This window comes from Ranitomeya variabilis, chromosome 4 (assembly GCF_051348905.1).
Source record: "Ranitomeya variabilis isolate aRanVar5 chromosome 4, aRanVar5.hap1, whole genome shotgun sequence".
NCBI classification, from domain to species: Eukaryota; Metazoa; Chordata; class Amphibia; order Anura; family Dendrobatidae; genus Ranitomeya; species Ranitomeya variabilis.
This window is the reverse complement of record NC_135235.1, coordinates 684699492-684843670: the sequence shown is the minus strand read 5'-3', so window position 1 is coordinate 684843670 and position 144179 is coordinate 684699492. Positions and strand designations below refer to the sequence as shown.

General features: G+C 45.5%; 1 protein-coding gene across 2 annotated transcripts; it reads right to left on the bottom strand.

The window, feature by feature from the left end:
• Positions 1-73428: 73428 nt before the first annotated feature.
• Positions 73429-138869, bottom strand: LOC143767590 (uncharacterized). Of its 2 annotated transcripts, XM_077256004.1 has the most exons (13): positions 138764-138869; positions 137814-137959; positions 137507-137686; positions 137301-137424; positions 137120-137217; positions 136828-136918; positions 116363-116517; positions 87647-87796; positions 87338-87517; positions 87131-87254; positions 86950-87047; positions 86661-86751; positions 73429-76654 (listed from the first exon to the last, which is right to left on the bottom strand). In XM_077256004.1, the coding sequence occupies exons 2-13, from the start codon at positions 137889-137891 to the stop codon at positions 75519-75521; spliced, it is 2505 nt and encodes an 834-aa protein (XP_077112119.1). In that variant the 5' UTR covers positions 137892-137959; positions 138764-138869; the 3' UTR covers positions 73429-75518. The 2 variants fall into 2 exon arrangements, with proteins under 2 accessions (XP_077112119.1, XP_077112120.1); XM_077256005.1 differs by lacking the exons at positions 86661-86751; positions 86950-87047; positions 87131-87254; positions 87338-87517; positions 87647-87796 and having other exon boundaries at positions 73429-76305; positions 115041-116517; positions 138764-138842.
• Positions 138870-144179: the final 5310 nt, after the last annotated feature.

Genomic DNA, 144179 nt, shown 5'->3' with positions numbered 1-144179 from the left:
GCGCTCTCAGTCCCCACCCTGGGCCGGCTTCCCGACACCTCAGTGCGCTCTCAGTCCCCACCCCGGGCCAGGTTCCCGACACCTCAGAGTGCTCTCAGTCCCCACTCCGGGTCTGCTTCCCGACACCTCAGAGTGCTCTCAGTCCCCACTCCGGGTCTGCTTCCCGACACCTCAGAGTGCTCTCAGTCCCCACTCCGGGCCGGCTTCCCGACACCTCAGAGTGCTCTCAGTCCCCACCCCGGGCCTGCTTTCCGACACCTCAGAGTGCTCTCAGTCCCCACTCCGGGCCAGCTTCCTGACACCTCAGAGTGCTCTCAGTCCCCACTCCGGGCCTGCTTCCCGACATCTCAGAGTGCTCTCAGTCCCCACTCCGGGCCTGCTTCCCGACACCTCAGAGTGCTCTCCGTCCCCACTCCGGGCCGGCTTCATGACACGTCAGTGCGCTCTCAGTCCCCACCCTGGGCCGGCTTCCCGACACCTCAGTGCGCTCTCAGTCCCCACCCCGGGCCAGGTTCCCGACACCTCAGAGTGCTCTCAGTCCCCACTCCGGGTCTGCTTCCCGACACCTCAGAGTGCTCTCAGTCCCCACTCCGGGCCGGCTTCCCGACACCTCAGAGTGCTCTCAGTCCCCACCCCGGGCCTGCTTTCCGACACCTCAGAGTGCTCTCAGTCCCCACGCCGGGCCGGCTTCCCGACACCTCAGTGCTCTCACAGTCCCCTCCCCGGGCCGGCTTCCCGACTCTCTCTATGCCTTTAACCCTCAGGGAACTAACATCTCCATTATGATTCTCCCGAAAATGTTTGGAAAGTCCCGACAATCCCCGAAGGTTACCAGTGCTGTCAGGCTTAGCAGCCGTAATATGCTCCAATTCTTTTTTTAAGGGGTCTCACAGTGCACCCTATGTAGTACTTACTGCACACCGCTCATGTCGCCATGTACACAACATGTGCGGTGTTGCAATTAATAAACGCTTTAATCAAATATTTCTCGTTCTTCATACCATTGCAAAATTCATTTGTTTTCTCCATATGCCTACACAGGGTGCATTTCTTTCCCCCACATTTATAACACCCTTTTTGTGTCAACCATATCGGTCTTCTCTCTGCACTGACAAAAAGACGGGGATAAGATATTACCTAATGTTCTGGCACGTCTGGGACCACGATAGCCTTTTATCAATATTTTGGCCAAAACCGAATCCTGATAGAGAATTGGCAAAAACTTGTGCATCAGCGAGAGAATGTTATTATAGTCCACACTATAGGTGGTGGAAAATGTAGGTATGTTCTGTGCATTAACCCTGTCTATATGGTTTTCGGTTTTCATCACCAAGTAAGGACTCCCTAGTTCTCTCCTTTACCAAAGTGGCAGCCATTTGGAGCATCCATTTTTTGTAACCCCTGTTTTTAACAGTCTTTTGGCCAGCACCAACTCCCCTATGGGCGAATTCCGTATCACATGCGGAGGATGACAACTTTGAATGAGAGACTTTCTACATGGGTAGAAAAGAAATTGCAGCCAATAGTAAATCATATGACAGGGTTTATTAAAGACACAAAACATTTGTTGTCCAACATCAGAAATGTTACTTGGTGACATGACTACTCATGGGTAACGGTTGACGTTATCTCTCCTGTATTCCGCACACACTGGCTGTGGCAGCCATAAGTTATATTTTGTTTCAGACTAACATGCATCCAGCAGATACTAATAGATTTATTATCATGGCAGTCCAGCATTTACTGGTCACTAATTACTTCAAATTTGATGCATCATATTATCTACAGATGCAAGGCTGTCCAATGGGGGTGAATATTTCGCCCTCATTGGCTAATATTTACATGACTCAGTGGGTAAGACAGTTTGTACTGTCTGACAAATCCATATTTGAAGCATCTGGTGTGGTGGGGCAGATACATTGATGATGTCATTATATGGCCTGGTTCCATCGATGTGTCCCCCCACACGACTCTGTCTGAATTTATTGAGTATTTAAATAGAAATCGGGCAAACATTAGATTTCCCTTTGAAGTCCATGGTGAAGAGGCTCCCTATCTGGATGCTGTCCTGACAGTTGGGCATTATTCACTCCACCCTATTTAGGAAACCAATAAGTGGCAATTCCATTTTACATGTTGAAAGTCGTCATCCTCCGCATGTGATAGGAAATTTGCCCATAGGGGAGATGGTGCGGGCCAAAAGACTGTCTTCCACAGAACAGGCACTAACCAGAGAAAATCGAAGGATTGAAAGGAGGTTAAAAAATAGGGGTTATAAAAAATGGCTGCTCCAAAGGATACTTTGGTAAACTATATTCATGCAAGAGGCAAACAAAACGATGGCCTGTAGTACTTTTTTCAAATATGCTTGATGTAGCAGCCCTAAATTCATTCATCATTTATACAGAAACTCATCCAAAATTCCATGCATGGAGGAAGGACAGGAGATGCCTATTTTTGAAGGACCTTTGTCATGAACTTGTAATGCCTCACATGATACAGCGAAGCGACGTGAAAGGCTTGCTAAAGCAAACTAAAGAAGCAATGAAACAGTGTGGCGTACAGTTTCAGATGATTCCAGGGCCAGGAGAAATAAAAAGAAAGCGCTGTTTCATGTGTCCAAGAAACATGAAAAGGAAAACTGAGAGATTTTGGTCAATTTGTAAGGAAAATGTCTGCAAAGAACATTCTTCCGAAAAAATAACTTGTCAAAATTGTTTGGAAGACTAATATAATAGAAAAGAAACATAATAGAAATGTAGCTGCAGCTAGTTTGGTATAGATTTCTATGCATTTTTGTGCGTTTTTTCATATGTTTGTGTGAAATTTTGAAAAAAGAATTTTTTTTGTTGTTTTCGGTGAAAAATTATAATTAAAATTTTGTTTGCTAATCATATTTTATTTAGCACTTTTAAAAAAAAACTTGTAAAAGTTATAGAAGTGTGTTTTTCCATATGATTTGCATGGGGACCTAAAAGGCCCCCAATAAGTTAATATGAAGATTTCTGATGTCACGCATACTAGGGTTAAAGTAATCTACCCTACGGCTGTGATTAAATCGTTGACAGATTTTCTGACATTGGGGGTTATTTTTTAAGAAAGCCCAGTTACAACAGATTCTCTCGGACATCTTTACAACTCTGTGTACACAGTGTAGAATGTCTGATTCCGTGTAAAATGGACTTTTTTGAAGCATTTTCTGTGGAAGGCCTGGGTGAAATAGAATTTACAAATGGAAATACCATATTATCATTTCTTTGTAAATCATTACTAAAGCCCTGTAAGGGTATGTGCACATGTTGCAGATTTGCCTACGGATTTTTCCCCAGCTCTTGGCAGAAAACGCAGGTGCGTTTTTGATGCGGTTTGTGATGCGCAGACCCCTGACAGCCCCGCAGACGCCCCGGCACACCCCCTGACAGCCTGCAGACCCCGCCCGCACACACATGCACGCAATGTCACCTCCCACACTCCGCCCACACACTTCCCTCCTCCCGATCTGCAGCGTTTCATTTCAGCTAAACCGCAGATCTTCTTTTACATCTGGGGTTTTGCTGCGGAGGTGCCCGACTCAATGCAAGTCAATGGGTTCAGGAACACTGCAGATCCACACAAAGAATTGACATGCTGCGGAAAAAAACAACACTGCGTTTCGGCGCGTGTTTTTTTTTTTCCGCAGGATGTGCACAGCGGATTTGGTTTTCCATAGATTTACTTGGTACTGTAAACCGCATGGGAAACTGCTGCAGATCTGCAGCGTCAAAAATGCTGTGGATCCGCCGTAAAATCTGCAACGTGTGAACATGGCCTAACACCTTATTGAAGGGCAAACCTGGTGAAGGAACTGGATATTGATTTTCAACAGCTGCTCTGTATTTTCTACTGAAATGTCTTGTGTCTAGATAAAATCTGCTGGGAAGGTAGACTCATTGCTCATATAAAATACAGGGAATTAGGAAGGGAAATTGGAACGGCTGAATAATTGTGGCTCATATAAATTGGACTAATCAATGAGAATCACGCTATCAAATAAGAATGACAAATAAATAATGGGGATATCAAACTCCTATAAAATACAGGGAACGGCACAACAGATGGTCTGATAGGGGAGGGGAAGTGTGTTTGGTGAAGGATGGACAGAACACAGTTTTCCATACACTTTGATAGGGGCGTGGCACCTGTCTGATTATATTTGACAAGTAACATGTAAGCTAAACTACTAAAGTGCGATGTCCACAGAAGCCCCTGTACACTATGATGATCTCCACAGCCACCATACAGTATAATTTCCTTCATAACCGTCCCGTATGGTATGATGGCCACCACAGCCCCCAACAAAGTATAATGTGCACCATAGACCTCCACACAGTATAATGTCCCCCACACCCACCCCATGCAGTATGATGTTCACCACAACCACCCTAAGAAGATGATCCCACTGTTCTGCACCCTCAACATTGTAGAAAAATGATGGTATTTAGCAACAACATAACTATCACTAAGTGTCACTCTCAAGTGTTGTTCTAATGTAGGACTTATTGTAACCTAGTCATTACTACATAATGCAACGGGGGTGTGGAAACCACAAAAACGACCAAACGGAACCATACATTATATATACAAAAAATCTTTATTCCATACAAAAGACACAGTCTAAAAATGTAAATACAGGACAAAATGAAACAGTGAGAAGCATGTGCAGGCCACGAACAAAGTGCTGCCGTGCAAGATATTAACATGCAGACCAGGAAAGTAATCCCATATAAATCTCAGTAGTTGGTATGGGGGATATATGAAACAGCGAAGAAGAGATCTATCTACATGGGCGTAACCTATTTAACAGGGTGCTACTACATAGGCTTGTTGTATACCTAAGTGCAAAAGAAACCTATTTACCATATTATTGCCACACTGGGCTGAGTCTAGACACACCTGTGTAGCAGTACCCGTAAATCATATTGATTTAGGCTGGAAATAACAGATGTAAGGGGTAACAGCTAACCCTCATGCTTACCACAATGCCACCAGCCTATAAAATGCCCATGTGGCGAGGACATGTATATACTACACAGTCCCTAGAACATCACTCCAAATGAAGTTTCAAATACCCTTCGCCTGCGCCCATTCAGGGGTGGTGACTACCACTCTCCATATTACCTTCTTGAATGGCGCTGATGTGTGCGTCAGTCCGCGGTCAGTCCGTGGGCAGATGTGGTAGTCACCACCCCTGAATGGTGTAAACTTATTATATGCATGTATATAAAGGCATGACACCCACCACAGCCACCCACCACAGCATATCGTATATCTGGACCTTTCGTGTTTTTGCCTAAATAAAGATTCTTGGATCTTTTCACTCATCTCTCGCTCTGTTAATCCCTCTGCTTGCCACCAGTTGACACAGGGTCCTTCTCCGGTATCATACAATCAACAGAGCGAGAGATGAGTGAAAAGATCCAAGAATCTTTATTTAGGCAAAAACACGAAAGGTCCAGATATACGATCCACCACGCAAAGGATAAAAATAGTCCAGAACACGAATGAGGTTCAGTAACAGGATAAAAGTCCAACAATCCAGCACAGAGGATAAAATATGGTCCATACGCTTCCCCTTCTCTCTGACCTGCTGTGTTCACTTAATTCCACACAAGACTGATCTGTGTCTCACCTTCCTTCCTACAAGTCTCCCCCCTCATTCACAGGTCAGGAGGGGGAAGGTCTCAGGGGCTCATTGTTTCAACAAGCTAGGTCAACATGTCATTAGCATATTAGCAAACAACATTATTCACTGATCCTGTGGAGAGATAACAATACAGAACTGAGGGGAGAATATCAGATGGCAAATAACTCAACACCATGAAAATAAGTAAAATAGAAATATACACAAAAATGATACCCACATAACATATCCCACCATCACAAGAGCCAACAGCTTTCTGGCTAGAATAATATTCCTGAGCTATGGCCATATGGGAGTCTGGAGAATGCACACTCTCTGGATTGCAGTGTAAAGGAACTTATTGCACCCTTTTGTTCGCTTACCTCATCTGATGATTTGGAAGATGAAACGAATCAAGGCACATGGGAATATAGTTATTAAGCAGTACCAGGAAACCGTTATGGTGTGTTGTGATAGTGGAATTGGTTCCCCCTCCTCTGGGCAACCAGGACCTCTCTGACAAGTCTGGAATACAACCTGGCCACATCTGTGAACCAACCGGGTGAGATTGTTCCTTTTATTATTTAAGGTTTTTCTTTGTCCTTACATAAGAATGAACACTGACTGGTACACTAACATTTATTGCATTTTGATGTATTGTACTGTGTTTTTTTGCAGCACAGCTATTGTAATGTTGACAGCTAAACTATTTACAAGCACTGGTCTTTATGTTGGTATACAATAGTATGGCTTTATTTACGTGGGCTCAAGTGATATAACTAGGCACTGTTAAGGGAAAACTCTCAGCAATGGTTATAGAGGTTTTTCAGTGCAGTTAACTTAGTGTCTACACACAATTCCTGAGTCCCAGATCAATCTTTGAATATATGTTTGTTGTTTGCCATCCATCTAATTGAGACCAAGGGTCCATTTTAAAAGATTATTAAAATATATATTTTAATTTTTCACCACTACCTTGCTATATATTACTCCTGGATTGGTAGTTCTATTCATTTCTCTTGTCTACGCACTCTCCCAGGAGTCCTAGGATACAGATATTAGGTTCAAACTGTTGTATCCCAAATACAGATAGAACAAGAGCGATCCCCCCTTCCATTCATTTTGACCACATCTAGGGCATCTGTCATCCACTCGCATTCCAATTTTAAATAAAATACTTGGGGATCTACAGTGGAGGAAAAAAGTATTTGATCCCTTGCTGATTTTGTAAGTTTGCCCACTGACAGACATGAACAATCTATAATTTTAAGGGTAGTTAAATTTTAACATTGAGAGCTAGAATATCAAAAATAAAATCCAGAAAATCACATTGTATAAATTATATAAATTTATTTGCATTTTGCAGAGAGAAATGAGTATTTGATCCCCTACAAACCATTAAGAGTTCTGGCTCCTACAGACCAGTTAGACTCTCCTAATCAACTCATTACCTGCATTAAAGACAGCTGTCTTACATAGTCACCTTTATAAAAGACTCCTGTCCACAGACTCAATTAATCAGTCAGACTCTAACCTCTACAACATGGGTTAGACCAAAGAGCTTTCTAAGGATGTCAGGGACAAGATCATAGCCCTACAGAAAGCTGGAAGGGGCTACAAAATCATAAGTAAGACACTGGGTGAGAAGGAGACAACTGTTGGTGCAATAGTAGAAAAAGGAAGAAATTCAAAATGACTGTAAATTGACATTAATCTGGGGCACCATGCAGAATCTCATGTCGTGGGGTATCCTCAATCATGAGGAAGGTAAGAGATCAGCCTAAAACTACATGGCGAACGTGTTAATGATCTCAATGCAGCTGGGACCACAATCACCAAGAAAACCATTGGTAACACATTACGACGTAGAGGTTTAAAATCCTGCAGTGCCCGCAAGGAACGCCTGCTCAAGAAGGCACATGTTTAGGCCAATCTGAAGTTTGCCAGTGAACACCTGGATGATTCTGTGATTGATTAGGAGAAGGTGCTGTGGTCAGATGAGACAAAAATTGAGGTCTTTGACATTGCAAATCGCAGTGTTTGGAGGAAGAGAAATGCTGCCTATGACTCAAAGAACACCATCCCCAGGTGTAAACATTATGTTTTGGGGATGTTTCTCAGCTAAGGGCACAGGACTACTTCACCGTATCAATGAGAGAATGGATGGAACCATGTACCGTAAAATACTGAGTGACAACCTCCTTCCCTACGCCAGGACATTAAAAATGGGTCGTGGCAGGGTCTTCCAGCAAGACAATGACCCAAAACATACAGCCAAGGCAACAAAGGAGTCTGCAACAAAGGAGTGGCTGAAAAAGAAGCACATTAAGGTCATAGAGTGGCCTAGCCAGTCTCCACACCTTAATCCCATAGAAAATTTATGGTGAAAGTTGAAGCTCCGAGTTGTCTAGCGACAGCTTCAACATCTTAATGATTTAGAGATGATCTGCAAAGAGGAGTGTACCAAAATTCCTCCTGACATGTGCGCAAACCTCATTAACTCCAAAAAAAAGTCTAACTGCTGTGCTTGCCAACAAGGGTTTTGCCACCAAGTATTAAGTCTTGTTTGTCAGAGGGATCAAATACTTATTTCTCACTGTAAAATGCGAATAAATTTATATAATTTATACAATGTGATTTTCTGGATTTTATTCTTGATATTCTATCTCTCAATGTTAAGATTAACCTACCCTTAAAATTATAGGCTGTTCATGTCTTTGTCAGTGGGCAAACTTACAAAATCAGCAAGGGATAAAATACTTATTTCCCCCAATGTATATACTCAATGAATGAGAAAAATTTGAGACAATCTTTGAGAATACGACAAGGAAAGTTTAGGTGTCAAATCCAGTATTTTTGCCATTGCTCCGCAGATAAGGGACCCACATCCTCCTCTCATTTTGTCTTAACTATCAAATGTTGGGACAGTAACTGCCTATAAAAAAGGGATATTAGACCTTCTGTATCCACTGCTGTGCTCAGTGGTATCTATTGATATATTAGACGTTAAAGGACGTATAACTCGATTTCAAAATTGAGGCCTTTTGATGCCAAGCTATCAAGAAGGAAGACTCTGGTCTTGATATGTGGCCTATATGATCGCCCCCTATCCAGTGCGTGGGAATAATTTGGATACCAATTTTGAAATTGAATTATATGCCTTCTAACATCTAATATATGTATATCAAGAGATTTTTTATCTTCCCCCTAGGTTCTTCCCAGATTTTATTTTTATTTTTTATTTTTTTTAATTTTATTGGTTTTATAAACAAATCATTTTCTACCTTATTGTAAAGTGTTTTTATTTTCTAACCATGGTGTGTGTGTGTGTGTGTGTGTGTGTGTGTGTGTGTGTGTGTGTGCATGTGTGTGTATATATATATATATATACACAGTGCCTCTTGCAAAAGCATTCGGCCCCCTGGAAATTTTCAACTTTTTCCCACATATCATGCTTCAAACAAAGATGCCAAATGTAAATTTTTGGTGAAGAATCAACAACAAGTAGGACACAATTGTGAAGTTGAACGAAATGTATTGGTTATTTTACATTTTTGTGGAAAATTCAAAAACTGAAAAGTGGAGCGTGCAATATTATTCGGCCCCTTTAACTTAATACTTTGTTGCACCACCTTTTGCTGTGATTACAACTGCGAGTCGCTGGAAGTATGTCTCTATCATTTTTGCACTTCAAGAGACTGAAATTCTTGCCCATTCTTCCTTGACAAACAGCTCGCTCAGTGAGGTTTGATGGAGATCGTTTGTGAACAGCAGTTTTCAGCTCTTTCCACAGATTCTTGATTGGATTGAGGTCTGGACTTTGACGTGGCCATTCTAACACCTGGTTACGTTTATTTTTGAACCATTCCATTGTAGATTTTGCTTTATGTTTGGGATCATTGTCTTGTTAGAAGATAAATCTCCTTCCCAGTCTAAGGTTTTTTGCAGACTCCAACAGGTTTTCTTCAAGAATGGTCATGTATTTGGCTCCATCCATCTTCCCATCAATTTTACCCATCTTCCCTGTCCCTGCTGAAGAAAAGCAGGCCCTAACCATGATGCTGCCACCACCATGTTTGACAGTGGGGATGGTGTGTTCAGGGTGATGAGCTGTGTGCTTGTACACCAAACATATCGTTTGGCATTGTTGCCAAAGTTCAATTTTGGTTTCATCTGACCAGAGCACTATCTTCCACATGTTTGGTGTGTCTCCCAGGTGGCTTGTTGCAAACTTTAAACAACACTTTTTATGGATATCTTTGAGAAATGGCTTTCTTGCCACTCTTCCATAAAGGCCAGAATTGTGCAGTGTACGACTGATTGTTATGGTATGGACAGACTGTCCCACCTCAGCTGTAGATCTCTGCAGTTCATCCAGAGTGATCATGGGCCTCTTGGCTGCATCTCTGATCAGTCTTCTCCTTGTTTGAGATGAAAGTTTAGAGGGATGGCCGGTCTTGGTAAATTTGCAGTGGTATGATACTCCTTCCATTTCAATAAGATTGCTTGCACAGTGCTCCTTGGGATGTTTAAAGTTTTGGAAATCATTTTGTATCCAAATCCGGCTTTAAACTTCTCCACAACAGTATCACGGACCTGCCTGTTGTGTTCCTTGGTCTTCATGATGCTCTCTGTGCTTCAAACAGAACCCTGAGACTATCACAGAGCAGGGGCATTTATACGGAGACTTGATTACACACAGGTGGATTATATCATCGTTAGGCATTTAGGACAACATTGGATCATTCGGAGATCCACAATGAACTTCTGGAGAGAGTTTGCTGCACTGAAAGTAAAGGGGCCGAATAATATTGCACATCACACTTTTCAGATTTTTAATTTCCACAAAAATTTAAAATACCATATATACTCAAGTATAAGCCGACCCCCCTAATTTTGCAACAATAAACTGGGAAAACTTATTGACTCGAGTATAAGCCTAGGGTGGAAAATGCAGCAGCTACCGGTAAATGTCAAAAATAAAAATAGATACCAATAAAAGTAAAATTAATTGAGACATCAGTAGGTTAAGTGTTTTTGAATATCCATATTGAATCAGGAGCCACATATAATGCTCCATACAGTTCATTATGGCCCCATAAGATGCTCCATATACAACTATGCCCCATATAATGTTCCATGCAGGTCTTTATAGCCTCATAAGATGCCCCATATAATGCTCCATGCAGTTCATTATGGCCCCATAAGATGCCCCATATAATGCTCCATGCAGTTCTTTATGGCCCCATAGATGCCCCATATAATGCTCCATGCAGTTATGGCCCCATATAATGCCCCATATAATGCTCCATGCAATTATGGCCCCATATAATGCTCCATGCAGTTATGGCCCCATAGATGCCCCATATAATGCTCCATGCAGTTATGGCCCCATAGATGCCCCACATAATGCTCCATGCAGTTATGGCCCCAAATAATGCTCCATGCAATTATGGCCCCATAGATGCCCCACATAATGCTCCATGCAGTTATGGCTCCATATAATGCTCCATGCAATTATGGTTCCATAGATGCCCCATATAATGTTCCATGCGTTATGGCCCCATAGACACTCCATACAGCATTGTGCCTCATGTAGTGCTGCTGCTGCACTAAAAAAAAAAAAAAAAAATGACATACTCACCTCTCGTTGCTGCCCCTCAGCGTCCCGTCTCTCCGCACTGACTGTTCAGGCAGAGGGCGGCGCGCACACTAATACGTCATCACGCCCTCTGACCTGAACAGTCACAGCAAGAAGACAGAAAAAGACGGAGCTTCGGTGGAACGAGGGAAGGTAAATATACTCACCTACTCCTGACGCGGTCCCTGCATGTCCCACGGTGTACGGCGCGGCAGCTTCTTCCTGTAGTGAGCGGTCACATGGTACAGCTCATTACAGTAATGAATATGCGGCTCCACCCCTGTGGGCGTGGAGTCCATATTCATCACTTTAATGAGCAGTACCACGTGACCGGTGAACAGGGGAAGAACTTGAAGCTGCCGCGCCAAACACCGTGGGACTTGCAGGGACCGCGTCAGGAGCGCCGGGAATAGGTGAGTATTTGACCGTCGTCGCTCCCCCTCACCCGCCGACCTCCCCGCCTTCCATGACTCGAGTATAAGCCGAGAGGGGCACTTTCAGCCCATTTTTTTGGGCTGAAAATCTCAGCTTATAGTCGAGTATATACGGTAATCAATACATTTTGTTTAACTTCACAATTAGGCTACTTTCACACATCAGGCTTTTTGTTTCAGGCACAATCCGGCAATTTTTTAAAAAAACGGATCCGTTTTTTTTACGCCGGATCCGTTTTTTTTCGCATAGAGTTGTATTAGCGCCGGATTGTGCCTGATGGGCAGACGTTTCATCTGTTTTTTTTCCGGATCCATCCAAATAGTCGTTTCCGGGCGGACGGAGAAAACGTCCACTGCAACATTTTTTTGTCCGGCGGAAAAAAAAACGCACACTGACGGAATCGGCCAAAAGCACATGAAACGGAGGTGTGAAACACTGAATCCGGCGCCCGGATCCGGTTTTCAAAGCATTTTCCATACAAATCATGCACATTTTCCGTTCTGGGTTCCCTCTCCCGGTCCCGGTCCCTCTCCCTCTCTCTCCTCTTCCCTGGAACCAGGAAGTCAAAAAATCCATGCGCATCAAAAAGACCGGATCCAGCTAAAAAACGGATCCGGCGCATCAGTTTTTCACAATTTGCGCCGGATCCGTTTTTTTTACAAATTGGCCGGATTTAGCCTGAAAACAAAAAACGGATGTGTGAAACTAGCCTTACCCTGGGAAGGGGAACACACTATTCCCAGAAATGCGTTGGTTTCCTTTTCGGCTCCTTTGGGACACCGTACTGTGTGACGTCACACTCTTTTTTTTTTTCAGTGCCGCTGTCCATCTTTGATTCAGGCACCCGAGGAACCTGCCGGCTGGAGAGTTCCCTGGCTCTGCACAAGCGGCCTGTCTTCATCCACCTGCTGCTGCCTAGAGGACACAGAGTACAATGCTCCCTCACACTGTATAACGATATCAATTACTACTTAATCATACTTTTTTCCTAAACCTAATTTAGTTGTTTTGAAAGGTTTGTTTTCATTTGTGAACTATCCCAGTATCCATCTGCACCCAGACCAAGGGACAATTTGGCATAGGAATCAGCGCAACAGGCTTCTTTATCTAGACTTTTAACCACAACCATAACTTACCAGAGCCACATAAATAAAAAAATGTGAGTGGAGAATAGGGGTATATGTTTGGTATCAAAACTCTTAAGGGATGGATTATTCAAGAGCTTTGAACAAATAAAGGCAGATTTTAACCTTCCATATAGGGCGTTTTATTAATATCTGCAAATACGTCATGTGTATAGTCATGTGTATAGTACACAACTTAGAATAGGTGCCATACTGATTGATAGGCATCCCACAATAGATACCGGTGCTACAGCAGGGGATACAGAAGGCCTAATATCCCTTATTTATAGGCAGCTACTGGCCCAACATTTGATAGTTAAGACAAAATGGGAGGATGTGGATCCCTTATCTGAGGAGCAATGGGGGGAAATACTGGATTTGACACAAACTTTCCTTGTCAGGGTCACAAAGATTGTCCCAAATTCTTCTTATTCATAGAGTATATACAGTGGGGGAAATAAGTATTTGATCCCTTGACGAGTTTGTGGTCTATGATCTTGTCCCTGACATCCTTAGAGAAGCTCTTTGGTCTTGCCCATGTTGTAGAGGTTAGAATCTGACTGATTAATTGAGTCTGGAGTCAGGAGTCTTTTATAAAGGTGACTATGTAAGACAGCTGTCTTGAATGCAAGTAACAAGTTGATTATGAGAGTCTAAGGCCATGTTCACACCTTGCGGCGTCCCTCTGCGGGTTCTCCCGCAGCAGATTTGATAAATCTGCAGGGCAAAACCGCTGCGGTTATCCCTGCAGATTTATCGCGGTTTGTTCCGCGGTTTCCGCTGCGGGTTTCCGCCTATACTATTGATGCTGCATATGCAGCAATATGCAGCATCAATAGTAATGTTAAAAATAATATAAATTGGTTATACTCACCCTCCAATGTCCGGATCTCCTCGGCGCTGCACCCGGCGGTCCGGTTCCAAAGATGATGTGCGAGAAGGACCCTTTGTGACGTCACGGTCATGTGACCGCGACGTCACGGTCATGTGACCGCGACGTCACCGCAGGTCCTGTTCGCACAGCAACTCTGACCGGCCGGCCGCGTGCAGCGCTGAGAGGTGAGTATAACATGATTTTTTATTTTTATTCTTTTTTTTTACCCCAAATATGGTTCCCAGGGCCTGGAGGAGAGTCTCCTCTCCTCCACCCCGGGTACCACCCGCACATTATGCGCTTACTTCCCGCAACGTGGGCACAGCCCCATGCGGGAAGTAAGCGGTTCAATGCATTCCTATGGGTGCAGAATCGCAGCGATTCTGCACAAAGAAGTGACATGCTGCGGGTTTTAAGCCGCTGTGTTTCTGCGCGGTTTTTCCCGCAGCATGTGCACAGCGGTTTGCGGTTTCCATAGGGTTTACATGTAAATGGAAACGCTATGGAAACTGCTGCGGACCCGCAGCATCAAAATCGCGGCGGTTCCGCGGTAAAAAACGCAAAGTGTGAACATGGCCTAACTGGTCTGTAGGAGCCAGAACTGTTAATGGTTGGTAAGTGATCAAATACTTATTACTCACTGCAAAATGCAAATTAATTTATATAATTTATACAATGTGATTTTTTTCTGGATTTTATTTTTTATCTCTCAATGTTAAAATTAACCTGCCCTTAAAATTATAAATTATATATGGAGACACAGGGGGAAGAATGGAGACACAGGGGTAAGAATGGAACAAAGGGGTAAGAATGGAACAAAGGGGGAAGAATGGAACACAGGGGGAAGAATGGAGACACGGGGGAATGGAGACATGGGGCAAGAATACAGACACAGGGGGAAGTTTGGAGACACAGGGAGAAGAATAGAGACACGGGGAAGAATAGAGACACAGGGGGCGAGAATGGAGACACAAGGGGCAAGAATGGAGACAGAGGGAAGAATAGAGACAAAGGAGGCAAGAATGGAGACGCGGGAGGCAAGAATGGAGACACAGGGGGCAAGAATGGAGACACGGGGCAGGATGGAGACATGGGGCAGGATCATGGGGCAGGATGGAGACACAGGGGGCAGGATGGAGACAGATGGGGCAGGGTCATTGGGCAGGATGGAGACAGATGGGGCAGTATCATGGGGCAGTATGGAGACACATGGTACAGGATCATGGGACAGGATGGAAACACTTGGTGCAGGATGGATACAATGGAGAAAAATGGGGCAGGATCATGGGACAGATGGAGCAGGATCACAGAGCATATGGAGCAGGATCACGGGACATCACATGGGGCAGAATGGATACTGATGAGGGCAGGATGGGAGAACATATGGGTCCCAGGATGGGAGAACATATGGCTGGATCCAGGAATAAGACACACGGGGACCAGGATGGGAGATATCATTACCATAAGGGCTAATTAAGGGATATTATTACTGCAGTCATGTATTTATTTTATTTTTTGAGGATACTGTTTCAAATGGGGGGGCGGTCCTGTTACTGTGCAGAGTGACACTATGTCTCCTTTTTTTTCTTCATCTGGTGTAGTGTAGAAGTTGTGAAAAAATTAAGTAAAGTGATCTGCAAGCGGTGATCTAGATAACTGTATTATTTCCTGTATAGACGAGTCCTGACTGGAAGAAGTGATGGCGGTCTGTGCTGGATGAAGATGAAAAGCAAAGATGAAGGACTTTACCTAGAGGCATCACTGCGCCATTCCAGCGGTGTCAGCACTTGCGTTCCTGGGACTCATGTGAAGTTGTAAAATCATGCGTGCCCTGTGCTGGCATCACTGTCTCTTCCTTTGGACAAATCGAACAATATAAGAAGTCTGAGCGCATCCACAGCAGCCCTGGCTTCTTGTTGATGTTCAATACGTGAGAAGGCGGGGATATTGAAGACGGCAGGGACTGAGCTCAGGGCTCATTTGATGCAAGAACCTAACATGAGCCCCGGGAACGTGAGTCCCGCCACTGCTGGAGGGGCATCGGCATGGGAGCTTAGTATGAGTGTTTTTATTTTAATGAGAGCCAACAAGAGGAATGACAAGAGGTTGTCCCAGTGGTGGAAAACCCCTTGAAGACTGGTTTAACATTTGCGTATCTGTGCGCAGCGTATGATCCGCATAGATCCGCATGCGTCATGCATACATATCTTTAGCATGGTGTACGCAGAGACATGCGTTTGCATGCGTTCGCTTGCGGATGCGTACGCATGTGTCGTTTCGCGGTGTGCGGCGGTGTCCGGTGAATGCAACACGTTGCATTTTTTTGAGGAGTCAATTATGCACAGCCATACGCATGCAGATGGGTGCAGACGAAGGGCGTCAAAACAATGCATTACTGTCTATGGGAACGCATTGGTACATAAGGACATGCGTACGCATGCGTTCAATAGGCATGCGTACTTCAGACTAAACATGCCCAGGAACTGGTTTCAGATACTCCTAAAACAAAGGGGTATAAAAGTGGGTGAGGACACGGAAAGTTCATTACTCTCAAGACTGTGGATGCTATTACAAGCCAGTGGATCTGCTTTGAAGACTCTGGATTTCACTCTGGATGTGAGTATAGAAGCTATGAAAATGTCTGTCTGTCTCTCTCACTGCAGTCTGTACTCACTTCTGTCTCTCTTGGAGCCTTCTTCAAAGATGTCCTCAAGTGAAGACCAGAATGCCTCCCAAAGTGGACAGGAGACTGATGAAGTGAGGACATTTGCTATATTGCTAGGTATGTATTGACTGTCAATATGACACATGTGGTAAAATCATGTATTTTCTTTACAGAACACTTCCAGTGCGGAAGAGCTGGAGCAGTTGACTCAGGCCCAAGTTCCTCAGGTGGAAAGATGGCGTGTAAGTATTCTTGAATGTTTTTGGTTTAAAGGGAACCTGTCACCTGAATTTGGCGGGACCAGTTTTGGGTCATATGGGCTGGGTTTTTGGGTGTTTGATTCACCCTTTCCTTACCCGCTGGCTGCATGCTGGCCGCAATATTGGATTGAAGTTCATTCTCTGTCCTCCGGAGTACACGCCATCGCAAGGCTACTGGGGGGATACTTTCTGGCAGGGTCGGACTGTGGTGTCTGGGGCCCACCAGAGGAATGGACTCTAGGGGCCCACCCTACAGCTATATGCAAATATCTGTCATTATAGTGGACCATCGGCTGTAAAACACCGGCGGCTGCTGCACATCTACCGTGTGCCCCAATAACTGGGATGTATAATTACGGTAGTTCACATTAATGGGGTTCTTGGTTAAAACAAGTTATCACTGATCCATGGGCTCCACAAGATAGGTGATCGCTTAGATCCGACCATTAGAAACTGCACCGATCGGAAGAATGGGGAAGTTTTATCCCTGACAGGACACTTTTATCACCATTTTAAAATGCAGCAGCAGGTGGGATTTCTGACCGCAGCTCCATTCATTCTCTTTGGGGCTTCCAGAAAAAAACAAAAAAACAGCCACAGAGTGAATGAATGGATCAGTGATCTAGTCGGACTTACCACTCCAGTCTAATGGGGATTAAAAGTTCCACATTTTGCTGAATGGGTCCAAGCAATCAATACGTTATCACTTATCCTGTGGAGAGGTGATTTCTTTTTTCCACAGGAAACCCCCTGTACGTGCATCTCCGCCGCTGTGTACAAAGCATTAAAACTCTAATGGAAATAAAGAATCTTCTCCTAATTAATATCAGAGAGAACAAATGACCGCCATACACAACACAATCCACTATACCAACACCAATAATACCACATACAGGAAGAAATACCACCACACCATGACCAGACCAAATAGTGACCGAATAATACTACATACAAGGGACAAATACCACCGCACCATATCAAGACCACATATTACCACCACTTGGTGACCAAATAGCACATACAACGGACAAATACCACCGCACCATATCAAGACCACATATTACCACCACTTGGTGACCAAATAGCACATACAAGGGACAAATACCACAACACCATTTCCAGACCACATATTACCACCACATAGTGACTGAATACTACAATACTGATTAGTAATAACAAAAAACAACACAATACGATCACCATAAGTGCCAGTATTCACAGGAGATCTGTACTTAGTATGCAGTGTCTGTGTAGAGGTAATACAGAGATCACTGGTGGTATTATACACAGGAGCTCTGTATATAATGTATAGGTAATACAGTGATCACTGGTGACATTGTACACAGGACCGCTGTATATAGTAAACAGTGTATAGTGTCAGTGTATAGGTAACACTGACTCACCAGTGACGTCTCTAGGTGAAGTCCTTCATCTTTCATCCAGCACAGACCGCCATCATTTCTTCCAGCCAGGACTCATTTCTGCAGGAAATAACAGTTATCTCGAGCTCCGCTTGCAGAACACATTACTTAATTTTTCCCAACTTCTACATTACACCACATGAAGAAAAAAAGGCGATATAGTGTCACTCTACACAGTAACAGGACTGCCCCCCCCCATTTAAAACAGTATACTCAAAAAGTAAAATAAATACATCACTGCAGTAATAATATCCCTTAATTAGCCCCTATGGTAATAATATTCCCCACCCTGGCCCCGTTTATCTCATTCCTGGCTCCAGCCATATGTTCTCGCATCCTGCCCTCATGAGTATCCATTCTACCCCATATGATCTCCCCATCCTGCCCCATCTGTCTCCATCGTATCCATCCTGCTCCATGATGCAATCCTGCCCCATGTCTTTCATTCTGCTCCGTGTCTCCAATCATGCCCCGTATCTACATTCTGCCCATGCCTCCAGTCCTGCCCCCAGTGTGTCCAGCAATCTGCCCCAGTGTGTCCAGCATATTACCCCAGTGTGTCCAGCAACCTGCCCCAGTATGTCCAGCATATTGCCCCAGTGTCCAGCAATCTGCCCTAGTGTGTCCAGCATTGCCCCCAGACAGTGTGTCCAGCAATCTGCCCCAGTATGTCAAGCATTTTGCCCCAGTGTGTCCAGTATTGCCCCTGGACAGTGTGTCCAGCAATCTGCCCCAGTGTGTCCAGCAATCTGCCCCAGTGTGTCCAGCAATCTGCCCCAGTGTGTCCAGCTATCTGCCCCAGTGTGTCTAGCAATCTGCCCCAGTGTGTCCAGCATTTTACCCCCAGTGTGTCCAGCAATCTGCCCCAGTATGTCCAGCATATTGCCCCAGTGTGTCCAGCATTTCCCCCAGTGTGTCCAGCAATCTGCCCCAGTATGTCCAGCATATTGCCCCAGTGTGTGTGTCCAGATTTGCCCCCAGTGTTCAATAATCTGCCCCAGAGTGTCCAGCATTGCCCCAGACAGTGTGTCCAGCAATCTGCCCCAGTGTGTCCAGCATATTACCCCCAGTGTGTCCAGCAATCTGCCCCAGTATGTCCAGCATTGCCCACAGACAGTGTGTCCAGCAATCTTCCCCAGTATGTCAAGCATCTTGCCCCAGTGTGTCCAGCATTTCCCCCAGACAGTGTGTCCAGCAATCTGCCCCAGTATGTCCAGCATATTGCCCCAGTGTGTCCAGATTTGCCCCCAGACAGTGTGTTCAACAATCTGCCCCAGTATGTCCAGCATTGCCCCCAGACAGTGTGTCCAGCAATCTCCCCCAGTGTGTCCAGCAATCTGCCCCAGTGTGTCCAGCAATCTTCCCCAGTATGTCAAGCATATTGCCCCAGTGTGTCCAGCATTTCCCCCAGACAGTGTGTCCAGCAATCTGCCCCAGTATGTCCAGTATATTGCCCCAGTTTGTCTAGATTTGCCCCCAGTGTGTTCAACAATCTGCGCCAGTATGTCCAGCATATTGCCCCAGTGTCCAGGATTGCCCCCAGACAGTGTGTCCAGCAATCTGCCCCAGTGTGTCCAGCATATTACCCCCAGAGTGTCCAGCATTGCCCCCAGTGTGTCCAGCAATCTGCCCCAGTATGTCAAGCATTTTGCCCCAGTGTGTCCAGTATTGCCCCTGGACAGTGTGTCCAGCAATCTGCTCCAGTGTGTCCAGCTATCTGCCCCAGTGTGTCTAGCAATCTGCCCCAGTGTGTCCAGCATATTACCCCCAGTGTGTCCAGCAATCTGCCCCAGTGTCCAGCATTTCCCCCAGTGTGTCCAGCAATCTGCCCCAGTATGTCCAGCATATTGCCCCAGTGTGTCCAGATTTGCCCCCAGTGTTCAATAATCTGCCCCAGAGTGTCCAGCATTGCCCCAGACAGTGTGTCCAGCAATCTGCCCCAGTGTGTCCAGCATATTACCCCCAGTGTGTCCAGCAATCTGCCCCAGTATGTCCAGCATTGCCCCCAGACAGTGTGTCCAGCAATCTGCCCCAGTGTGTCCAGCAATCTGCCCCAGTGTGTCCAGCAATCTTCCCCAGTATGTCAAGCATATTGCCCAAGTGTGTCCAGCATTTCCCCCAGACAGTGTGTCCAGCAATCTGCCCCAGTATGTCCAGTATATTGCCCCAGTTTGTCTAGATTTGCCCCCAGTGTGTTCAACAATCTGCGCCAGTATGTCCAGCATATTGCCCCAGAGTGTCCAGCATTGCCCCCAGACAGTGTGTCCAGCAATCTGCCCCAGTGTGTCCAGCATATTACCCCCAGTGTCCAGCATTGCCCCCAGTGTGTCCAGCAATCTGCCCCAGTGTGTCCAGCATATTACCCCCAGTGTGTCCAGCATTGCCCCCAGACAGTGTGTCCAGCAATCTGCCCCAGTATGTCCAGCATATTGCCCCAGTGTGTCCAGCAATCTGCCCCAGTATGTCCAGATTTGCCCCCAGACAGTGTGTCCAGCATATTACCCCCAGGTTGTCCAGCATATTGCCCCCAGTGTGTCCAGCAATCTGCCCCAGTGTCCAGCATTGCCCCCAGTGTGTCCAGCAATCTGCCCCAGTATGTCCAGCACTGCCCCAGTGTGTCCAGCATATTACCCCCAGTGTGTCCAGCATTGCCCCCAGACAGTGTGTCCAGCAATCTGCCCCAGTATGTCCAGTATATTGCCCCAGTGTGTCTAGATTTGCCCCCAGAGAGTGTGTTCAACAATCTGCCCCAGTATGTCCAGCATATTGCCCCAGAGTGTCCAACATTGCCCCCAGACAGTGTGTCCAGCAATCTGCCCCAGTGTGTCCAGCATATTACCCCCAGTATGTCCAGCATTGCCCCCAGACAGTGTGTCCAGCAATCTTCCTCAGTATGTCAAGCATATTGCCCCAGTGTGTCCAGCATTTCCCCCAGACAGTGTGTCCAGCAATCTGCCCCAGTATGTCCAGCATATTGCCCCAGTGTGTCCAGATTTGCCCCCAGACAGTGTGTCCAGCAATCTGCCCCAGTATGTCCAGATTTGCCCCCAGACAGTGTGTCCAGCAATCTGCCCCAGTATGTCAAGCATATTACCCCCAGTGTGTCCAGCATATTACCCCCAGGTTGTCCAGCATATTGCCCCCAGTGTGTCCAGCAATCTGCCCCAGTGTCCAGCATTGCCCCCAGTGTGTCCAGCAATCTGCCCCAGTATGTCCAGCACTGCCCCAGTGTGTCCAGCAATCTGCCCCAGTGTCCAGCATTGCCCCCAGTGTGTCCAGCAATCTGCCCCAGTGTCCAGCATTGCCCCAGTGTGTCCAGCAATCTGCCCCAGTATGTCCAGCACTGCCCCCAGTGTCCAGCATTGCCCCAGTGTGTCCAGCAATCTGCCCCAGTGTCCAGCAATCTGCCCCAGTATGTCCAGCACTTCCCCCAGTGTGTCCAGCAATCTGCCCCAGTGTCCAGCAATCTGCCCCAGTGTCCAGCAGTCTGCCCCAGTGTGTCCAGCAATCTGCCCCAGTATGTCCAGCACTGCCCCCAGTGTGTCCAGCAATCTGCCCCAGTGTCCAGCATTGCCCTAGTGTGTCCAGCAATCTGCCCCAGTGTCCAGCATTGCCCCAGTGTGTCCAGCAATCTGCCCCAGTGTCCAGCATTGCCCCAGTGTGTCCAGCAATCTACCCCAGTGTCCAGCATTGCCCCAGTGTGTCCAGCAATCTGCCCCAGTGTCCAGCATTGCCCCAGTGTGTCCAGCAATCTGCCCCAGTGTCCAGCATTGCCGCAGTGTGTCCAGCAGTCTGCCCCAGTGTCCAGCATTGCCCCAGTGTGTCCTGCAATCTGCCCCAGTGTCCAGCATTGCCCCAGGGTCTCCAGCACATAAGTCAGACATAAAGAAAAAAAAAGTAAAATCCTCACCTCTCCCGTTCCCAGCGCAGGTCCCGTGCACTCAGCGTCTCTCTGGCTCTGCAATGCTCAGGACAGAGAGGCTGAGCGCGCAGTGATGACCTCATCGCACCCTCTGCCCTGAGACGTCGCAGAGTCAGAGCGGGCGCTGAAGACGCTGCAGCTGCCGCAGGAACCAGGAGAGGTGAGTATTAAAGGGGGGCCCAATGCCAGTGCTGGCACCGGGGGTGGGGGGGTGGGCGTGGTGGCGGTCGGCGCCGCCCGAAGATTTAAAGGGCCCGGGTCTCTCTTTTTTTTTTTTTTTCTTCCTCCTCCTCCTCTCTGGGTCGGGGCCCACCGGACATTTCACCGGTATCCCGGTGGGCCAGTCCGACGCTGCATATGGCTGCTAAGTATGTGCACACAGGACCTGTGATGAGGTCACAGGAGGGGAGGAGTCAGGGTCACATGATCATGGGCCTCAGTGTGCAGGACTCTGCTGTGCTGGTTGTCATGGTGCTGGATGAAGGGAAGTTTATGTGTGGGGTCAGGAGGGGTTTACAGTGTGGATGTAGCGGAGCTGTATGTGTACGAGGTGTACGGAGCAGAGCCGCGTGTGTACGAGGTGAACGGAGCAGAGCTGTGTGTGTACGAGGTATACGGAGCAGAGCCGCGTGTGTACGAGGTGTACGGAGCAGAGCTGTGTGTGTACGAGGTGTACGGAGCGGAGCCGTGTGTGTGCGAGGTGTAGGGAGCGGAGCCGTGTGTTTATGAGGTGTAGGGAGCTAAGCTGTGTGTGTACGAGGTGTGCGGAGAGGAGCCGTATGTGTACGGAGTGGAGCCATGTGTATGGAGCGGAGCCGTGACCGTAATTATTATGATTATGATTATTATTATTATTTATTATTATAGCGCCATTTATTCCATGGCGCTTTACATGTGAGGAGGGGTGTACATAATAAAAACAAGTACAATAATCTTAAACAATACAAGTCATAACTGGTACAGGAGGAGAGAGGACCCTGCCCGCGAAGGCTCACAATTTACAAGGGATGGGTGAGAATACAGTAGGTGAAGATAAAGCTGGTCATGCAGCGGTTTGGTTGATCAGTGGTTACTGCAGGTTGTAGGCTTGACGGAAGAGGTGGGTCTTCAGGCTCTTTTTGAAGGTTTCGATGGTAGGCGAGAGTCTGATGTGTTGTGGTAGAGGGTTCCAGAGTAGGGGTGATACGCGAGAGAAATCTTGTATATGATTGTGGGAAGAGGAGATAAGAGGGAAGTAGAGAAGGAGATCTTGTGAGGATCGGAGGTTGCGTGTAGGTAAGTACCGGGAGACGAGGTCACAGATGTATGGAGGAGACAGGTTGTGGATGGCTTTGTACGTCATGGTTAGGGTTTTGTAGTGGAGTCTCTGGGCAATGGGGAGCCAGTGAAGGGATTGACGGAGGAGAGACGCCGGGAAATAGCGGGGGGACAGGTGGATTAGTCGGGCAGCAGAGTTTAGAATAGATTGGAGGGGTGCGAGAGTGTTAGAGGGGAGGCCACAGAGCAGGAGGTTGCAGTAGTCAAGGCGAGAGATGATGAGGGCATGGACTAGGGTTTTTGCAGATTCTTGGTTGAGGAATGTACGGATTCGCAAAATATTTTTGAGTTGAATATTTTTCAGTCTTTGGGGGTAAATGGTTTTCTTGCCCTTAGAGGGTCTTATAATTTGATACACATCATGAAGGGTGATGAGTGCAAAACCTCTGAGGATTATTTGAAAATCTCATCCTCCATTCGTAGTCTCCAATGCACTAACAGGATCTCACAACTTTCTGAATGATATTTATCTGATGACATTGGGAGATTTCTTGTGATTTACTTGATGATCTGTAGAAATTAGCGAATATTTCAATGTTCGGTTTGGCTCACAATCCCCGAATTTGCAATATTCACCAATTTATTCGTCAATTACATTGCCGAATATAGCAAAACATGCACAGCACAAAAGCTGGTGTTTCCCAAGCTGTGTGACAGCATGGGAAACACCAGCATAGCGCTTCTGATCGGCAGTGAAATAATGCACGCAGGTCAGAGAGTTGCGGTTCCCACACTGTCAGAAGATGTGATCGGAGGTATAAAGTTTACCTCCGGTCACTGGTGTCAGCTGATGGGACTACTACTCCCATCAACCGACACCTGCAGCCGCTAATAACTGTGAGAGCAGGAGCAGCGGATGGAAGTATTTATCAGCCGCCTGCGCTGTAAATAAATATTTAAAAAAAAAACACTGCCTGGGTTCTCCCGTATTTTTGTTAACCAGCCAGGCAAAACTCACAGCTGGGGTCTGCAACTGTCAGGTTCAGCAAGGCTGGATATCAAGAATAGAGGGATCCCCCCCAAAAGCTGGCAATTCATGTGCCGCATTCAGTAAAATCACAGCTAGTGATGAGCAAGTACCGTAATATTCGTAATACTCGTAACGAGTACTTTGTAAAAATCACGTACTCGTTCTGAATAGCAAGCAAGTCAATGGGAAATGTTCTGCTGGACCCTACAAAGGGGTCCGCGGGGCCTGAAAAAAAGGCTGAAATGGATGGGAAAGTGATGAAACAGAAAGGGAAGAGCCTGGAAAATATGCCTGCATGAATTTCTGACTCGCATATGGTATCTCATACAATCATAGAATGGTAGAGTTGGAAGGGACCTCCTCTGTCATCTGGTCCAACCCCGTGCTCAAAGCAGGATTCACTAAATCATCCCAGACAGATGTCTGTCCAGCCACTGTTTGAAAACTTCCACGGAAGGAGAACTCACCACCTCTCACGGCAGCCTGTTCCATTCATTGATCCACTCATTGATCACCCTAACCGTCAAAAACTTTTTTTTAATATCTAATCTGTGTCTCCTCCCATTCAGTTTCATTCCATTGCTTCTAGTCTTTCCTTGTGCAAATGAGAATAAAGATGATCCTTCAACAATGTGACAACCCTTGAGATATTTGTAGACAACTGATGTCTGACCAAAGTGGAGAAGAGGGCAATAATGACTTCCGCGTGATCTAGACTGTATGCTTCTGTTAATACATCCCAGAATTGTACTTGCCTTTTTTGCTGCTGCATCACACTGTTGACTCATGTTCAGTCTCTGATCTATTAGTATACCCAAGTCTTCTTTTCACATGTTATGTTGCTTAGCCCTATTCCTCCCATTCTGTATATGCTTTTTTCATTTTTTATTGCCCTGATGTAGTACTTTGCATTTTTCCCTGTTAAAAAACATTCTGTTAGTTGCTGCCCACTGCTCCAGTTTATTTATATCTTTTTGAATCCTTTCCTCTCTAGTATTAGCTATCCCCCTTAGCTTTGTGTCATCAGCAAATTTAATAATCATTTTACCCTCAATTCCTTCATCTAAATTGATAAAGATGATGAACAATACAGGGCCCAGGACAGAGCCCTGTGGTACCTCACTTGAGACGTTCTTCCAACTGGATGTGCAGCCATTTACGACAACTCTTTGGGTCTGATCACTAAGCCAATTATGAATCCACCTAACAGTTGCCTGTCAAGTCGGACGCTGTTCATACCAGGGCGTTCGACAGACAGCGGTAATTCCGCTTTTGTCCACTATGCGCTCAGTGGCGTCGGCTAGATTTTATCTAGCTGGTCCGGGGTTAATTTAGCTGGTGCTCGGATTGGAAGCTGGGCCACGCCCACGGCCTTTAAATAGTTCTTCTGAACATTGGGCGTCGCCGATTATAGCTTCTGTCTAGTGCTTGGTTATCTCGGTCTGGAGTGGTGAGCTAGGAGTTGGAGTGTCGTATCTGGTGGTGTATTTCCCTTTGTCTTATTTACTCCTTCCTATATTTGTATTTATTTTGCCCTGTGCATTTATAGTGTATTCCTGAGTGACTGCGGCGTGGTGTATATTTTCCGTTATCCTTGTCTGTGCTAACTGTGGGTATTGGTGTATGATCTCTTCACTGGGTGGTGGTTTCAGCCTAGGGTTGTAACAGGAGACAGGGTGAGGGTGGAGGCCTAGACATGCACACCATCAGTGCAAACTCTAGGTAGAGGGTCAGTCAGGATTTCCCTAGTCTGAGGGAAATTGCAGGGGCCCGGGTTATTAGCTCTTGCCCATCTAGGCTTCCCGTGACATTATAATCGGCCTTAGAAACCCCCCCCCCCAAAAAAAAAAAAGGGGTTTCCTTTTTTTTTTTTTTGTCATGGATTCCATGACTTCCATAACCCGCCAGTTGGAGGCGCTGTCCCTACAGGTCACTGAGTTGAGGGGGGCAGTGCAGCAACAGGGACTAGCAGTATCTAATGTGCAAGCTGGAGCGACAGGTAGAGTTGCTGAGCCTAAGTTTCCTTTGCCTGAAAAATTTGCTGGGGAACGCAGTAAATTTGTTTCTTTTCGTGAAGCTTGCAAACTATATTTCCGCATGCGCCCGATCTCCTCGGGTAATAAGGCTCAGCGTGTGGGCCTGGTGTTGTCATTGTTAAGCGGGGATCCCCAAGCATGGCATTTTTCTTTGCCATCTGATTCTGCTGCATTTGACTCTGTGGAGAGTTTTTTTTCCTTTCTTGGAAACATTTATGATGAGCCTGACAGAATGGCTCTAGCAGAATCTAAGATACGCACTATTCGCCAGGGGGAGCGAGTTGCAGAGGATTACTGTTCTGAATTTCATCGCTGGGCGGTCGACACTCAGTGGAATGATCCAGCGCTGCAGTCAGTTTATTCATGGGGTTTCTGGAAGGGTTAAAAAAGCCCTTCTGATGTACGAGACTCCTGCTTCTCTAGATTCCGCTATGAGTCTGGTTGTCCGCATTGATCGCCGTTTGCGTCAGGGGGAGCATGAGACGCCGCCTATGGGAGAGCGTTTAGGTTCACGTGAGGTTGCTGCAGGTGAGCCCACGGAGCCTATGCAAATCGCAGGGGTGTCACATGTGAAGCGTCGAGCCCCTGAGCTCAGGAAGCAGGGAGCCTGTTTTTACTGCGGTAAAACTGGTCATTTTATTAACATCTGTCCTCTGCTGTCTAAGAAAAACGCAACGGCGGAAAACTTCTAAGCTCAGAGGGTGTGGAGGAGGCCAATCTGAGCTTATGTATATCCTCCATGGTGGTTTCTCAATGCATGCTCCCTGCTAAGGTTATTATCGCTGGCAGTGAGCTGCCAATTACTGTTTTTGTGGATAGTGGTTCAGCCACAAATCTCATTGATAAGGAGTTTGCGCGCACAGCAGGTTTTAGGATTGAAAAACTGCCTCATCCTATCCGCGTGGTCACCATCAATGCTGCTCCTCTCTCACAGGGGGAGATTACTGAGTTTGTGGCTGAGGTGAAACTCCACATTGGGGTTCTACATTCCGAGCAGGTTACATGTAAGGTGCTCAGGAATCTTCCTGCTCAGGTGGTTTTGGGTTTTCCATGGTTGTCTATGCACAACCCGGTTATTGACTGGAAAACTCAGGACATAATTCAGTGGAGCGAGTTCTGCCAGGAGAATTGCCTGGTCGCATGTGTGTCTGCTGTGACTTCAAGCGTTCCGGAGTCACTTCTGGATTTTGTGGATGTGTTCTCTGAGAAGCGTTGTTCAGAGTTGCCACCACATTGTCCCTATGACTGTACTATCAGGTTTAAACCAGGGGCCAAATTGCCTAAAGCAAGGATGTTTAACATCTCCGGTCCGGAGAGACAAGCCAAATGGCATCACCAAATTTTCAAAATGACCCTAAGGGGTATTAAAAGCAGTCTTCCACTCATCACCTTGACAGACTCTTATGAGGTTGTACGCCCCCCTGAGGTCAAGCTTGGTAAACCATTTAGCACCTGCCACCTGATTGAACAAATCCGGTATCAATGGCATAGGATATGGATCACGAACCGTAATCTGGTTCAACTCCCTGAAATCCAAACACTGGCGTAATCCGCCATCTTTCTTCTTCACGAAGAAGAACCCTGCTGCCACAGGCGAGGATGAAGGCCTGATGTGCCCTTTGCTCAAACTTTCAGCAATGTAATCCTTTAAGGGTTGACTAACGCACCTGCAGTGTTCCAACATTTCATTAATGATGTGTTCTCGCATGTTTTGGGGAAATTCGTTATCGTGTACCTAGATGACATTCTCATATATTCTTACGACCGTGATACTCATTTAGATCATGTCAGGCAGGTGTTACAGCTTCTCAGAGAGAATAAGCTGTATGCTAAACTTGAGAAATGTGTATTTTCTGTTCAAGAGTTGCCTTTCTTGGGTTATATTGTGTCTGCTTCTGGTTTTAAAATGGATGCCGCTAAGGTGCAAGCGGTGCTGCATTGGGAACGCCCTGATAACGTGAAAGCACTTCAGCGGTTCCTTGGGTTTTCTAACTACTATAGGAAATTTATCAAGGATTTTTCCATCATTGCTAAACCGCTAACTGACATGACTAAAAAGGGTACCAATTTCTCCGTTTGGCCTGAGGCTGCTGTGCGAGCATTTGAATTTCTTAAGAACAGTTTTGTTTCGGCCCCCATTCTTGTGCAGCCAGACGTATCAAAACCTTTTGTGGTGGAAGTCGATGCATCTGAGGTTGGTGTGGGGGCGGTACTATCACAAGGCTCATCTTTGAGTGATTTGCGTCCATGCGCCTATTTTTCCAAGAAACTGTCGCCCGCCGAACGTAACTACGATATCGGTAACAGGGAGTTGTTGGCCTTTGAGGAATGGTGACACTTCTTGGAGGGGTCGGTTCATCAGGTTACTGTTATTACCGATCATAAGAATTTGCTTTATTTGGAGTCTGCCAAGCGTCTGTCTCCCAGGCAGGCTCGCTGGGCATTGTTTTTCACGCGGTTCAACTTTGTTGTCACTTACAGACCGGGCTCTAAAAACACTAAGGCGGATGCTCTGTCCAGGTGTTTTCCGGGGGAGAACCTCGGGAGGATCCAGTACCCATCGTCCAAAAGGGTGTTGTGGTTTCGGCTCTCACTACCGAGGTTGAGGCTGATTGCCGAGGCTCAGGAGGAGGTACCATCTGAGCTTCCCATCAACAAATCTTTTGTACTGCTTCATCTCCGCTTAAAGGTTTTGGCGGAGCATCATGATGCTGTCCTGGCTGGCCACCCAGGGGTTAGAGGTACCTTGCAGTTGGTGTCACATCGGTTTTGGTGGCCCAAGATCCAACAGGACGTGGTCTCATACGTATCAGCTTGTACCACGTGCGCTAGGGCTAAGACGCCCCGCTCCCGTCCTGTTGGCACACTACTTCCTCTTGAGGTACCTAGTAAGCCATGGACGGAAATCTCCATGGATTTCATCACTGATTTGCCCTCCTCAGCTGGGAACACGGTCATCTTGGTGATTGTTGATCGGTTTTCAAAAATGTTGCACTTTGTGTCTTTGCCTTCGTTGCCTAACGCTAAGACTCTGGCTCAGGTATTTGTGCAGGAGGTGGTCAGACTTCATGGGGTTCCGTCTGACATCATGTCTGATAGGGGTACTCAGTTTGTGGCAAAATTTTGGAAAGCATTTTGCTCACGGCTGGGGATCAAGTTGTCTCATTCTTCGGCGTTTCATCCTCAGTCAAATGGTCAGACTGAGCGTATGAACCAAAATTTGGAACAGTACTTATGCTGCTTTGACTCTGATAACCAGGAGGAGTGGTCTACGTTCCTTCCTTTGGCTGAGTTTGCCATCAATAATCACCACCAGGAGTCATCTGGTGAGTCTCCGTTTTTTTGTGTTTAAGGGCTACATCCTCAATTTTGTACTTTGAGTCAGAGGGGCTCTTCCGGCGTTCCGGAGGAAGACCAGTTAGGAGCACAATTGTCATCAGTCTGGAGGAAGGTTAAACAACGCCTGTTGAGTGTGGGTGCTAGGTACAAACATGTGGCTGACAGTAAGCGTGTGCCAGGTCCGGACCTGAGTGTGGATGACTGGGTGTGGTTATCCACAAAAAACATAAGACTCAAGATACCATCCCTTAAATTGGGTCCAAGGTTTATTGGTCCATTTAGGGTCGCCGCAGTCATTAACCCTGTAGCGTACCGATTGGAGCTTCCTACGGTGTATAAGATACACAACGTGTTCCACAGATCGTTGCTAAAAAAGACGGTGGGTCTTGTGGACGCGACACCTATGCCTTCTCCAGTCTTGGTGGATGGTAATTTGGAATTCGAAGTCTCCAAGGTGGTTGACTCTCGTGTAGTGCGCCGCAATTTACAGTACTTGGTACACTGGCGTGGTTATGGGCCTGAGGAGAGGTCCTAGGAACCAGCCTCGGACGTTCACGCGGACCGGCTGGTCAGTATGTTTCACCGCCGTCATCCAGAAAAGCTGGGTCCTATAAGCCGTGAGGGCCCTGGGGTCCCTCGAAGAAGGCGGGGTACTGTCATATCGGACGCTGTTCATACCAGGGCATTCGACAGACAGCGGTAATTCCGCTTTTGTCCACTATGTGCTCAGTGGTGTCGGCTAGATTTTATCTAGCTGGTCCGGGGTTAATTTAGCTGGTGCTCAGATTGGAAGCTGGGCCACGCCCACGGCCTTTAAATAGTTCTTCTGAACATTGGGCGTCGCCGATTATAGCTTCTGTCTACTGCTTGGTTATCTCGGTCTGGAGTGGTGAGCTAGGAGTTGGAGTGTCGTATCTGGTGGTGTATTTCCCTTTGTCTTATTTACTCCTTCCTATATTTGTATTTATTTTGCCCTGTGCATTTATAGTGTATTCCTGAGTGACTGCGGCATGGTGTATATTTTCCGTTATCCTTGTCTGTGCTAACTGGGTATTGGTGTATGATCTCTTCACTGGGTGGTGGTTTCAGCCTAGGGTTGTAACAGGAGACAGGGTGAGGGTGGAGGCCTAGACATGCACACTATCAGTGTAAACTCTAGGTAGAGGGTCAGTCAGGATTTCCCTAGTCTGAGGGAAATTGCAGGGGCCCGGGTTATTAGCTCTTGCCCACCTAGGCTTCCCGTGACATTGCCTTGTCCATTCCATACTTAGTCATTTTATTCAATAAGGATGGTGTGAGATACTTTGTCAAATGCTTTGCTGAAGTCAAGATATATTATATCTACAACATTTCCCTGATCCACCCAGTCAGTGATTCTGTCATATAATCTGGCAATAAGTTTGTCACAGTATTACGTCACTTTTACACATACACAAGAACAGCTACCAAACCTAGATTTCTATTGAATATGTATCCCCTATCTCAGTCACAATGTGGGACAACCTTTCACAAGGGCCTCCAATGACAAATATTAGTTTGGTTGGACCACTCTACATTCAAGATTTGTCCACTGCACAATGTACATAGTAACATTGTATATAAGGTTGAAGGGGGACTTTAAGTCCATCTAGTTCAACCCATAGCCTAAGGGTACCGTCACACAGTGCCATTTTGATCGCTACGATGGCACGATCCGTGACGTCGCAGCGATCGTATGATTATCGCTCCAACGTCGTAGACTGCGGTCACACGTTGCAATCACGGCGCTGGAGCGATGCCGAAGTCCCCGGGTAACCAGGGTAAACATCGGGTTACTAAGCGCAGGGCCGCGCTTAGTAACCCGATGTTTACCCTGGTTACCAGCGTAAACGTTAAAAAAACAAACACTACATACTTACATTCCGGTGTCTGTCCCCCGGCGTCTCAGCTTCTCTGCACTGTGTAAGCACAGCGGCCGGAAAGCACAGCGGTGACGTCAGACGTCACCGCTGTGCTCGCTTTCTGGCTGGCCGGCGCTCACAGTGCAGAGAAGCTGAGACGCCGGAGGACAGACACCGGAATGTAAGTATGTACTGTTTGTTTTTTTTACTTTTACGCTGGCAACCACGGTAAACATCGGGTTACTAAGCGCGGCCCTGCGCTTAGTTACCCGATGTTTACCCTGGTTACAAGCGAACACATCGCTGGATCGCTGTCACACACAACGATCCAGCGATGTCAGCGGGTGATCAAGCGACGAAAGAAAGTTCCAAACGATCTGCTACGACGTACGATTCTCAGCAGGGTCCCTGATCGCTGCTGCGTGTCAGACACTGCGATATCGTAACGATATCGCTAGAACGTCACGAATCGTACCGTCGTAGCGATCAAAATGGCACTGTGTGACAGTACCCTAACATGTTGTTCGGCAAACATTAGGCTCCACAGTGGGGAAAAATATTCCTTCCCGACTCCACATACGGCAAGCAGAAAAGTTTCCTGGATCAATCCCCTATCAAGGAATCTAGTATATATTTTTTACCTCTAACATTATACTTTTCAAGAAAGTCATCCAGTCCCTTCTTAAATTTTTGTAGTGAATCACTCACTACAACATCATATGACAGAGTTCCATAGTCTCACTGCTCTTATAGCACAGAATCCGCGACTGTTATTGTGATTAAACCTTTCCTCCAGACGTAGAGGACGCTCCCTTGTCCTTGTTTCGGGTCTAAGAGTAAATAGACCATTAGAAAGGTCTTTGTACTGTCCCCTCATGTGTTTATACAGTGTAATAAGATCACCTCTTAGCCTTCTTTTTTCCAAACTAAATAACCCCAAGTGTAATAACCTATCTTGGTATGGCAGACCCCCAGTCCTCTAATAACCTTGGTCGCTCTTCTCTGCACCCGCTCTAGTTCAGCTATGTCTTTCTTGTACACCGGAGACCAGAACTGTACACAGTATTCTAAGTGTGGTCCCACTAGTAACTTGTATAGAGGTAAAATTATGTTCTCCTCATTAGCATTAATGCGTCTTTTAATGAATCCCATTATTTTATTTGCCTTTGCAGCAGCTGCCTGACACTGACCACTAAAGGTACCTTCACATTAAGCGACGCTGCAGCGATAGCGACAACGATGCCGATCGCTGCAGCGTCGCTGTTTGATCGCTGGAGAGCTGTCACACAGACCGCTCTCCAGCGACCAACGATGCCGAGGTCCCCGGGTAACCAGGGTAAACATCGGGTTACTAAGCGCAGGGCCGCGCTTAGTAAGCCGATGTTTACCCTGGTTACCAGCGTAAAATGTAAAAAAAACAAACAGTACATACTTACATTCGCGTCCCCCGGCGTCCGCTTTCTGCAATGACTGAGCGCCGGCCCTAACAGCAGAGCGGTGACGTCACCGCTGTGCTGTACTTTCACTTTCACTTTACGGCGCTCAGTCAGTGTGGGAAGCGGACGCCGGGGGACGCGAAGGTGAGTATGTAGTTTGTTTTTTTTACATTTTACACTGGTAACCAGGGTAAACATCGGGTTACTAAGCACGGCCCTGCGCTTAGTAACCCAATGTTTACCCTGGTTACCAGTGTAAAACATCGCTGGTATCGTTGCTTTTGGTGTCAAACACGACGATACACGCCGGTCTGACGACCAAATAAAGTTCTGAACTTTGTTCAACGACCAGCGATATCACAGCAGGATCCTGATCGCTGCTGCGTGTCAAACTAAACGATATCGCTATCCAGGACGCTGCAACGTCACAGATCGCTAGCGATATCGTTTAGTGTGAAGGTACCTTAAATGTGAGTTTATTGTCCACCCATACCCTCAGGTCTTTTTCAGTGACAGTTTTGCCCTGTGTTTTACAACTAAGCACATAATTATACATCTTATGTCTTCTGCCCAAGTGCATGACCTTACATTTATCCCCATTAAAGCTCATTTGCCATTTATCAGCCCAAGCTTCTAGGTTACAAAAATCTTCCTGTAATATTAAATTGTCCTCCTCTGTATTAATTACTCTGCAGAGTTTAGTGTCATCTGCAAATATTGAAATTCTACTCTGTATGCCCCCTACAAGGTCATTAATAAATATGTTAAAAAGAAGAGGGCCCAACACCGACCCCTGTGGTACCCCACTCCTAACCGCGAGCCAGTCCAAGTGTGCTCCATTAATAACCACCCTTTTTTTTCGTATCCTTGAGCCAGCTCTCAACCCACATTCACATATACTCCCCTATCCTCATTGTTCTCATTTTATGTATCAACCTTTTGTGTGGCACTGCATCAAAAGCTTTTGAAAAGTCCATACACCACGTCGACTGTTTGCTAGGACCAGTACGGAATTTACTTCTTTATAGAAGCTTATCAGATTAGTCTGACAGGAACGGTCTCTAGTAAACCCGTGCTGATACTGGGTCATGAGGTTATTCCTCTTCAGATACTCCAGTATAGCATCTCTTAGAATGCCCTCCAGGATTTTACCCACAGTAGAGGTTAAGCTTACTGGCCTATAATTTCCAAGTTCAGTTTTTGTCCCCTTTTTGAATATTGGCACCATATTTGCTATACGCCAGTCCTGTGGTACAGACGTGTTACTATGGAATCTTTAAAGATTAAACATAATGGTCTATCAATGACTGTACTTAATTCCTGTATCCAATCCGGGCCAGGGGATTTGTCAACTTTAGTGATTTTTAGACGTCGCCGTACATGCTGCTGGGTTAAGCAGGTGACATTTAATGGGGAATTTTTGTTATCACTGATCATATTGTTCGTCATGGGATTTTCTTGTGTAAATACTGTTGAAAAAAAGTCATTTAGCATATTGGCTTTTTCCACCTACCAATTACCACCTTGGAGGTCCTTGCTTTAAGCTTGTAGCCTAATACCCTGAAATCGTTTTTTAGGACCTTCCACCTACCTCTAACTTTGTCATTTGTGCCAATGTGCACCATGACCGCTGGGTCCTCTGCATTTCAAGTGAGAACTATACTGTGGTATGTGCATCTACTTTGCATGTTGTTTTGTGGACAATTGATACGGATACAGGTCTTCATAGCACGTGCCTCAGTCTTTCACCAGGTTCTCTTGCTCTATTGTATAGCTTGGCTCTATATATGTCCCACATTGTTTACATATCGGGGTGTTGTATTATTGTCATGTTTCTACACATGGTTTTAAGTGTTTTAATTTTGCTATGTCTTTAGGTGTCTAAATAAAGGTGAAATTTTGAATATTTATACTATTGTGTCAGGTGTGCACACCAAGCTAAAAGCAGACAGATGGGAGTTGGCATTCTCAGGCTGGTAAGGGGAGATGGATATAGCCCCCAAACCTAAAAATAGCAGCCCGCATCTGCCCAGTAAAGGGGCATCTATTAGATACGCCAATTTTGGCGCTTTGCCCAGCTCATCCAACTTGCCCTGTAGTAGTGACAAGTGAGGGTTCATATTTGTGGGGTTAATGTCAACCTTGTATTGTCAGGTGACATCAAGCCCATGGCTTAGTAATGGAGAGGCGTCTATTAGACGCCTCGCCATTACTAATCCTATAGTTATATGGTACATAAAGACACAGCCAGAATAAAGTCTTTTATTTGAAATAAAAAAAACACACTTTTCCATTTTTATTTGAAAATAGCAAACAGTTATACTCACCTAACGCCTGATTCCACTTAATCCCTTGTCTCCTGTAATAAAACAAAAATAAAAAACAACAATATCCCTCACCTCTCAGTTGTTCTGTGCAACGCCGTAATCCACTTCTGGGGATTTATAGTTTTCAACCTGGACAGTGCCAAGATGCGATCATCTAGGCTGGGAACCACTGGTGAATGAGCTGCTGCGAGCACAGTATCGGTGACCAGCAGTGACGTCATAGAGTGCGGTGACCTCAGTGAGATGCCCGCTTGCACAGTGAGAAAGTCTCAACACGGTGCAGAGGCAAGTTCACCGCAGATCTTATTCACAGCAATTTAATTCTGCGGTGAATGTGGCCTTCTGATTTGCCACTAAAACCCATTTTTATCACAAATGATTTTGAGGAGCAAACATTCCCTGCGGAGGCTGCCACACAGTTTTTGCACAATCTACTTCAATGGTGGAAGATCGATTTCACACAGGACAGGATCCTATCTATTTAAATGACAAGTTCACTTTCAGCAGCAGCACTAGCGCAGGAGCGACCTCTCTGCACTGTGACACTGAGACAATAGTGCCAGCAAAACAAGATGTTCGCTTTTTATATGGCCAGGGACATGTGACTTTGGTAGCCAATCACAGACCTTGTGTCATGCCGTTGTGGATAATTTCTGCGCCGATTGACTGACGAAATCACCACATAAAGTTAAAGGAAAAAAGCGCAAGTCGTTCCTCTAACTTCTCCGCAGACCCTCTACTCATCAAACGAGTCTCCCAGTGCCCCTCCCTCATCTTCCAGCAACACTATACTAGACAAAGTTATAACAAAAGCATTAGTGGAAACGCAATGATTTACCGAACTGTGACCGAATTTTGACAACTTTCAGTAAAAATGCTCATGAAAGTGAGCACGAATCTGAATGTGGTACATTTGTGCCGAATTTGCGATTTGCAAACGTTTTCTGAACATCTCTACACCGGACACACACGGTAAAACTGCGGTGGTCAGTTTCTTGTTTCTCGCACATGTATTGATAACATAAGATGAGTCAGAGGAACCCGCCTACAAAACATGAGAATAAAATCATTACTACAGGACTGTATGAGAAAGGGATTTATTCCCCAAGAAACGCTGGGGCCACAAATGAGAGAATCTGTCCCCATGGCTGTATACTCCAGGCCCCCTGTGTGTTAGGACCAGAAGGGGTCTTTCTCCCTGTAGCTTCTCTACTCGGTATAATGAGACTCTGATCTTGGTCATATGAAGAGGGTTGGAGTAAAATAGAAGCTGCCTGATTATGAGACCTTGTCTGATCTCTGTGTCCTGTGGAAGAACTATGGAGATCCTGAAACAGGAAAAGGGGTTTTATCAGAAAAGAGGGAAAAATTGAAATGTTCGATAAGCTGTGGTCTCCGTGGCTTGCCATGGGATAGGTTTGTTATAGAGACCGGGTGAATCAAGACCCTGAATTGGTGAAAACATAACACGTGGCCTATGGTCCTAACTGAGGGGAACTGTTATGGTTACCCCAATGACCATGGGAAAAAAAATACAAAACGGACTAGCTCTCGGATGATGGAAACTAAGGTCGACCGTGACCTGAACCTGACCCAACACTTACAGTAGCCGGGGGATGTACCTACGATGCCCTAGACACCACGCGCCAGCCGGAGATCTAACTACCCCTATAAGAGGAACATACAGGCCTGCCTTACCTCCAGTGAGGAACCCCAAAAGATGATAGTAGGCCCCCACAGATATTGACGGTGAGTTCAGAGGAAATGACATACGTAGGATGAACAGCAGATTTAGCACAGTGAGGTCCGCTTACTAGATAGCAGAAGGACAGGAAAGAGTTACTTCACGGTCGACCTAAAAATCACTATTCAAAAACACCATCCAGAAATTACTTTAAACTCCAGTGACAACTCATGCCACTGGAGTAGTAATTTTCTGTCCACAAGAGCTTCCAGCACTGAAGAGTCACATTGCAGATAGCTGGACAAAAATAGCAAAACAAGAAACAAAATACAACTTAGCTGAACTGGAACTTGAGGCAGGTGAATGCAACAGAATGCTACTAGCACATTGTTGGCCGGCATGTGACTAACAGCCAAGCAGCCTTAAATAGGAAACTCCCCTAGAGGGTGGCGACAGGTAATCAGAGATGGAGGAAGGCAAATAAGAGACACTACCATAACAGACCACCGGGGGAGCCCACAAACCGAATTCACAACAGTACCCCCCCCTTAAGGAGGGGGCACCGAACCCTCACCAGAACCACCAGGGCGACCTGGATGAGCACTATGAAATGCACGAACCAAATCGGGAGCATGAACATCGGATGCTGTCACCCAAGAATTATCCTCCTGGCCATAACCTTTCCACTTAACCAGATACTGAAGTTTCCGTCTGGAAACACGGGAGTCCAAGATCTTTTCCACCACATACTCCAATTCACCCTCAACCAACACAGGAGCAGGTGGATCAGCAGAAGGAACAACCGGTACCTCATACCTCCGCAACAATGACCGATGGAAAACATTATGGATATTAAAAGATGCTGGGAGGTCCAAACGAAAGGACACAGGATTAAGAACCTCCAGAATCCTATAAGGGCCGATAAACCGAGGCTTAAACTTAGGAGACGAGACCTTCATAGGAACAAATCGAGAAGACAGCCACACCAGGTCCCCAACACAAAGACGAGGACCAATACGCCGATGACGATTAGTGAACTGTTGAGTCTTCTCCTGGGACAACTTCAGATTGTCCACAACCTGTCCCCAAATCTGATGCATCCTATCAACCACAGCATCCACTCCAGGACAATCCGAAGACTCCAATTGACCGGACGAAAACCGAGGGTGAAACCCTGAATTACAAAAAAATGGAGAAACCAAAGTGGCAGAACTAGCCCGATTGTTAAGGGCAAACTCTGCCAATGGCAAAAAGTCAAGCCAATCATCCTGATCAGCGGACACAAAACACCTCAAGTAAGTCTCCAAGGTCTGATTAGTACGCTCAGTCTGGCCATTAGTCTGAGGATGGAATGCAGACGAAAAAGACAAATCGATACCCATCCTGGCACAGAACGTCCGCCAAAATCTAGACACAAACTGAGTACCCCTGTCAGACACTATATTCTCAGGAATACCATGCAAACGCACCACATTCTGAAAAAATAGAGGAACCAACTCAGAGGAGGAGGGCAATTTGGGTAAAGGTACCAAATGAACCATCTTGGAAAAACGATCACAAATCACCCAGATGACAGACATCCTACGAGAAACCGGAAGGTCAGAAATAAAGTCCATAGAGATGTGCGTCCAAGGCCTCTTAGGAATAGGCAAGGGCAACAACAACCCACTGGCCCTAGAACAGCAGGGCTTGGCCCGAGCACAAACATCACAAGACTGCACAAACATGCGCACATCTCGAGACAAAGAAGGCCACCAGAAGGACCTAGACACCAAATCCCTGGTGCCAAAAATTCCAGGATGACCTGTCAACGCGGAAGAATGAACCTCCGAGATAACTCTACTGGTCCAATCATCAGGGACAAACAGTCTACCAGGCGGACAGCGATCAGGCCTATCCACCTGAAACTCCTGCAAAGAACGCCGCAGGTCTGGGGAGACAGCTGACAATATCACCCCATCCTTCAGGATGCCGGTAGGTTCGGAATCACCAGGCGAGTCAGGCTCAAAACTCCTAGAGAGGGCATCCGCCTTCACATTCTTGGACCCAGGCAGATATGACACCACAAAGTTAAATCGGGAGAAAAACAACGACCAGCGCGCCTGTCTAGGATTCAGACGCCTGGCCGACTCAAGATAAATTAGATTCTTGTGGTCAGTGAGGACCACCACCTGGTGTCTAGCACCCTCAAGCCAATGACGCCACTCCTCAAACGCCCACTTCATGGCCAGAAGTTCCCGATTTCCCACATCATAATTTCGCTCAGCGGGCGAAAACTTTCGGGAGAAAAACGCACATGGTCTCATTACTGAGCAGTCAGGATCTTTCTGCGACAAAACTGCACCTGCTCCGATCTCCGAAGCATCCACCTCAACCTGGAACGGAAGTAACACATCAGGTTGGCGCAACACAGGAGCGGAAGAAAAGCGGCGCTTAAGCTCTTGAAAGGCCTCCACGGCCGCAGAGGACCAATTAGCAACATCAGCACCCTTTTTGGTCAAATCAGTCAAAGGTTTAGCAATGGCAGAAAAACCCGCTATAAATCGGCGATAGAAATTAGCAAAACCCAAGAACTTTTGCAGACTCTTCAAAGAAGTAGGTTGCATCCAATCACAAATAGCCTGGACCTTGACAGGGTCCATCTCCATAGATGAAGGGGAAAAAATATATCCCAAAAAGGAAATTCTCTGAACTCCAAAACTACACTTTGAGCCCTTTACAAAAAGAGAATTAGCTCGCAAAACCTGAAAAACTCTCCTGACCTGTTGAACGTGAGATTCCCAGTCCTCCGAAAAAACAAGAATATCATCCAAATACACAATCATAAACTTATCCAGATATTCACGGAAAATATCGTGCATAAAGGACTGAAAAACGGAAGGGGCATTTGCGAGACCGAAAGGCATTACCAAATACTCAAAATGGCCTTCAGGCGTATTAAATGCGGTCTTCCACTCATCCCCCTGCTTAATCCGCACCAAATTATACGCACCACGTAGATCGATCTTAGTGAACCACTTAGCCCCCTTTATACGAGCAAACAGATCAGTCAGTAAAGGTAACGGGTACTGGTATTTAACTGTAATCTTATTCAAAAGTCGATAGTCGATACAAGGTCTCAATGAACCATCCTTTTTACCTACAAAGAAAAATCCTGCCCCTAGTGGAGACAACGAGGGGCGAATATGACCCCTTTCCAAGGATTCTCTGATATACTCCCGCATAGCAGTATGTTCAGGTACAGACAAATTAAACAAGCGACCCTTAGGAAACTTACTACCGGGGATCAATTCAATAGCGCAGTCACACTCTCTGTGGGGAGGAAGAGAATCAACTTTAGGCTCTTGAAAGACATCATAAAAATCTGACAGAAATGCTGGGATCTCAGAGGGAGTAGATGAAGAAATAGGAACCAAAGGTGCATCCCCATGAATACCCCGACATCCCCAGCTCAACACAGACATAGATTTCCAGTCCAAGACGGGATTATGAATCTGTAACCATGGTAATCCAAGCACTAAGACATCATGTAGGTTATATAATACAAGGAAACGAATAATCTCCTGATGGTCTGGGGTAAGACGCATAGTCACTTGTGTCCAATATTGTGGTTTATTGCTAGCCAAAGGTGTAGAATCAATACCCTTCAGGGGAATAGAAACTTCCAACGGCTCCAAATCAAACCCACAACGCTTGGCAAAGGACCAATCCATGAGACTCAGAGCGGCGCCAGAATCCACATAAGCATTCACAGTCACAGATGATAAGGTACAAATCAATGTCACGGACAAAAGAAATTTTGACTGCAAGGTACCTGTAGAAAAAGATTTATCAACCTTTTTATCAACCTTATTTATACGTTTAGAGCATGCTGATATAACATGAGCTGGATCTCCACAGTAGAAGCACAATCCATTTTTGCGCCTGTAATTTTGACGTTCGCCTCTAGACAAAACACGATCGCATTGCATATGCTCTAATGCCTTTTCAGAGGTCACCGCCAAATGGTGCACAGGTCTTTGCTCAGAAGACACCGCCATATGGTGCACAGGTTTTTGCTCAGAAGACCCCGCCATATGGTGCACAGATTTGCGCTCCCGCAAACGCCGATCAATCTGGATAGCCAATTTCATGGCATCATTCAGACCTGTAGGCACAGGGAACCCCACCATGACATCCTTCACGGCATCAGAGAGACCTTCTCTGAAATTAGCTGCTAAAGCGCACTCATTCCATTTAGTAAGCACCGACCATTTACGGAATTTCTGGCAGTATATCTCAGCTTCATCTTGCCCTTGGGAAAGAGCTATCAAGGCTTTCTCAGCCAAAATCTCCAAATTAGGTTCTTCATAAAGCAACCCCAAAGCCTGAAAAAACGCATCTACATTTAACAACGCAGGATCCCCTGGCGATAATGCAAATGCCCAACTTTGTGGGTCGCCGCGCAGTAGAGAGATAACAATTTTAACTTGTTGAGTCTGATCACCAGCAGAGTGAGATCTCAGAGACAAAAACAATTTGCAATTTTCTCTGAAACTCAAAAACCGGGATCTGTCTCCGGTAAAGTATTCAGGCAGAGGAATCTTAGGTTCAGACATTGGAGCACGTATAACAAAATCTTGTAGGTTCTGTACTTTTGTCGCAAGGTTATTCAAACCTGCAACTAAACTCTGTGGATCCATGTTTCAAATGGGTGTAACCCAAGCATTCAAAGGTTAAGAGGAGAGGAGAAAAAAAAAAGGCTGAAGACTGCAGTTTAAGCAAGGAATACAAATGATCAAACTAAGGTGCACTTTCAAACACAGAAAAAAAAAAAAAACCTTTTCTTCTCCTTCCTACTTTAGTGCATATTTTAACACATAGATTTTTTATTGGCCGGCCAAACTGTTATGGTTACCCCAATGACCATGGGAAAAAAAATACAAAACGGACTAGCTCTCGGATGATGGAAACTAAGGTCGACCGTGACCTGAACCTGACCCAACACTTACAGTAGCCGGGGGATGTACCTACGATGCCCTAGACACCACGCGCCAGCCGGAGATCTAACTACCCCTATAAGAGGAACATACAGGCCTGCCTTACCTCCAGTGAGGAACCCCAAAAGATGATAGTAGGCCCCCACAGATATTGACGGTGAGTTCAGAGGAAATGACATACGTAGGATGAACAGCAGATTTAGCACAGTGAGGTCCGCTTACTAGATAGCAGAAGGACAGGAAAGAGTTACTTCACGGTCGACCTAAAAATCACTATTCAAAAACACCATCCAGAAATTACTTTAAACTCCAGTGACAACTCATGCCACTGGAGTAGTAATTTTCTGTCCACAAGAGCTTCCAGCACTGAAGAGTCACATTGCAGATAGCTGGACAAAAATAGCAAAACAAGAAACAAAATACAACTTAGCTGAACTGGAACTTGAGGCAGGTGAATGCAACAGAATGCTACTAGCACATTGTTGGCCGGCATGTGACTAACAGCCAAGCAGCCTTAAATAGGAAACTCCCCTAGAGGGTGGCGACAGGTAATCAGAGATGGAGGAAGGCAAATAAGAGACACTACCATAACAGACCACCGGGGGAGCCCACAAACCGAATTCACAACAGGGATAGTCATCCTATAGATTTGAGTGTGGAGCTATTAAACAAGGTGGGCTGTCTTTTTGGGGGGCAGGATAAGTTGGGATTGCGGGGTTCGTTTGGGGGGAAAACTTTGTACTGAAAACAAGAATGTAACGTGAATTATAATGTTATTCTTAATAAAAATTTATTTGAGTTAAAAAAAAAGAACTATGGAGATCGATCTATTCTTATGTATAATGGGGCATGGAGCTGGGGCCTGAATATGAGACCTTGTCTGATCTCTGTGTCCTGTGTAAGAACTATGGAGATATCGCTATTCTTTTGTATAATGGGGCATGGTGCTGGGGCCTGAATATGAGACCTTGTCTGATCTCTGTGTCCTGTGTAAGAACTATGGAGATTTCGCTATTCTTCTGTATAATGGGGCATGGCGCTGGGGCCTGAATATGAGACCTTGTCTGCTCTGTGTCCTGTGTAAGAACTATGGAGATAGCGCTATTCTTCTGTATAATGAGGCATGGCTGTTATGACCTGGTGGTTAAGAGGCCACACTGATATGACCTGGTGGCTAAAACGCAACATGGAACGAGCTCTGAGAAGGTGGTATCTCTACTGACCGTAGTCCCTAATCCTAACAACAACACTAGTAATAGCCGTGGGATGTTCCTGACTCTCCCTAGACACCTCTTCACAGCCTAAGAACTAACTACCCCTAAAGAAGGAAATAGAAAGCTATCTTGCCTCAGAGAAAACCCCAAAAGGAAAGACAGCCCCCCACAAATATTGACTGTGAGTGGAGAGGGAAATGACGTACACAGAAATGAAATCAGATTTCAGCAAAGGAGGCCAATACTAAACTTGATAGACAGAGAGAAAAGGATACTGTGCGGTCAGTATTAAAAACTACAAAATCCACACAGAGTTTACAAAAATGAACTCCACACCGACTCACGGTGTGGAGGGGCAAATCTGCTTTCCCAGAGCTTCCAGCTAGCCTGAATATGACATAGTGACAAGCTGGACAAAAAGAGACATATTTGCAGAGCAATAGAGTCCAAGCAAATGGACAAACAAGAACTAGCAAAAACTTATCTTTTGCTGACAAGAACAGGCCATATGAGAAATCCAAGGAGAGAACCAAATCCAACCAAGAACATTGACAGCTGGCATGAACTAAAGCCCAGAGCAGGTTTAAATAACAAACCCAGGCAAGGTGATTAGTGAAGGCAGCTGCTACAGCTACCTAAAGGAGCAGCAGTTCCACTCGAAACCACCAGAGGGAGCCCAAGGGCAGAACTCACAAAAATACCATTAGCAACCACAGGAGGGAGCTCCAGAACGGAATTCACAACACGTGCTGTTGTGAATTAGACTTTTTGGCTCCCTCTTGTGGTTACTAGTGATATGACTCTGGGATTGTCTTTCCTCAGTTTGGCACCCACCTGGGTCGTTAGTCCAGGGGTGTTGCTATATAAACTTCCTGGATCCTTAGTCCAGTGCCTGGCATCGTTGTAATCAGATCCTTTCTGTTTGCTCCTGTCTGCTGGTCCTGGTTCGTGCAAAATTAAGCTAAGTCCTGCTTCTTTGTTTTTTTGGTTATTTGCTTTGCTCTTATTTTTGTCCAGCTTGTACTAAATGTGATTCCTGACTTTGCTGGAAGCTCTAGGGGGCTGGTGTTCTCCCCCCGGGCCGTTAGACGGTTCGGGGGTTCTTGAATATCCAGCGTGGATATTTTGATAGGGTTTTTGCTGACCATATAAGTCATCTTACTATATTCTGCCATTAGCTAGTGGGCCTCTCTTTGCTAAATACCTAGCTCATTCTTACGTTTGTCTTTTCCTCTTACCTCACCGTTATTATTTGTTGGGGGCTTGTATCCAACTTTTGGGGTCTTTTCTCTGGAGGCAAGAAAGGTCTTTCTTTTCCCTTCTAGGGTTAGTTAGTTCTCTGGCTGGCGCGAGACGTCTAGAACCAACACAGGCACGTTCCCCGGCTGCTGCTATTTGTGGTGCTAGGATTAGATATATGGTCAGCTCAGTTACCACTGCCCTATGAGCTGGTTTTTTGTGTTTGCAGACTTAGTAATTATTTCTGAGACCCTCTGCCATTGGGGTCATAACAGTATGCCAGGTCAACATTGAATGTTTAATGCATTGCAGAAGTGGGATAATAAGAAAGGAAATTCTGAGTTTTTTTTTTTTTTTCCTCTCTTCCTCCCCTTTACCTCTGAGTGGCTTGTGCTTGCTGCAGACATGAATGTCCAGACCTTGATTACAAGTGTAGACCAGCTTGCTGCTCGTGTGCAGGGCATACAAGATTTTGTTACCAGTAGTCCAATGTCTGAACCTAAAATACCTATTCCTGAACTGTTTTCTGGAGACCGATTTAAGTTTAGGAATTTCAGGAATAATTGTAAATTGTTTCTATCTCTGAGACCCCGTTCATCTGGAGATTCAGCTCAGCAAGTTAAAATTGTTATCTCTTTTTTACGGGGCGACCCTCAGGATTGGGCTTTCTCGCTAGCGCCAGGAGACCCGGCATTGGCAAATATTGATGCGTTTTTTCTGGCGCTCGGATTGCTTTACGAGGAACCCAATCTTGAAGTTCAGGCAGAAAAAGCCTTGCTGGCTATTTCTCAGGGCCAGGATGAAGCTGAAGTGTATTGCCAAAAATTTCGGAAATGGTCCGTGCTTACTCAGTGGAATGAGTGTGCTCTGACCGCAAATTTCAGAAATGGCCTTTCTGAAGCCATTAAGAATGTGATGGTGGGTTTCCCCATTCCTACAAGTCTGAATGATTCCATGGCGCTGGCTATTCAAATTGACCGGCGTTTGCGGGAGCGCAAAACCGCTAATCCTCTGGTGGTGTTGTCTGAACAAACAGCTGATTTAATGCAATGTGATAGAATTCAGACTAGAAATGAGCGGAAAAATCATAGACGTCAGAATGGGTTGTGTTTTTACTGTGGTGATTCTACACATGTTATATCAGCATGCTCTAAACGCCTAACAAGGGTTGTTAGTCCTGTCGCCATTGGTAATTTGCAACCTAAATTTATTTTGTCTGTGACTTTAATTTGCTCATTGTCTTCTTACCCTGTTATGGCGTTTGTGGATTCAGGTGCTGCCCTGAGTCTTATGGATCTGTCATTTGCCAAGCGCTGTGGTTTTGTTCTTGAACCGTTGGTAAATCCTATTCCTCTTAGAGGTATTGATGCTACGCCATTGGCGGAAAATAAACCGCAGTTTTGGACGCAGGTAACCATGTGCATGACTCCTGAACATCGGGAGGTGATTCGTTTTCTTGTTCTGCATAAAATGCATGATTTGGTCGTTTTGGGTCTGCCATGGTTACAGACCCACAATCCAGTCTTGGATTGGAAGGCAATGTCTGTGTCAAGTTGGGGCTGTCAGGGAATTCATGCTGATTCCCCGCAGGTGTCTATTGCTTCCTCTACTCCTTCGGAAGTTCCTGAGTATTTGTCTGATTATCAGGATGTATTCAGCGAGTCCAGGTCCAGTGCTCTGCCTCCTCATAGGGACTGTGACTGCGCCATAGATTTGATTCCAGGTAGTAAATTTCCTAAGGGAAGACTATTTAATCTGTCTGTACCTGAGCATGCCGCAATGCGTTCGTATATCAAGGAGTCTCTGGAGAAGGGGCATATCCGTCCATCCTCTTCCCCTCTTGGTGCGGGATTCTTTTTTGTGGCCAAGAAGGACGGATCTTTGAGACCTTGTATTGACTATCGGCTTCTGAATAAAATCACTGTTAAATTTCAGTATCCTTTGCCTCTGTTGTCGGACTTGTTTGCCCGGATTAAAGGTGCCAAGTGGTTCACCAAGATAGATCTTCGTGGTGCGTACAACCTTGTGCGCATTAAGCAAGGAGATGAATGGAAGACAGCATTTAATACGCCCGAAGGTCATTTTGAGTACTTGGTGATGCCTTTTGGGCTCTCTAATGCTCCCTCAGTTTTTCAGTCCTTTATGCATGATATTTCCCGGAAGTATCTGGATAAATTTATGATTGTTTATCTGGATGATATTCTGGCTTTCTCTGAAGATTGGGGCTCACATGTGGAGCAGGTCAGGATGGTGTTTCAGGTTTTGCGTGAGAATGCTTTGTTTGTTAAGGGCTCAAAGTGTCTCTTTGGAGTACAGAAGGTTCCCTTTTTGGGGTTTATTTTTTCCCCTTCTGCTGTGGAGATGGACCCAGTCAAGGTCCGAGCTATTCATGATTGGACTCAACCCACGTCAGTTAAGAGTCTTCAGAAGTTCTTGGGTTTTGCTAACTTCTACCGTCGTTTTATCGCTAATTTTTCTAGCGTTGTTAAACCTTTGACGGATATGACCAAGAAAGGTTCTGATGTTGCTAACTGGGCTCCTGCAGCCGTGGAGGCGTTCCAAGAGTTAAAGCGCCGGTTTACTTCGGCGCCTGTTTTGTGCCAGCCTGATGTCTCACTTCCCTTTCAGGTCGAAGTGGATGCTTCTGAGATTGGGGCAGGGGCCGTTTTGTCGCAGAGAGGCCCTGGTTGCTCGGTAATGAGACCATGTGCTTTCTTCTCTAGGAAGTTTTCGCCTGCTGAGCGGAATTATGATGTTGGCAATCGGGAGTTGCTGGCCATGAAGTGGGCATTTGAGGAGTGGCGTCATTGGCTCGAGGGTGCTAAGCATCGTGTGGTGGTCTTGACTGATCACAAAAATTTGATGTATCTCGAGTCTGCTAAACGCCTGAATCCTAGACAGGCCCGCTGGTCATTGTTTTTCTCCCGTTTTGACTTTGTGGTCTCGTATTTACCAGGTTCAAAGAATGTGAAGGCTGATGCTCTTTCAAGGAGCTTTGTGCCTGACTCTCCTGGAGTCGCAGAACCAGTTGGTATTCTTAAAGAGGGAGTTATCTTGTCGGCCATTTCTCCTGATTTGCGACGTGTGTTGCAGAGATTTCAGGCTGGTAGACCTGACTCTTGTCCACCTGACAGACTGTTTGTTCCTGATAAGTGGACCAGCAGAGTCATTTCCAAGGTTCATTCCTCGGTGTTGGCAGGGCATCCGGGAATTTTTGGCACCAGAGATCTGGTGGCTAGGTCCTTTTGGTGGCCTTCCTTGTCACGGGATGTGCGGTCATTTGTGCAGTCCTGTGGGACTTGTGCTCGAGCTAAGCCTTGCTGTTCTCGTGCCAGCGGGTTGCTCTTGCCCTTGCCTGTCCCGAAGAGGCCTTGGACACACATTTCCATGGATTTCATTTCAGATCTCCCGGTGTCTCAGGGCATGTCTGTCATCTGGGTGGTATGTGATCGCTGTTCTAAAATGGTCCATTTGGTGCCTTTGCCTAAGCTGCCTTCCTCTTCCGATCTGGTTCCTGTGTTCTTTCAGAATGTGGTTCGTTTACACGGCATTCCTGAGAATATTGTGTCTGACAGAGGATCCCAGTTTGTTTCCAGGTTCTGGCGATCCTTTTGTGCTAGGATGGGCATTGATTTGTCGTTTTCGTCTGCCTTTCATCCTCAGACTAATGGACAAACGGAGCGAACTAATCAGACTCTGGAGGCTTATTTGAGGTGTTTTGTTTCGGCAGATCAGGATGATTGGGTGACCTTCTTGCCGTTGGCTGAGTTTGCCCTTAATAATCGGGCTAGTTCCGCTACTTTGGTTTCGCCATTTTTCTGCAACTCTGGTTTCCATCCTCGTTTTTCCTCGGGACATGTGGAGCCTTCTGACTGTCCTGGGGTAGATTCTGTGGTGGATAGGTTGCAGCAGATCTGGAATCATGTGGTGGACAACTTAAAGTTGTCACAGGAGAAGGCTCAGCGTTTTGCCAACCGCCGCCGCGGTGTGGGTCCCCGACTTTGTGTTGGGGATTTGGTATGGCTGTCTTCTCGATTTGTTCCTATGAAGGTCTCCTCTCCTAAATTTAAGCCTCGCTTCATCGGTCCTTACAAGATATTGGAAATCCTTAATCCTGTGTCCTTTCGCTTGGATCTTCCGGTGTCGTTTGCCATTCACAACGTGTTCCATAGGTCTTTGTTGCGGCGGTACGTTGTACCTGTGGTTCCTTCTGTTGAGCCTCCTGCTCCGGTGTTGGTTGAGGGTGAGTTGGAGTACGTGGTGGAGAAGATCTTGGATTCTCGTCTCTCCAGACGGAGGCTTCAGTATCTGGTCAAGTGGAAGGGCTATGGTCAGGAGGATAATTCCTGGGTGGTTGCTTCTGATGTGCATGCGGCCGATTTAGTTCGTGCCTTTCACGCTGCTCATCCTGATCGCCCTGGTGGTCTTGGTGAGGGTTCGGTGACCCCTCCTTAAGGGGGGGGTACTGTTATGAATTAGACTTTTTGGCTCCCTCTTGTGGTTACTAGTGATATGACTCTGGGATTGTCTTTCCTCAGTTTGGCACCCACCTGGGTCGTTAGTCCAGGGGTGTTGCTATATAAACTTCCTGGATCCTTAGTCCAGTGCCTGGCATCGTTGTAATCAGATCCTTTCTGTTTGCTCCTGTCTGCTGGTCCTGGTTCGGGCAAAATTAAGCTAAGTCGTGCTTCTTTGTTTTTTTGGTTATTTGCTTTGCTCTTATTTTTGTCCAGCTTGTACTAAATGTGATTCCTGACTTTGCTGGAAGCTCTAGGGGGCTGGTGTTCTCCCCCCGGGCCGTTAGACGGTTCGGGGGTTCTTGAATATCCAGCGTGGATATTTTGATAGGGTTTTTGCTGACCATATAAGTCATCTTACTATATTCTGCTATTAGCTAGTGGGCCTCTCTTTGCTAAATACCTAGCTCATTCTTACGTTTGTCTTTTCCTCTTACCTCACCGTTATTATTTGTTGGGGGCTTGTATCCAACTTTTGGGGTCTTTTCTCTGGAGGCAAGAAAGGTCTTTCTTTTCCCTTCTAGGGTTAGTTAGTTCTCTGGCTGGCGCGAGACGTCTAGAACCAACGCAGGCACGTTCCCCGGCTGCTGCTATTTGTGGTGCTAGGATTAGATATATGGTCAGCTCAGTTACCACTGCCCTATGAGCTGTTTTTTTGTGTTTGCAGACTTAGTAATTATTTCTGAGACCCTCTGCCATTGGGGTCATAACAACGTGCTGGGGCCTGAATATGAGACCTTGTCTGATCTCTGTGTCCTGTGTAAGAACTATGGAGATCACGCTATTCTTCTGTATAATGGGGCATGGTGCTGAGGCCTGAATATGAGACCTTGTCTGATCTGTGTCCTGTGTAAGAACTATGGAGATCGCGCTATTCTTCTGTATAATGGGGCCTGAATATGAGACCTTGTCTGATCTCTGTGTCCTGTGTAAGAACTATGGAGTATGGAGATCGCGCTATTCTCCTGTATAATGGGGCATGGTGCTGGGGCCTGAATATGAGACCTTGTCTGATCTGTGTCCTGTGTAAGAACTATGGAGATCGCCCTATTCTTCTGTATAATGGGGCATGGCGCTGGGGCCTGAATATGAGACCTTGTCTGATCTCTGTGTCCTGTGTAAGAACTATGGAGATAGCGCTATTCTTCTGTATAATGGGGCATGGCATTGGGGCCCTAATATTTCTGTACAAGGGTCTCTGTAGAGATAATCTGACCCAAGCATTTTGGATTAGGAGAAGGGAAAATGGAATTGGGGACATTTTATCGTAACTGCCTTTAAAAAAAAAAAAAAAAACTGTAATAAAACATAACTGATTAATAAAAGTGTTTTGTTCCTCCCCATTTTGACTGTAGGAGAGGAAAAGAGTGAGGCTGAAGATGCTTTATCTCCAGAAGTCTACAAAAGAGGGAGGATTGGCAAGGCCGAATGTCCTTGTCCATTTTGGGATTGGGAGTTAGGAAAAGGGGATATAATGTAAATATATGAATACAGTTAAGGTACCGTCTCACAGTGGCACTTTTGCCGCTACGACGGTACGATCCGTGACGTTCCAGCGATATCCATACGATATCGCAGTGTCTGACACGCAGCAGCGATTAGGGACCCTGCTGAGAATCGTACGTCGTAGCAGATCATTTGGAACTTTCTTTCGTCGCTGGATCTCCCGCTGTCATCGCTGGATCGTTGTGTGTGACAGCGATCCAGCGATGCGTTCGCTTGTAACCAGGGTAAACATCGGGTTACTAAGCGCAGGGCCGCGCTTAGTAACCCGATGTTTACCGTGGTTACCAGCGTAAAAGTAAAAAACCCCAAACCGTACATACTCACATTCTGGTGTCCTTCAGGTCCCTTGCCGTCTGCTTCCCGCTCTGACTGACTCCCGGCCGGAAAGTAAGAGCAGATCACAGCGGTGACGTCACCGCTGTGATCTGCTTTCACTTTACGGCCGGCAGTCAGTCAGAGCGGGAAGCAGACGGCAAGGGACCTGAAGGACACCGGAATGTGAGTATGTACTGTTTTTTTTTTTTTACTTTTACGCTGGTAACCAGGGTAAACATCGGGTTACTAAGCGTGGCCCTGCGCTTAGTAACCCGATGTTTACCCTGGTTACCCAGGACCTCGGCATCGTTGGTCGCTGGAGAGCTGTCTGTGTGACAGCTCCCCAGCGACCACACAACGACTTTCCAACGATCACGGCCAGGTCGTATCGCTGGTCGTGATCGTTGGAAAGTTGCAGAGTGTGACAGTACCCTTAGAATCCAGAGATATTTGGACAGTCACTGAATCTTGATTTCAGCTCAGCAGGCCACTAATTTAGATTTAACATGAAACAACTCAGGTACAATTGAAGTGGAGACTTTCATTTTTTTTAAACAGAATTTTTATTGAATTTTCCAAAACAATATACAAATAGTATAAGCCAAAAAAAAGATTTTTGTGACATATTGTTATTCATGATAGTAGTTAAAATGTTTTGATATAAATTGCGTTTAATTGTGGAAATAAAATGGAAATTTGGCAAAAATTTGCAAAATGTAGCAATTTTCAAACTTTGAATTCTTATGCCCTAAAATCAAAGCGATGTGTCACACACAATAGTTCATAAATGACATTTCCCACATGTCTACTTTACATCAGCACATTTCTGAAACAACATTTTTTTCTTAGGAAGTTATAAGGGTTAAAATTTGACCAGTGATTTCTCCTTTTTCCCCAAAAAAAATAAAAAACAATTTTTTTAGGGATCAGCTCACATTTGAATTGACTTTGAGTCGCCTATATGACAGAAAATACCCCAAAAAGTTACACAATTCCAAAAACTGCACCCCTCAAGCTGCTCAAAAGCACATTCAAGAAGTTTATTAACCCTTCAGGTCCTTCACAGGAATTTTTGAAGTGTTGAAAAAAAATAAACATTTAACTTTTTTGCCACAAACATTTTTACTTTAGAATCCAAATTTTTTATTTTCACGAGGGTAACAGGAAGAAAATGGCCCCCAAAATGTGTTGTGTAAATTCTCCTGAGCATGACAATACTCCATATGTGTGTGATGCGGCTGCAATGCAGTATAGCACGACCTCCACCAGGGGGTGCTAGTGAGGGATAAGAGGCTGCACACTAACAGCGTAGCAACACTGAGCAGCCACATAGGTGTCACCGGTAACGAAAGAGTGGTCAGATGAGCAGAGTCAGAAACTGTCAGGTGCAGAAGTACTAGAGGTCACAGCAATGCACAGTCAGAGACAAGCCAGAAGTCAGAGCAAACCGGGGGCGCGGTATGCAAAATGTCAGATGTAAGACGAAGTCGGGGTACAAGCAAGTGAGTCAAAGCCGGTGTGGGAATGTGGTATCAGAGACGGAAAACAAGAGGTGGGGTACAGGGATCAGGACAAGTCATACACTGTAAGGAAACAACCAGACGTACACTAAGTCAAGGAGAGGGAACGAGTCTCACACAAATATGAGAAGTCAGAGGCAGAAGGATCACCAGGGAATATGGGTCAGCTGCTCTAGCCTGGAAGGATGAACTTTCACTGATGCTGGCCAACAGACTGAAGAGGACTGAAAAAGCCCAGCCAGCTCCAAAATGAGGCAGAGGGGATTAACCATTCCAGAGAGAGGATGGCAGAAAACAAATCCCAGACCGGATCATGACAGTATCCCCCTCTCAATGGGGGGGCCACAGGACCCCCAGGCTTCCCTGGACAACGAGCATGAACGGCCCAGACCAACCGATCCACATGAACTGAGCGCACCGGCACCCATGACCGGTTCTCAGGACCGTAACCCTACCAATGGACCAAGTATTGAAGTGAACAGCAGAGCATACGAGGATCCACTACCCGTTCCACCTCATACTCAGTCGGGGCATTCACCAAAACAGGTGGCAGGTGCGAGGGAGACACACCTAAGGAAGGCACAGACGGCTCCAGAACTGCCTTATGGAACACATTGGTTATCTGCAACGACGGAGGCAAGCGCAGGCGAAAGACCACAGGATTAACCACCTCTAAAATTTCATAAGGGTCAATAAACTTGGGACCCAACTTAGCAGAGGAAATCCTCAATCTTATATTCTTGGTGGATAACCATACCTTATCTCCCACCTGGTAAGCCGGCCCCACAGAACATCGTTTACCAGCAGAAAATTTATATTTGCCCTGAGCCTCCCCAATGTTTCTCTGAACCTCCTTCCAGACCTCCTCCAACTGCAGAAAGGCTTAATCAGCCCCTGGACACCCCAAATCCAGCTGGGAAAACTCACCAAAGTGAGGGTGAAACCAATAGTTGCAGAAGAATATGGATGTACCAGTGGACTGTTTGACACGATTATTGAAAGCAAATTCCGACATGGGTACCACAGAGCACCAATCATCCCGTCTAGATGTGGCAAGACACCGCAATATCTGTTCCAAAGACTGATTGGTTCTTTCAGTCTGACTGTTGGTCTCGGGATGGTAGGCTGATGAAAAGGTCAGACTGATACCCAGCCTTTTATAAAGAGCCCTCCAGAATTTTGCCACAAATTGCAGCCCTTTATCAGACACCACACTAACAGGCACACCATGGACAACATGCTCAATGAATAGTTTTGATAGTCTCAGCATTAGGGAGGCCCGCCAGTGGTACAAAATGCGCCTGCTTAATGAACCTATCGACAACTACCCAGATCATGGTTTTGCCATTAGAGGGGGGAAGACCTGTGATAAAATCCATGGACAGATGAGTCCACGGTCTATCTGGAATTGGCAATGGCATCAATTCTCCGGCCAGCCAGTTACGGGTTTTTTTTGCAAGGGCACAAGTTTCACAGGAGGACACAAACCCAGTGATGTCAGAAGCCAACAAGGGCCACCAAAACAACCTAGTGATGGCTTTACGCGTGACCGAGATTTCAGGATGCCCACTCTAAGCAGAGTCATGGAACTCCCGAAGCACCCTTAATCGATACTGAACAGGCACAAAGAGCTTATTATCAGGTATTGACGAAGGAGCAAGAGATTGGGCCTCACGAATCCCTCGTTCCAATGCCGAGGACACCGCAACCACCAACACTCCGCGTTGAAGAATGGAGGAAGGAGGTTCAGGAGGTGATATTGGATCTAGGCTTCGAGATAAAGCATCAGCCTTCACATTCTTGGACCCTGGTCTGAAAGTAATAGAAAACTGAAATCGGGAAAAAAGTGACCACCGACCTTGCCTGTCTCGGAGTTAAACGTTTGGCGGACTCGATGTAAGGCAGGTTCTTGTGATCAGTAATGAAAGTGATACGATGGACAGCCCCCCCCCCCCCAAAAAAAAATGCCTCCATTCGTCAAATGCCAATTTAATGGCCAATAACTCCTGGTTACCTACACCATAATTCCTCTCAGCAGAGGAAAATTTTTCGAAAAGAAGGCACAGGGTCTTAAGTTAGTCAACGTGGTGGGTCCCTGAGACAACACAGCCCCCACTCCCACCTCTGAGGCATCCACCTCTACGATAAATGGTTTATACAAATCAGGTTGAACCAATACAGGGGCAGTCATGAAACAGTTCTTCAAGGAAGAAAAACGCCTCCACAGCTGGAGCTAACCAGATCTTGAGATCAGCCCCCTTACGAGTTAAATCCGTGAGGGGTTTGAACACCTGAGAAAACCCCTTAATGAATTTTCTATAATGAATAGCGAAACCCAGAAAACACTGAAGACCCTTGAGATCTCTGGGTTGCACCCAATCCACAATAGCCTGTACCTTCCTAGGGTCCATGTGAAACCCTTCAGCAGACAAAATGACCCCAAGAAAGGACAATTCTTGAGCAAAAATGCACACTTCTCTTGTTTAGCAAATAGTGAGTTCTCCCTAAGCCTCTAAAGAAACGCCCGGAGATGGCCCATGTGACTGTTTGTCAGAAGAATATATATATAAGGATGTCATCCAAATAAAACTACCATGAAACGCCCAATGAAATCTGAGAAAACATGATTCTTGAAATTCTGGAACACTGCTGGCGCGTTAGTCATGCCAAAGGGCATAACCAATTTCACAAACAAACCCTCAGAGGTGAGAAATGCAGTTTTCCACTCATCTCCCTCACGCATAGGAATGAGATTGTATGCTCCCCTGATGTCCAACTTAGAGAACCACCTGACCCTCGACAATTGATTGCACAAATCGGGTAAAAGTGGGAGGGGATAAGTATTTCTTATAGTTATTTCATTCAGTTCTCGAAAATTGAGGCATAAGCGTAAACCAACATCCTTTTTCTTCACAAAAAAGAACCCCTCTGCCTCGGGAGAGACAGATGGGACGAATGTGGCCTTTACGGAGGATATCAGAGATACACTACCTGTCACGGCCACTCCTTCCGCTCATTCTTACCCGCTGCAGCGCGCTCCTCCTGCAGGCGCGCGTCCTCTCCTTCATTCTTCTCCGCTCCGTGGTTCTCGTCGGGTGCGCGTGCGCACCGCCCACTCCAGCACTTCCTCTTTCTGATTTACAAGCGCCTGTATCTCCTCTCTGTGATCCTGGAGGACCGTGACCCGGAAGTCCTCCAGCACTCCATGTATATAAGGCGTTTCCTTCCTCTGCTCCTTACCTGTCTGTCATTTGTGCTTCTGTGACTCAGGTCCACCTTTGTCTTTGTACTGCCTGTTTTGAGTCTCCACTCTGTCCAGCCAGTTCAGCTTCTCTGTCTATCCCAGGCTTCCTTGTCTCCTCATCCAGTCCTCCCAGTGTCCTCTCCGTACTCTGTTAGTCTGGTGTCTCTGTCCTGTCCTGCTTCCTTTGTGTCTTCCCCTTCTCTGTGCTCCTTTGGTCTCGCCTGTGCCTAGCTCTTACCTCCTACTACCTGTCTCCGGGTTCCAGCTTCTGCGGCAATAGTCTCCCTTGGGTCTGCCCCTAACGCTCCCCGTATAGGGGGTGGTCTACCTGGTCAGCTCACCCTTGGGAGGTTCGTTGTCGTGGATCTGCGGGTCCACCCCAGGTATTCCAAAAGATCTCACAATAGGACTGCACTCGGATGACATCTGAGTGCAGTCTGATTCTCACACTACCGTTCAAAAGTTTAGGGTCACTTAGAAATCTCCGTATTTTGGAAAGAAAGGCACATTTCTTTCCAATGAAGCTACCAATAAATGATTCAGAAATACACTCTATACATTGATAATGTGGTAAATGACTATTCTAGCTGGAAACGTCTGGTTTGTAATGCAATATCTTCATAGGTGTATAGAGGCCCATTTCCAGTAACCATCACTCCAGTGTTCTTATGGTACTTTGTGTTTGCTAACTGTGTAAGAAGGCTAATGGATGGTTAGAATACCCTTGAAAACCCTTGTGCAAGTATGTTAGCACAGCTGAAAACAGTTTGGCTGATTAGAGAACCCTGACCTTCCTTTGAGCTCGTTGAGAATCTGGAGCATTACATTTGTTGGTTCCATTAAACTCTCAAAATGGCCAGATAAAAAGAACTTTCATGTGAAACTCAACAGTCTATTCTTGTTCTTAGAAATGAAAGCTATTCCATGCGAGAAATTGCCAAGAAACTGAAGATTTCCTGAAGCAGTGTGTACTACTCCCTTCAGAGGAGAGCACAAACAGGCTCTAACCAGAGTAGAAAGAAAAGTGGGAGGCCCTGCTGCACAATTGAGCAACAAAAAAAGTACATTAGAGTGTGTAGCTTGAGAAATCGACACCTCACAGGTCCTCAAATGGCAGCTTCATTAAATAGTAGACGCAAAAAGCCAGTGTCAATGTCTACAGTGAAGAGGCGACTCTGGGATGCTGGCCTTCAGGGCAGAGTGGCAAAAAAAATCCATATCGGAGTCTGGCTAATAAATGGAAAAGATTAATATGGGCAAAAGAACACAGACATTGGACAGAGGAAGATTGGAAAAAAGTGTTATGGACAGACGAATGCAAGTTTGAGGTGTTTGGATCATACAGAAGAAAATTTGCGAGATGCAGAACTGAAAAGATGCTATAAGAGTGTCTGACGCCATCTGTCAAGCATGGTGGAGGTAATGTGATGGTCTGGGGTTGCTTTGGTGCTGGTAAAGTGGGAGATTTGTACAAAGTAAAAGGGATATTGAATAAGGAAGGCTATCACTCCATTTTGCAATGCCATGCCATACCGTGTGGACAGCGTTTGATTGGAGCAAATTTCATCTTCCAACAGGACAATGACCCAAAGCAAACCTCCAAATTATGCAAGAACTATTTAAGGAAGTAGCAGGCAGCTGGTATTCTATCTGTAATGGAGGGGCCAGTGCAGTCATCAGATCTCAACCCCATTGAGCTGTTGTGGGAGCAGCTTGACCGTATGGTATGCAAAAAGTGCCCATCAAGCCAAACCAACTTGTGGGAGGGGCTTCTGGAAGCATGGGGTTAAATTTCTCCAGATTACCTCAGCAAATTAACTGCTAGAATGCCAAAGATCTGCAATGCTGTAATTGCAGCAAAGGGAGCATTCTTTGGCGAAAGCAAAGTTTGAAGGAGAAAATTATTATTTCAAATAAAAATCTTTTTTTTGAACCTTGTCAATGTCTGGACTAGATTTTCAATTCATTTGGCAACTCATTTGATTAATAAAAGTATGAGTTTTTATGGAAAACACAAAATTGTCTGGGTGACCCTAAACTTTTGAACGGCAGTGTATACTCCTTCATAGCGGCCCGCTCAGGGCCGGAAAGGTTGTACAGACGGGCTTTGGGCAATTTTGCACCAGGAACAAGATCTACAGCACAATCGAATGGGCGGTGTGATGGTAAAACCTCAGCCTCCTTTTCAGAGAACACATCCTCAAAGTCCTTCAGGTACTCCGGAATACCCTCCAGACTGACGGATGACACAAGTACAGTAGTGAGGCAATTTTTACTACAATTAGGACCCAATTTAACAATGTCCCGTGATTCCCAGTTTATCACAGGATTATGAAATGTAACCAGGGGAACCCCAACTCCAGTCCCACAGGCAGATTGTCCATAACAAAACATGAAATACGTTCCTGGTGAAGTGAATTCACTTTAAGAAGAAACTCCTCAGAAACAAATTTGATGACATTCTTAGCCAATGGTGTTTTGTCAATGGCAACAACATGAATAGGAGTCTCCAGCCTAACTGCCCCTATATTACACTTAGACACCAAGTCAGAGTCAATAAAGTTCATGGAAGACCCACAATCCACGAAGGCAGAAGTGGGTGCGGAGACACTCCCATAACAAAGTTCCACTTCCAACAAAATTTTTGATAATGCAGAAAAAGCTACCTGAGAGCCTGGGTGACTTCCACGACAATCACCCAGACCCAGCCGCTTAGTAGTCGGTGGGCAGGAGGGGCAGTCTTTTTTTCCAATGTCCGGGATCTCAACAGTAAAAACACAGCTTTCCTACACGTTGCCGTCTCCTCGAGGTTGGTGGCTCCCACCTCCATCGGTTCAGACGGAGACAAAACAACAGAACCAGCAGGGAGCAATGGAACCTCTCGCTGTGTAACATCTCTCTCCCACAGCCTTCGATCCATATGGATAGCCTGAGTCATAGCTTCCTCCAATGAGCTGGGAGGTGGATGGAGAGCCAGAGCATCCTTCAGGTAATCCGACAGTCCACTCCTGAACTGACATATCAGTGCAGAAACATACCAGGACACCTCAGTGGATCATCGATGGAACTCGGAGCTGTACCACTCGGCTGAGTGCTTACCCTGAACCAGACCCAAAATGGTGTCCTCTGCCAACTTGACACGGTCCGGTTCATCATAGATAAGTCCTATCTACTGACATCCGTTAAGGAGCAGTAGGGGGCAGCGAGAAAGCCCAAGATTGGGGACCCTCCCTAAGTAAGGAGATAATAATCCCTACCCGCTGAGTCTCATTCCCAGACGATCGGGGTCTGTTATGACCTGGTGGGTACGGAGCGGTGCTGAGATGACCTGGTGGGTAAAACAAAAATAGGACTAGCTCTGAGGAGGTGGTAACTTTACTGACCGCAATCCCTACTCCTAACACCAACACTAGAAATAGCCGTGGAGCGTACCTAACTCTGCCTAGACGCCTCTGCACAGCCTAAGAACTAGCTACCCCTCAAGATGGAAACGGAAAGCTATCTCGCCTCAGAGAAACCCCCAAAGGAAGATAGCCCCCCACAAATATTGACGGTGAGTGGAGAGGGAAATGACAAACTCAGAAATGAAACCAGATTTTTTAGCAAAGGAGGCTGTTATGATCCCAATGGCAGAGGATCTCTGATATTCCGGCAAGATAGCAAAAATATAAATACTGCTCTAGGGAGGTGGAAACTGGGCTAACCGCATACCTGATCCTGACACAAACAACTAAAAGTAGCCGGTGAACGTGCCTACGTTGGTTCTAGACGTCTCGAGCCAGCCGGAGAACTGACTACCCCTAGAGGGAAAAAATAAGACCTCGCTTGCCTCCAGAGAAATTGAACCCCAAAGATATAGAAAGCCCCCAACAAATAATAACGGTGAGGCAAGAGGAAAACACAAACGTAGAGATGAACTAGATTCAGCAAAGTGAGGCCCAATAGTCTAGATAGCAGAAAATAGATAGTGGACTATGCGGTTAGCAGAAAACCCTACAAAACATCCACGCTGAACATTCAAGAACCCCCACACCGACTGACGGCGTGGAGGGAGAATATCAGCCTCCTAGAGCTTCCAGCGAGTCAGAAATCAAATGTAAAGCAAGCTGGACAAAAACACTGAATAATGCAAATGATCCAAATTGTACAAAACAGACTTAGCTTTTCTTGCATGAGGCAGACTGAAAGGAATCCGGAGGAGACCAAATAGGAAACACCCGCTGCTTAACGACACAACTGGAGCTCAGGCCTGCAACAAGACATACCTAACACAATACCGTTAGTGACCACCAGAGGGAGCCCAGAAACACAGTTCACAACAGTACCCCCCCTTGAGGAGGGGTCACCGAACCCTCACCAAGACTCCCAGGGCGATCAGGATGAGCAGCGTGAAAGGCATGAACCAAATCAGCCGCATGAACATCAGAGGCGACAACCCAGGAATTATCCTCCTGACCATAGCCTTTCCACTTAACTAAATACTGGAGTTTCCGTCTAGAGATACGAGAATCCAGAATCTTCTCCACCACGTACTCCGACTCGCCCTCAACCAAAACCGGGGCAGGAGGCTCAACAGCAGGAACCATAGGCACCACGTACCGCCGCAACAAGGACCTATGGAACACATTATGAATAGCAAAAGACGCTGGAAGGTCCAAGCGAAAAGACACCGGGTTAAGGATTTCCAAAATCTTATAAGGACCGATAAAGTGAGGCTTGAACTTAGGAGAGGAGACTTTCAAAGGAACATGCCGAGAAGACAACCAAACCAAATCCCCAACACGAAGTCGGGGACCCACACCGCGGCGGTTGGCAAACCGCTGGGCCTTGTCTTGTGACAATTTCAAATTGTCCACCACATGGTTCCAAATCCGCTGCAACCTATCCACCACAGAATCAACCCCAGGACAGTCAGAAGGTTCAACCTGACCCGAGGAGAAACGAGGATGAAAACCAGAGTTGCAGAAAAAGGGTGAAACCAAGGTGGCAGAACTAGCCCGATTATTAAGGGCAAACTCGGCCAGTGGCAAAAAGGTAACCCAGTCGTCCTGATCAGCAGAAACAAAACATCTCAAATAAGTCTCTAACGTCTGATTAGTTCGCTCGGTCTGGCCATTAGTCTGAGGATGAAAAGCCGACGAAAAAGACAAATCAATACCCATCTTCGCACAAAAGGATCACCAGAATCTGGACACAAACTGGGATCCTCTGTCAGATACAATATTCTCAGGGATGCCATGCAAATGAACCACATTCTGAAAGAACAAAGGAACCAAATCAGAGGAGGAAGACAACTTAGGCAAGGGCACCAAATGGACCATTTTAGAAAAACGATCGCACACCACCCAGATGACAGACATCTTCCGAGACACCGGAAGATCCGAAATGAAATCCATGGAAATGTGCGTCCAAGGCCTCTTTGGGATAGGCAAGGGCAAAAGCAACCCGCTGGCACGAGAACAGCAAGGCTTAGCCCGAGCACAAATCCCACAGGACTGTACAAAAGAACGCACATCCCGCGACAAGGAAGGCCACCAAAAGGACCTGGCCACCAAATCTCTGGTACCGAAAATCCCAGGATGTCCTGCCAACACCGAAGAATGAACCTCAGAAATAACTCTGTTGGTCCATCCATCAGGGACAAACAATCTCTCTGGTGGACAACGATCAGGCCTATCAGCCTGAAATTTTTGCAGCCCTCGTCGCAAATCTGGGGAAATGGCAGACAAAATTACTCCCTCTCTGAGAATACCAGCCGGCTCAGAGACTCCCGGAGAATCAGGCACAAAACTCCTAGAAAGTGCATCAGCCTTCACGTTCTTCGAACCAGGCAGGTACGAGACCACAAAGTCAAAACGGGAGAAAAACAACGACCAACGGGCCTGTCTAGGATTCAGGCGCTTGGCAGACTCGAGGTAAATCAGATTTTTATGATCAGTCAAGACCACCACACGATGTCTAGCTCCCTCGAGCCAATGTCGCCACTCCTCAAATGCCCACTTCATGGCCAACAACTCCCGATTACCAACATCGTAGTTCCGCTCAGCAGGCGAAAATTTCCTTGAAAAGAAGGCGCATGGCTTCATCACGGAGCCATCAGAACTTTTTTGCGACAAAACAGCCCCTGCACCAATTTCAGAAGCATCAACTTCAACCTGGAAGGGAAGAGAGACATCCGGCTGGCACAAGACTGGCGCTGAAGTAAACTGACGCTTCAGCTCCCGAAAGGCCTCCACGGCCGCAGGAGACCAATTCGCAACATCAGAACCCTTCTTGGTCATATCCGTCAAAGGTTTAACCACGCTGGAGAAATTAGCGATAAAACGACGGTAAAAATTAGCAAAGCCCAAGAACTTCTGCAGGCTCTTAACAGACGTGCGCTGAGTCCAGTCATGAATGGCACGGACCTTAACTGGGTCCATCTCCACAGTAGAAGGGGAAAAAATAAAACCCAAAAAAGAAACCTTCTGTACCCCAAAGATACATTTTGAGCCCTTCACAAATAGAGCATTCTCCCGCAAAACCTGAAACACCATCCTGACCTGGTTCACATGGGACTCCCAATCATCAGAAAAAAACCAAAATATCATCCAGATAAATAATCATAAATTTATCCAGATATTTCCGGAAGATGTCATGCATGAAGGACTGAAACACAGAAGGAGCATTAGATAATCCGAAAGGCATCACCAGGTACTCAAAATGACCCTCAGGCGTATTAAATGCCGTTTTCCATTCACCTCCCTGCTTTATGCGCACAAGGTTATACGCACCACGAAGATCTATCTTGGTGAACCAACTGGATCCCTTAATCCGAGCAAACAAATCAGACAACAATGGCAAAGGATACTGAAATTTAACAGTGATCTTATTCAGAAGACTATAATCAATACAAGGTCTCAGAGACCTGTCTTTCTTGCCCACAAAAAAGAATCCTGCACCAAGAGGGGACGAGGATGGGCGAATATGTCCCTTCTCCAAAGACTCCTTTATATGACTCCGCATCGCGGCATGCTCTGGCACAGATAAATTAAAGAGTCGTCCCTTAGGAAACTTACTACCAGGAATCAAATCTATAGCACAATCACAGTCCCTATGAGGAGGAAGGGCACTGGACCTGGCCTCATTAAATACATCCTGAAAGTCTGACAAAAACTCAGGGAGCTCAGAAGGAGTAGAAGAAGCAATAGACACCAATGGAGAATCGCCATGAATCCCCTGACACCCCCAGCTAGACACAGTCATAGCTTTCCAATCTAAAACTGGATTATGGGCCTGTAACCATGGCAGACCCAAAACGACAACATCATGCATTTTATGCAGTACCAAAAAACGAATCACCTCCTGATGTACAGGAGTCATGCACATGGTCACCTGCGTCCAATACTGAGGTTTATTCTCTGCCAATGGCGTAGAATCAATTCCTCTAAGAGGAATAGGATTTTCCAAAGGCTCCAGGACAAAACCGCAGCGCTTGGCAAACGACAAATCCATCAGACTTAAAGCAGCACCAGAATCCACAAAAGCCATAACTGAGTAAGAAGATAATGAACAAATTAAAGTCACAGACAAAATAAACTTAGGCTGAAAAGTACCAATGGCGACAGGATTAACTTTTTTCTTTAAACGTTTAGAGCATGCTGAGATAACATGTGTTGAATCACCACAGTAGAAACACAACCCATTTTGACGTCTATGATTTTGTCGCTCGGCTCTGGTCAGAATTCTGTCACATTGCATAGAATCAGGTTACCGTTCAGACAGCACCGCCAGAGGATTATCAGATTTGCGCTCCCGCAAACGTCGATCAATTTGAATGGCTAGAGCCATTGAATCATTTAGACCTGTAGGGATAGGAAACCCCACCATCACATCTTTAATGGCTTCAGAAAGACCATTTCTGAAATTTGCGGCCAGTGCATACTCATTCCATTGAGTAAGCACGGACCATTTCCGAAATTTTTGGCAATATACCTCAGCTTCGTCCTGACCCTGAGAGATAACCAGCAACATTTTTTCAGCCTGATTTTCAAGATTAGGCTCCTCATAAAGCAAACCAAGTGCCAGAAAAAACGCATCAACATTCACCAATGCAGGATCTCCTGGCGCCAGAGAGAAGGCCCAATCCTGAGGGTCGCCGCGCAAGAAGGAAATAACAATCTTAACTTGCTGAGCGGAATCACCAGAGGAACGAGGTTTCAGAGACAGAAACAATTTACAATTATTCCTAAAATTCAGGAATTTAGATCTATTTCCAAAAAACGGCTCAGGAATAGGTATTTTTGGTTCAGACATAGGGCTATGGATAACAAAATCCTGAATGCTTTGCACCCTAGCAGCAAGCTGATCCACACTAGAAGTCAAAGTCTGGACATTCATATCTGCAGCAGAGTTTCAGCCACTCAGAGAAAAAGGGGATGGAAGAAGCTAGGCAAACTGCAGCAAAAAAACAAACAAACAAAAAAAAACCTCAGAACTTCTTTTTAATCCCGCTTCTGCGATGCATTAAACATTTTCTTTTGGCCTGGCATTCTGTTATGATCCCAATGGCAGAGGATCTCTGATATTCCGGCAAGATAGCAAAAATATAAATACTGCTCTAGGGAGGTGGAAACTGGGCTAACCGCATACCTGATCCTGACACAAACAACTAAAAGTAGCCGGTGAACGTGCCTACGTTGGTTCTAGACGTCTCGAGCCAGCCGGAGAACTGACTACCCCTAGAGGGAAAAAATAAGACCTCGCTTGCCTCCAGAGAAATTGAACCCCAAAGATATAGAAAGCCCCCAACAAATAATAACGGTGAGGCAAGAGGAAAACACAAACGTAGAGATGAACTAGATTCAGCAAAGTGAGGCCCAATAGTCTAGATAGCAGAAAATAGATAGTGGACTATGCGGTTAGCAGAAAACCCTACAAAACATCCACACTGAACATTCAAGAACCCCCACACCGACTGACGGCGTGGAGGGAGAATATCAGCCCCCTAGAGCTTCCAGCGAGTCAGAAATCAAATGTAAAGCAAGCTGGACAAAAACACTGAATAATGCAAACGATCCAAATTGTACAAAACAGACTTAGCTTTTCTTGCATGAGGCAGACTGAAAGGAATCCGGAGGAGACCAAATAGGTGTGGATACAACGATGCCAGGCAAGAGACTGAGTCCAGAGGAGACTCAAATAGGAAACACCCGCTGCTTAACGACACAGCTGGAGCTCAGGCCTGCAACAAGACATACCTAACACAATACCATTAGTGACCACCAGAGGGAGCCCAGAAACACAGTTCACAACAGGAGGCCACTACTATCTAAGTAGACAGAGATAGGATAGGTTGCTGTGCGGTCAGTATAAAAACTAAAAGTCCACACAGAGTTTACAAAAATAACCACCACACCGACTCATGGTGTGGAGGGGCAAATCTGCGACCCCAGAGCTTCCAACTAGCCGGAATATTTCATAATGACAAGCTGGACAAAGAGACATAAATTGAACTGAACAGAAGGTCATAAGCAGGGAAACACCCAAAAAATAGCAGACTTATCTTAAGCTGAAAATGGACTGGCCAACAGAGAACTTCCAGGAAAGGACTGAATCCACAGGAAATACATTGACAGCTGGCATTCACTAAAGCCAAAAGCCCAGTTAAATAACAAGGCCAGGAAACCGATTAGTGAACGCAGCTGCTAAGTTCCACTTGAAACCACCAGAGGGAGCCCAAGAGCAGAACTCCCAAAAATACCATTCGCAACCACAGGATGGAGCCCAAGAACGGAATTCACAACAGGGGTCTAAGAGAAAACAATAATTTACAACTATACCTGAAAGTATGAAATTTATCTTTTTTGCTAGTAAAGGTGTCAGGAAGCTTAACCAAGGGTTCGGGAGAGTGCAAAACTACATCTACTGAATCACCAGGTCAACTAACAGCATGAGGGGTGGTTCCCTGCATAATCTTAGCAGTCTGTCAGCTTTTGTCTTAAGTGAGTATGAGATGTGGCAAGGGTCCGATGTTCCACCGAAAAATCCCATATCATGAGATGTAAGATGAAGTTGGGGTACAAGCCAGTGAGTCAAAGCCGGTCGGGGAATGTGGTATCAGAGACGGAAAACAAGAGGCGGGGTACAGAGATCAGGCCAAGTCATATACTGTAAGGAAACAACCAGATGAACACTAAGTCTCACAGGGTATACGGGTCAGCTGCTCTAGCCTGGAAGCATGAACTATCACTGCCGCTGGCCAGCAAACTGCAGAGGACTGAAAAAGCCCAGCTAGCTCCAAAACGAGGCAGAGGGGATTAACCAGTCCAGAGAGAGGATGGCAGAAATACTCAAGCTACTTACCAGGTAGCGGTGTTTTTCAGGAGTCCATGACAGCACTAACGAGAGAGGGGATCCGCCCTTCAGGGACAGGAAACCTACAGAGATAAAAGGGCGGCACCTCTCTCCCGCATCAGTTGGATTACAGAGCATGAGAGGACCTCCATTGATTAGTAACACATAAATATCTAACACAATTCACCTTGTGACTAAAATTTTAGAAAATTTATATATAAAAATATACTTATTGTGGTGAAAGCCATACCAGTGGAAAAAGGGAGGGAATATAGGAGTGTTGTCATGGACTCCTGAAAAACACCGCTACCTGGTAAGTAGCTTGAGTATTTATTCAGTCGTCATGACAGCACTAACGAGAGAATTACAGAGAAAAGAGTATTAGGGCGGGACTACTGCTTCCAGCACCCTTCTACCAAATGTGAGATCGCTGGAGCCACCAAGATCTAATCTATAATGATTAAAGAAAGTAGACGGAGATGACCATGTGGCCGCCTTACATATATCCTCAATCGACACCTCCGACCTCTCCGCCCAGGAAGTCGCCATGGCACGGGTGGAATGAGCTCTTACGCCATCCGGGACTTCTAGGCCACCTGCTGAATAAGCCAAAGAAATTGCCTCCCTAATCCATCTACTTAAGGTGTTCTTGGATACTCTAAACCCTTTCCTGACTCCCTGATAGGATATAAACAAGGAATTATCTTTTTTCCAGGGATCTGTTAAAGAAATATATTTAAGAAGGCATCTTTTGACATCTAATGTATGGAGTTTGAGTTCCTTTGGGTTTTTAGGATTAGGACAAAAAGTGGGGAGATTTATCTCCTGAAGCCTGTGGAACTTTGACGCTACCTTCGGAAGATAGAGGGGATCGGTTCTTAATACTACCCTATCTTCTCTAATCTGCATATATGGAGTCAGTCTAGAGAGGGCCTGTAAATCACTAACTCTCCTAGCCGACGTAAGAGCAACCAAGAGAGCTGTTTTTAAGGACAGGATCTTTATAGAAGCAGATTCTAAAGGCTCAAAGGGGGGTTCCGTTAACGCTGAGAGGACCAGGTTTAAGTCCCATGGGGCTAGTCTTTCCTTAACGATGGGTCTTGACCTAGCTGCCGCTTTAATAAAATGAGCAATCCAATAATTTTTAGCTAACCCACAATTATACAATGCACCTAAGGCTGACACCTGGACCCTAAGGGTGCTTGTAGCTAGCCCCATCTCTAGACCTCTCTGCAGGAACTCCAAGATTTTAGGAATATTAGCTTTCTGACCCATCACTGATCCTGAAACCGACATGAATTTTCTCCAGATTCTAACATAAATGTTTGTCGTGGAATTTTTTCTGCTCTTTAATAGAGTGTTAATGAGTCCATCTGAAAATCCCTTTTCCTTTAGTAATGACCCTTCAAATCCCACGCCGTCAAGTTTAAATTGGCCACTCGTGGATGGAGAATTGGACCCTGTGAAAGGAGGTCTGGGAGAATCCACGGTTGAGAAATGGACATTTTCCTCAGCCAAGGAAACCACGGCCTCTTGGGCCAGAACGGCGCTATCAGAATTACATGAGCTTTGTCCTCCCAAATTTTCCTCAGAACAATCGGGATCAAGTTCAACGGGGGAAAGGCGTAGGCTATTTTGAAGTGCCAAGGAATTAGGAGGGCATCCACCGCCTCCGGATTGTCTCTGGGGTTTAGGGAACAAAACCGACGACATTTTTTGTTTTCTTTGTTGGCGAAGAGGTCTATCTGTGGGCACCCCCAACGATGGGTGATCTGATCGAAGATGACCTGATTGAGCACCCAATCTCCTTGCCCGAGCTTCCTGCGACTTAGAAAGTCGGCTACGACGTTGTGTTTCCCTTTTATATGCAGTGAAGTGAGCGACCGTAGATGATTTTCGGCTATCTGTAAGATACGACCCGATACCTCCATTAAAGATCTCGATCGGGTTCCCCCTTGGTGGTTAATGTAAGCTACCGTTACCCGATTGTCTGAGAATAGCCTGACGTGATGGCCCTGCAAGGATATAAGGAAATGGCTCAGAGCTCGCTCTACGGCTAATAATTCTTTAAGGTTAGATGACATATTCTGTTCGGAGTGTGACCAGACCCCCTGGACCCACAATTCGCCCATATGCGCCCCCCATCCCGTGGGACTAGCATCTGTGGTTATTACTCGCGATATGTGGTTTATCCAGGGAACCCCATTACGTAGGTTTGGAGTGTGTAACCACCAACGTAAGGACTGAATAGTGGAATCAGACAAGGAAAAAGAACTATCCAAGCGACCCCCTAACAGACGAGTGTTTTACAAAACCTCCCACTGTAGGACTCTGGTGTGGTACTGGGCCCAAAGTACTGCCGGGATACAAGACGTGAGTGAACCTAACAGTGACATTGCTCCCCTCAATGTTATTAACGGATTATGAATCACTCTAAGTATCTGTCGTTGGATTTTTTCCAACTTAACGACAGGTAGACGGCATTCCTGTAACTTTGAGTCCAATATGAGACCCAGGAATTCTTGAACCTCTAGAGGCTGCAACCGCGATTTTTTCAAATTAATTATCCACCCCAACCTTTGCAAAGCTGCAATTACTTTGTGTAGTTGGGACGTGCAGTGTGATTCAGAATTTCCTATTATTAATAGGTCATCCAGATATGGAACTATGAGAATATCTTGCTCATGGAGTTGTGCCATAACCTCTACCATTATCTTCGTGAACACCCGAGGGGCCACTGCAACACCAAAGGGAAGTGCTCTGTATTGGAAGTGTTTGACTGATTCCCTTAAAAGGACTGCAACTCTTAAATAACGCTGGTGGTCTACGTGTATGGGGACATGATAATATGCGTCTTTAAGATCTAAGACGACCATAAAACACCTGTCAAACAATAACTTTATTGCGGTTTTGACCGACTCCATTTTAAATGACGGGATCCACAAAAACCTATTTAGGCCCTTAAGGTTTATGATTGTGCGAAAGGTATTATCCGGTTTTTTAATCAAAAAGAGGGGAGAATAGAATCCTTTACCCCTTTGTACTTCAGGAACCTCCACCAAAACGCCTTTCTGTTGGAGATCCTGGACCTCGGTCTCTAACGCCAGCTGTTCTGCGGGAGAAGAACGTATCGGTGTTATAAGAAATCTGTCCTTAGGCATGATCTGAAAGTCAAATTTTAGTCCAACTTCAACAATATTCAGGACCCACGGGCTATTGGAGATATTGCGCCACTCCGGATAGAAGGCTAGAAGCCTGCCTCCTACCCGGTCCGCCAGTCATTGTGGCTTCCTGTTGTCTCGAAAGGAATTAAACATATAGCCTCTACCTTTCTTTTTATTGGCGTCATATCTGGGTTTATCTCTATTTGATCTTGTTCGGTCAAACCACCTCCTATTAGTGCCACGCCTGTAAGAGGGTCTACCAAGGTAGGGAAAACGTTTCTTACTATCCCCCGCTTTTTCCAATAATTCGTCTAACACTGGACCGAATAAGTGCGCCCCTTCGCACGGAATGTTGCATAATTTAGATCTGGCCTGCATGTCCCCTTGCCAACATTTCAGCCAGATTGCTCTACGGGCTGAATTAGAAAGAGCGGCCGACCTGGCTGCCAACTTGACCGAGTCCGCTGAAGCATCAGCCAGATACGCCGCAGCGCCCTGAATCATAGAGAGGGAGGATAACATTTCGTCTCTCGGGGTTTTTTTTTTCAGCTGATCCTCCAGGCTATCCAACCACACCATCATAGAGCGTGCTGTGCAGGTGGCAGCAATTGATGGTCTAAGAGCCCCTGCTGAAGTTTCCCAGGCTCCCTTGAGAAACACATCTGCCCTCCTGTCCAGTGGGTCTTTTAAAGTCCCCAGATCCTCAAACGGTAGAGAGGATTTTTTGGAAGCCTTGGCTACAGCTGCATCGAGCTTCGGGGCTTTATCCCACGTCGCCGATGCAGACTCTTCGAATGGATACTTCCGTTTAAAGGATGGAGGAAGAGAACCTTTCCTTTCCCGTTTTTTCCATTCTCTGGAAATTAGGGCGCTAACTTTCTCTACTACCGGAAAGCATCGGCGGGATTTACGGTCCAGACCTTTGAACATGACATCTTGCATGGATTTTTCTGGCGGCGTCTGCTCAATTCTAATTGTGTTATTTACCGCTTTTACAAGGCGGTCTATCCGGTCAAAAGAAAAACAAGAATGTCCGTACTCAGTGTCCGAGGAGGATACCGATGTGTGAGAAGCTTCTGACTTTAGATCTCCTAAGTCACTGTCCTCACGTGAACTTGGGGATCCAGGGTCTATTATTTTAGACCCCCTACTCTGAGATTGAAATCTTGAAGAACTTCTAATCTCTTGTCTAACAATTTGTCTTAGACTAGTAGACCAGTAGAAATCTGGTGTCTCCTCCGCTATTAGACGCTGGATACACGGACCACATAGTTTTTTAACGTATTCGTCTGGGAGAGGAATACCACATTCTGCACATTCCTTGTGCTTGGACTTAGAGGACCGCTTTTTTCCCTGATGTGAGAAAGGGAATTAAGGGGAGACACAAATCACTAAGTGAACTTTCACGAGGATCACTTACCCCTATAGTGTCTGAGTGGTACCGAAGATTGCGGGGGGACCCTCTCCACCGAAGCAATATCCATCCGGTTTGAGGACTTTCCGGCTTTAGAAGATTGATCAGCTCTACCTCCAGGACGACTACTGCCACTAGAACGTCGCTGGGTGTTTGCTGCATGGGGCTTCTCCAGGGGTTGACACTGTTGCTCAGAAGGCAACGGATCCTGCTCCTGAGACTCCATTGTAACAATGGATATGAAGCATGAGGAAGCCACCACTGAATCATTAAATAGCCGGCCCCCTAAAGGTACCTCCCCCAGATGGGGGACAGCCGGCCAATCCTGGTGAACTGCCTGGTACAATACAGCATGTGGGAGACCCCTCCTCCCCCCCGAGACCCCCGCCAATGGCACTCACATTGTCAGCCAGGAAGCACCGCCGCAACTTCCAAACGAAAACACCCCACGCAGTCTATTCAGGGGAGACCGACGGGCGCTGCCATGTTTTTTCACCGGTGAGACGCACTGCGCCTGCGCCGGGCGTCATCGCATGCTGCCGCACTAAGCCCCGCCCCTTCACACGCGTCACCTCCGGTGCGTTGCTTCCGGGACGCCGATCACAGCGCCTGTGCCGCCTAGAACACCGGTGCCAGAGGGGAAACGCTAGCGCTGCCGTACACCAGAGCCGACCGCAAGGGCACCGTTCTCTCTCATGTCGCCGAAGCGATGTGCCCGCCAAGGGAACCACCACCAGAGGAGCACCTAAATTACCGACGACGTTCGCAGTTTAGGAGGGCCTCCCACATAGTACTTACCTGTACCTGGCGATGGGACACCGCTCGAGACAGCACTCCCCCTGAAGGCTGCTCCTGCCGTGCTGCTGCCTACCCCCACAGCCCTCTGTGGTGCGGCACTTCCAGCGTCGCGATCAACACCGGGGAAGGGGCCATCCCGCCTCCAGGATCGGTGAGTCGGACCTGGGTCAAAACTTCCTACTTCGCCTTTCTTCTAAAGGCCTCTGTAGAGTCCCCTGTCAGGGACAGGAAACCAACTGATGCCGGAGAGAGGTGCCGCCCTTTTATCTCTGTAGGTTTCCTGTCCCTGAAGGGCGGATCCCCTCTCTCGTTAGTGCTGTCATGACGACTGAATAAAACAAATCCCGGACCGGATCATGACAGTATCCCCCTCTCAATGGGGGGCCACAGGACCCCCAGGCTTCCCTGGACAACGAGCATGAACGGCCCAGACAAACCGATCCACATGAACTGAGCGCACCGGCACCCATGACCGGTCCTCAGGACCGTGACCAGTCCAGAGAGAGGATGGCAGGAAAAAAATCCCGGATCGGATCATGACAAAGTGGAGGAAAACTGCTATTTTGGCGCACAGCAGAGCTTGGAAGGGAAGGAGCACCATTTGAGTTTTTGAATACAAAATTTGCTGGAACAATTAGCGTACGCCATGTCGCATTTGGAGAGCCCTTGATGTAACTAAACAGTGAAAATCCCCCACAAGTGACACCATTTTGGAAATTAGACACCTCAGGGAAGTGATCTAGATGTGTGGTGAGCAAATTGAACTCTCGAGTGCTTCACAAAAGTTTATAACTTTGAGCCGTGAAAAAAAGAATAAAAAATCAAATTTTCCCCACAAAAATGTTACTTTAGCTCTAAATTTTTCAGTTTCATAAGGGGAACAGGAGAAACTACACCATACAATTTGTTGTGAAATTTCTCCTGAGTACTTCGATACCCCATATGAGGAAGGACGTTTTTAATATAAAACTTGCTGGAATCATTAGCGGACGTCATGTCCCATTTGGAAAGCCCCTGATGTACCTAAACAGTGGAAACCCCCCCACAAGTGACCAAATTTTAGAAACTAGAATGCTAAAGGACGTGTGGTGAGCACCTTGAACACCAAGGTGCTTCACAGAAGTTGGTAACGTTGAGCAGTGAAAATTAAAAAAATAACATTTTCCCCACAAAAATATTATTTTAGCCCCTATTTTTTATTTTCACAAGGGTAACAGGAGAAATTGCACCATACAATTTGTTGTGCAATTTCTCCTGAGTACGTCGATACCCCAAATGTGGGAGAATACTACTTTTGTGGCACAGTGCACAGCTCAGAAGGGAAGAGGTGCCACATTGTATTTCAGATTTTGCTTCAATGGTTTGAGGGTGCCATGTCACATTGCCAGAGCCCCTGAGATGCCAGGACAGAAACTCCCCATATTACAAACTACACTCCCTAATGAATTCATCTATGGGTGCAGTGATCATATTGACATTACATGTGCTTCACAGAATTTTATACCATTGAGCGGTGAAGAAAGAATAAATTGCATTTTTACTACTAGAATGTTGTTTTAGCCCAAAATTTTTCATTTTTCTAAGGGCTAATAGAAATTATTTTTACAACAAACTGAGGTCCATTTTTTCCCAGAGTGTGCCAATGCTCTACATGTAATTGGGAAATATTTTTCAGGCACAGTGAAAAGCTCAGAAGCGATGGACCGCATACTATAATGCAGACTTTACTGTTATGGTTTGTGGGTGCCATGACCCTCTAGGAGAGCCCCTGAGTTGCAAGAAAATTAGAACCCCCCATAAGTGACTCCATTATACAAACTACTTCTCTCAATGATCTCATCTAGGGGAGTAGTGATCATGTTGATTCCACACGTGTGTCACAAAAGTTTATATAATTGGGCAGTGAAGAAAAAAACAACTACATTTTTACCACCAAAATTTTGTTTTATCCACAGGTTTTACATTTTCACACAAGAAGTGGGTAAAATAACACCATAATTTGTACTGAACGTGACAATACCCCAAATGTGGTTGTACAGTACTACATGGTCATATGGAGAGACTCGGGAGAGACGGAGCGCTATTTGCCTCATGGAGCACAGATTATTCTAGAATAGTTTGCAGACTCCATATACAGAGCCCCTAACTGCTAGAGGAGCAGAATCCCAACTCAATTGACCCCATTTTGGAAATTATACCCCTGTGGGAATTTATCTACAGGTGTAGTGACGATTTTGACTCCATTCACTATAATGAAGCAGCAGAGTTATTCTGGACTCCGTCTGGCCTCTGTTCAGCATTGTCTTATTTTCAGTAGTGCACAAAACTGTGGCCGATGGCACTTTTATACAATCCTAAAAAGACGGACACCGCTGGTCCACAGTGCCTCCATCTGCCTGACTTTAAGGACTATTCCACCTGGATCCCGTCTGAGTCACATATTTCAGGGATTAACATTGGTGCAAGTGCTCAGCACAAAGGGCAGGATAAATGTGAGCCGATCCTTACTGCGATCTTTTTGAGACAAAATGAACAAAACAGCAGGTGAAAAATTGTTTTTATTTATTTTTAACAAAGTTTCTTGTGCGGTATAAGTGATTAGGCGACTTTGTTCTTCGGTTCAGCGCGATTACAGTGATATGAGATTTATATTGTTTTTTTTGTTTGGCTGCTGTCACACACTAAAAAACGCTTTTTATTTCAAAAACTAGTTTCTCCATTGCAATATTTTGAAGGCTAAAATTTTTTCCATATTTCGGCCTACAGAGTGATTTGAGGGCTTGTTTTTTGCAGGACGAGTTGACGTTTTAATTAGCAAGATTATCAGACACGTGACACTGTTTGATTGCTTTTTTTGGGAGGAAGAATGAATAAAAATCAGCAATTCAAGAATTTTTATTTTGTTATGTTCCACGTGTGGTAAAATTGATAAGGCAGTTTTATTCTTTGGGTCAGTACAATTACAGCAATACTACAGTTTTAGCTGTTTTATGTTTTGGCGCTTCCACACAAAAACTATTTTAAAGAAAAAATAATTATTTTTGGATTGCTTTATTTTGAGAGCTATAACCTTTTTATTTTTACTACTGATGGAGCTGTATGATAGCTTGTTATTTGCGGGCAAGATGATGTTTTCAGTGGCACAATGTTTATTTATATTTGTCTCTTTGATCGCGTTTTAGTCCATTTTTAGTTCAACGGTATGATAATAAAGCATTGTTTTTTGCCTTGTTTTTTATTTTTTTTACGGTGTTCACTAAAGGGATTAACTAATGGGACAGTTTCATAGGTCTGGTCATTCTAGACGCGACAATACCAAATAAGCGTACTTTTATTGCTTATATATATATTTTTTAATACAAATATTTATTTGTGGGTACAATATATTTTTATTTTTCCTATTAGTTTTTGATTTTTTATATATATGTATTTTTACAATTTTTTTTAAACTTGATTTTATAACTTTTTCACTTTGTCCCACGATAGGACTTTCATTTTTTCCATGCTAATCACTTGTATAGAATGTGGATGCAGGAGCATCCTTATGTTATGTAAACTGTCAGCGCTGCTCTGACAAAGTTGCCGATTATGCTGTGAGCATGATCAAGCAACTTTGCTAGCTCTGGTGATCCGTATGTCATCGTGTGACAACATTGGGTCACCATGGCAACGATCAGGACCCAGCAATGACATTGTGGGGTCTCTGCTCCAAGGGCAGAGGGGCTGTTTACTCTCTGCCTGCTCCCGAAATGATGTGATCAAGTTCGATCACATTACTTAGAGGATTAAAGTATCAGGAGCGGTGTGGGACCAATCCTTGCACTGAGTGTTGGGTGTTAGCTGTCAGAATCAGGTGACTCCCAGTGTTGATAGCGTGCACAACCCGTGTGAGGGCAAAATCACCAGGTCCCATAGGTCACAGATCAATATGGGCCAGGTCACAGGGACGTATGGATACGTTCAAGGTGGGAAAGGGGTTAACGAAGCCAAACATGAGGAATGACAAGGGATTGCCTTAATAGTGGACAGCCACTTTAAGAAAACACAATTATTGGTTAAAACATTTCGAACATTCTGAACAAGGAAAAGGCTTCTCCCCTGTGTGACTGCTCTGATGTTTATTAGGAGTTAATTTCCGTGTAAAACACTATTAAGAGTTAATTTCCGTGTAAAACATTTTCCAAATGACATGAAAAAGGCTTCTCTCCTGTGTGAATTATTTTGTGACTAACAACATCTGATTTCTGTTTAAAACATTTCCCACATTCTAAACATGAAAATGCCTACTCCCCTATGTGAGTTTTCTGATGACTAAGAAGATTTGATTTATTCACAAAACATCTCTCACATTCTGAACATTGAAACGGCTTCTCCCCTGTGTGAGTTCTCTGGTGACCATCCAGATGCGCTTTCCGGTTAAAACATTTCCCACATTCTGAACAGGAAAAAGGCTTCTCCCCTGTGTGAGTTCTCTGGTGATTAACAAAACTTGATTTCTGGTTAAAACACTTCCCACATTCTGAACAAAAAAAAGGTGTCTCCCCTGTGTGAGTTCTCTGGTGATTAATAAAACTTGATTTGTGGTTAAAACACTTCCCACATTCTGAACAGAAAAAAGGTTTCTCCCCTGTGTGAGTTCTCTGGTGATTAACAAAATTTGATTTCTGGTTAAAGCATTTCCCACATTCTGAACAGGAAAAAGGCTTCTCCCCTGTGTGAGTTCTCTGGTGATTAACAAAACTTGATTTCTGGTTAAAACACTTCCCACATTCTGAACAGGAAAAAGGTTTCTCCCCTGTGTGGGTTCGCTGGTGATTAACAAAATTTGATTTCTGGTTAAAACACTTCCCACATTCTGAACAGGAAAAAGGCTTCTCCCCTGTGTGGGTTCGCTGGTGATTAACAAAATTTGATTTCTCATTAAAACACTTCCCACATTCTGAACAGGAAAAAGGCTTCTCCCCTGTGTGGGTTCTCTGGTGATTAACAAAGTTTGATTTCTGGTTAAAACATTTCCCACATTCTGAACAGGAAAAAGGTTTCTCCCCTGTGTGAGTTCTCTGGTGTCTAACGAGATTATATTTATGTTTAAAATATTTCACACACTTGGAACAAGAAAATCTTTTCTCCGTTGTGTGAATTTTTTGATGTTTAAGAAACAAATTTTTGAGGGGAACACTATTTCCATATACTGAATGTGAAAATGACTTATTTTCTTTGGGAGCAGATTGCTTTTTAGTGCTTATTTTGTAACTTTCGTTTTCCTTAGTAGTCACTAAAAAATCAGAAGAAATGACCTGTTTCAAAGGATCAGATGACAGAATGGCATTCACTTCAGTTGTATCCTGTGGGATTTTGAGATCATTTGATTTAAAAATTGAAAATACCAGCTGTTCTTCTGACCTCCTGGTACAGTCATCTGCTAAGAAAAAAAACAATTATTTGTGAATAAAATATCCTTGAATTTTATATTTTTGAAAATTTCTACTTAAGCTGACTGTAAAAATGGCAAGTTATTCTAAAAATACTGAATTATTGACCAAGAGAATGACAGTTCACAGTCTAATAGAAAAACTTAAGAGGATTAACCAGTTGAGCGTGGTTCAACTGTTTGTTCATTCTGCCTCCCAATTATGGAATAAAAAACACCAAAGATTTTGTGTATGAAGAATAAAGCTACTCCAGCGTAGAAAAATATGAAACTTTGTCTTTAATGAAAAAAAATCATAAAAACAGGCACAATGCGGACAACATATAGATCCCAGAGAGCTACCAACCAATGCATTTCAACACTCCGGTCTTAATCATCAACCATAAATAAGACCGACGTGTCGAAATGCGTCGGTTGGTTGCTCTCTGGGATCTATATTTTGTCTCTATTGTGCCTGTTTTTATGATTTTTTTTCCGACTAAAGACGACGTTTTATATTTTTCTACACTGGGGTACCTTTTTTCCTCATTCTTTGGAACTTGGACACCCAAGCCCAGGCGGCTCCGTGTGCAGAACTCATTCTTGGAAAGAGACTGGAACTGGTGAGCTGACTTTTCCCATTCCCTATTTCTTTTTTTCAATCATAAAGATTTTAAGTAGGTGTAAACTACTGTATGCCAATAAAAACTTCTCATCTCACAAAAAAACATGTCCCCACTCAGGTGCGTAATCTGTTTGAGGAAAAACAGGTGTCCACATTATTAGTGCCTCAAAGACTCTTGAAGAGCAACATAGCTTCCGTAAACCAATCCACAAAAATCGGCACTTTCAAAGTCAAATCTCCCCCTCTCTGAGCCATGCAATGTGTCTAAACCACATAGATTTGGCATCAATATAATGAGAAGAATCCACTTTTCAATGTGCGTGTCTCCTGGAGGACAATCTGGGCACTATATGCTGGGTAATAAAATGGCATATTTGTAATTTTCAGTCTCCAACATCCACTGCGAGATAATTTCCGCAAAGTGCCTGTAGAGTCAAAATAGTCACTACTAATATAGATTAATTCATAGAGGGTTATAATTTCCAAAATGGAGTCACTTTATGAGGATTTCTACTCCTCTGGATTTCTGCCATTTTGTTACATTAGGACTTCCGCAAATGGTGTGTCCCATTTTCTCTGGAACCTGCTATCGCGACATCTGCTTCTGTCACCAATCACCATCTTATTCATTCTGCGCGCAGCATCGATGATGGAGGAGAGGTTAGAAACAGAAGCTCTGGGTGGCACAGGTGTAGAATTCCAGTAAATATCTACAGTAGATATGCGCTACATACACAAATGACACTGATATATGAATTACTGAACGTCTACATGTATGGCTGGGTAGAGTAGCCTAGGGCACATGTATATGTAAGAAAATAGGTGCGTAGAATGCTGTGACACACAGGAGGCAGAACAAGCGTTAAAAGGTTTCTTTATAATAAACAATGGGGAAAAAGCAGGGGGGTAAAATATGGATTCAGGTGCAGTGAAGAACAGTAAACTGGAAACAACGGTTCAACCTATCAGTCTCTGGGTCCTGGAAGAAGGTGGCTGGAAGATCCCTCGGTGGCAGCGCAGGCAGCACGAAATGTCTCCCATCCGGTCTCATAGAAAAGAAATGCACTGTCTCTGCATGGTGACAAGTCCTCTGGGTCTTTTCCAGCGTGGTCTCCTGGTCCGGGTACGAGATGCTGTACGGGGCACGCAAGCAGCACAGCGGGTGAAGCAAACAGTTCAACAGTCAAGGCCGCAGGCGAAGCACCTAGTTCAGCGGCTGCAGCTGCAGGCGCAGTCCAGCACAGCATGCACTGCAGGAATATTACTGAGCAGGGCCTCCGCAAGAGTCAGCGGAATGGTGTTGTGAACCCTGTCTCGGTCACAGTGCGGTGTGGGGGTCTCTCTGAGCTGTGCAACATTCGTCTGGATAGGAATGCAAACCGGGTAAAGCGGCCTGGATAGCCGGCGTGGGTAAGTCGAGAGGGTGTCAACCGTCTCTGTACTCACATGCTGATTCCCCGCCAAAAGTCCAATCTTTTTGTATTCAGTTCTATTTAAGCCAGACCCACCCCCCTCTGTCAGGTGTCCTGGACTGCTTCCATCAGAAATCTCTTCCCCCAGGAATAATGTTGACAGCCCCGACAGTTCCAGTCCAGACACGCAAAAGGGACCCTTAGCCCGGTCCACCTCCCTACACTCTTCTACTCTTTTTGCTCACCATTCCACGGGTGAGGTTCTTTGAGGAGTGCGTGGCTGTCATTTCTCCTTCTGTATGTTTTGCTGCCAGATAAAATGTTCTTGATGATAATGATTGGGAGGCTTGCCAGCCGTTGTTTGTTCAGAGCGCCTCAGATTAGAAGAAGTAGTGGAATCCTCTTGTGGAGCAGAATCCGACCGTAGGGAATGAGTCATAGATGAGCCTATGTTCTCCGATTCTAACCTCTCGGAGGTCCCGGAGCTTAATTCATCACCCTCTTCCTCTTCTTCTGCCCAAATTGTCTCAGGGGGCTCGGACCCCACTTCCACTGGTGCAGGGCTTTTAGAGAGTCCGGGTCGGAGCATGTTTCGGTTAAGAGTTCGAGTGGGTGCATTCTATTTTCCCTCAAGCTGAACTTCATATACAGGTCCCTCAGGACTAAGTTGCCTCTTCACCCGGTACGGGACTTTGTCCCAACGATTTTCTAGTTTGTCCCAAGGACGTTTCTCCCGCACTAGGACACAGTCCACAACTTGAATCTCTTTTCCTCCGGATGGGGTCTTCTCCGCATACTCTAACTCCTGTAGTCTAGTCTGTACCAACCAGTGTAAGGTTTGTAGGCGATGACGATGTTCCCGAGCCCAGGACACCCCCTCCATGGGTAGTCCCCTTCAGGATCCAATGCCAACTCAGGGATTTCTTTTCCATCTCGACCAAACAGAAGAGAGTAAAGTGAATATTCCGTGGTTCGATGTGCTCGATTACTATATATCCACACCAGTTCAGAAACGTCTTCAGGCCACCAGGCCTATCTTCTTCTAAGGTTCTTAGCATCTGAATTAGCGTATGGTTAAACCGTTCACAGGCACCATTAATCTGAGGATGGTTTGGTGTGGTGCAGGACTTGTCGATCCGGTACATGCGATGTAGCTCATCCATTACTTTCCCTAAGAAACAGGCTCCTTGATCAGTGTGAATCCTCTTCAGACATCCATAGAGTTGGATGAAGTACTTTCAGATTGCATACGCAGCAGATTCTGCTGTCTGATCCCGAGTTTGAGTCACCACAGCAAATTTTGTAAAGTGATTCTCCATCACCAGGCAGTGCTCATAACCCTGATGGGCTGGGCTAATGGTCAGATAATCTATCATCAAGAGTTCTAGAGGGGCATAGGTTACAATGGACTGGACAGGAGCTCTCTGTTCTGGTGGCTTAGCCAGTTCACATGTCCGACACGTCCTACAGGCCTCTTCCACTTTGTTTTCAACTGGAGGTGGTAGATGAACCCTTGTAATCATTGAAAGGTCTTTTCTGGGCCAAAGTGGGCCCCTTGCTCGTGTGCGGCAATGCCAATCTTGGGTAACAACGCTGTAGGGACTACGACTTGCCATGTCACACTCACCTCAGTCTGAAGTTGTACTTTTCGATATAGTAACCCGTTCTTCATCCGAAGTTGTTCCCACTGTCAAATCATCCATAGTTCCTTTGGAGATAGAGTACATCTTTCTGCCGAGCTGGGGAGTCTTTGTGAAGCCACACACCATCTCAGCAAAGCTAGTTCACCATCTTCCAGTTGAAGTTGAACTCACTCATCCAGTGATCGTCCCAGAACGCCTTCCTGGGCGAAGTGTGTATTTGTTCCTGCGTTGCCATCATCGTCCTGGTGGGTCTCAGGAACTTAGGGATTTTTTCATCTTCCAGCTCTTCATCTCTGTCCCGCTCTGGCTTAGTACACCTCCTTCAAGACAGGGCATCGGCATGAGTGCTCTCTGCTACCTTTTTATAGGCAATCCTATATCAGAACTTCACCATTCTGGCCATTCATCGCTGCTCCAGAGCCCCCAGTCTCGCATTTTTCAGGTGCGCTAGCGGGTTGTTGTCAGTGCGCACCAACACTTCAGAGCCAGACAAATACTCCGCAAATCTCTCCGTCATAGCCCACACCAACCCCACACCTCCAACTTAAAGGAGCTGTAGTTGTCTGGATTACGTTTGGCATTGTGAAGGGACAGGCTCGCGTAAGCGATCACCCTCTCTTTTCCATCCTGCATCTGCTACAATAAAGCCTCAAGTCCCAACAGACTCCCGTCGGTGTGGAGAATGAACGGTTGGGTGAAATCCACATAAGCCAAGACAGTAGCTTCCGTGAGTGCTCTCTTGAAATCCCAAAAGGCTTCTTAATAAGACTCCTTCCAACAAATCTTCTAGTTCTTGGCACTCGAAGGTACCCCTTTCAACAGCTCCATTAAAAGTTTTGCTCTTCGAGTGAAGTTCTTCACAAAGCGCCTGTAATATCCGGTCAATCCCAGGAAGGTCCAGACATCCTTCAAGGTCTCTAGAGTGGACCAGTCTTGAATCACGGCAATCTATTATCTGGATGGCTCCACTTCTTCGGCGGAGACAACATGACACAAATACTCAATCTGCGTGTGGAACAATTGGCACTTCTGGGGCTTCACTTTTGGTCATTGTCTCAGAAGACGGCCCAACACTTGTTCTAAGTGCTGCAGGTGTTCCTCAAATGAAGCCGCATAGACTATAATGTCCAAGTAGATGAGTGTGGATTCAAAGTTCAAATCTCCTAGACACCTCTCCATGAGATGTTGAAAAGTTCCGGGAGTGTTGGCTAAGCCGAACGGCATTCAATTGAACTCAAACAGGCCCATGGGAAGAATAAAGGCAGTCTTCGTTTGATCTTGTTCCGACATGGGTACTTGCCAGAAGCCTCTGGCAAGGTCCAATGTAGAGATGAATCTGGCTTTTCCCAATGCAGATAAGGACTCTTCAATCCTGGGCAATGTGTATGAGTCTTTCATGGTACAGGCGTTGAGCTTTCAATAATCCACAGAAAAACGCAAGGTACCATCTTTCTCCTGCACTAACACAATTGGGGCAGCGCATGGACTCTGGCTTTCCCTAATTACACCCGCCTGCAACATCTCGTTCAACATGGTCTTCACTTCCTGGTATATCTGTGGGGGAATTTGTCCGTAACTCTCTCTTATGGGCGCGATGCTCCCAGTTCTTATTTCATGTGTAATGGCTGTGATGCAGGCAAAACCGTCTTCGTGGAGAGCGAAAACATCTTTATACCTCCCCAACAGAGCTTCCACCTGCTGCACCTGGGTGTGCATGAGTTCAGTCAGCTCGGCCCGCATCTGTTCCAGTATGGGTCGACCCTCTTTGATGTGATGAGGCTCTGGTATCGAAATGGAGTTTACGGACACAGGCCAGGGATCCCCCCGGTTGTATTTCCAGTTGTACCGTTTGGGGGGTATTATATCTTCGGGTGGACTCACTACTCGGGCTACCACACTTTTAGGAACGATGGTAATGTCCTGATCTCCTAAATTAATGCATCGTACAGGAACAGTCCCTTCTCGTACAATGGCTAACGTATGCGCCACTAGGTGTCCCGTAGGTAATTGTTCTGGAAGAGATGGTTCAATTTGGACTTCAACCCTCTCCAAGGGGACACGGGCACGGACGGGTAGACAGTACCGTTTGTCCTGGTGGAAGAACAAGTTTGGTGGAGACAGGGACGATCACTTTTCCCAACACTCCTCCCTCATGGCCAGACTCTTGTACTTGTGCTAGTTGTTGAAATATTCTTCTCTGGGGGGTATGCGGGCCCCACTGTTTTAGAGTTTCATTAGAGGGCTCACCGATGAGAAGGCTTCCGAACTTCTTTAGCACATTCATCCCCAGGGTTACGGCGTGTCCGTTATTCACTTCTCCCTGGTTCAGTACCACACCTTTCCGTCCAGGTCTTTCCCACAAATAGACACTTGCATCCATACCACCCTTGCAATCGGAATGGGCAGTTGCTTGGTCGCCATTAACTTTATCACAGGGCCCCACTCCGGTTGTTTCGCTCCGGGAAAATGTTGCCATAAGTAAGCCTCTGTCATCGTTGTCACCTGCGAGCTGGTGTCTACTAGGCATCGCACTGAACGACCATCCATCTCAGCCCATATCAGAGGGCATGTTGATACTAAACTTGTGGGACTTCCACTACTCTTCCTCACCTGTTCTGGCTCTGGGCGGCGTCCCTCGGCTCGGAGCCCTGTAGTTTAACGGGCGGCAAGATGTCCCTCTTCCTCGGCGGGTGTTTCAGCTCTCTCCGCAGTTGAAGCAAGTGAGGAGTCTCGGCCGGCGAACCATTCTGGAGTCACGGCGAGGTTCCTGTTCTTCTGTGCCACCCTGGTAGGTTGTTAGGAGCCTCCACTTTCTTCTTGATGCCGGCCAGTTCTTCCCTTATACTCATAAGTTCTTTCCTTAGTTCTTCCACCCATTGGGGTTAAGTAATTGCATTTACGGACACCTCCACGCTCTTTGGACCTTCCCCACTGGAATTGTCACCCCCGGCTCCTGTTCACGCATGCGTGCTTCACTCCCTACCTCAGGGAAAGTCATTCGGGGATTTACTTGCACAATCTCTCACAGGGTTTGTTTTGTCAGCGCGTCTCATAAACCAGTCACTAAGAGGTCTCGTAACATTATGTCCGTGAGACCTACTCCCATACCATCCTTTCTAACAATTGCAGTGTGTAACTCCTGCAATGCATTCATATATAGGGTTACAGTCTCCCCCCTCTGCATTCTGCTAAAGAGACGTGTCCTCAGTTCCCCTACATCTGTGGGGTCTCCGTGAGTCTCTTCTAGGATTTGCAACACCTTATTGAAGGTATCTCGGCCCCTAATGCGCTCAGTCCAGCTCCACAGCATAGTGCTGTTGCCTGTGAATTTTGGCAAATTACTCAACATGGCTCCCAGTGAAATGCTGGCCCTGGGGCCACCCCCAACTGCTTGGTCTGCCGCAAGCATGCTGTTGGACTGCATCCTGCAGACTACGCCAAGTGTAGGAAACTAGCAGGTGTGTAGAATGCAGTGACACACAGGAGGCAGAACAAGGGTTAACAGTTTTCTTTATAATAAACAATGGGGAAAAAGCAGGGGGGTAAAATATGGATTCAGGGGTGCATCGAAGAACAGTAAAGAGGAAATCGCATTTCAACTTATCAGTCTCTGGGTCCTGGAAGAAGATGGCTGGAAGATCCCTCGGTGGTGGAGCGAGATGTCTCCATTCCGGTCTCGTAGAAAAGAGATGCACTGTTTCTGCATGGTGACAAGTCGTCTGGGTCCTTCGCAGCATGGTTTCCTGGTCCGGGTACGAGATGCTGTACAGGGGCAAGCATGTGGCACAGCGGGTGAAGCAAACAGTTCAGCAGTCAAGGCTGCAGGTGAAGCTCACAGTTCATCAGCCGAGCTGCAGGCGCAGTCCAACACTCAGCATGCACTACAGCAATATTATTGAGCGGGGCCTCCATGAGGATCAGCAGAACGGTGTAGTGAACTCCGTCTCGGTCACAGTGCGGTGCGGGCTCCGATAGCTGGCGTGGGTAAGTCGAGAGGGAGGAAACCGTCTCTGTACTCACACGCTGATTCTCCGCCAAAAGTCCCGTCTTTTCATGTTCAGCTCTATTTAAGTCGGTCCCGCCCTCTCTATCAGGTGTCCTGGCCTGCTCCGGTCAGAAATCTCTTTCCCTAGGAATAATGGTGACAGCCCTGCCAGTCGCAGACCAGACACGCAAAAAGGGACCGTTAGCCCAGTCCTCCTCCCTACATACATTTGATCAAATCGATGATGAAGCCGTACCGTGTCCTGGATTTGTAATAGTGAGCAGCGTTCCAGCCGGCTGCGTTGATCCTGCCACCTGCTTGAAAAGGAAAAAGCTGACGCCCTATGTCTGCATGATGTCAGTACACTGCTCTCTTCTATTGCAAAGAAGAAGGGATCCCTGACGAAGGACACCAAAGCCTCAGAAACGCATTGGATAATATCACTATTTTTTGCAATAGAAGAGAGCCCGCAGTGTAGTGACATTATGCAGACACAGGGCGGCAGCTTTTTTTTTTTTTCAAGCATGTGGCAGGATCAACACAGCCTGCTGGAACGCTGCTGACTGCATCATCGAACATAGTATAAATCCAAGACACAGTATGGCTTCATCATCGATTTGATTATCTCCTTAAGCGTACGTGTGCCCCTGACTACTCTACCAAGCCAATATAAGAAAACTGACTGAACAACAATATAGTCTGAACTGGTGCATAACCAGAAAAGTCATATAGCAAATAGACCAATGGCTGCACTCAAAATTAACTGTGCTAAGGCAAGGAAATGTGCAATACATGAAATGTGAATAACATAATGGCTTGGGAAATTTATGAAAAAACACATGAGATTCTTAGCACAAGATTTGGCCAAAAGTGAGCCCATCCACCAAACGTCAAGGTAATCTTAAAACGGATGGGTACCTGAGCTGACTGCCTAGTGTGACTTTTCTGGTTATGCACCAGTTCAGACTATATTGTTGTTCAGTCAGTTTTCTTATATTTACTATGTACTATTTTTCTGACTTGAACGCCCCGCCCTTCACCATGCTGTGATTTTAATTATATCCAGACACAGTTGGTTCTGAGCTTCCTATAAAAGCAGGCTTTACCATGTTATTAGCCATAGGTAAGTGTTCACACTAGGCAGTCAGCTCAGGTACCCATCCGTTTTGAGATTACCTTGACGTTTGGTGGATGGGCTCACAACTTTTGGCCAAATCTTGTGCTAAGAATCTCATGTGTTTTTTCATAAATTTCCCAAGCCATTATGCTATTCACATTTCATGTATTGCACATTTCCTTGCCTTAGCACAGTTAATTTTGAGTGCAGCCATTGATCTATTTACTCTACCAAGCCATACACATAGACGTTTAGTAATTCATATAACAGTTTCATTTAGTGTATTTAGCACATATCTATAGTATTTATTAAAGGGGTTGTCCAGTACTAGGACAAGCACTTCTTAAAGTACATGTTTGGCCCCGATAAAATAATAAAGCTTAACTCCACCTGCCTTGCTGGCTCCGTTCCAGTGGTGTTGGCACTTGCTGCACTGGGACTGTGATGTATTGGAATGACAAGTGATGCCCAGCGCCCAATCAGCGCGGGCGTAAATGTCTCCACCTTCGGACAAACTGGACATGAAGAAGTTCTGCAGCTCTGTCTTCCTCTTCATCTTCAGTTTGTCCAAAGATGGAGATTTATATCCTGGCATAGGTGTAATGTGTTTTATGTAGTTTATCACAATCCTGTTTCAAGTTAGTCGGTTTGAAAAAAAAAAAAGAAATTGAAAACTCAAGTTAGGGGAAACTCTGTTGTTATTTTACAGAAATACACACTTGGCCCTTAATGTTGTCGATCATAAAAGTGAAGTTTGGCCAGAAAGACTGGACCTGGTCTTGTAGAGACCATGTGAGCACAGCAGCACAGAAGGAAGAGAAGGAAGATTCATCCAGTAAGATATCAGGGTTCTAGAAAGCCAACAGCATCATTACCCTCCACTTTCTCTTACAGGCCCATGATAATATTCTTCTTTAAGTGATTTTCTAACTTGTCAGCACATTCTACGTACACTGTCATTTGGCTTTGTAGTTTACAGATCTGGGCAGGTAACGGTCGGTGTCTTCTAATCCCTTGGGGTAGGTGGATCCTCCAGGTTGTAAGTTCTATAAAAAAGGCCTTCAATGCCCAAAGTCATTAGAACAGTTTTGGGTGGAGGAGAATGTTGTGGTCTAGAGGCAAAATGGTTATCACACGTTTGTGATACGACCAGACTACACGACCGATAAAGCAGCCACAGCCGGTGACTGAGAAGAATCTGTAACTTCTCTGCATTTAGTGGTTACTACTCACCTGGGTAGTCATATGTAGGAATCTCCTCTTTACACCGCTCATCACCCCTCACATATGTCTCTGTAGTATTAATATAGGTCAGATCTTCACCCTGAAACAAATATTGTAAAAGTCACAGACAGATGGAGAAGTCACATCTATGATCAGCTCTAATCCTGCCATCTCCACCGTCCTCATTACACAAGTATAAAACATATAATACTGGTGGATAAAACAACACTGAGCACAAGACCTTCACAGCCATCTACACATCATAGGGGAGATCTCATGACACCTTCTCTCCATCTACCTGATCATTCTGAGGAACACTGGGATCTTCTTGTTTACAGTCCTGTGGATGAAGAGGACGGGGACATCTCTCTGGTGTTGTCCTCTTACTGGATAGATCTGGAGGAAACACATACAGGGACTGAATTCATTCTTTACATACAGATAATTATACTCCGTGTGTATTTAGTCCTGTCTATTACCTGGTGATGTGAGGGGCTGGGGAACCTCCATCATGACGTCCTTGTACAGATCATTATGTCCTTCTAAATACTCCCACTCCTCCATGGAGAAATAGACGGCGACATCCTGACACCTTATAGGAACCTGACACATATAATGATACAGTCATCCCCCGGATCCTTTCATAGCATTACTATATAATGTCCCAGCATTCCCAGCAGTGTCACCTCTCCAGTCAGCAGCTCAATCATTTTGTAGGTGAGTTCTAAGATCTTCTGGTCATTGATGTCCTCATGTATCAGGGGGTGAGGTGGAGGTCCCGTGATTGGGCTCAGGGGTCTTCCCCATCCGTCAGACACAGGGTCCTGACAGCGCTCACTAGAGGTCTTCTTCACTACTGTGTAATCCTGGTTATGGAGAGACACATTAATAAATCTCAGTACAGACATTTCCAGAGTCCTCACCTCTCCAGTTCTGTCCATCTGTTATTCCCATAGATAAGAATGATGTAATGTGACGTCATCAGAATCTCTCACCTCTCCAGTAAGCCGGAAGAGGATCTCTAGGGTGAGGTGTAATATCCTCTCCGCCATCTTGTCTCTGTCCATATCCATCCTTGAGGGGTAAATCAGGAAAATTCTCTTATGTAGAAGATCTTCACTGAGAGGATCCGATATTGTAGAGACCTGAATGAGAAGATGATGAGACGATGTTTCCAGGAATCTTCTTGTGGGAATTGGCTGTGATTTCCTCTGTGCAATATATTTCTAGTATTAATGCGCCAGTAATGGGGAATCTCCACCACCTACCTCCACACCACATAAAGAATAATGGAGCCTCCAGCACCTACCTTCACCTGCAGAGCCGCACTCCACATATAATGGCTGCTCTGTGAGCACAGGACCTGTGATGAGGTCACAGGAGGGGAGGAGTCAGGGGTCACATGATCAGGGGCCTCAGTGTATGCAGGACTCTGCTGTGCTGGTTGTCATGGTGCTGGATGAGGGGAAGTTTATGTGTGGGGTCAGGAGGGGTTTACATTGTGGATGTTCAAATGTTGCAGAAATTCAGTGTTTTTTGTTTTTTGCAGGATCCGCACCAAACTCCACAATAACAATCTTCTCCCCCTTATTTGATGCGTTTTTGGTGCAGATGTGAAGCCGCATTTTTCATGCACTTTTTATAGTACAGAAAAGCTTTGATTCTGCACTTAATAAGTTTGCAGTTTTTTACCTGCGTTTTTATTAAAGCGAACCTGTCACCCCCAAAATCGATGGTGACGTAAGCTCACCGGCATCAGGGGCATTCTGTAATGCTGTATATAAGCCGCCGATGTTACCTGAAAGAGGAGAAAAAGACGTTAGATTATACTCACCCAGGGGCGGTCCCGCTCCGATGGGTGTCTCAGGTCCGGTCCAGCGCCTCCCATCTTCATTCCATGACGTCCTCTTCTGGTCTTCACGCTGCTGCTCTAGCGCAGGTGTACTTTGTCTGCCCTGTTGAGGGCAGAGCAAAGTACTGCAGTGTGCAGGCGCCGGTAAGGTCAGAGAGGCCCGGCGCCTGCGCACTGCAGTACTAGTACCAGAGCCGCGGCGCGGAGACCAGAAGAGGACGTCATGGAATGAAGATATGAGGCGCCGGAGCGGACTTGAGACACCCATTTGACCGGACCACAGCGGGACCGCCCCTGGGTGAGTATATTATCACCTCTTTTTCTCCTCTTTCAGGTAACACCGGGGGCTTATCTACAGCATTACAGAATGCTGTAAATAAGCCCCTGATGACAGTGAGCTTACCTCACCATCGATTTTGGGGGTGACAGGTTCCCTTTAAGCTCCACATAGAAGACGAGAGAAAAAAAGCCCCAAAACCGCACAGCTCAGCTGTGTCCTTGGGGCACATCAGGCACCTTTTATATTATAGGATTTTTTACATAAATTGTGTAAAGAATTGGTTCCAGAATTGAACCAGAAGGGAACTGAAGGTAACTGGACACAGTCACGGTAAACATCTATTCCCCCTCCAACCTCTAACTAGCTGTCATTTACCGCCCCCCAGGGCCAGCCACCATCTTCTTTCACCACCTGGCTTCTTAATTTCATTTCCGCAGACATCCCCACTATCATCATAGGTGACTTCAACTTTCCCATTGACACTTCCCTCTCAGCTGCCACTAAACTTCTATTTCTCACTTCCTCCTTCGGCCTCACTCAATGGTCTTCTGCAGGCACTCACAAAGATGGTCACACACTGGACCTCATCTTCACCCGCCTCTGCTCCCTATCTAACCTCTCTAACTCACCTCTTCCTCTTTCTGACCACAACCTACTCACATTCTCTTCCCTCTCCACTCCTTGTCCACAATCCCCACCCCACAAACTTGCACACCCTAGCAGAAATCTTCAACTCCTCAATCTACACTCACTGTCTGAATCCCTTCTCTCTCTTACAGACATAAGTTTGCTACACAATATGGATGCTGCTGCCGCTTTGTATAACACCACAATAGCTGTAGCTCTGGAATCGGTTGCCCCTCTCACACATACCTAAGCTCGCAAAGTCAACAAACAGCCGTAGCACACCAGCCTGACCAAAGAACAGAGACGGGCTACCAGGGTTGCTGAGCCGAGATGGAAAAGATCCCACTCCAATGAGCACTTCATCGCATTCAAACAGTCCCTCACTAATTTCAAGGTTTCACTCATTGCAGCAAAACAAACCTACTTCGCATCTCATATCCTCCCTGTCTCACAACCCTAAACAGTTATTCAATACTTTCAATTCTCTCCTCCGTCCCCCAGCACCCCCTCCCTCTCCACTCATCTCAGCGGAAGACTTTGCCTCATTTTCAAGCAGAAGATTGATAACATCAGAGACAGTTTTGGTCGACAACCCCCAGAGCCCTTCCTCCTAACTGCCCTGCCCTCCTCCTCCAAAACTAACTTCTCCACCATTACAGAAGATCGACTCTCCACTCTACTCTCAAGATCACATCACACCACCTGTGCACTTGACCCAATCCCATCCCAAACCTCACCAGTCTTCATTCCAACCCTAACCCATCTCTTCAACCTATCACTAACAACTCGTGTTTTCCCCTCAAGCTTGAAACATGCCTCAATCATACCTATCCTCAAAAAGCCCTCTCTTGACCCATCCTCTGTATCTAGTTATCGCCCTATATCACTTCTCCCCTATGCCTCAAAACTACTGGGACAACACGTCCATCTTGAACTGTCCTCCCACCTCTCTTCCTGCCCCCTTTTCGACTGCTTTCAATCTAGCTTCCGGCTGCATCACTCTACTGAAACTGCCCTAACTAAAGTCACCAATGACCTATTAACTGCCAAAGCCAAGCGACACTACTCTGTCCTCCTCTTAGACATGTCCTCTACCTTTGACACAGTGGACCATTCCCTACTATTACAGACCCTTTCATCTCTTGGCATCACTGACTTGGCCCTATCTTGGATTTCATATCTAACAGAACGGAAAATCATCGTCTCCCACTGGCACACCACCTCCTCACCTCACCCCCATCTGTCGGAGTCCCGCAAGGTTCAGTCCTAGGGTCTCTGCTCTTCTCCATCTATACCTTTGGCCTTGGACAGTTCATAGACTCCCATGGTTTTCAGTATCATCTCTATGCCGACGACACACAGATCTACATCTCTGGACCAGATATCACCACCCTACTAACCAGAATCCCACAATGTCTGTCTGCTATTTCATCCTTCTTCTCCGCTAGACTTCTAAAACTTAATATGGACAAAACAGAATTCATCATCTTTCCCCATCTCACTTGACTACCCCAACAGACCTATCCGTTAAAGTAAATGGCTGCCCACTCTCCCCAGTCCCACAAGCTCGCTGCCTCGGGGTAATCCTTGACCCTGATCTCTCCTTCAAACCACATATCCAAGCCCTTTCCACTTCCTGCCGACTCCAACTCAAAAATATTTCCCAGATCCGTACATTCCTGAATCAAGAATCTGCAAAAGCCCTAGTCCATGCCCTCATCATCTCCCTCCTTGACTACTGCAACCTCCTGCTCTGTGGCCTCCCCTCTAACACTCTCGCACCCCTCCAATCTAGTCTAAACTCTGTTGCCTGACTAATCCACCTGTCCCACCGCTATTCCCCAGCCTCTCCCCTCTGTCAATCCCTGCACTGGCTCCCCATTACCCAACGACTCCAGTTAAAAACCCTAACCATGACATACAAAGCCATCCACAGCATGTAACTTCCATACATCTGTGACCTCGTCTCCCAGTACTTACCTGCACGCAACCTCCGATCCTCACAAGATCTTCTATACTCCCCTCTTATCTCCTCTTCCCACAATCGCACAATTTCTCCCGCTCATCCCCCATGCTCTGAACTCTCTACCCCAACACATCAGACTCTCGCCTACCTTGGAAACCTTCAAAATGAACCTGAAGACCTACTTCTTCTAACAAGCCTACAACCTGCAGTAACCACTGAGAGACCAGAGCGCTGCACGACCAGCTCTACCCTCACCTACTGTATCCTCACCCACCCCTTGTAGATTGTGAGTCCTCCTGGGCAGGGTCCTCTTTCCTTATGTACTTGCATTGATTAAGATTATTGTACTTGTTTTTTTATTATGTATACCCCTCCTCACATGTAAAGCGCTATGGAATAAATGATGATATAATAATAAATAATAATAATAATAAAAAAGGAGACAGATTATAAATACACAGTAACAGACGCAAACAGGAATCAAATAAAAGCAAAAAAGAGACATTTAACCCCTTCCTGACATGCTCTATACAGCTCCCGCAGAGCAGTATATGCATTCCTGCAAAGAGAAGAATATGTACAGCGCAGCTATCGCACAGGCTCACGCAGAGTGCTGCCACGATCAGGTACGGGTGTCTTCTCTAAATGAGTGCTGACACACTGTAGTGAACGTTTAACCACTCTGATGCTGCTGTCAAGAGTGACAGCGACATTGAGGGGTGCAGTTTTTAGAATGGTGCATTTTCTGCCATATAGACCCCTCAAAGTGACTTCAAATGTGAGGTGGTCCCTAAAAAAATAGGTTTGCAAATTTTATTGTAAAAATTAGAAATCACTGGTTAACTTTTAACCCTTATAACTTCCTAACGAAAAAAAAATTGGGTTCCAAAATTATGCTGATGTAAAGTAGACATGTGGGAAATGTTATTTCATAAGTATTTTGTGTGACATATTTCTCTGTTTTAAGGGCATAAAAATTAAAAGTTTGAAAATTGCAAAATTTTCTAAATTTTCGCCAAATTTCCTTTTTTACACAAATAAATGCAAGTTATATTGAAGAGATTTTACCACTAACGTGAAGTATAGTATGTCATGAGAAAACAGTCTCAGAATCGCCAAGATCAATTGAAGCGTTCCAGAGTTATAACCTCATAAAGGGACAGTGGTCAGAATAGTAAAAATTGGCCCGGTCATTAACATGCAAACCACCCTCGGGGGTAAAGGGGTTAGTAGATCTTAATTAAACCATACTTACTGCATTGCCTATTCCACCAAAGCACTCATTCTCCTGGAAGATAAGTAAAATAAAAAAGCAACAATATCCTTACCTGTCCGCCGAGAAGATGTACATAGTGACCCATGACGAGTCCAGCACTGCTACAGTACAGATCAAAAAGTTTAGACACACCTTGTCATTTAAAGATTTTTTTGTATTTTCATGACTATGAAAATTGTACATTCACACTGAAGGCATCAAAACTATGAATTAACAAATGTGGAATTATATACTTAACAAAAAAGTATGAAACTGTCTTTCAACAATCTTGAAGGAGTTCCCAGAGATGCTTAGCACTTGTTGGCCTTTTTGCCTTCACTTTGTGCGGTCCAGCTCGCCCCAAACCATCATCTGGCCAGGTCATCTGGCATAGCACCCCATCACTCTCCTTCTTGGTCAAATAGCCCTTACACAGCCTGGAGGTGTGTTTGGGGTCATTGTCCTGTTGAAAAATAAATGATGGTCCAACTAAACGCAAACCGGATGGAATAGCATGCCGCTGCAAGATGCTTTGGTAGCCATGCTGGTTCAGTATGCCTTCAATTTTGAATAAATCCCCAACAGTGTCACCAGCAAAGCACCCCCACACCTTTACACCTCCTCCTCCATGCTTCACGGTGGGAACCAGGCATTTAGAGTCCATCCGTTCACCGTTTCTGCGTCGCACAAAGACATTGTGGTTGGAGCCAAAGATCTCAAATTTGGACTCATCAGACCAAAGCGCCATTCCTTGTGTTGTTTAGCCCAAACAAGTCTCTTGTGCTTGTTGCCTGTCCTTAGCAGTGGTTTCCTAGCAGCTCTTTTAACATGAAGGCCTGCTGCACAAAGTCTCCTCTTAACAGTTGTTGTAGAGATGTGTCTGCTGCTAGAACGCTGTGTGGCATTGACCTGGTCTCTAATCTAAGCTGCTGTTAACCTGCGATTTCTGAGGCCGGTGACTCAGATAAACTTATCCTCAGAAGCAGAGGTGACTCTTGGTCTTCCTTTCCTGGGGCGGTCCTCATGTGAGCCAATTTCTTTGTGGCGCTTGATGGTTTTTGCCACTGAACTTGGGGACACTTTCAAAGTTTACCCAATTTTTCAGACTGACTGACCTTCATTTCTTAAAGTAATGATGGCCACTCGTTTTTCTTTACTTAGAATTTGTTTTACGGCAAGAAAAAAGCAGCTAACAGTCTATTCAGTAGGACTATCAGCTGTGTATCCACCAGACTTCTGCACAACACAACTGATGGTCCCAACCCCATTTATAAGGCAAGAAATCCCACTTCTTAAACCTGACAGGGCACACCTGTGAATTGAAAACCATTCCCGGTGACTACCTCTTGAAGCTCATCACGAGAATGCCAAGAGTGTGCAAAGCAGCCATCAAGGTAAAATGTGGCTACTTTGAAGAACCTGGAATATAAGACATAATTTCAGTTGTTTCACACTTTTTTGTTAAGTATATAATTCCACATGTGTTAATTCATAGTTTTGATGCTTTCAGTGTGAATTTACAATTTTTATAGTCATGAAAATACAGAAAAATCTTTAAATGAGAAGGTGTGTCCAAACTTTTGGTCTGTACTGTATATCAAGGCATAAGGGTAAATCCAGAAACTCTCATAAAGCGGTGATGGAGAAATTGAGGGCAGCAGAGGGAGCGTTGAGCAATCAAAGTTCAAGAGAAAGACAAAATCGCATGAAGGCTGCTCAAGAAGAAGTAAATAAACTGCACATGTGTAGGGTGTAAAGGTCAAGGGCGTTTCAAAAGGAAGCTTTTTATGTGGAGGGTGAAAAAGTGGGACTTTTGGTCTCAGTGGTGGCATCTGTGCAACGAGACTCCGCACACATATTTGCATTAAAATCAGAGAATGGTAATGTGGTTACACTGGGGGGGACAACTTTTAGAAGCCTTTAGTTTTTACAGAAGGTTATGTGTTGTGATTCGGTTCGTGGGCTCCCCCGGTGGTCTCTTGTGGTACTGGTGTCCTGCAAGCTTTGCCTTCAGTTCACCTGTTCCTATCAGGATGTGGGAGTATCCTATTTAACCTTGCTCCTCAGTCATTCTAATGCTGGCCATCAATGTATCCAGAGTGATTCTGTTGCATGTTCCTGCTCCCAGTTTTCTGCTCAGCTAAGTTGGACACTTTAGTCCTTAAGTCTATTTTTGTATGTTTTGTCCAGTTTGCACTTATGTGAATCTCTGCAGCTGGAAGCTCTTGTTGGGCTGAAATTACCACTCCAGTGGCATGAGTTGTCACATGAGTTAAGGTAATTTCAGGATGGTGTTTTGAAGGGTTTTGCAGCTGACCGCGAAGTCCTCTGTTGTATCTTTCTGCTATTTAGTTAGCGGGCCTCTCTGTGCTAAATCTGCTTTCATACTACGTGTGTCTTTTCATCTGCTCTCACCGTTATTATATGTGGGGGGCTGCTATCTCCTGTGGGGACATTCTCTGGAGGCAAGCCAGGACTGTGTTTTCTTCTACCAGGGGTAGTTAGTTCTCCGGCTGGCGCGCGGCATCTAGAGACAACGCAGGAATGCCCCCTGGCTACTTCTAGTGTGGTATGTAGGTTTAGCATCGCGGTCAGCTCTAGTTTCCATCACCCGAGAGCTTGTCCGTTTATTCTATGCTTCTGATGTTTCCTTGCCATTGGAAACCATAACAGTATGGCCAGCCCAAATGTTTAATCTATAGGCTGAAGCAGGAGAGAAAAGGAACTGTGTGAAACCTTTTTTTTTTTTTTTTTTTCCCTTCCTCTGAATTTGCACTCCAGCTCTAATTGCAGTCTCCTGTTTTCCTCTCCTCTTAACCCCTGAATGGCTCAGACTTTATCTGTTGAAATATGGATCCCCAGAGTCTGGCTACCAATTTGAATAATCTTGCCTCTAAAGTTCAGAATATACAAGATTTTTTGTTACATGCTCCTCGGTCTGAACCTAAAATTCCTATACCGGAGTTTTTTTCTGGAGATCGATCTTGTTTTCTAAATTTTAAATACAATTGTAAATTGTTTCTTTCGCTGAGATCTCATTCTGCTGGAGATCCTGCCCAGCAAGTAAAAATTATTTCTTTACTGCGGGGTGACCCCCAAAATTGGGCATTTTCATTGGCACCAGGGGATCCTGCGTTGCTCAATGTGGATGCGTTTTTTCTGGCTTTGGGGTTGCTTTATGAGGAACCAAATTTGGAGATTCAGGCTGAGAAAGCCCTAATAGCCCTCTCTCAGGGGCAAGATGAAGCTGAAATATATTGCCAAAAATTTCGAAAATGGTCTGTGCTTACTCAGTGGAATGAGTGCGCTCTGGCGGCAATTTTCAGAGAAGGTCTCTCTGATGCTGTAAAAGACGTCATGGTGGGGTTTCCTGCGCCTACTGGTCTGAATGAGTCCATGACAATGGCAATTCAGATTGATCGGCGTTTACGGGAACGCAAACCTGTGCACCAGTTGGCGGTGTCTTCTGAAGAGGCACCACAGAGTATGCAATGTGATAGCTTTCTGTCCAGAAGCGAACGACAGATTTACAGGCGCAAAAATCATTTGTGCTTCTATTGTGGAAATTCTACTCATGTTATATCAGCATGCTCTAAACGAACAAAGAAAGTTGATAAATCCTCTGCTATTGGCACTTTGCAGTCCAAGTTTATTTTGTCTGTAACTCTAATTTGTTCGTTATCTTCTATTGTTGCGGATGCGTATGTGGATTCTGGCGCCGCTTTGAGTCTTATGGATTGGTCCTTTGCCAGGCGCTGTGGGTTTGATCTAGAGCCTCTGGAAGTTCCTATACCTTTAAAGGGTATTGATTCTACACCATTGGCTAGTAATAAACCACAATACTGGACACAAGTGACTATGCGTATGACTCCAGACCATCAAGAGGTGATTCGCTTCCTTGTACTGTATAATCTACATGATGTGTTGGTGCTGGGATTGCCATGGTTGCAAACTCATAACCCAGTCCTTGACTGGAAAACAATGTCTGTACTAAGCTGGGGATGTCAGGGAAATCATGGGGACACACCTTTGGTCTCCATTGCTTCATCTATTCCCTCTGAAATTCCTGAGTTTTTGTCTGATTATCGTGAGGTTTTTGAGGAATCTACTCTTAATTCTCTTCCTCCTCACAGAGATTGCGATTGCGCCATAGATTTGATCCCTGGCAGTAAATTTCCTAAGGGTCGTCTATTCAATCTGTCTGTACCTGAACATGCTGCCATGCGAGAGTATATTAGGGAGTCCTTGGAAAAGGGACATATTCGTCCTTCTTCGTCTCCTCTTGGAGCGGGGTTCTTTTTCGTAGCTAAAAGTGATGGTTCTTTGAGACCTTGTATTGATTATAGACTCTTGAATAAGATCATAGTCAAGTATCAATATCCTTTGCCATTGCTGACAGATTTATTTGCTCGCATTGAGGGGGCGAAGTGGTTCTCTAAGATTGATCTTCGCGGTGCGTATAATTTGGTGCGAATTAAGCAGGGGGATGAGTGGAAAACCGCATTTAATACGCCCGAGGGCCATTTTGAGTATTTGGTGATGCCTTTTGGTCTGTCAAATGCCCCTTCGGTCTTTCAGTCTTTTATGCACAATATTTTCCGTGAATATCTGGATAAATTTATGATTGTGTATTTGGACGATATCTTGATTTTTTCGGATGACTGGGAATCTCATGTTCAACAAGTTAGGAGGGTTTTTCAGGTTTTGCGGACCAATTCTCTGTTTGTTAAAGGTTCAAAGTGTGTTTTTGGGGTTCAGAAGATTTCTTTTTTGGGGTACATTTTTTCCCCCTCTTCTATTGAGATGGATCCTGTGAAGGTTCGGGCTATTTGTGACTGGACGCAACCGACTTCTCTTAAGGGCCTTCAGAAATTTTTGGGCTTTGCTAACTTTTATCGTCGATTCATAACTGTTTTTTCTAGCGTTGTCAGGCCTTTGACTGATTTGACTAAAAAGGGTGCTGATGTTGCAGATTGGTCTCCTGCTGCTGTGGAGGCCTTTCGGGAGCTTAAGCGCCGTTTTTCTTCTGCTCCGGTGTTGTGCCAGCCTGATGTTTCTCTTCCTTTTCAGGTGGAAGTTGATGCTTCCGAGATCGGAGCGGGGGCGGTTTTGTCGCAGAAAAGTTCAGATTGTTCAGTGATGAGACCTTGTGCGTTCTTTTCTCGAAAATTTTCGCCCGCCGAGCGAAATTATGATGTCGGTAATCGGGAGCTTTTGGCGATGAAGTGGGCATTCGAGGAGTGGCGTCATTGGCTTGAGGGTGCTAAACATCAGGTGGTGGTCTTGACTGATCACAAAAATTTGATTTATCTTGAGTCGGCCAGACGTCTGAATCCTAGACAGGCGCGCTGGTCGTTGTTTTTCTCCCGGTTTAATTTTGTGGTTTCGTATCTGCCAGGTACTAAGAATGTGAAGGCGGATGCCCTTTCTAGGAGTTTTGAACCTGATTCCCCTGGTGATTCTAAACCTACGGGTATACTTAAGGATGGGGTGATATTGTCTGCTGTCTTCCCAGACCTGCGACGTGCTTTACAAGAGTTTCAGGCGGATCGGCCTGATCGTTGTCCGCCTGGTAGATTGTTTGTGCCGGATGAGTGGACCAATAGAGTCATCTCGGAGGTTCATTCTTCTGCGTTGGCAGGTCATCCGGGAATTTTTGGTACCAGAGATTTGGTGGCTAGGTCCTTCTGGTGGCCTTCCCTGTCTCGGGACGTGCGTACTTTTGTGCAGTCTTGCGATGTTTGTGCTCAGGCCAAGCCTTGTTGTTCTCGGGCTAGTGGGTTGTTGTTGCCCTTGCCTGTTCCTAAGAGGCCTTGGACACACATCTCTATGGATTTTATTTCTGATCTCCCTGTTTCTCAGAAGATGTCCGTCATTTGGGTGGTGTGTGACCGCTTTTCTAAGATGGTTCATTTGGTGCCCTTGCCCAAGCTGCCTTCCTCATCTGAGTTGGTGCCCCTGTTTTTTCAGAATGTGGTTCGGCTGCATGGTATTCCGGAGAATATCGTTTCCGACAAGGGATCCCAGTTTGTGTCCAGATTTTGGCGGGCGTTTTGTGCCAGGATGGGCATTGATTTGTCTTTTTCGTCTGCATTTCATCCCCAGACAAATGGCCAGACGGAACGTACTAATCAGACCTTGGAGACTTATTTGAGGTGTTTCGTGTCTGCTGATCAGGATGACTGGGTCTCCTTTTTGCCGTTGGCTGAGTTTGCCCTTAATAATCGGGCCAGTTCTGCCACTTTGGTCTCCCCTTTCTTTTGCAATTCAGGGTTCCATCCTCGTTTTTCATCTGGTCAGGTGGAGTCTTCGGATTGTCCTGGAGTGGATACCATGGTGGATAGGTTGCATCGTATTTGGGGGCAGGTGGTGGACAATTTGGAGTTGTCCCAGGAGAAGACTCAACGTTTTGCTAATCGCTATCGTCGTGTTGGTCCTCGTCTTCGTGTTGGGGACTTGGTGTGGTTGTCCTCCCGTTTTGTCACTATGAGGGTCTCTTCTCCTAAATTTAAGCCTCGGTTCATCGGTCCTTATAAGATTTTGGAAATTCTTAACCCTGTGTCTTTTCGTTTGGACCTCCCAGCATCCTTTGCTATCCATAATGTCTTCCATCGGTCATTATTGCGGAGGTGTGAGGTACCACTTGTGCCTTCTGTTGAGCCTCCTGCTCCTGTGCTGGTTGAGGGTGAATTGGAGTACGTGGTGGAGAAAATCTTGGACTCCCGTGTTTCCAGACGGAGACTTCAATATCTGGTGAAATGGAAGGGCTACGGTCAAGAGGATAATTCTTGGGTTACAGCTTCTGATGTTCATGCTTCTGATTTGGTCCGTGCCTTTCATAGGGCTCATCCAGCTCGCCCTGGTGGTTCTTGTGAGGGTTCGGTGCCCCCTCCTTAAGGGGGGGGTACTGTTGTGATTCGGTTCGTGGGCTCCCCCGGTGGTCTCTTGTGGTACTGGTGTCCTGCAAGCTTTGCCTTCAGTTCACCTGTTCCTATCAGGATGTGGGAGTATCCTATTTAACCTTGCTCCTCAGTCATTCTAATGCTGGCCATCAATGTATCCAGAGTGATTCTGTTGCATGTTCCTGCTCCCAGTTTTCTGCTCAGCTAAGTTGGACACTTTAGTCCTTACGTCTATTTTTGTATGTTTTGTCCAGTTTGCACTTATGTGAATCTCTGCAGCTGGAAGCTCTTGTTGGGCTGAAATTACCACTCCAGTGGCATGAGTTGTCACATGAGTTAAGGTAATTTCAGGATGGTGTTTTGAAGGGTTTTGCAGCTGACCGCGAAGTCCTCTGTTGTATCTTTCTGCTATTTAGTTAGCGGGCCTCTCTGTGCTAAATCTGCTTTCATACTACGTGTGTCTTTTCATCTGCTCTCACCGTTATTATATGTGGGGGGCTGCTATCTCCTGTGGGGACATTCTCTGGAGGCAAGCCAGGACTGTGTTTTCTTCTACCAGGGGTAGTTAGTTCTCCGGCTGGCGCGCGGCATCTAGAGACAACGCAGGAATGCCCCCTGGCTACTTCTAGTGTGGTGTGTAGGTTTAGCATCGCGGTCAGCTCTAGTTTCCATCACCCGAGAGCTTGTCCGTTTATTCTATGCTTCTGATGTTTCCTTGCCATTGGAAACCATAACAGTTATGCTCCTCGAAGGTACAGTAGGTAGAAGGGGAGGTGAACAGGTTTCTGGGGGAGGTTGAATTACCTAAACTAATACTGAAGAGAGAGACAGACCAAGATGATTGTGATGCCGCAGTTATTATATGTGTTACATAATTCACCTATCCTATTTGGTTTCCAAAGTGTAGGTTTCGCAGGATAAAATCATTATTTGGTGAATGAGTGTGGGGTGGGAAGAGTCCGAGATGCAAAAAGGAAATACTGCAGAGACCGAATGAGGAGGGGGTTTTGCACTCCCTAATTCCTGGATATATTTCCTATCGGCACAATGTCAGAACCTCAAAGATTGGAGATGTCAGGGCAGGGGCAGATACCTATTAGTTTGAGGTTTCTGATTAAGACCTTGCCGTTGTGTATGGGTCTAGAGATGGGACTTTTCAAAGAAAATGGGATCACAGTACCATCCTATTAGTCTTATCCATAAGGTAAGACAGAAGATTAAACAGATTAGGGGGGTAACGGGTTTCACCAGGTTTTCACCTATCTGGGATAACAGTCATTTCCAGGCGTTTAGCCATATGAAGGGTTTTGGTGAGTGGAAGGAGGTGGGAATTAGGTTGACAGGTCAATTGATTCATAGAGGAAAGCATAAATCATGCGAAATGTTGCAAGAAGAATTTCAGTTCCTACGGTTAAATCTTTATCACTATAGAAGGGTTCAACACGCGTTTCAGTCTCAATGTAGAAGAGGGCCCATAGAGATACAAACAGATCTCACGTTAGATTTTGTGCTAAAAAATAGTGGAACGAGGGGAACAAATATCGGAAGTATATAGTGACCTGTTACACGCTTTCTTGGGAGATCACCCTATTAAAGCTAAAAGGACGTGGGAGATAGATTTGGGGTCGATAAATGATGATAGTTGGGAATCTATTCTAGAATACGTACCCAAGATATCCATGAGTGAACCTGGGAGGCTGTCACAATTGTATGTGATCCATAGGGTGTATAGAACCCCTGATATGTTATTCAAGGCTGGGCTAAGGTCTAACTCTGACTGCCTAAGGTGTTCACAATCTCAGGCAGGCATATTACATATGCTTTGGCATTGTCCCAGACTGTCAGCCTTCTGGATTGTAGTGCTGAACCGTATTGGAGTGGTTTATGGGTGTGTAGTCCCTAGGGATACTGTTATGACCCCAATGGCGAGGGTCTCAGAGATATCAGCAAGTCTGCGAAGTACAAAAATCCAGCTCATAGGGCAGTGGTAACTGGGTTGACCATATATCTACTCCTAACGCCAACACTAGAAGTAGCCGGGGAACATGCCTACGTTGGTCGCTAGATGTCTCGCGCCAGCCGGAGGACTAACTACCCCTAGAAGAGGAAAACAAAGACCTCTCTTGCCTCCAGAGAATAGACCCCAAAAGTTGGATACAAGCCCCCCACAAATAATAACGGTGAGGTAAGAGGAAATGACAAACACAGAGATGAACTAGGTTTAGCAAAGAGAGGCCCACTCACTAATAGCAGAATGTAGTAAGAAAACTTATATGGTCAACTAAAACCCTACAAAAATCCACACTGGAGATTCAAGAACCCCCGAACCGTCTAACGGCCCGGGGGGAGAACTCCAGCCTCCCTAGAGCTTCCAGCAAGGATAGGATACAGATTATGTACAAGCTGGACAAAAATGCAAACAAAAACTGTAGCAAAAAGCAAGAAAGCAGACAGCTTAATCAAGCAGGAACCAGGATCAGTAGACAAGAGCACTACAGATTAGCTCTGATATCAACGTTGCCAGGCATTGAACTGAAGGTCCAGGGAGCTAATATAGCAACACCCCTGACCTAACGACCCAGGTGAGCATACAAGGGATGATAGACATACCCAGAGTAAAAACACTAGTAGCCACTAGAGGGAGCCAAAAGGTAAATTCACAACAGTACCCCCCCCTTAGTGAGGGGTCACCGAACCCTCACCAAGACCACCAGGGCGATCAGGACGAGCGGCGTGAAAGGCGCGAACTAAATCGGCCGCATGCACATCAGAGGCGACCACCCAGGAATTATCCTCCTGACCATAGCCCTTCCACTTGACCAGGTACTGAAGCCTCCGCCTGGAGAGACGAGAATCCAAGATCTTCTCCACCACGTACTCCAACTCGCCCTCAACCAACACCGGAGCAGGAGGCTCAGCAGAAGGAACCACAGGCACAACGTACCGCCGCAACAAGGACCTATGAAATACGTTGTGAATGGCAAACGACACCAGAAGATCCAGGCGAAAGGATACAGGATTAAGGATCTCCAATATCTTGTAAGGACCAATGAATCGAGGCTTAAATTTGGGAGAGGAGACCTTCATAGGAACAAATCGAGAAGACAGCCATACCAAATCCCCAACACGAAGTCGGGGACCCACACCGCGGCGGCGATTGGCAAAACGCTGAGCCTTCTCCTGTGACAACTTCAAGTTGTCCACCACATGATTCCAGATCCGCTGCAACCTATCCACCACAGAATCCACTCCAGGACAGTCAGAAGGCTCCACATGTCCCGAGGAAAAACGAGGATGGAAACCGGAGTTGCAGAAAAATGGCGAAACCAAAGTAGCGTAACTAGCCCGATTATTAACGGCAAATTCAGCCAACGGCAAGAAGGTCACCCAATCATCCTGATCAGAAGAGACAAAACACCTCAAATACGCCTCCAGAGTCTGATTAGTTCGTTCCGTTTGTCCGTTAGTCTGTGGATGAAAAGCGGACGAAAACGACAAATCAATGCCCATCCTACCACAAAAGGATCGCCAGAACCTGGAAACAAACTGGGATCCTGTCCGACACAATATTCTCAGGAATGCCGTGCAAACGAACCACGTTCTGGAAGAACACAGGAACCAGATCAGCAGAGGAAGGCAGCTTAGGCAAAGGAACCAGATGGACCATCTTGGAGAAACGATCACATATCACCCAGATGACAGACATGCCTTTAGACACCGGGAGATCCGAAATGAAATCCATAGAGATGTGTGTCCAAGGTCTCTTCGGGACAGGCAAGGGCAAGAGCAACCCGCTGGCACGAGAACAGCAAGGCTTAGCTCGAGCACAAGTACCGCAGGACTGCACAAATGACCGCACATCCCTTGACAAGGAAGGCCACCAAAAGGACCTGGCCACCAGATCTCTGGTGCCAAAAATTCCCGGGTGCCCTGCCAACACTGAGGAATGAACCTCGGAAATGACTCTGCTGGTCCATTTAGCAGGCACAAACAATCTGTCAGGTGGACAAGAGTCAGGCCTACCAGCCTGAAATCTCTGCAACACACGTCGCAGATCTGGAGAAATCGCTGACAAGATAACTCCTTCCTTAAGAATACCCTCAGGTTCAGCGACTCCAGGAGCATCAGGCACAAAGCTCCTAGACAGAGCATCGGCCTTCACATTCTTAGAACCTGGTAAATACGAGACCACAAAGTCAAAACGGGAGAAAAACAATGACCAGCGGGCCTGTCTAGGATTCAGGCGTTTAGCAGACTCGAGATACATCAAATTTTTGTGATCAGTCAAGACCACCACCCGATGCTTAGCACCCTCGAGCCAATGACGCCACTCCTCAAATGCCCACTTCATGGCCAATAACTCCCGATTGCCCACATCATAATTTCGCTCTGCCGGCGAAAACTTCCTAGAGAAAAAGGCACAAGGTCTCATAGTAGAGCAACCATGGCCTCTCTGCGACAAAACGGCCCCTGCCCCAATCTCCGAAGCATCCACCTCAACCTGCAAGGGAAGTGAGATATCAGGCTGGCACAAAACAGGCGCCGAAGTAAACCGGCGTTTCAACTCCTGGAAAGCCTCCACGGCAGCAGGAGCCCAGTTAGCTACATCAGAGCCTTTCTTGGTCATATCCGTCAGGGGTTTAACAACGCTAGAGAAATTTGCGATAAAACGACGGTAGAAGTTAGCAAAACCCAAGAACTTCTGAAGACTCTTAACTGACGAGGGTTGAGTCCAATCATGAATAGCTCGGACCTTGACTGGATCCATCTCCACAGCAGAAGGGGAAAAAATGAACCCCAAAAAGGGAACCTTCTGTACACCAAAGAGACACTTTGAGCCTTTTACAAACAAAGAATTTTCACGCAAAATCTCAAAAACCATCCTGACCTGCTCCACATGCGAGTCCCAATCATCAGAAAAAACCAGAATATCATCCAGATAAACAATCAAAAATTTATCCAGATACTTCCGGAAAATGTCATGCATGAAGGACTGAAAAACTGAAGGTGCATTAGAGAGCCCAAATGGCATCACCAAGTACTCAAAATGACCTTCGGGCGTATTGAATGCGGTTTTCCATTCATCGCCCTGCCTAATGCGCACAAGGTTGTACGCACCACGAAGGTCTATCTGGGTGAACCACTTGGCACCTTTAATCCGGGCAAACAAATCTGACAACAACGGCAAAGGATACTGAAATTTGACAGTGATCTTATTTAAAAGCCGATAGTCAATACAAGGCCTCAAAGATCCGTCCTTTTTGGCCACAAAAAAGAATCCCGCACCAAGAGGGGAAGAAGAAGGACGGATATGCCCCTTCTCAAGAGACTCCTTTATATATGAACGCATCGCGGTATGTTCAGGTACCGACAGATTAAACAGTCTCCCCTTAGGAAACTTACTGCCAGGGATCAAATCTATTGCACAGTCACATTCCCTATGAGGAGGCAGTGCACTGGACTTAGACTCGCTGAAGACATCCTGATAATCAGACAAATACGCCGGAACTTCCGAAGGCGTAGAAGAAGCAATAGACAAGGACAGGGAATCTCCATGAATTCCATGGCAGCCCCAACTTGACACTGACATAGCCTTCCAGTCCAAGACTGGATTATGGGTCTGTAACCATGGCAAACCCAAAACAACCAAATCATGCATTTTATGCAGAACAAGAAAACGTATTACCTCCCGATGTTCGGGAGTCATGCACATGGTAACCTGTGTCCAAAACTGCGGTTTATTTTTTTGCCAATGGCGTAGAATCAATACCCCTAAGAGGGATAGGATTTTCCAATGGCTCAAGAACAAATCCGCAGCGCTTGGCAAATGACAGATCCATAAGGCTCAGGGCCGCACCTGAGTCCACAAACGCCATGACAGGATACGATGACAGTGAGCAAATCAAAGTTACAGATAGAATAAATTTAGGTTGCAAATTACCAATGACGACCGGACTAACAACCTTAGTAAGACGTTTAGAGCATGCTGAGATAACATGTGTAGAATCACCACAGTAGTAACACAAGCCATTCTGGCGTCTATGAATTTTCCGCTCATTTCTAGTCAGGATTCTATCACATTGCATTAATTCAGGTGCCTGTTCAGACAACACCATGAGGGAATTTGCGGTTTTGCGCTCCCGCAAACGCCGGTCGATTTGAATAGCCAGGGCCATAGAATCATTCAGACCTGTGGGAATGGGAAAACCCACCATCACATTCTTAATGGCTTCAGAAAGACCATTTCTAAAATTTGCAGCCAATGCACACTCGTTCCACTGGGTCAGCACGGACCATTTCCGAAATTTTTGGCAATACACTTCAGCCTCGTCCTGGCCCTGAGACATAGCCAGCAAGGCTTTTTCTGCCTGAATCTCAAGATTGGGTTCCTCATAAAGCAAACCGAGCGCCAGAAAAAACGCATCAATATCAGCCAATGCCGGATCTCCTGGCGCCAGCGAGAAAGCCCAATCCTGAGGGTCGCCCCGTAAAAAAGAAATAACAATTTTCACTTGCTGAGCGGAGTCTCCAGAGGAACAGGGTCTCAGGGACAAAAACAATTTACAATTATTCCTGAAATTTCTAAACTTAAATCGGTCTCCGGAAAACAGTTCAGGAATCGGTATCTTAGGTTCTGACATAGGATTTCTGGTAACATAATCTTGTATGCCCTGCACACGAGCAGCAAGCTGGTCCACACTTGTAATCAAGGTCTGGACATTCATGTCTGCAGCAATCACAAGCCACTCAGAGGTAAAGGGGAAAAGAAAAAAAAATGAAAGAGAGAAAAAAAAACTCAGAACTTTCTTTCTTATAATCCCGCTTCTGCAATGCATTTAACATTTAATACTGGCCTGGCAAACTGTTATGACCCCAATGGCGAGGGTCTCAGAGATATCAGCAAGTCTGCGAAGTACAAAAATCCAGCTCATAGGGCAGTGGTAACTGGGTTGACCATATATCTACTCCTAACGCCAACACTAGAAGTAGCCGGGGAACATGCCTACGTTGGTCGCTAGATGCCTCGCGCCAGCCGGAGGACTAACTACCCCTAGAAGAGGAAAACAAAGACCTCTCTTGCCTCCAGAGAATAGACCCCAAAAGTTGGATACAAGCCCCCCACAAATAATAATAATGGTGAGGTAAGAGGAAATGACAAACACAGAGATGAACTAGGTTTAGCAAAGAGAGGCCCACTCACTAATAGCAGAATGTAGTAAGAAAACTTATATGGTCAACTAAAACCCTACAAAAATCCACACTGGAGATTCAAGAACCCCCGAACCGTCTAACGGCCCGGGGGGAGAACTCCAGCCTCCCTAGAGCTTCCAGCAAGGATAGGATACAGATTATGTACAAGCTGGACAAAAATGCAAACAAAAACTATAGCAAAAAGCAAGAAAGCAGACTTAGCTTAATCAAGCAGGAACCAGGATCAGTAGACAAGAGCACTACAGATTAGCTCTGATATCAACGTTGCCAGGCATTGAACTGAAGGTCCAGGGAGCTAATATAGCAACACCCCTGACCTAACGACCCAGGTGAGCATACAAGGGATGATAGACATACCCAGAGTAAAAACACTAGTAGCCACTAGAGGGAGCCAAAAGGTAAATTCACAACAGAATACACTGGTATGTATACTGGGGTATGTAGAGGAAATAACTGACAATACGACCAAAACTGCAATCGCAAGAATATTGTTTATTGCAAGGAAATTGATTGCAAAATATTGGGTTAGAGAGAAGCCTACGTCCAAATGTGAATTTATTGCTCAAAAAGACCATATAATTCAGCTGGAAAAAAGTATTTACACCAAGAGAAACAAGCTGGATCTGTTGGACAAGACTTATTAATGTTGCACCAGTATACAGGAATGTAGAGTTAAATTTACGACAAACTGAACCAATATTTCTTATTGTTAACTATGGTCGAGATGTTGTCTGCTCCTGGAATGGTCTCCACGGGGGTGGGGAGGGGTAATTTACTAACAAAAATGAAAAATGAGTATTGATATGTGATATCTATTTCTAATGTTCTTACGTTCAATAAAAAAAAATATCTGATAGAAAAAATAATAGTGAAAGCAGGATCGGCTGATGGGAGTATTCAACAGCCGACTCCTGAGCTGTAAATAATAATAAATTTAAAAAAAACAAAAAAAAAAACAGCGTGGGTTCCCCTGTATTTGTGCTAATCAGCCAGGCAAAACTCACAGCTGGGGACTGCAATCCTCAGCTGTCAGCTTCAGCAAGGACAGTTATCAAGAAAAGAGGGGTCCCCACCATTTTTGACAACCAGCCTTGCTAACGCAGACAGCCAGGGGCTGGTATTCTTTGGGTATGTGCACACAACAACGCAGCGTTTCCGCACGTTTTTTTTCACAGCATGTGCACTGCGGATTTTGTTTTCCATAGGTTTACATGGTACTGTAAACTCATGGAAAACTGCTGCGAATCCGCAGCGGCCAATCCGCTGCGGATCCACAGCAAAATCAGCAGCGGATTGGCAGCTGCGGATTCGCAGCAGTTTTCCATGAGTACGCAGTGCACAGGCTGTGGAAAAAAAACGTGAAGGAAAGCTGCGTTTTTTATTCCGCAGCATGTCAATTCTTTGTGCGGATTCCGCAGCGGTTTACACCTGCTACTCAATAGGAATCAGAAGGTGTAAAACTGCAGGTGGAATCCGCACAAAAACCGTGGTAATTCTGCAGTAAATCCGCAGTGTGGATTTCTTGCGGATTTACCAAAATCAGTGAGGAAAAATCCACACAACATTCCGCAACGTGTGCACATACCCTTTGGCTGGTAAGCAGCCTACAAATAGAAGCTTGCAGCCACCCAGAAAAAATGCATCTATTAGATGTGCCAATTCTGGTGCTTTTCCCAGCTCTTCCCACTTGCCCTGTAGCGGTGGCAAGTGGGGTTCATATTTGAGGGGTTTATGTCACCTTTGTATTGTCCAGTGACATTTTATTAACAGTTATGCTCATCTAATGCCTAATTCCACTGAATCCCTTTTCTCCCAGAACACAAAAATAAAAAAACAACAATATCCCTCACCTGTCCGTCATTCTGTCCCAAGGCATAATACACGTCTGGGGGATAAACAGTTTTCTACCTGGACAGTGCCAAGATGTGACAAGCACAGCCTCAGTGCCTAGTGGTGACGTCATCGATCTTACTTCCGGTCACTGAAGCTGCGTTCCCAGCCGGGCCGAACTGCGGTGACCTCGGTGAGATCCTCACTAGCACCACGAGAAAGTCTCACGGTGCAGAGGCGAGTTCACTGCAGTTCACCGGGAGAATTTCACTGCGGTGAACTCGCCTCTGCACTATGAAACTTTCTCACGGTGCTAGCGGGGATCTCACCGAGGTCACCGCAGTTCAGCCCAGCTGGGAATGCAGCCTCAGTGACCGGAGGTAACCTTGATGAAGTCACTGCTAGTCACTGAGGTTGGGCTCGCAGCAGATAATTCATCTGTGTTTCTCAGCCTGGACGGTCGCATATTGGCACCGTCCATGTTGAAAACTGTTTATCCCCAGACGTGGATTATTTTGTGGGACAGAACAATGGACAGGTGAGGGATATTGCTTTTTGTTTTCTTACAGGAGATGAGGGATTCAGTGGACTTAGGCGTTAGGCGAGTAGAAATGTGTTGGTCATTTTTAAATAAAAAAGTAAAAGGGTGTTGTTTTATTTCTAATAAAGGACTTTATTCTGGCTGGGTGTTTATCTACCATACAACTATAGAATTCGCAATGGAGAGGTATCTTTATAGACGCCTCTCCTTTACTAATCCGTGGGCTTGATGTCACAGGAAAATACAAAGGTGACAACATCAAAAATATGAAACCCACGTGCCACCGCTACAGGGCAAGTGGGAAGAGCCAGGCAGAGCACCAGAATTGGTGCATCTAATATTTTTAGGCTAGGGGGCCAAGATACATGGCCCCTTACCAGCCTGAGAATACCAGCCCCCTGCTGTCTGCTTTAGCAAGGCTGGTTGTCAAAAATGGGGGGGACCTTACACTGTTTTTTTAAATATTTATTTAAATAATTAAAACAAACGGTATAGGGATCCCTCTATTCTTGATAGCCAGCCTTGTTGAAGCTGACAGCTGAGGATTGTAGCCCCTAGCTATCAGATGTTCCTGGCTGGTTATCAAAAATACGGATGAACCCATGCCATTTTTTTATTTCAATTGTTTATTTACAGTGCAGGAGCCGGCTGATGAATACTCCCATTAGACACTCCTGCTCTCACTGTTATTAGTGGCAGCAAGCGTCAGCTGATGGGAGCAGTAGTCCCATCAGCTGACACCAGTGACCTGAGGTGAAGTTTATACCTCCGATTACAGCTGCGCACCACGCTGTCTTTTGACAGTGTGGGAACCACGGCTCTCTTACCAGCGCGGATGACTTCACCGCCGATCAGAAGCAAGTGTTTGCCATGCTGCCATGCACATGACAGCATGGCAAACACTGGATGTTCTGTTCTGATACCCGAACCCTTACTTTTTGTAACTGTTCGGCTGAAACCGCCGGACCCGAGCATGTGTTTTCCCATCTCTAATTACAATGTGATTTACTGTTTTTTTAGGTTTAGATTCTATGTCTCACAGTTGAAGTGTACCTACAATAAATTACAAACCTCTCCATTCTTTGTAGGGGGGAAAATCTTGCAAAATTCGCCGTGCATAGAATACTTATCATCCCCACTATATAAAGATTACCCCATTTTGTGGTCCCTTCCATATCATGTGATTGATTACATGATCTGAAAATTCCTTGAGCTAGTCAGGTGGAAAGTTCTTCAGCTGCTCACTCATGACATGCAGCATCTGTGGAGGTCTGGGTACCTTCCTGTCCTGCTCTGCACCAATCAGTTAGATAAGTGTGGGGCTGGAGGATTTAGCAGTTCTCTCAGTGATAAGAAAGGACACTGTTTCAGTGCTCTCCGCTGTCACAGGATCTGCTTCCAGTCTATTCTTTTTTGCTAAAAGTGTGTCTTATAGACCAAAAAATATGGTAAGTTCTAAAATAATTTCCCTTTTTCATTTAGTTATAGAACTGTGTGTTATATCTGTTTGTACAAATTGTCAATAACATATATAGTTTCTTCCTGTCCAAGTTATTTTTGATTGTCAACAAAATACAATTTTCCAGTAAATCATTTTTTTAACAATCTAGGTATGATAATGACTTCTCTCTGTGTGGGATTTTTGATATTTAAAGGGGTTGTCCACAACTTGCTCAAACCCTTCTTATTTCTCAGGTTTGGTCCAGTTAAAATAAAAACATTTATACTCACCTCCCATACAGCGGTGTCAGCACTTACATACCCGGGGCTCATGTGAGGTTGTAAAATAATGCGAGCCCTGTGCTGGTATCTCTGTCCCCTCCTTTGGACAAATCAAACAATAAGAGTTAGTCTGAGAGCAGCCACAGCAGCCCTGGCTTCCAGTTGATGTTCAATACATCAGAAGGCGGGGATAATGAAGCTGGAAGTGACTGAGCTCAGGGCTCGTTTAATGCAAGAACCTCATGTGAGCCCCGGGGACGTGAGTCCCAACACTGTTGGAGTGGCATCAGCATGGGAGCTTAGTTTGAGTGTTTTTATTTTAATTTTCCATATAAAGAAATACAACAGAAGGCGGCACTCTCCTCCAGAGAGCTGCAGCATCAACTTGCTGCAGATGGTGTCACTGTGCATCGGTCAATGCACAACACACTTTGCACAAGGAGAAGCTGTATGGGAGAGTGATGCGAAAGAAGCCTTTTCTGCAAGCACGTCACAAACAGAGTCGGCTGAGGTATGCAAAAGCACATTTGGAGAAGCCAATTTCTTTTTGGAAGAAGGTCCTGTGGACTCATGAAACCAAGATTGAGTTGTTTGGTACTACAAAAAGGCGTTATGCATGGCGGCAAAAAAACACAGTGCGTTGTATAGTTGACCGATGCACAGTGACACCATCTGCAGCAAGTTGATGCTGCAGCTCTCTGGAGGTGGTCTGAGGATTGTCCTTGACTGATCTCACCATTCTTCTTCTCTGCCTTTCTGATGTTTTTCTTGGCCTGCCACTTCTGGCCTTAACAAGAACTGTACCTGTGTTCTTCCATTTCCTTACTATGTTCCTCACAGTGGAAATTGACAGGTTAAATCTCTGAGACAGCTTTTTGTATCCTTCCCCTGAACAACTATGTTGAATAATCTTTGTTTTCAGATCATTTGACAGTTGTTTTGAGGAGCCCATGATGCCACTCTTCAGAGGAGATTCAAACAGGAGAACAACTTGCAAGTGGCCACTTTAAGTAGCTTTTCTCAAGATTGCATACACCTAGCTATGAAGTTCAAAACTCAATGAGGTTACAAAACCAAAAAAAGTGCTTTAGTAAGTCAGTAAAAAGTAGGTAGGAGTATTTAAAACAAGAAAATGATAAGGGTGCCCATACTTATGCACCTGTCAAATTTTGTTTGAATGCAGATTGCACATTTTCTGATAGTACAATAAACCTCATTTCAAGGCAGAAACATTACTGTGTCCAACAGTTATTAGATATATGAAACTGAAATAGCTGTTGCAAAATAAACCATTTTTATAAAACATTAAGCTTAAGATTAATAGGGGTGCCCAAACTTTTTCATATAACTGTACATGACATTGAAGAGGTTTTTCTTCTCTTGAGTATAAATGAAGACATCGAACCATCAATACAGGGAGAAATTCCTATGAATTTTGTTGAACCATTCAGAGGAGGTGTTCAATCAAATTTCATGCTCCCGACTTCATCGGGCAATGTAATTGACGTTTTCCATAACGCTGTTTTGAAAGATATAGAAGCAATCATCTACCCAAAACCAGCAAAAACTCTTACAACTGGAGAAATAAAAGCTCTGCATGAAATGCAAACTTGGGACAATGTTGTAATTAGAAGGTCTGACAAGGGTGGTAACTTAGTTATCTTGGATAGGAGTTACTATATCAGTGAGGGATTATCGCAATTAAATGATACAGAAACATACCAACTCCTCGAAAATAATCCAACAAATAAATATAAGGAAAAATTAAGAACATTTTTAAATAAATATGTGGAGAAAGGTATTTTAAAAAAGAATAGGGCTGAAAAACTCATACCAGAATACCCAAATATCCCTCACTGGTATAGTATCCCCAAGATACACAAGTGTGCAGATAAACCTCCGGGCCGCCCGATTATATCGGGGATCAATTCCATAACAGAGCCCTTGTCTCAATTTTTAGATTGGTTATTGAAACCGCTTTTGAAAAAAATACCTGCATTCATAAAAGACAGCGGAAATTTTCTACGAGCCTTGAAAGGGGTAGAATGGCAGACTAATTTCTCATTAGCCTCTATAGACGTCGTAAATCTTTATACAAGAATTCCACAAATGCGGGGAATCAACGCAATAGAAAGAATTTTACAAAACACCGGAAAAGATCAAACCTTCATTTCCTTTATAGTCGAGAGTCTTGCTTTTGTTCTATCCCATAATGCTTTTAAATTCATAGATAAATGGTACGCACAAAAAACGGGCACCGCGATGGGTACGCCCGTAGCATGCGTCTTTGCAAATCTTTTCCTCGCTGCTTTTGAGGAAAAATATATATCACAAGCATGGAAAATCCTTATCTAAAATTTATACATACAGTACCTATCTGCATTTCGCAGACGATATTTTCATTATACGGGACGGAACAGAACAAGACTTCGACCGCTTTGTATCGTTTTTAAACACTAACAACGAAGAAAACATGCGTTTCACCTCTTGTTTCGGTAAAAATTCATATTAGAGTTCTTAGATGTAAAGGTTGAAGTTGTAGAAGGAAAAATAAATACTAAAGTGTTCAGAAAGCCAACTGCTACAAATAACCTTTTACATTATGACAGCGCCCACCCGATCCATACGAAAAAAGCCATCCCACATAGCCAAATGTTCAGGCTTAGAAAAATTAACAATGATAATGAAGTATATAAAGATCAAATTATAGAACTTAAAAAACGCTTTATTAATAGAGGCTATCCAGTACAAATACTGGAGCAGGCAGAAAATCGGGCAGCAGGACTTACACAGACAGAGCTTCTGAAAAAGCATAACGCAAAGAATACTTTAAGAAGTGATAGCGATATTGGTAAATTTACCTTCACCTTTACCCACAGCCCTAGTGACCGAGCAATTTATGCGGCGGTCAGAAAAAACTGGCATATTCTCCAAAGCGATAAGGATTTAGCAAAACTAACCACACTCAACCCACAATTTGCATATAAATGAACTAAAAATCTGGGAGATCTATTAGTACATAATAGGTTATTACCAACACAAAACAATTGGTTAACTAAAGATCTACCTAAAGGAAATTTCAAATGTAAAAACTGCAGATTCTGTCATCTACACAGATCGGATAATCCATTGAGAATTGGAGGTATAACTCATAATGTCCGTGATTTTATATCATGTAAAAGTAGATTTGTGGTCTATGTGATTTTTTTGTCCCTGCAATTACTTTTATATTGGGAAAACTATACGCCCCTTAATAACAAGATTTCGAGAACACTACAATTCCATTGTATCAGGTAAAGGCTGCATGCGGCTCATAGAGCACATGCAGGAAAAGCATAAAGGCAATCCTGAATGTCTGCAATTTGCAGGTCTTGAAATAGTTAAATTTCCACCTCAAGGAGGTAATCACAACAAGCTCCTCTTGAGAGAGGAAGGGAAATGGATTATAAAAGCAAATGCCCAGGGACCGCTTGGCTTAAACGATAAGCTAGATATGGCCGTATTTTTATAAAATTCGTCAGGTTGCAGCAAGCATATGAGTAAGATAATACTGGCATGATATTTGTGTAATATTTTTTGTCAGTTATCTGTTTCTGATGTGCATATAGCCTTTATAAAGGAAATGACATCATCTTAACCTCACATGAACCCGTACAAATGCTGACTGCACGAAACGGCCGTCGTCCACCTGCACTCCCCGCTCCCTCGCTATCACCTGGAATGTGTCTAAAATAACCTGTAATATGGATTAAAGACACATTAAAGACGTTCATCACAGCAAACTGGTGAGTGCCGCCTTCTGTTCTATTTCTTTATATGGAAAATGAGATTATCACTGTGTAATAGGCAGAGCACCTCAATCCAGTGACTGTTGGCAATCCGCAAGTGAGAGGAATAGCAGCATATAACAGCACATGATTGACTGGGGAAAGAAAATATCCTGGTGCCATTCTACTCCAAAGACAAAGATTTTCATTTTAATGAGAGCCAACAAGAGGAATGACGTGGTTGTCCAAGTAGTGGAAAACCCCTTTAAGAAAATACAATTTTCAGTTAAAACATTTCCAACATTCTGAACATGAAAAAGGTTTCTTCCCTGAGTGACTGCTCTGGCGACTACGAGGAGATGATTTTTTAGCAAAACATTTTTCACATTCTGAACAGGAAAAGGCTTCTATACAGTGTGTATTCTCTGGTGGCTTTTAAGATGCGATTTCTGGTTAAAACATTTCCCACATTCTAAACATGAAAAAGGCTTCTCCCCTGTGTGAATTCTCTGGTGCTTACCCAAATCTGATTTCTGGTTAAAACATTTTCCACAATCTGCACATGAAAAAAGCTTCTTCCCTGTGTGAGTTCGATGGTGACTAAGAAGCTGTGATTTATTCAAAAAACATTTCCCACATTCTGAACATGAAAAAGGCTTTTCCCTTGTGTGGGTTTTTTTGTGGCTATCAAGATGCGCCTTCAGGTTAAAGCATTTCCCACATTCTGAACATGAAAAAGGCTTTTCCCCTGTGTGGGTTCTCTGGTGCTTACCCAAATCTGATTTCTGGTTAAAACATTTCCCACATTCTGAACAGGAAAAAGGCTTTTCCCCTGTGTGAATTCTCTGGTGCTTAACGTAATTTGATTTCTGTGTAAAATATTTCCCACATTCTGAACAGGAAAAAGGCTTTTCCCCTGTGTGAGTTCTGTGGTGGTTAACCAAATCTGATTTCTGGTTAAAACATTTGCCACATTCTGAACAGGAAAAAGGCTTATTCCCTGTGTGAGTTCTTTGGTGTATAACAAGATGTGATTTCCGGTTAAAACATTTCCCACATTCTGAACAAGAAAAAGGTTTATTTCCTGTGTGAGTTCTTTGGTGTATAGCAAGGTTCCATTGCTGATAAAAACATTTCCCACATTCTGAACAGGAAAAAGGCTTCTCCCCTGTGTGACTTCTCTGGTGCCTAACCAAATCTGATTTATGGTAAAAACATTTCTCACATTCTGAACAAGAAAAAGGCTTCTCCCCTGTGTGAATTCTCTGGTGTATAACAAGATTCCCTTTGTGTTTAAAACATTTCCTGCATTCTGAACAGGAAAAAGGCTTCTCCCCTGTGTGATTTCTCTGGTGCTTAACCAAGTTTGATCTGTGTGTAAAATATTTCCCACATTCTGAACAGGAAAAAGGCTTCTCCCCTGTGTGAGTTCTTTGGTGTATAACAAGATGTGATTTCCGGTTAAAACATTTCCCACATTCTGAACATGTAAATGACTTCTCCCTTGTGTGATTTATCTGGTGTCTAACAAGATCTGATTTCTGGTTAAAACATTTCTCACACTTGGAACAAGAAAATCTATTCTCCACTGTGCGATTTTTTTTTTTAGGTTTAACAAAAAACTTTTCAAGGTGAAAACGATTTCCATGTTCTGAACGTGAAAATGGCTTCCTCGCTTTAGGAGCATTTTGCTTTTTATTGCTTATTTTGCGACTTTGATTTTCCTTAGTAGTTGTTAAGGAATCAAAAGACGGGACCTGTTTCAAAGAATCAGATGACAAATCTTTGCTGTGAAGGGATGATAAATCTGGAGTAATGGAATTCACTTCAGTAATATCCTGTAGAATTTCAAGATCATCTGATTTAAAAATTGAGGATGTAAGCTGTCCCTTTGATGTCCTGGTACAGTTATCTGCAAAGAATAAAATAAATTACGATTTTTGAATAAAAAGTCTTTGAATTTTATGACATTATGACAATTTAACATTTATAGTTAAACAATTAGTAAAAATGGCAAGTTATGTAAAAATATTGAATTAATCCCATAGACAATGAGAGTTCCCAGTGTATTAGAAACCTAAACATGCAATAAAAAAACATACATTGTTATGTAGGCAAAAATAATACCAATAAAAACTTCTACTCATCCCACAAAAAAATAATTCCCCACTCTGATCTGTCAATGGAAAAATAAGTTTCCACATTATTAGAGGCTGAAAGGCTCTTGAAAAGTAATATGGCTTCCATAAACCAATCCAGCAACATCTGCTCTCCCAAAGTCAAATCTCCCTTTCGCTTCTGAGCCTTGCAGTGTGCCCAAACCATATCTAGCATCCATGTATTTGGCATTACTATCGTGAGATGAACCCACTTAATTTATGGCGTGAGTGTCTCCTGGAGCACAATCTAGGAACTGTGTGTTGGGAAATAAAATGGCAAATGTGCAATTTTCACTCTTCAACATCCACTGCGTGCTAATTTCCAGAAAATGTCTTTGGAGTCAAAATAATAATAATAATAATAATAATAATCTTTATTTATATAGCGACAACATATTCAGCAACGCTTTACAGTTTAACAGCTTCAAACACAACAGTCATAAGTAACAATGTTAACAATACAATAATTAAAGCAACACAAGACGACCCTGCTCGCGAGAGCTTACAATCTACAATGAGGTGGGGGAGATACAAAGTACAGTTGTGTATTTACAATGATGGTCCAGCTATCTTCAGGGAATGGGGGATAGATGGAAGTAGTGATGTGTTTTGAGGGAGCGCCTAAAACTATGCAAATTGTGGATGGTCCTAATTTCTTGGGGTAGAGCATTCCAGAGGATTGGCGCAGCACGGGAGAAATCTTGTAGTCGGGAGTGGGAGGTTCGGATTAGTGCAGAGGTTAGTCGAAAGTCATTTGCAGAGCGCAGAGGTCGGTTAGGCCGATAGACAGAAATGAGGGAGGAGATGTAAGGGGGTGCTGCACTGTGAAGAGTTTTGTGGGTGAGAACAAGTACTTTGAATTGTATCCTGTAATGAATAGGCAGCCAGTGTAATGACTGGCGAAGAGCGGACGCGTTTGAGTAATGATTAGCTAGATAGACGACCCTGGCTGCTGCATTAAGGATAGACTGGAGAGGGGAAAGTCGAGTGAGGGTGAGGCCAATTAATAGAGCGTTGCAGTAGTCCAGACGGGAGTGGATCAGGGCGACAGTGAGGGTTTTTGTTGTTTATATAGTGAGAAAAGGGCAGATTCTCACTACTCCTATAGATTAATTCAAAAAAAGTTATAATTTCCAAAATGGAGTCACTTTATGGGAATTTCTACTGCTCTTGTTTTCTGCCATATAGTTATGTTATGGCTTCTGCAAACGTTGTTCCCTCTCCACTGGGATCTGCTCCCACGACATCTGCTTCTGGTACCAAGAGCGGCCTTATCTATTCTCCTGGCAGCACTGGTGATGAAGGAGACGTCGGAACCAGAAGCTCTGGGCTGCGCAGGCTCTGTCCAGCCACTGAGATTGGGTTGCCTGAGACCAGTAATATCATCTAATCTGGCAGTATAGGTTTGTGTGCTGTCCAGCTGAAATTATCTGCTCCCTACGTAAGCCAATTGGAAAGCACCACACCATACTAAAGCTCAAAGCATATTGACGGAAGCTGCCAGACACAGTCTTGTTCTCATCTAGTTCAGTCCTCTATGCTCAGCTCCCGGCTTGTTTGTTTCCTGTTGTAATCCAGAACTGTTTGCTGACTAATCTTCCATCTTCGGATTTTGTATTTTCTCTGCCCTCCTGGTTCTGACAAGGTTACCTGACTAGTCTTCTTATGTAGTTATTCTCCAGGTGGTGAGCACATCAGTAGGTAGGATACAATTATATATTCCAAACCCAGGATTTATTAATACAGCATACAAAACGTTTCAACTCTTATGAGTCTTCCTCAGGTATTACATATAAACTATTACTGCTTTGTGCATTTTATATATAAATGAAGTCAGTGGATATCATTTTTGGGCGGGTGCCATACCAGGGTTTAACCCTTTTCAAACACACCCATATCACTCCAACTTTATCCAGAGCTTTACATGCATAAAAGCATAAATATGAAAAAGCTAATCCAAATCAAATCCAATTTTAAAAAAATTCTAAAATATTTTTCTAATGGCATACACAAAATTCATAAAGAAAATATATCATATCAATAAAAATTTTCTTTTTTAAAAAAAAATGTATAAGTTCTATAAAAAAAAAAAGACCTATACAAAAAACTTTATCACCTTTGTTATTATTTGTCTCTTTCTTGGGAGGTAGAAGAAACAAGACTGATGTGGAACAATGGGATTTCAATTTTTTCTCTTAATTCCTTCCCTTCTGTCTTCTCGAAAATTGAAGAAATTTTTCTTAAAACTTTTCCTTTTTTTTCCCTTTCTCCTTCCCTCTTCCTTTTCTCCCTTCCTCTTTCTTTTTCTCCCCCTCCTTCCTTCCCTCTTCTCCTCCTCCTCTTTATTTAACCCCTTCTACCACATCATTCAGCCCATCAGGATAGAATGTTCTCAATTGAAAGATCTAAATGGAGTCTTTCCGATTAAGCGTTCATTATTCTGTTAAACAATTTGGAGTTATTTGTTCAACTGGGGTGACAATAACATTGAATTGTTTATTATGTTTTAAACATAGACGGTGTTCTAGTATTCCATTTTTTGCATTGTGCCTGTGGCCATTCATGCGGGCCCGCAAGGATTGTGTTGTACGGCCCACATATTGTAGGCCACAGTCACAAGTAATCACATATATGACAGTCTTTGTCACCTGTTAAATTTTGTGTGATTTCCTATGTCTCACCCGTGCTGTAGGATGTGATAGATCTGCTATTATGTCCAATTATGTTACAACTACAGCATTTCCTAGAATCACATTTATACACCCCTGGTTTTACATCTATATGTTTTTTAGAGAATTTTTTATCTTTGTTTATTGGTTTTGTCCCTCACTCGATGTTTTTCTGAGGTTACTTGGTGCTATAATGCTCTTAACCATACGGCCCCTACCAAAGGTAATCCCGAGCTTTTCTGGTATACAATTTTTAAAATGGATCTTTCTTTAGCAAATACCAATATTTGTTTAAAATATTTCTTACTTGAATGTTGTCACTATTGAAGCCAGTAATAAAATTACAATGCCACTTTATACTATTTTCCTCCCCTTTATCATCTATTTGATGTTCTTTAACTCCTTTCCTGCTGAGGCATTCATCCTGATTTTTTTTCAAATTGGATTTGCATGCCCCCATAACAAAATTTTTAGGGAATTTTTTGTTCATAATCTATTGTACAATAGTTTAGATTGTTCTATATAGTCTTTGTCACTAGTATTGTTCCTTCGGATACGGCAAAACTGACTAAAACGAATATTTTGTTTCCATTTTGGATAATGGGAACTGCGAGAGTCCAGAAAGCCATTAGTATCAGTTTTTTTAAACAAGGTTTTAGTATAAAGTTTTTTGTTTTGATGGCTGATTTCCAAGTCCAAAAATTTTTTTTTATTTTTTCTTTGTTTTTCTCTGCGGAGAAGGAGATCCCCAGGTGTTCATGTTCATTGCTCTAATGAACTTTTGTGCCTCCTTCTCTTCACCCTTCCAAAAAAAGATCAAATCATCTATATATCGATAATATATTATGTGATGGCAATATGGCGGCTGGCAAATTGGCGATGAGGATTCGAAGCGCCCCATAAAGAGATTTGCAAAACTTGGGGCCACCTGAGTCCCCATCGCGGTGCCAAGCTGCTGTAAATACTGATGTTCTTGAAAAGTGAACAAGTTATGCTCCAAAGTAAACTTTAGACTATCCACCAAAATCTACTTTTGTTTTGCTGGCATACCGGTTATTTTTATTATATATGCAACCGATTATATATCCAAATCATGCTCTATATTAGAGTGTATTAGCATCCATGGTTATAAATATGCAGTCTTCCTCCCATATGACATTCCTACATTGTGTAATGAGCTGACTAGAAACTAGCAAGGAAGATGGTAATTTCTTGACCTGTTCTTGTAAGAAAAGATCTATGTAGTGTGACAGGAAGCAAGTCAATAATCCTATACCTGATATAGTCCTGCACCCTGGTGGATTCAATCTTTATGAACCTTTGGTAGGTGCTAAAATAGGACCTTATTTGGGTATTAGTCAAAAATAATATTTCTTGTTTAAGATGTTTTGTTTAAAGGCATAATTAATCAAGCTGTCAATCCTCCATAAAATTTTTTGAGGGATCTGTATTAGCGATAGGTGAGCTATAAAATGCTGGGGTTCTCGTTACTCAGGTCAAGCAAACTGGAATGCTTGGGTGCTCGACCCGAGCAACGAGCCCAATGTAAGTCTATGGGAAATTCGAGCATTTTTCCGGTGGCCCCACCGGCAGTCTGCAGAGGGACTAGAAATTGCGGAAGTCAATGGGAACAGTGCTCAAATGACATGGCAACAGCATGGGGAAGACCCCTGGAAGCATTTCTGACTCCTAGGTTACTGCTGTGACCAATGTTGTCAGGGTCTTACGACACTTATACAGACAATAAAACACACAGAAACTAAATCAAAATGGATTTTCCTGGGAAAGATGTTAAGGAGCATCCTTTCCAGGGTAATGACTTGTATATAAGGCAAAATAAATAACCAAAAACAAAAATGCTCCTCCACACCTTGGGCTATGTTCACACATAGCGTTTTTGAACTTTACCATTGCTTTCAACCAAGACAAATGCATTCACTGGGAAATGTCATTTTAACATTTTGCAACCTTATCTGGCCACGTGGTGTGTGACACTTCAGACACATCCTGTTTCATTTATGAAGGAGGGACTCTGAAAGACACAAAGCCTATTTTTATGGGGCCATCAGGCGTCCTCACTATTCTTAGAGAACCATCAGCCGGCTACACTTTTCCTATTATTAAACAGTGGAGCTGCTATACGGTTATTGCATATGCAGTGAGTGGCAGGGCTGCACAAAATTTGGACACACCCCAATACCCCTTTGAAGAGACAGGAGGGCCTCATAAAAAAAAAAATGTTCCCATTATTAGGAAGTGGGTCTCCCATAGTGTTTACCTATGCAGTGAATGCAAGGGCTGCCAAAAATTTGGAGCCATTCCAATGCACCTTTGAAAAGAAGTAGAGGAGGACCTCATAAAAAAATGTTCCTATTAGAAAGTAGTGGGTCTCCTATACTTTTAGTGCCCATGCATTAAGTGCATAAGCTGACAAACATTTACTCCTGGGGGGAATACATGAACATATTGTATAACCATTTTTTTAATTTTTTTTTAGGGGCATCATAAACACCCTTTAAAAATAATTATGTGGGTGTTGCATCACAGACCACGATCACTCTGGTGATATGGTGGTGGAAGATGAGGATGAGGAGAAGGAGGACGACAACAGCAAATAGCTAAAATCAGGAAGCGTATACCCATGTCTGGGTGTGAAGAGGTGCATGTCAATAGACCTCCCAAAAAAATACACTGGATTTGAGTTTATGTTACACTGCCATCATTTGGTGGTGTTAAGAAGTCTGGCCCAATCCAGTCCTTGTTCATTTTTATAAGAGCCTGTCAGCATTTTCAGTTGACAGACAGATGCGCTTATCAGTTATAATTCCACCAGCGGCACTAAAAACCGGATCTGACAGGGAAGGGAAGGCCAGGACCTCCAAGGCGTAGAGAGAGTCAGTTCATGCCACGTGTCCAGCTTGGATACCCAATAATTATAAGGCATAGAGGAATCACGGAGGACGTTGGTACGGTCACCAAAGTACTCCCTCAGCATCTTCCCAAACTTTGCACTCCTTGTAAGAGTACCTCGCGCCTCAGGGCCTGTGCGATGGGGGAGGGTCTGAGAAAACTCTCCCAAAACTTTGCCAGTGTTCCCCCTGCCTCTGCTGGATTGGAGTTGTGTCTCTCTCACGTGTACTCCTTGGTTGACCAACGAACTGTGACCGCTGCCGCCAGAGTTTTCAGATGGGCATTTTTAAAATAATTCCCCAACAAGGGCCTTCTGGTACTGACCCATTTTAGTAGACCTGTCCGCTTCGGGAATAAGAGATAGAAAGTTCTCCTTGTAGCATGGATCTAGAAGTATCACCAACCAGTAATGACTATCACCCAAAATTTTGAGAACGCGAGGGTCACGAGAAAGGCAGTGTAACAAACTCAGCCATTCGTGCAAGACTGCTAACAGGCAAGACTTCCATGTCCTCACCAAGAGGACGACTGACCATGCTCTCCTCCTCCATGTCCTCAGGTCATCCACGCTGAACAGATGGTATGACAATTATGCAGGTAGTACTGTGTATAACGCATTAAACTAGCTCCTGTTCTTCCTCCTCCTCCTTTTCCTCACTGTCACCCAATCCACATTGGGATGAGATGAGGCTGGGCTGTGTGTAATCACCCTGTATGGTTCCTTGCTTCATCTCATCTTGCTCCACCTGCAGTGAATCCTCTTTGATTGTGAGCTAATTATTGCGTCATCGCCGCTCACAATCTTGGTGGAGTCCCCAAGTTTTGTAGAATGGTACTTACGTCTGACATCCATGTCCACTCTTGAGGTGTTATGTGTGGAGTCTGAACTGAATACCAACAGCCTTGTTGATGCTGGTAGTAAACAACTGCTCACAAATCCTTTCCAACATCTGCAGTGTAGACTTCCAACATGTGGGGACATCACACACACCAGTCGATGAGCCGGAAGCTGCAAACGCTGCTGAAGCACGGCAAGTGCGCTGGAAGCTGTAGATGACTTTCTAAAATGGACACACAGGCGGCATACTTTGACTAGCAGATCCGAAAGCTCCAGGTAGGTTTTGAGAAACTGCTGAACCACGAGGTTAAGCACATGGGTCAGGTATGGTACGTGTGCAAGCTTACCTCACCTCAGAGCCGCCACCAGCTTCCGGCCATTGTCACACACGACCATGCCTGGCTGTAGGTTCAGCGGTGTCAGCCACAAATCCGATTGCTTTTTCAGAACGGTCCACAACTCTTCAGCATTGTGCGGTTTCTCACCTAAGCGTATTAGCTTCAGCACAGCCTGTTGCCGATTGGCTGAGGCAGTGCTTCCAGCTTGTGACTGATGTTCTCATTTCAGAGATGGACGTGGAGGAGGAGGAGACTGTGGGGGCAACCCTGACCGACCTAGGGCCCGCAATTCTCGGCGTCAGGAGGACGTGTTTCATCCCAAGGTCTGATTGGGTCCCGACATCCACTATGTTTTCCCAGTGTGCCGTCAGCGAGATGTACCGTCCCTACCCACAAGCACTTGTCCACGTGTCCGTGGTTAGGTGGACTTTCCCAGTAACTGCATTGTTGAGGGCATGGCTAATGTTGTGGGACACGTGCTTGTGTAATGCGGGGACGGCACACCGGGAGAAATAGTGGCGGCTGGGGACCAAGTACTAAGGGATGGCCGCCGCCATCAGGTTGTGCAAAGTTTCCATCTCCACGAGCCTACAAGGCAACATTTCGAGCGCAAGCAGTTGCAAAATGTGTGAATTTAGTAGTGTGGCCTGTAGGGCGTTGGCTGCGAATTTACGCTTCCGTTCCAAGGACTGGGGTATGGATAACTGGACGTGTATGAGCTTGCTGATGGGGCTAGTTGAGTGTGTGCAACTACAGGTGCAGGGCAGGAGGCATCTTCGCATGCACCATGGACAGGGAATTGGCTTACCACTCCTTCTTCCGCTGTTGTGGCATGTGTCACCCGCAGACACTGTTCCTGGACCCTGGGGTACGACCCACAAAGTCAGGTGCTTTGCTGCCATGTGCCTGATCATGGTAGTGGTGGTCAGGCTGGTAGTTTAGCTACCCCTGCTGATGCTGGCCTGGCAGGTGGTCCAAATGGCCTTTTTGGAGTTATCGGCAGAGTCTTTAAAAACAACCAGACTTGGGAAGACCTAACAGTTGTACTGGCAACTTCCGTCGTGTTGGCGTTACGGGGAATGGTTGCCCGCCTTCTGTCTGCGGCCACCACACTTCTTCTTCCTGCCTGTTGGGGTGCTATGCGTCCCTCCCCCTGTGTGCTGCTGTCCTCGCTCTGCATGTTCTCCCGTCAGCTTGGGTCAGTTACTACATCATCCACCACCTCGTCTTCCACATCCGCACCCTGGTCCTCTTCCTGATTATCTGGCAATTGTGTCTCATCATAGTCCACCTCGTGACACTTCCTCATAATCACCTTCTTGTGACCGTGGCTGCTGAAATATTTGGGCATCGCTACATGCGATCTTCTCTTACCACGCTTCAAGTAGACCGGGCGAGAGGCCCGAATCTATAACTGGAAAAACAGCTCTTCGTAGTGTCCAAGTGTGGGATCAATTGTCTCCGGGTTCTCGGCATGGTGGGAGGAAGAAGGATCAGGGTGAGGAATATGCGGTCCAGACTCACGGCTACTGAGACTTGACCATGTGTAAGACAGTGGTGGTCGTGGTGGCAAAGCGACTGGAAGCATCATCTATCCAACCAACAACCTTTTGACACTGCTTTTGGTTTGATAGTGGAGTGTCGAGGTCCCATAGTAATTCATACAGGACGGTTGGGCGAGAAGATGTGGGTGTTTGTTGTGGCACAATTTCAGCTTGCCCACGGCCACAACCTCTGCAGGCACCATCACGTACAGTTACCCGTCCCTTGCTACGCGCCTTGCCCATTCTAAATGGAGGACAATATTTTCTACGTTCACTATAAATGGATTAATTTGGAGTGAACTTATATGTGATCCGTGTGACGGACAAACCACAGTTTGGAATAGCTGGTCTGTAGGTACCGTATATACTCGAGTATAAGCCGAGATTCTCAGCCCAAATTTTTGGGCTGAAAGTGCCCCTCTCGGCTTATACTCGAGTCACGGTCGGCGGGTGAGGGGGAGAGGGCGCTGAGGCATACTTACCTGCTTCCGGGGCTCCTGGCGCTACCCCTGCCCGTCCCACGGTCTCCGGGTGCCGTAGCTCTTCCCCTGTTCAGCGGTCACGTGGGACCGTCATTAGAGAAATGATTATGGACTCCACGCCCATAGGGGCGGAGCCGTCTATTCATTTCTCTAATCAGCGGTGCCGGTGACCGCTGACAGAGGAAGAGGCTGCGGCACCGAAGACCAGCTGTCCGGGGGAAGGAGCGGGACGCCGGGAGCAGGTAAGTATGTCATATTTACCTGTCCAGGTTCCACACGCCGGGCGCCGCTCTGTCTTCCCAGCGTCTCTCTCCGCACTGACTGTGCAGGTCAGAGGGCGCGATGACGCACATAGTGTGCGCGCCGCCCTCTGCCTGATCAGTCAGTGCAGAGAGACGCCGGGACGGGACGCTGAGGAGCTGCAAGCAAGAGAGGTGAGTATGTGTTTTATTATTTTTATTGCAGCAGCAGCAGCACAGCTTTCTATGGTACATATATGGGGCAATAATGAACGGTGCACAGCACTATATGGTACAGCTATGGGGCAATAATAAACGGTGCAGAGCACTATATGGCACAGCTATGGGGCAATAATAAACGGTGCAGAGCACTATATGGCACATCCTATGGGGCCATAATGAACGGCGCAGAGCACTATATGGCACAGCTATGGGGTCAATAATGAACGGTGCAGAGCACTATATGGCACAGCTTTCTATGGCACATCCTATGGGGCAATAATGAACGGTGCAGAGCACTATATGGCACAGCTATGGGGCAATTATGAACGGTGCAGAGCACTATATGGCACAGCTATGGGGCAATTATGAACGGTGCAGAGCACTATATGGTACAGCTATCGGGCAATAATAAACGGTGCAGAGCACTATATGGCACGGCTATGGGGCAATTATGAATGGTGCAGAGCACTATATGGCACAGCTATGGGGAAATAATGAACGGTGCAGAGCACTATATGGCACAGCTATGGGGCAATAATGAACGGTGCAGAGAACTATATGGCACAGCTATGGGGCAATAATGAACGGTGCAGAGCACTATATGGCACAGCTATGGGGCAATAATGAACGGTGCAGAGCACTATATGGCACAGCTTTCTATGGTACAGCTATGGGGCAATAATGAACGGTGCAGAGCACTATATGGCACACCTATGGGGCCATAATGAACGGTATGGAGCATCTATTTTTATTTTTGAAATTCACCGGTAGCTGCTGCATTTTCCACCCTAGGCTTATACTCGAGTCAATAAGTTTTCCCAGTTTTTTGTGGCAAAATTAGGGGGGTCGGCTTATACTCGGGTCGGCTTATACTCGAGTATATACGGTAACTATTTTTACCAGTACACTGGTGTCAATAACTTTCGCTAACACGCTGCAACAAAATTTAAATAGAGCCCAGAAATGGCAGAATTTTGAGCGCACTTTTTATCTCTGATCCGTGCAACGGACAAATCACAGATGTAAATAGCTGGCCTGTAAAAAAAATTTATTTCTGGCCCCTGATACCTGGGGCTATGGCTAGAAATATATTTAATAGCAGCCGCAGACAGAAATGTAATGGACCCTCTTGCTATATGCACTGCAGTCTGCCACATACACTGCCTGCCTGGCAATGATTTCTATGCAGCTTTATTAGTCCTCAGAAGGACTGTTAGTTGAGATATTGGATATGTGTGTGTATTATATATGGTATACCCACACTAAGTAAGAACCAAGCAAATCTCTCCATATCTCAGCAGCATCCCTCCCTACACTCACTGATTCCGGAGAAAACTATGAGGAGCATGGCGGCGACAGGTCTGATATAGACCTGATGCCGCTGTGCTGCCATCCAATCACTATAATAATAATAATCTTTATTTTTATATAGCGATAACATATTCCACAGCACTTTACAGTTTGCACACATTATCATCGCGGTCCCCGATGGGGATCAAAATCTAAATTCCCTATCAGTATGTCTTTGGAATGTGGAAAAACCGGAGTATCAGGAGGAAACCCACACAAACACGGGGAGAACATACAAACTCCTTACAGATATTGTCCTTGGTAGGATTTGAACCCAGGAATCCAGCCCTGCAAGGCTGCAGTGCTAACTACTGAGCCACCGTGCTGCCAACATGGCTGCGGCATTACAGTGCATGGCAGACAATCCCTGCAAGTTCATTGGCTCTCTATAGAGCGCCAAACATGCAGGACGGGGACCTGAGCTGCTGCCAAGCAACCCCGGAAATACTCGGCGAGCACCGAGCCTCTCGAGCAGTGAGATGTTCGGGCGAGCACCAAGTAGGGCCAGCATGCTCGCTCCTCACTAATCTGTATCCAATTTCCTATAATACCTCTCATCCGAGAGTATATTGTATGCCTCCCTCAGGTAATTGTTCCGATTTTATATCCTACACAGAAAAATGGAGTACAAGTCCAAACAAAATATTACCGTATATACTCGAGTATAAGCCGACCCGAGTATAAGCCGACCCCCCTAATTTTGCCACAAAAAACTGGGAAAACTTATTGACTCGAGTATAAGCCTAGGGTGGAAAATGCAGCAGGTACCGGTGAATTTCAAAATTAAAAATAGATACTCCATACCGTTCATTATGGCCCCATAGATGCTCCACATAAAGCTGTGCCACATATAATGCTCTGCACCGTTCATTATGGCCCCATAGATGCTCCACATAAAGCTGTGCCATATATACAATGCTCTGCACCGTTGCCCCATAGCTGTGCCATATATATAATGCTCTGCACCGTTGCCCCATAGCTGTGCCATATATACAATGCTCTGCACCGTTGCCCCATAGCTGTGCCATATATATAATGCTCTGCACCGTTGCCCCATAGCTCTGCCATATAGTGCTCTGCACCGTTGCCCCATAGCTGTGCCATATAGTGCTCTGCACCGTTGCCCCATAGCTGTGCCATATAGTGCTCTGCACCATTGCCCCATAGCTGTGCCATATAGTGCTCTGCACCGTCCATTATTGCCCCATAGCTGTGCCATATAGTGCTCTGCACCGTTGCCCCATAGCTGTGCCATATATATAGTGCTCTGCACCATTATTGCCCCATAGCTGTGCCATATAGTGCTCTGCACCATTTCCCCATAGCTGTGCCATATAGTGCTCTGCACCATTGCCCCATAGCTGTGCCATATAGTGCTCTGCACCATTTCCCCATAGCTGTGCCATATAGTGCTCTGCACCATTGCCCCATAGCTGTGCCATACAGTGCTCTGCACCGTCCATTATTGCCCCATAGCTGTTGCTGCTGCTGCAATAAAAAAAAAAAAAAACATACTCACCTGTCTTGCTTGCAGCTCCTCGGCGCCATCTTCCCGGCGTCTCTCTGCACTGACTGATCAGGCAGAGGGCGGCGCGCACACTATATGCGTCATCGCGCCCTCTGCCTGAACAGTCAGAGCGGAGAGACGCCGGGAAGATGGAGACAGCGCCCGGCGTGTGGAACGAGGGAAGGTAAATATGCGATACTTACCTGCTCCCGGCGTCCCGCTCCTTCCCCCTGCCTGTCTTCGGTGCCGCAGCCTCTTTCTCTATCAGCGGTCACCGGCACCGCTTCATTAGAGAAATGAATAGGCGGCTCCGCCCCTATGGGAGGTGGAGCCGCCTATTCATTTCTCTAATGAGCGGTCCCACGTGACCGCTCAGGGGAAGAGGCTGCGGCACCGAAGACAGTGTGACAGGCAGGGGGAGCGCCAGGATCGCCGGGACTAGGTGAGTATATGACAGTCCTCACCCGCCGACCCCACCACCGATCATGACTCAAGTATAAGCCGAGAGGGGCACTTTCAGCCCAAAAATTTGGGCTGAAAATCTCGGCTTATACTCGAGTATATACGGTATTTTAAAATAAGCCAATAATGTTATTAACATATATAATAACTGAACATACAAAACTAAGTAAACAAAAACAGACAAGGCACATACAAAAAAACTCATGTGTGGAAGGACAACTACTGTAGTAACAGAACAGGATGGCTAGTAAGCCACAGAGACACAATCCGTAACAACTGTTATAGCAGGAAGAATATTAATAAAGTGTATAGTGTAAGAAAACGATTGCACATAATCTAGACAGTTCTAATCCATATGTGCACCAGGCATGAGATGTTCTCAACTCTCATTCTAACCTACAACCTCACTACAAAGTGTAAGACAGTGTCCTTTTAAGGGTTTCTACACTCACCCATGAAAGTATCTGTCAGTGTGTGTCCAGTGGCAGCCCCGACGCACTGAAAGCCCACCGAGGAAGCCCACGCGAAACGCGTGTCGGGGCTGCTACTGGACACACACTGTGTAAGGATTCTAGACTTTCCTGGTGCCTGTTCGCCCTGATCCAAGATGGAGTCTTGGATCTCGCCCTGTCATAGAACTTCATGTCTGTCCTCATTATTTAAGTCCGGATCATGTGTTCTCTTGTGCCTGAGTATTTTGTGCTTTTGGCTCCTGAGCTTCTGCCGGTTTGATGGTGAACTCCCCGCTTCTGCTCACTACTTGGTGGTCTGCCTTTCTCCATTCAGCAACCTCTCGCCTCTGGAACTTCTGTGACGAGCTGCACACCTGTGGAAGTATCTTCTTTGTTTGCAAAACTTTTCCCAGTGTTGTGCCTCTTTGCACAACCACACCAGGTGAGCAAGATTCAAGTTGTGCTTGTCTCATCAAAAAAGATTTACTCATCTGCTACGCTTAGATAGCGCTCTCCCTCTTTTTCCCTCGTCCTCTCTTTCCCAGGACTGCATTCACACAAAGCATCATCTGTGAATTATTGGACTCCTACTAACAAGTGCTGTGCACATGTGTGATCAAGTTTTGCTGGACTTCCTCATTTAAGTACTGTGTGCATACGCACTAATAACCTTATTGGACTGCCTTGTTTAAATATCTGTTTGCCTCTACATAGTTATTAAGGTTGAAGGAAGACTGTAAGTCCATCTAGTTCAACCCATAGCCTAACCTAACATGCCCTAACATGTTGATCCAGAGGAAGGCAAAAAAAAACCATGTGGCAAAGAGTAAGCTCCACCATGGGGAAAAAAATTCCTTCCCGACTCCACATACGGCAATCAGACTAGTTCCCTGGATCAACGCCTTATCAAGGAATCTAGTGTATATACCCTGTAACATTATACTTTTCCAGAAAGGTATCCAGTCCCCTCTTAAATTTAATTAATGAATCACTCATTACAACATCATACGGCAGAGAGTTCCATAGTCTCACTGCTCTTACAGTAAAGAATCCGCGTCTGTTATTATGCTTAAACCTTCTTTCCTCCAGACGTAGAGGATGCCCCCTTGTCCCTGTCACCGGTCTATGATTAAAAAGATCATCAGAAAGGTCTTTGTACTGTCCCCTCATATATTTATACATTAAAATAAGATCACCCCTTAGTCTTCGTTTTTCCAAACTAAATAGCCCCAAGTGTAATAACCTATCTTGGTATTGCAGACCCCCCAGTCCTCTAATAACCTTGGTCGCTCTTCTCTGCACCCGCTCCAGTTCAGATATGTCTTTCTTATACACCGGAGAAGTCTGCTGTGATTTACTTTATTGTGCTGAGGACCTTGTTACTACTGCAGAAATATCAGTATTATGCTCTGTTTGCTATTTGCTATATACAGCTGAAGACCTTGTTGCAATTGCAGAAATATCCGTGTCAATTCTGTTTACATTTCTGTTTCGAGTAAAAACATTCTTTGCTGCAACTTTGTTCTCGGACTGGCTTTATCCCATGGGATTAAATTCCATAGTACCGATATAATTATTACACACTGACAGATACTTTCACCTTTTGAGCTGCCAAGTGACCAGCAACAGTGTGCCCCTAAGGTCTATTTGTTTCCTGTTTCTCCTTTGTGAATAAGTCCAATGTTATCACCACATAAGAAGACAAGTCAGATTTGAAAAATGGGACCTGGTTAGGAACATAAAACTCGCTGCTGGAAGTGGTTAAATCAGAGTAATTTGGGAACTAACTACTATAATCTAAGTATAGACAATAAGAAATCTACTGAAATGATCAAACTCAACAGTCTTCATCAGTAAAAAGAAAAAAATAATTAAAAAAATGAGTAACTAAATGGTGAAACCTCTCTGTGGTAATAAAAGTATGGGGTTCGGTGGCTCTTGGCAATCTAAACTATTGTAAGGGCCAATATTTTCTGTCAATAGAATTTCAAGAAGCCATGCACAGCTTAGAGATCTTATATGACACAGGTGTAATTTTTTATGTAGTTTATCACAATCCTCTATGAAGTTAGTTTTAAAAGAAATTGAAAAGTCAGGATTAAGGCAAACTCTGTTATTGTACAGAAATTCACACTTGGCCGTCACTGCCCATTTAATGTTATTGATCAAAAAAACAAAATTTGGCCAGAAAGACTGGACCTGGTCTTGTAGGGACCATATGAGCACATTCAGCAGCACAAAAAAAAGAGAAGGTAAATTCATAAAGTAAGATATCAGAGTTCTAGGAAAACTGTCACACACCTGGATCATGGACTCACTGTGCCAAGAACCCAGCTTACCCAGGAGGGGCGTGGCCTAGAGGCTACCTGGTTTTCACTAGAGACCCTGATGGTGGAGTTAAGCTTGCGTTGCAGATAGCTGCCAGGCACCATTCCTGGGCAGTGTCAGGTACTACAGCAGCTGACCCCAAGGGAAAGGATTGCAGTTACGAGCTATGAGTCAATGGCAGGACAGGGTTCAAATACTGGTAGACCAGATAACAGCGCTGGTGCAGACACTATGGATTCTAGATCACCAGTCAGGAAGGACACTGATCCTTGTTCAGACAGTGCAGATTCTGGAACACTATCCAGGATGGACACTGGTGCTAGTTCAAACAAGGCTTTTAGGAAAGTGTTCAGATTCAGACAATACAGGTTTCAGAAACAGGTTCGGGATCAGACAATACGGGACTCAAGGACAGTGACCTGACAACATACTACTTACACACACTAAGTAGAGAAAATACAAAAGTTGCTCAGCTTCCTTCCTACTGTGGAGGGAGCTTTAAATACCTGATGCCTCCCAGCTATTGGCTGGCGGCATTTCCAAAGTGCGAGCGCTGCCCTTTTAAGAAATCGGGCAATGAATATGTCGGCTGCCCTACTTGGAGGAGGGAGAAGGACCATGCAGTGACGCTGGCATTGCCATTACATTAACCCCCCTCTTCTCCGCAGAAGTGGGGGATGAATATTCTCCTTGAAATCCCATGAACTCTCTTCAGGGCCACGTGCTCTTCAGTCCACAAGGAAAAAGGTTTCATCTTCTTCAAGGCCAGGATGCTTCTTACCATCAGAGCAGACTGAAGCAGGCGTAGTAACAGTATCCTTGAATTGCCAAGTCTCTCCCTGCCTGGTATGTCCAGCCACCATCTTGGAAGAATCAAAGACAAGCTGGGGTTCTTACCCATGGTTGCTGGATAGAAAAGACCTGAAAAGCATATCAGTCTTGATGTTCTTGTCAAGATGGCCAGATGGGAATTTAAGATACCCTCTCTGAATAAATCTCCAAACCGGTGTCCACGAAGATAAGTCCTCGAGGCAGTGAGGATTCTGGGAGTAGGTCTATGGAACAATCACCAGGTCTGTGTGGAGGTAAATGTTTCTGCTTCCTTCCCATCGGAGACGTCAGCGTACAAACAGTCCACAGATGGCAGTACTGGCGTAGAAGATGGCTTCATCGGCGCTGAATTGAACCACAGGGACCAGACACTTCTCGTGATAAGACTATCCTCAATGAAGCACTTCACCGGAGTTCCAGTACAGAATAGGTTCATGAGTTCATAGCCACGGAACACCCAAGATACGTGGATGAAATAGACCAAACAGCACATAGAAGGTGATCTTCTCCGTATGCAACAATTCTACCTGGAACTCTACTTGCTCAGTAACTGCTTGAACAGCTTTGGATAGGGCCTGTGTCTCGACTGACAAAACCAAAGGACTCTGGAGGTGACAGACGGGAATCTGATACCGATCTGTCACGGCTTGCTGCAAGAAATTTCAAGCCAAAGTCAAAAGTAGGCTGTCTCCACAAACTGGAAGCGTCCACATGATACAGATACAATCAGAGTCAATGGTGGAGAAGTATTACTCTCACCTAGGGTAGCCTTTCTTACAGATCCTAGGCTTTGGAGTTTTTCAGACTTCTCAGTACTAAAATGAATGAAATGTTCAGCATCACCACAGCAGTAGCATAATCCCTTGGCATGACTGTGTTCCAGCTGCTGCTAAACAAGCCTAACACGATCGACCTGCATATGTTCAGAGAAGATAAATGTTTCAGAAGGCTGTAGAAAGAGTGGTCTCTGGAAGGAAGGAGCCAGATGTGACAGTTTCCTCTCACACTACACATATCAGATTCATTCCTCGAACCTGAAGTCGATCCTTATCGCCAGGGAAATAAGGTTGTCTAGAGTAGCAACGATATCTCGACTAGCCAATTTATCCTTATTCCTTCTAGACAAACCCTCCCAGAAGGCAGCTACCAAAGCTTCATCGCTCCCACCAATTTTGGAAGACCGTGTGAAGAACCAGACGGAATAGTGGCTTAAAGACAGAATGTCACGCGTGTGTCAGGTGTGACAATCAGTCACTCTGGATCCAGATGAAGAAAGTCATTGCGCTTAGCTCTGCAAGCACTTTCCGGATCTTGTATCTCTGTTGCGGAGGGATATCCTTTTCCTTCTAGGACCTAGCAGTGGTCTCCACAATATGCTGCTTATTAACACACCTTTGCTGGATGTTTAAGTACCTTTATTCACTTCACCAAGGCGCCGGTGATAGTTCTATTTCCCTTTGTCTGGTTGAAAGTACTAGTAGTCCACTATTTCCTTCTTGGCATTCTCTTTGAAGGATAGCTGACGTGATCTCTTTGGTGTCTTCTCAAGCCAAGTGTTCCCCAGTTTGTTTACCTTATTTGCCTTTAGTTGTAATGGGGGCTGACTAGTGATTACCCCGTCCCTATCCAGGACCTATCGCTAGGGGCAGTCAGGGATTAGGCTCCTGCTCGCCGATAGTAGAGGAACCAGGAGTGGCTACTTGGTTTTTGATAGAGCTTCTCATAATGGAGTTAGGCTTGTACTGCAGATAGCCGCCAGGTACACCTCCTGGGCAGTCCCCGATACTGCGGAGCTGACCCAATGGGTCAGGATGGCAGTCAAGGACATGGATTCGGAGTCACTGGCAGTACAGGATTTGGATACAGGTACACCAGATATAGGAGAAGATACAGATGGTATGGATTCTGGATCACCCAGATGACAGACACTGGTCCTTGTTCAAACACTGCAGATTTTGAAACACAAGCCAGGAAGGACACTGGTGCTAGTTCAATCAATACAGGTTTCAGGAACATATTTAGACAACACGAGAATCAGGAACAGGTTATGGACCAGGGATCTGGCAACATACTGCTTACATACAAACACACACACACACACACACACACAAAGTAGAGAAAATACAATAGTTGTTCAGGCACCTCCATACTAAGGAGGGTGCTTCTCACAAAAATCAGAATATCATCAAAAAGTAAATATATTTCAGTTCTTCAATACAAAAAGTGAAACTCATATTACATAGAGTCATTACAGACAGAGTGATCTATGTAAATGTTGATGATTATGGCTTACAGCCAATGAAAACCCAAAAGTCATTATCTCAGTAAATTAGAATACTTTATAACACCAGCTTGAAAAATGATTTTAAAATTGGAAATGTTAGGCTCCCGAAATGTATGTTCTGTAAAAGCACTCAATACTTAGTTGGGGCTCATTTTGCATCAATTACTGCATCAATGCGGTGTGAAGTGGAGGCGATCAGATTGTGGCACTGCTGAGGTGTTATGGAGGCCCCGGTTGCTTTGATAGCAGTCTTCAGCTCGTCTGCATTGTTGGGTCGTGTCTCTCATCTTCCTCTTGACAATACCCCATGAATTCTCTATGGGGTTAAGGTCAGGTGAGTTTGCTGGCTTATTAAGCACAGTGATACTGCTGTTTTAAAACCAAGTATTGGTACTTTTGGCAGTGTGGACAGTTACCAAGTCCTGCTGCAGAATGAAATTTCCTAATCCAAAAAGCTTGTCGGCAGAGGGAAGAATTAAGTGCTCTAAAATTTCCTGGTAGATGGCTGTGCTGACTTTGGTCTTGATAAAACAAAGTAGACCTACACCAGCAGATGACATGGCTCGCCAAGCCACCAATGATTGTGGAAACTTCACACTAGACCTCAAGCAGCTTGGATTGTGGCCTCTCCACTCTTCCTCCAGACTCTCAGACCTTGATTTCCAAATAAAATGTAAAAGTAACTTTCATCTGAAAACACCACCTTAGACCACTGAGCAACAGTCCAGTCCTTGGCCCAGGTAAGACGCTTCTGGCGTGGTCTATTGTTCATGAGTAGCTACACACAAGGATGTGACAATTGAAGCCCATGTCCTGGATAAGTCTGTGCGCGGTGGCTCTTGAAGCAATGACTCCAGCATCAGTCCACTCCTTGTGAATCTCCCCAAAATTTTAAAAATTAATCCTTTTATGGCTGCGGTTATCCCGGTTGCTTGTGCATCTTTTTCTACCACACATTTTCCCTTCACTTAAAGTTCAATTATTATGCTTGGATACAGCACTCTGAACAGCCAGCTTCTTTAGCAATGACGTTTTGTGGCTTCCCCTACTTGTGGAGTGTGTCAATGACTGCCTTCTGGACATTTCTCAAGTCAGCAGTCCTCCCCATGATTGTGGAGCTACTGAAACAGACTAAGGGGCCTTTTGTAAAGCTTAGGAAGCCTTTGCAGGTGTTTTTTGTTAATTAATATAATTTACTGAAATAATGACTTTTGGGTTTTCATTGGCTGTAAGCCATAATCATCAACACTAACAAATTAACACTTGAAATCGATCACTCTGTTTGTAATTGTGATTTCTCTTACAGGCCCAATATAATGTTTTTGTTCAAGTGATTTTCTAACTTTTCAGCACATTCTACTTACGCTGTCATTTGGTTTTGTAGTTTACAGACCTGGACAGGAAATGGTCAGTGTCTCCTAATTTCAGGGGGTAGGTGGATTTCCCAGAGTGTAAGCTCTATAGAAAAGAGCTTTCAATACACAAAGTCATTTGGACAGTTTTGGGTGGGGGAGAATATTATGGTCTAGAGACAAAATTGTGATCACACGAGTGAGATATGACTGAACTACTTCTTTACTTCTCTGCATTTAGTGGTTACTACTAACCTGAGTAGTCATATGTAGGAGTCGCCTTTTTACACAGTTCGTCACCCCTCACATATGTCTCTGTAGTATTAATATGATCTTGATCTTTACCCTGAAACAAATATTGTATCAATCACCGACAGAGGGAGAAGCCACATCTATGATCAGCTCTAATCTCCTGCCATCTCCACCGTTCTCATTACACAAGTAAAAAACATATCACTCTGGGGGGATAAAACAAGACTGAGTACAAGACCTTCACAGCTGTCTACACATAATAGGGGAGATCTCCTGACAGCTTCTCTCCACCTACCTGATGATCCCGAGGGACATTGGTATCTTCTTGTTTACAGTCCTGTGGAAGAAGAGGATGGGGACATCTCTCTGGTGTTTTCCCCTTACCGTATAGAACTGGAGGAAACACATACAGGGACTGAATTCAATCTTTATATACAGATAATTATTGGCAGTGTGTATTTAGTCCTGTCTATTACCTGGTGATGTGAGGGGCTGGGGAATCTCCATCATGATGTCCTGGTACAGATTTCTGTGTCCTTCTAAATACTCCCACTCCTCCATGGAGAAATAGACAGCGACATCCTGACACCTTATAGGAACCTGACACATACAATGATACCGTCATCCCTCGATCCCTTCATAGCGTTACTGTATAATGTCCCAGCATTCCCAGCAGTGTCACCTCTCCAGTCAGCAGCTCAATAATCTTGTAGGTAAGTTCTAGGATCTTTTGGTCACTGATGTCCTCATGGATCAGGGGATGAGGTGGAGGCCCTGTGATTGGGCTCAGGGGTCTTCCCCATCCCTCAGTCACAGGGTCCTGACAGCGCTCACTAGAGGTCTTCTTCACTACTGTGTAATCCTGGTTATGGAGAGACATTAATGAATCTCACTACAGATATTTCCAGAGTCCTCACCTCTCCAGTTCTGTCCATCTGTTGTTCCCTTAGATAAGAATGATGTAATGTGACGTCATCAGAATCTCTCACCTCTCCAGTAAGCCGGAAGAGGATCTCTAGGGTGAGGTGTAATATCCTCTCCGCCATCTTGTCTCTGTCCATATCCATCTTTTCGGATAAGTCAAAAAATTCTCATATATAGAAGATCTTCACTGAGGATCCGATATTGTAGAGACCTGAATGAGAAGAAGATGAGCCGATGTAACATAAAAATAATACAAACGTAATAATACAATTACTGGAGATAATGAGGGAAACATATGAGGAGATTTATTATTTTACAGTATTTAGTTTTCTTCTTTACATCTACTAATAAAACCTATATATTTAGGCCACAGACAACAAGCAGTTTCTCCCTCGGAGTCGGCAGCTGAATACGTTCCTCATAGACTCATCTTCCATAACGCTAATTCTCGTCTCATTTACCGACACTGCAATCGGCATTAGCAATACTGCAGGAGATATTCATTACACATGACAGGAGAAATAACTACTTCATGATGAGGACGACATCTTCATCTTCTACTACGGCTCTAGAAACATATCTGGCCAGAGTCCGTCACTGACTCCATCACCACCGGCCGTCTATATGAAGGTTTCCTGACAATAATGTGTGGAGGCCAATAAAGGGGCCCCGTACTATGAGAGTAATACATGCTTCCTTGGTTCCCGTCTTTCATAGTTGGGTCGTTTGTATCTATCAGCAGAAAAGGAACAAAACCATTGTGATTCTTATAAGGAGACAACACAAACCCCCTAAATATAACATTGTATAACAACCCCACAATCTGTGACTCTTCAGGGTAAATCGCTCTCTCACCATTGGATTAGAGCTGATACTATGAAGCTAAAGGGACTAAACAGACTTTCTGTCACCTCCATAAAGGGACACTTTTCTGTGTTTGTCAGAACTGTCCGAGGATTATTAGAGGTGATAGTTCCCCCCAATTAGAAGGGACACCTTCTATTGGGGTCTTTACCTGCTACAGTTCTGGTGTGGACCCTCCACCCGCAGAGCCGCACTCCACATACATGGCTGTTCTGTGTGCACAGGACCTGTGATGAGGTCACAGTAGGGGAGGAGTCAGGGATCACATGATCAGGGGCCTCAGTGTATGCAGGACTCTGCTGTGCTGGTTGTCATGGTGCTGGATGAGAGGAAGTTTATGTGTGGGGTCAGGAGGGGTTTACAGTGTGGAATGTGGATGTAGCAGAGCCGCGTGTGTACGAGGTGTGCGGACCGGAGCCGTGTGTGTACGAGGTGTACGGAGAGGAGCCATGTGTGTACGAGGTGTAGGGCGTGGAGCCGTGTGTGTACGAGGTGTACAGAGCAGAGCCGTGTGTGTACGAGGTGTACGGAGAGGAGCCGTGTGTGTACGAGGTGTATGGAGAGGAGCCGTGTGTGTATGAGGTGTAGGGAGCGGAGCCGTGTGTGTACGAGGTGTATGGAGCGGAGCCGTGTGTGTACGAGGTGTATGGAGCGGAGCCGTGTGTGTACGAGGTGTACGGAGAGGAGCCGTTGTGTACGAGGTGTATGGAGCGTTGCGGTGTGTGTACGAGGTGTATGGAGAGGAGCCGTGTGTGTACGAGGTGTACGGAGAGAAGCCGTGTGTGTACGAGGTGTACGGAGAGGAGCCGTGTGTGTACGAGGTGTACGGAGAGGAGCCGTGTGTGTACGAGGTGTACGGAGAGGAGCCATGTGTGTACGAGGTGTATGGAGAGGAGCCGTGTGTGTACGAGGTGTACGGAGAGGAGCCGTGTGTGTACGAGGTGTACGGAGAGGAGCCGTGTGTGTACGAGGTGTATGGAGAGGAGCCGTGTGTGTACGGAGAGGAGCCGTGTGTGTACGAGGTGTAGGGAGCGGAGCCGTGTGTATGAGGTGTAGGGAGCGGAGCCGTGTGTGTACGAGGTGTACGGAGAGGAGTCGTGTGTGTACGAGGTGTACGGAGAGGAGCCGTGTGTGTACGAGGTGTACGGAGAGGAGCCGTGTGTACGAGGTGTACGGAGTGGAGCCGTGTGTGTACGAGGTGTACGGAGAGGAGCCGTGTGTGTACTAGGTGTAGGGAGCGGAGCCGTGTGTGTACGAGGTGTACGGAGAGGAGCCGTGTGTGTACGAGGTGTACGGAGAGGAGCCGTGTGTGTACGAGGTGTACGGAGAGGAGCCGTGTGTGTACGAGGTGTACGGAGAGGAGCCGTGTGTGTACGTGGTGTACGGAGAGGAGCCGTGTGTGTACGAGGTGTACGGAGAGGAGCCGTGTGTGTACGAGGTGTATGGAGAGGAGCCGTGTGTGTACGAGGTGTACGGAGAGGAGCCGTGTGTGTACGAGGTGTACGGAGAGGAGCCGTGTGTGTACGAGGTGTATGGAGAGGAGCCGTGTGTGTACGGAGAGGAGCCGTGTGTGTACGAGGTGTAGGGAGCGGAGCCGTGTGTATGAGGTGTAGGGAGCGGAGCCGTGTGTGTACGAGGTGTACGGAGAGGAGTCGTGTGTGTACGAGGTGTACGGAGAGGAGCCGTGTGTGTACGAGGTGTACGGAGAGGAGCCGTGTGTACGAGGTGTACGGAGTGGAGCCGTGTGTGTACGAGGTGTACGGAGAGGAGCCGTGTGTACGAGGTGTACGGAGAGGAGCCGTGTGTGTACTAGGTGTAGGGAGCGGAGCCGTGTGTGTACGAGGTGTACGGAGAGGAGCCGTGTGTGTACGAGGTGTACGGAGAGGAGCCGTGTGTGTACGAGGTGTACGGAGAGGAGCCGTGTGTGTACGAGGTGTACGGAGAGGAGCCGTGTGTGTACGAGGTGTACGGAGAGGAGCCGTGTGTGCGAGGTGTACGGAGAGGAGCCGTGTGTGTACGAGGTGTACGGAGCAGAGCCGTGTGTGTACGAGGTGTACGGAGAGGAGCCGTGTGTGTACGAGGTGTACGGAGAGGAGCCGTGTGTGTACGAGGTGTACGGAGAGGAGCCGTGTGTGTACGAGGTGTACGGAGAGGAGCCGTGTGTGTACGAGGTGTACGGAGAGGAGCCGTGTGTACGAGGTGTACAGAGAGGAGCCGTGTGTACGAGGTGTACAGAGCGGAGCCGTGTGTGTACTAGGTGTAGGGAGCGGAGCCGTGTGTGTACGAGGTGTACGGAGAGGAGCCGTGTGTATGGAGCGGAGTCGTGACTGTAATCAGTCTTTGGGGGTAAATGATTTTCTTGCCCTTAGAGGGTCTTATAATTTAATACACATCATGAAGGGTGATGAGTGCAAAACCTCTGAGGATTATTTGAAAATCTCATCCTCCATTCGGAGTCTCCAATGCACTAACAGGATCTCACAACTTTCTGAATGATATTTCTCTGATTACATTGGGAGATTTCTTGTGATTTACTTGATGATCTGTAGAAATGAGCGAATATTTCAATGTTCGGTTTGGCTCACAATCACCAAATTTGCAATATTCACCAATTTATTCACCAATTACATTGCCGAATATAGCAAAACATGCACAGCTCAAAAGCTGGTGTTTCCCAAGCTGTGTGACAGCGTGGGAAATACCAGCATAGCGCTTCTGATCGGCAGTGAAATGATCCACGCAGGTCAGAGAGTTGCGGTTCCCACACTGTCAGAAGATGTGATCGGAGGTATAAAGTTTACCTCCGGTCACTGGTGTCAGCTGATGGGACTACTACTCCCATCATCCGACACCTGCAGCTGCTAATAACTGTGAGAGCAGGAGCAGCGGATGGAAGTATTCATCAGCCGCCTGCGCTGTAAATAAATATTTAAAAAAAAAACACTGCCTGGGTTCTCCCGTATTTTTGTTAACCAGTCAGAAACTCACAGCTGGGGTCTGCAACTGTCAGCTTCAGCAAGGCTGGTTATCAAGAATAGATGTAGCGCCCCCACTGCCGCAGGGCCGAGGGGTACCCGGTACCGGGCCTCTGAGTCTCTGCTCTGGGGTTGTCACGGTGGCTAGACCCGGTCCGTGACCCTGCTGAGGGGCGTACAGTAATAGATGTGGATGGTGGTGGTGGTGCGGTGCAGTAAAAAACGAGGACACCAGGTTGCAGTCTCTTTACCTCTTTACTGAAGGCTTCAGGTGTCCAATCCAGGGCACTGTTAACCGGGCTGTCTGAGACCGGCCGGTCCGAAGGCACATCAGGAGTCCCCTTCACAGGTGGGAATCAGCGTCTACCTTCTAGCGCCTGTGTGTTGTAGTCATTCCCTGCTGAGCACCCCGGGATAGTCCTCACAACTGCTTCTGTCTGTCTCTGATGCTCGTTCTCTCCGTCCCCCAGATGATATGGCTAGGACGCACCCGTATGACGGGGTAGGCCTGGAGTTCTTCCGGGACTCTAGAGTCGCCCCTCTCCCACAGCTGCCTCCGTTGTCTGCTTAGGTGTTTTAGTGAGACAGCCAACCTATAATTGGCTGTCCGGCCGTGGTTTGAAGTAATGCTTGTAGTCTCTTATTTGCTCGGCGTTCCGGCCACCGACTGTTGCCCCTCAGAAGGATGTTGCCTCGATCTTACAGCACGACTCCTTCTGGTTCTATCACTTCTTTGCTGTGTTCCCGTTGCTCACTGGTTTGTGCTATTCTTAGGAGTCTGCCAGGATCCCATCCCTGACAGGTACTCTCACTAGCTCTTCCCAGTTACTTCTCTCCGTCTTCCTGTCCAACCCCCAGTTTTACCAGAGTGTGAGGAGTGGCCTATTAGATAGAACCACTCCCCCTGGTGGCCGGAGTGTGAAGTGTAATGTGAGTGTTACCTGATCAGGTGAACTCCTTTAGTGCAATCAGACGTAACATCACTCCCCTTAGCGGCAGAGCGACGTTACTGCAACGACAAGGACTCTGGGGCGCTGCACTCCCCCCCGGTTAAATCCAGTACTCCCGGACTGGGAAAATAAGAACAACAATACATGTTAACAGGAAAACACACAACATTTTGAAAGATTATACACAATTAAACATAACATTGCTTCCCTCTATGGGAGGTGAGGACTCTTGAACGTTGCGAAAGTTAGGTCATGCACAGTTTATGACTCTCAGTTCAGTGGTTGAAACAGCGGGGACCCCGGGTAAACAAAGGGGTCCCCTTTTAGAAGTTTTTGGAGCAATTCACTGTCCATTACCCCGTTGTCCATTTTTAAAACCTGTAACAGAAGATATGCACACAAACATTTTCAACTAAATAGCAGCCCTCATTAATACCTCCAAGTTTTGTAGCAGAGTGGAGTTTGATTCTGAGTGCTGCGTGTGGACCTTCGCAGCGCAGTGGTCGCTATTGACCTAACAGGGCCCGCTATGCTTGCTACCGCTGGTGTAGTGCACTGCCTTCTGGCTACACTTCTAGTGAGTCTGGGTAGCACTGGCAGGGCTGCTGCTACCAACAGTGGGTACGACAGATTCGCCGATAGCAGAGGGAGGACTTGCCGGTTCTACGGTTGGCATGGCATCTTCAGATCGGATCTGCTGAGCTGGCTGAGGCTGCGGAGCCGGATGATCTGGTACCACCATTGTTTCTGGTGGATCCGGCTGTTGGAACATTAGAACAGGTACCACGATGGCCTGATTTATCTGAGTCCAGGACTGGGGAAAGTCACCGAGGACAGTGTGGATCATCTTCTCCTTTTCTTCAGGTGGGGAGATTCCTGGAGCCGTTTCCCTCTCTCTCAACTTATCAGGGCAGACCTTAAGGTGATCCCTGGATATCGCCGTTGAGGTCTCCCCTCCGTCCTTGCTGATGAGACAGACCTTCGTGTTGTCGAAATCAGATGGCAGGATGGTATACGGTTCCGCTTCCCATTGGTCATCGAGCTTGTGTAATCTCTTCTTTCGTTTGAGTACTTGCTCACCAGGTGACAGGGGAATCGCAGGCGCGTGCTGGTTGTAGTCCCTTTCCTGTTTTTGCCTAGCCTGGGCGAGACTCCTCTCTACGCACTCCTGTACCTTGCGGTACCTTTGCTGTCTTTCTACATCCCAATCTGCATCCGGTGAGGTATCTTCGGGGACTAAGACCCCCATGTCCAGATCAACGGGTAACTGGCTAGACCTTCCTCGCATCAGGTACGCTGGAGTGCAGTTGGTAGAATTTACTGGGATGTGATTGTATATATCCACCAAGTCAGGCAACTTTGTCGGCCACAGGTTCCGTTCCTCTACGGGCAAGGTTTTCAATAAGTCAATCACCACTTGGTTCATCTTTTCACACATCCCATTGGTTTGAGGATGGTACGGTGTAGTTCTGATCTTCTTACACCCGTACAGTTGGCAGAACTCTTGGAACACTTCTGCTTCGAAGGCTGGTCCTTGATCGGTCAGTACCTTCTCCGGGTAGCCATGGGGCCTACAAAAGTACTGCTGGAAGGCCTTGGCGGCAGTCCTGGCCGTTAGATCCTTGACAGGTACAACCACCAA

Coding starts and splice junctions, on each gene's coding strand:
- LOC143767590 (XM_077256005.1), bottom strand. CDS start 137,891: ATGGATATGGACAGAGACAAGATGGCGGAGAGGATATTACACCTCACC. Junction 136,919..137,119: donor ATGTCCCTCGGGATCATCAG/GTAGGTGGAGAG, acceptor TATTTGTTTCAG/GGTAAAGATCAAGATCATAT. Junction 76,306..115,040: donor AACCAGAAATCGCATCTTAA/AAGCCACCAGAG, acceptor ATATAATCTCGT/TAGACACCAGAGAACTCACA.